The 144179-nt window shown below is 42.1% G+C and overlaps 1 protein-coding gene and 1 long non-coding RNA gene across 4 annotated transcripts in view; both read left to right on the top strand.

Moving 5' to 3' along the window:
* The window catches only part of fbln1 (fibulin 1), a 43023-nt gene extending 5766 nt beyond the window's left edge, over positions 1–37257 (top strand). Inside the window, exons 3-17 of one of the 3 annotated variants that reach the window (XM_010883958.4) lie at positions 1046–1178; positions 2302–2452; positions 2703–2771; positions 3232–3324; positions 3468–3605; positions 4094–4231; positions 4424–4567; positions 4821–4946; positions 5153–5278; positions 6235–6354; positions 6632–6763; positions 7007–7130; positions 11981–12123; positions 17606–17743; positions 36552–37257. In XM_010883958.4, coding sequence (XP_010882260.2) covers positions 1046–1178; positions 2302–2452; positions 2703–2771; positions 3232–3324; positions 3468–3605; positions 4094–4231; positions 4424–4567; positions 4821–4946; positions 5153–5278; positions 6235–6354; positions 6632–6763; positions 7007–7130; positions 11981–12123; positions 17606–17743; positions 36552–36691 — 1915 coding nt within the window. In that variant the 3' untranslated portion in view covers positions 36692–37257. Of the gene's footprint in view, positions 1–1045; positions 1179–2301; positions 2453–2702; positions 2772–3231; positions 3325–3467; positions 3606–4093; positions 4232–4423; positions 4568–4820; positions 4947–5152; positions 5279–6234; positions 6355–6631; positions 6764–7006; positions 7131–7696; positions 8267–11977; positions 12124–17605; positions 17744–36551 lie in introns of those variants that run through there. The other 2 variants (XM_010883957.4, XM_010883959.4) reach the window with 2 other exon arrangements.
* Positions 37258–75523: 38266 nt separating this feature from the next.
* On the top strand, positions 75524–143151 carry LOC106024794. Its single transcript, XR_001198534.3, has 3 exons — positions 75524–75559; positions 75649–75729; positions 142908–143151. It is a non-coding gene; the product is annotated as an uncharacterized LOC106024794 (long non-coding RNA).
* Positions 143152–144179: the final 1028 nt, after the last annotated feature.

The following is a 144179-nucleotide window of genomic DNA, read 5'->3' as shown; positions in this document are numbered from 1 at the left end:
GGTTTAGAGTGAGGGGGTATTGCCAAATCCAGGAAATACCACTGAGGTGATACTATACTCGGAGAGAAGACTGGAAAGGACTGGGGAGGGGGAAGAACAGGAAATCTGAGGGATTATTTCAGACACCACAAAAAAAGACAAGAAGAGAAAAGAAAAACAGGAGCACGGCTGTGCCCTTAAAAGGTTCTGTGGAGGCGTTGTGAGTGCTGTTGTCGTGGGGCGAGATCAAGTTTATATGGAAAGAGATCATTTCTGGTAAGAGGCTTGATAAAGAGAAGCTTTTTGGAACCAGTTAGAGGAGTAGAGTGGGGATCTAGGGGCTGAACTGGATGTACACCCCATCTCGTAAAACAGACAATGGATTTCCCTCCCTTCAGACACAGAGACAGACAGAAGCATCCCTTAACATACTGACCCTCCAAGGAACAGGCCTTTCAAGTCAATGCAACCCTAGTCAAGGTTGATTGTTAGATGAAAACTGACAGAGTACAGAATCAAGGTGTACTGCCCACTCTCCATTTCATTTCAGATCTGATCACATATGGCTGACTCACACAGTCCTTTGTCTACTTCTCTATTCTACCTACAAATCTTACAATATGGTAGCTGTTTTTTGTTTTACTGTTCAGCTGAAAGGCACTGGTATGATAGGTGGACACCATGTCAGGACGTTATCTCTGAGTTAGGTGTACTACAGTAATATTGTCTTGCAAATAGGGTTACATATCCTGGGAAATTGGAAAAGTTGCTAGAAGTGTTGCAGCCCTCTGTGTTTGTCAGGAGAAGGGCATCCAATAGGGAGCTGGGAAGGACGGTAAACAAAACAAAAACAAGGATTAAATCCCCCTGGATTTAACAAAGGGCCTTCTCTCAACCCAAGTAGAGCAGCAACATCAGCTAGGACTATGAGAAGATCCCCATTAGGCATGCCTCGGGCCCTTTATAATAGGAAGCGCATTTAGACAGCGCTTTATTCCACTAAGAAAAAGAGATAGGAGTTTAGACTAAGTGTGTCCCCTGTGTATTTCCTGCTGCTGTGTGACAGGATCGTACAGGAGCAGTGCTGTGTGGCGGTATTGGAGGACACTGTCTGCACCAGCGGCATCAACATGGCCAAAGGCCAAGGGGGCTGTGACACCCTGTTCACTGGAAGCACCTGTGAGATAAAGACTACCAAGGTGTGTGTGTCTCTGTGTGTGTTCGTGTGTGTGTGCGTGTGTGAGAGAGTGTTTTAACCCATGGCAAATCATGACTAGTACAATTTGCCGGTCCTCACTTACATCATTTTATTTTTTTAGGTTAGGGTTATAATGGGGTTTTAGTGGTTAGGGCTTAAAAAGGATATAAGGTTTTATGGAAATCAGTTGTGAAAAAAGTTCTCACAAGCATAGTAACAAGTGTGTGTCTGTGTGTGTGTGTCTGTTTGCTTTTCACTGGTGTATGTGTATACATAAATATATTTAAAAAAGGGGACGTCAGAGAAGTCTTTTGAAGAAACTCAGATCATCGTACATCACTCTGCTGCAATTCCAGCAGGAGGGTAAACAGGATTGAGTGTGTTCGTGATTCTGTGCCTCTGCCTATGTTTGTGTGTGTGTGTGTGTGTGTGTGTGCATGTGTGTGCACCTGGTGAACAGGATGAAACGTGTCACTCTGGGCAAGAATGAGGAATGGCACTTGCTGCTGTCAGGTGAAGATTTTAAATTCACATCAGACACTGTGTGCTAAAGGCTCTCCGCTGAGCCCCGGATACCTGTCTGTCTCCTTAATAAGGATCCCAAACTACAGGCCCCCATCACACTTAAAACACACTGCAGCCCATCAACGCCTCAGCTGAGGCCTTTGAAGAGCTTTGCCAAGTAGGCGACAGAGGAAGAGTGGAAGAATGAGATCCTTGTCAGTCCAGCCAGCAACATGCCTTTACCTGATCCTTCGTGAAATGGCGTTGTCAGCTGCTTGTGGTGAGGTGTGCTGCATTTCATACCTGGGTGAAAGCAGGTACAGGGTGATCTCAGTATGGGGAATGAAGACATCATACTGGGTTATGGTCTAGTCCCCCCTCAAATCTCTTAATGCCTCTGCAACCCTGCTGCTATACTCCTTCATTATGACAGCCTTCAGGACAAAGACACAAGTCACATGGACACACTCTGACTATGCTCCCCAACCGAGTCGAGCCTGGACTGATAATGGTGAACAATGACAGGGACGATGTTGGGATGCGGCCACTCTTTTCCTCCCGTCTGTATGACCGTCACTCATCAGAGGAATCTTATATCTATGCTTCTGACCCATCTCCAGATGTGCTGTGACTGTTGTCTGCTGGGTCGGGCTGCTCAGGAGCAGGGTTTGCCCTGTGACCATAGCCTGTCTCTGGGCTACCAGTGTGGCCTGGTCTCCCGCGCCTGCTGCCACGACCGAGCGCCGGATGTGGAGACCAAACCTCTCCTGGGTAAGTGTATCCACTCTGAGAGATGTGGATGGAAAGGAAAATGGGTGGAGATGGGAATATGGGAAATGTGAAGCGAGGTGGATGTAATTCTAGTGTACATCCAGGGCTACACTGCTCCCTGGTGGCCGTTAGGCTCTCACTGCAGTTTAAGTCCAGACCTGTGTTGACATGATGAATGGTTTCTATACTCTTTGTTTGCAAATGTAGTATTTGCCTGTACTGGTCAATTTTGGGTTTTATTTTCCATCAGTTTCTGAGAAACTCAGCGAGACCGCCACTGACAAGGATCCTGCCGTACTGAGCAACCTATGCAGCAACGGTAAGCATAACCGCAACCCTGACCTTCTGAAGCGCAGACGAGCCTGAGAAATGGCCAGAATTGGCCTTAGTGGGAGTCATTATAGAATTAGATGGGTGTGATTGGAGTGTCCTTACAGAGAAATTGGTTCGTCATCATTTCATTTCAGTGAATTGCATGACTGTGAGGCAATACTGGAGTGACAAACAGGGAGGGTTTAAAGGAACATTCCGTAGCAGGCGATTGGTCGGTAGATTCAGCTAATTAAGCCCCCGCCTATAAGTATGGAGTTTCTCCTGATCTCTTGATTTGCTGATAAAAGGCAAGAGTTGGATGTGCTGCTCCAGCAGAATGTGCATCAAGTGGAAGTGTGTGGGAACCAGAACATGTCCATACAGAAAGTTAGAGAGCCTAAATCCACATTTATTTCTGACTTCCCCTCTGTTTATGTTATCACGTGCACATTTTCCGCTCTCAATAGGATTGGCCAAGTGTGGACAGGAGTGTGTGGGCAACGGCACCTGCGCCTGTTTCCAAGGTTACAAACTGAAACCAGACGGGAAGAACTGTGACGGTGAGTGGACTGGACGTCCCAGACATACACTGGTGAAGTCAGTCGGAGTCGGAGGAAAACCCTGTACATTCACAGCAGCGACTCCCCGGGGCCACGACCTCTGCTTCAACGTTACTCTCTCCCCCTCTGCCTGCTCCTCTCAGATATAAACGAGTGCCTGCTTGGGGCCAGTAACTGCCGAGTGGGCGAGCGCTGCATCAACACATTGGGCTCGTACCGTTGCCAGAGAGAGGTCAGCTGTGGCACCGGCTACGAGCTCACCGACAGCAACAACTGTAAAGGTCAGAGATCAAAACACAATGCCCCCTTCTGGAAAGAAGAAACGTCAGTATAAAAATCTATATTTTAGGATTTGTGATCCCCACATCTGTGATCATTTTGATACATTGTAATGGCAGGCTGCCCGTCCCGTATGATTCATGATTAAAACAGCATTTGATGAACATTCAGAACCTTCAATGGATGTGGGCCTGTGGTGTGTGGGCCTGTGGTGTTTGCCCTGAGATTGGAAGTATGGGCCTGTTGAGCCTAATGCGTCTCCGCTTGACTCTCAGCGTTAAGGACATTAGAGTTTAGGCCCTCTGATAGACAAGCGTCCTGTCCATGAAGTGCTTACTACAGTAAAAGGAGACTTTCATTTGCTATGAGCACTTTTGGCCACTTACTTTACTTGTTGTTAAATGTCCCTAAGAATTGATTTGACCTCTCATTTTGATATATCATGTAAATATGTCGTCGCTCTCCCCTGACATATCTTGTTTTCCCCCAGACATTGATGAGTGCGAGTTGGGGACCCACAACTGCGCCCCGGACTTTGAGTGTCAGAACACTCAGGGGTCGTTTCGCTGTCGGCCCAAGAACCAGTGTGGCGATGGATACATCCAGGATGCCCTGGGCAACTGCATCGGTAAGGGCCCAGACAGATGTGACTATTACAAAACCCTTACTCTTCAATGCACCCTGAAAAATGCCCCCTGAAAAATTGCATATCATAGGGGCTTTTATAATCAGTTTGGGTGGGGAGGAAAAGGATCAACCACAGTGATATGACCCTTCTTAAGCCTTATGTATAACCTTTAACCTCTGACCTCTATCCCAGACATCAACGAGTGCCTGTCCCAGACGGGGCCATGCCACCCTGGACAACAGTGTATAAACACCCTGGGCTCCTTCACCTGTCTGAGAAACTCCATCAACTGTGGCCGAGGATACCATGTCAACAGTGAGGGCAACCGCTGTGTTGGTACGTTACCGCCGGCCCACTTCCCTGCTGAGGCATCACTGACCTCACCTGGCTTTATTAAACGCCTTCATTTAGCCGAGCCTCAACCGCAGTGCCGATGGACCAAACGACCTTCACCGGTGGTCATTGTTACCAATAATGTTGGCTGCTCTGCTGTGTGTTGCCCGTGGCCTCGCTGAATTTCGAAAAATATTGTTTGACACACCGGTGCCCTCGCTGTAACATCTCGTGTTCTCTCCCCGTCGCGGGGTAGATATTGACGAGTGCAAGGGTCCCGATGGAGCGTGCGCTGGCCACACCTGCGTCAACCTGGTGGGATCGTTCCGTTGTGAGTGTAAGGCCGGATTCATCTTCAACAGCGTCAGCCGCGTCTGCGACGGTAAGTCCTGCTCCTGTTAGTTAATGGGAAGTAACGTGAGTGTGTCATGTCGGTTGACATAAGCTTGACGCAGACTGCCTTGACTGTTTATGACATCCGCTTGTGTCGTCATTATTGTTGTGTAACTTAGGTCTTAAGACAGAGAGTTAAGTGTTGACCGCGGTTGTAGGTGTCATGTGTAGTGTTGATTTTCTTCTGTGTGGTAGATATCAACGAATGCAGGCACTACCCGGGACGCCTCTGTGCCCACAAGTGTGAGAATGCCATGGGGTCCTACAAGTGCAGCTGCACCCAAGGCTTTAAGCTGGCCAGCGACGGAAGAAACTGTGATGGTAATATGGCCTTCCAGTGTTAGAGGTGTTTACGGTCCTTACCGTGACTGACATTCCACCAGGAGGTGATGGTCCATTCCACCAGCGGGTGACCACCAGGTGGTATTGGCCCATTCCACCAGAAGGTGATGGCCCATTCCGCTAGGAGCATGGCCATATCCTGGAAGGCCCTGAACCATGTTTATCTGACATTTGTTAATCTGAGCCACATGTTCATCTGCCAGAAACAAGGATTCCAAAATAGTCCTTTGAATGAAAACTTTATGGTTCCCGGAAGAACCATTTTTGGTTCCAAGTAGAACACTCTTCATGTAGAATCCTCTGTGGAAATGGTTTTCATAAGGTTCTAAATGAAACCATGGGGACAGCTAAAGAACCCCTTGTTTTCTAACACGGGCATCCCCTGCTCCGCCTAACCCTACCATCTTGGTCATTTCGGCCCTCCAAGGTGTTAGAGACCTGGTTTCTCTCTTCCTTGTCTTCTTGTTCACAAAATTCCCAAATACTTATCTGTGAAGTGATGAGGACAACATTTGGAGTATAGACCCAATAGAAGTATTACTGTCCCAATACATGAGAGCACCATATATAACTGCTCTCAGACTGAAGGATGACCACTGTCCATTGTCAGTGTTTTCAGTGATCTGGGATAAGAAGATAAATGAGAGGCAAGTTACGTTTCTAGGTCAAGGAGCATACATTTCACATATGGTTTTTGAAGATTGGCTGACGTAAGGCATTAACCACAGTAAGAACCATAATGATTATTGTTAGGTGCCATTAATCCAGAGTTACATACCTAAAAACTGTTGTTTTTCTTTACTGAAGCTTGCTGTGTGTTATGGATGCATTCTGTCTGTCTCTCGTTCTCTTCCTTTCCTGTTGTTCAGGATCATGTGCACCGTCGCGGGTGGATCAGTAGTGTCATGTCTCAGAGTCATATCATTGTGTTGTAGATCTTAATGAATGCGAGAGCAACCCCTGCAGTCAAGAGTGTGCCAACGTCTACGGCTCCTACCAGTGCTACTGTCGCCGCGGCTACCAGCTCAGTGACGTGGACGGCATCAACTGTGAAGGTAGGAGGTTGAACCCCGGTCTCTCACTGTCAGACTGAATCGGCTGACACTGGTTGATCCGCCACAGATGACCCAGAGGCACCAGAACCCAACCCCATCAGAAGAGATCAACCAATTGAACTGGAAATCCCACCCTGTGTTTTTTTTTTTTTCTCCATTCAGTGTTAACCTGCGAGACCACTGCCAATGCCGAGAGTTCCTTTTGGCTGCTAGAGGGCTTTATCGTTCTCTGTATTTATCCTTGACGGAGTTTGACCTTTAACCTTTAACCTTCCAGACATTGACGAATGTGCCCTGCCCACCGGGGGACACATATGTGCCTACCGCTGCCACAACACCCCTGGGAGCTTCCACTGCACCTGCCCCGCAACCGGCTACGCTCTGGCCCCCAATGGACGGAGCTGCCAGGGTAAGGCCTCACTACTCAGTGGTCGTAGAGGCCCTTCATGGTCCTCTTCAGTTCAGAATACACTGTGACAGGGCTGATTTGGTGAACCAGTAACCCGGCCTGAGAACTGAAGACTCTACATTGCTGAGCTAATGCCTACATTTAAGCTCAACAGTATAACACAATCGTGTGGTGCCGGTTTGAAACCAGGTTTCTGAAAAGAAATGTGTGGTTCTGAATGTATTTGTTTCGCTTCCTTTACAGATATTGATGAGTGCGTAACAGGGACTCACACGTGCTCTGAGACGGAGAGCTGCTTCAATGTCCAGGGTGGATTCAGATGCCTGTCCTTCGAGTGTCCGCCAAACTACCGCCGAGCAGAAGAGACGTGAGTACCTACCTAGCTATTTACCTACCTGATGTTATCTGTCTGAAGTACTGCAGGGTTACATTTCATTCACAAAGTCTTCGGATATGGACGCAGCCCCTTGTTTGTCGAGGGGAACAGAACTGGACTGGCTACATATCAACTGCTGGAAAGGACCACAAGATTAAAAAAAAGATAACGAGCGCAGCACGTTCTGGCCGGCACCAAATAATTTCATGGCCGCTGCTGTGCGGCCCTTCCAAACCCCCTACCCAAACCCCTACCTCCAGCCATGCATGTTGACGCAGAATGACTGGCGGTTAGGATTCAGTCAAGGCATGTTCCGTTAAAATGCATTTACGCTTTGGGTTGTTCTTGCATGACCCTACAGGGGGCGATGTGACCCGGTCCACAGAAACACGACGCTGCTGGTTCTGATGGGCATGGGATGCCCTCCCCCCCCCCCATCCTCTCCAGCTAGCAGCATGCCAACTCATACCTCTCTTTGTTTCTCTGTTTGTTCTCTGTCCGTCTTTGTCCTGCCCCGTCTCCGCCCCCCCCCCCCCCCCCCCCCCCTTCCCTTACAGTCGTTGTGAACGCTTGCTTTGCAATCAGTCTAGCGAGTGCCTGGCCTCGCCTCTGCGAATAACCTACTACCACCTCACCTTCCCCACCAACCTCCCCGTTCCAACCAACGTGTTCCGCATGGGCCCGTCCAACACCGCCCCCGGAGACGACATCCAGGTCGCCATTGTCAGCGGCAACGAGGGGAACTTCTTCGGTGCGCAGAACGTGCCCTCGGGCGGCGTGATGTCTGTGACGCGGCCTATCACTGAACCCCGGGACTTTGAGCTGTCTCTGGAGATGAGGCTGCTTCGTTACGGCACCACCAGCACCTACCTAGCCAAAGTCTCAGTGTTTGTGGTCCAGGAGCAGCCCAACATGTCCTACAACGCCGTCCCCGAGTAGAGAGGGGACAACTAGAACACATCGGCAACGTGAGAGGGAATGCCGCTATGACTGGCACAAACACAGTTGAACGGAAACTCTTCTCTCTGTGTCATTTATCTCCTTGCTTTTGGCCTTTTGTTGTTTTTTTTGTATTTGTAGTAATTCCCATGTACAGCTCTGGAAAAAATTCAGAGACCACTGCACCTTTTTCTTTCCTTTCCAAAAAAGTTGAAAAGGAAGGATTTGAGTGAGGAACAGAAGGTTCAATTTGCAGTGGTCTCTTAATTTTAACCATTCTGTTCTTCACTCAAAACCTTCCTTTCCAAATTGTTTGGAAAGGAAAGAAAAAGGTGCAGTGATCTCTTAATTTTTTCCAGAGCTGTATGATAGACCAAATGTATGGTGCTATGTTGGAGGTATGGTGTTTGGGGAGCCTCTAGGTGGCACTGTAGGGCAGGCCTTGGGATGCCTGATGATTGCTATGTGGATGATCATTTGCATGGTGTGACTTTGTAGTCCTACAGTATCTCATAGGTTGATTTGTTTAATCCATTCATTTTGTATTAAAACTGAAACACAAGTCACAAGGGAAGTTCAATCCGCTTCTATTTTGAACACATGTTTTGTGGACTGCACCAGAAAGGTTCAATGTAATGAATTGGAGAAGTACCTAGCTTTGTGCACAATGACCTATAAAGTAAGTATGCACTTAATGTTTTTGATTTTGAAAAACTGTATTTTTCGGTGCCACAGAGACATCTGTTGAATAGCACTGTAATATTTTAGTAGGTGAGTATTCATGTTTTAAATAGCACACACCACTGGCACTTTCAAATCATGGTCGATTTGCTGAAAGCAGTTGCACAGTGATGGATGCACATATCTGTAATCCGGTTTCACATCCTATTTGATATTTTAAGAATAATGTGAAAGGCACAGACTGATTCCACTGCACACAGCGGGTGTAAAACCAAAGCAGGCCGAGTGAAAAGGCAAGGCAGAGTGAGTGACAGGCGATGGAATGCCGTCGTGGAAGACAAGGAGACATGCATGGCGAAGGGATGAATATAAATAGACTGACTTGTCTGAGCATGCCTGGGCTGTGGCTTACAATCACTGTAAAATCCTCTGTGGCTCCCAGGTTAATTCCAACCTGTCAGACGGTGAGGATGCACCTCTACCGGGGATATCCTGGAAATAAAAACATGGCGGTCGGTGCACAGCTAGAGAGCAGTAGGTTTTTTCCCTCCACTCTGACAGTGAGTTATGGGGATCTGGGTTCTGGATGGTGGTCTGGACAATTTGTGGCCGAGCAACATCACCGCTCCGAGAATGAATGATGCCCTGCAGTGTTTGTGTTGGGCCGGTATCAACGTGCAGACTATATATAATAATTACCCCCCCCCCCCCCCCCCCCCGACCCCCCCCCCCCCCCCCCCCCCCCCGAAAAAAAGTCGCATTGCTTGACCAGAGGGCTTCCATCCCATCCAACAGTCGTTGTTGTTCTTTCTGGTCTGGGAGTATTAGGGTTTTGCTGAAGGGCTGGATCTTTGTGGACCGCTTGAGCTGCAGAGAGAAATGAGGATGGCATGCAAGGGCCTCCCCCGGGCCACACACACATGACGGGGGCGTAGTTAGCCCTCCTCTCCACTGACTATCTTGTCTTTTATGCCCCCTCTCTGGGTGAGGGTCAGTTTACCTTGGGTCATTAGAACGTTATAAGTGTACTCCGCGGCCCAGGGGAGCAGAGCGCTCGCCCCGTCTTCCAGGGCCTACTCTCTCCTCTCGCTGAAGGCCGAAGTAGCCTATTATAAACTAGGAGAACATTTTGTGGTTTTGGCCTGGACCAAAGCAAAACTTGGACCCAGCCGCTAATTGCTAATTACAAGCCTCCCCCTGTCTCCATGAAAGGAGCCGTGCAACCCAAGCCTGGCCTGGAGTTAGGGCTGCAGCCTATAGGTCCCACAAGAAGAGGCATGCATGATGAGTCACCATGTAGCTATATATATTATACTGGGGTGACGGTTGATGTTCACTAAACCTGTACGCGATACTCTTGGAAACCACGGCCAAATCACGTATGCCCTGGCAGTCCTACTTACGTAGTGACTTGTCTTATGGCATTAACTTGGCGGGCTGTCCGTTTGAATCCCATCCACTCCAGACATCATCAGCTGTTTAAGCTGTTTAGACTAGGCTCATGGAGAAGCAGAGTTCATTGGGAAGAGCATGGCACATCCTCACGCCCCCCCACGCTGAAAAGATAACGGCTGACGTTGAGTTGTTTGAATTTGTTTTTATATGTTTCGTAATCAGGTCCTCTCGTCATCCCCAGGGAACTGATGATTTACAGATAGGGGAGGGGGTCCCTGGTGCCTAGGGGTGAAATTTGCTGAGAAGCAGTTCCTCTCAGACTCCAGTACAGGCTTAGCAGGCCTGTAGCTGTAGGTACGTGGGTGGGTGGCGTTAGTTCCAGCGGTGTCTATCCTTACCCTGAGCTGCCACTGATTAGACTGTGAAATAAACAGAGTCTTAAATAATGGGATGAGAGCAGCTCAGAGTTCTTGGGGAGTTGTCTAGTCATGTTCTTCACAATTTAGGAGACTTTTAGAACCCCCCTCTTACCATAAATTCTCCTCAAGAGATTATTGGATATGAAGCCTGGGCCACACGTTCAACAAATCCAAATATTTTCCTGCGAGCAGGTCGTGCATCATTCCCCTGTCCTTTCTTAGAATTGCATATTCCACTCCTTTCTACAAACGCAACACAACCAGTGATCCAAAATCAAACATTCAGGGTTGTGCTCAAATTAATTGAGAATGTCAGTTCAGTAAACAGAATACACATTTGCAAACCAACATTTTTATTTTTTTCTATTTAATAAAATCCAATGATATTAAATTTTCTCTTCTAGGTGTCATACATTGATTTCATTATGCTGAGTGTATTCCAGTCCAAAACAAGTCCAGTAATAAAGCCCAGTGTGCAATGTACAGTAGTTACATTTTGTGTATTTTTCCGTACATTTACATTTGGGTCATTTAGCAAACACTCTCATCCATGCTGACCCACATTCTATATAATCAATGTAATATAAAAATCTATTCAGGACTATATTTTTTAAAACATTAATTTAAATACATTACAAAGTCCAAATTGTGTAAAATCTAATTATATTTAATTCATCATTTGCATTTTATATATATTATGCTAAATGTGTGTGTCCCATTATGCAGATGCTTTACTGTCATAAAGAAAGACAAACCAGTGAAATTATTGGTGCAAATATTTTTTTTAATTCTTAGCTCAAGGTTAAAAGGCTGTATTAACATTACATTTACCTATGAGTGTCTTAGGGAAAAGTGACTGCATTCAATTACACAGCATATGATTACATATAGTATGGGGGGAAGATAGCGTTGTAGGGTTATTTTGTGACCTTTCAGATTCAATGAAACTGTCATGTACCATGACCGACTGGAATTTCATTGAATTGGACAGAGTGAAATTATACTTCAAAGAATTCAAACAATGAGTCAGTTCCAACATTCTGCATGGAGCACAAACCTGCAAACCTTCAGAGGCAAACATGGCCTTCACTAGGCAGCTACACTCTGGCCGCTGACTGATCCTTGAGCATTGTTGTAATATTATTCTTGCTAGCCACATACAGTACTATTGTTTTCAAGTTTTCAAGCACTATGTCCAGCATCTCTGTGGTAGTTGGACAGAGCATTTGTGTAGCAGCCATTTCACAAGCCTTGCTGGATTTTGTGGTGTGATTCTCCCTTGGAATAGGCTTCTCTGTCATTGTGAGCTTTGGGGAGGAACAGAAGGCGTTTTGTACATAAGGCTTTTTATATTTTCACCCTAAAGTTCAGAGGCTGTGTGGGCATTTGTTTGTTCTCTCTCAGCAGGGCGAGGATCGAGCGCTCGGACACCATCCGTTGTGTGAAATCATGCCAGCCCAACGATATCAGCTGTGTCTTGGACCCGGTACACTCTGTCTCCCACACTGTCATCTCCATGCCCACTTTCAGGGAGTTCACCAAGCCAGAAGGTACAGTCCACAGGCCCAAAATCTGGGCCATCATAGTCACTCACTATATAATCTCAAAGGGATTTGTATTAAGGGAGGTCTAAAGTTAGAAAATGTATATAGGAATTGCTGCAATGGTAACTCTTTTGATAGAGTAGTGACCTCATCCATGATTGGCACGCTTAAAAAAGATAGGTTAATATGACAAGAAACAATGTGTGCCCTGTCCCCTAATATTTCCACCCATTTTCCACACCACCTAGAACTACAGTAGGCCTACCTCATACCCTACCCCACTATAGCCCTGTAAAAAGTAAGCTATTTTGTTGGTATGTTCATGCAAAAAAGTTGAGCACCAAGCATGACAGTAGTAGACAATTAATCTGAATGCACTTAGTGTTACATTCAGCAGTGGCTGAATTAAGGATGTAGGGCCCTTAAGGATGCTTTTTCAAACATCTTCTTTTGTGTTAGTTTGGTTTAATCCTCAGAAAGGGATTGAAGAATGTACTAATTGCATTTGGACAACAACTGTGTTATCAGGACTATGATGGCAAATATGTAAAATAATCTGTTGATTTGTGCTAAACACATCGTGGCTGTGGGAATGAACTTACAACCATACTTATTTTGGTTAATTTAGAAGCTGTTTCTGTGGGAATTATCTATTGAGATCCGTGGCTAGAAATCTTTACTGTAAAAGATGTTCTTTTTAGATTTAGCTTTTGGCTACCGCCCTGAAATTGACAAGCTTAGTGCAACATTGTAGGAAGTATTTGCTGCCTAAATACACTACGGTTCAAAAGTTTGGGGTCACTTAGAAATGTCATTGTTTTCGAAAGAAAAGCATTTTTTTTTGTCCATTCAAATAACATCATATTGATCAGAAGTACAGTGTAGGCATACTTAACGTTGTTAATGACTATTGTAGCTGGAAACGGCAGTTTTTGTATGGAATACTACATAGACATCCAGAGGCCCATTATCAGCAACTATCACTCCTGTGTCCCAATGGCATGTTGTGCTTGCTAATCGAAGTTTATAATTTTAAAAGGCTAATTCATCATTAGAAACCCTTTTTGCAATTATGTTAGCACAGCTGATTAAAGACTAGTTGAGTATCTGGAGCATCAGCAATTGTGGTTTCAATTACAGGCTCAAAATTTACAGTTTCTGTTGAAACTCATTCAGTCTGAAGATCTCGCTGTGTACTACTCCGTTCACAGTACAGCATAAACTGACTCTTATCAGAATAGAAAGGGGAGTGGGAGGCTCCAGTGAACAACTGAGCAACAAATACATTAGAGTGTCTAGTTTGAGAAACAGACTCCTCACAGGTCCTCAACTGGCAGCTTCATTTAATAGCTTCAAAACACCAGTCTGAATGTCAACAGTGAAGAGGAGACTCTGGGATGCTGGCCACATTGCCTGGAGAAGGCAATGTGATGGTCTGGGTGTGCTTTGGAGGTGGTAAAGTGGGAGATTTGTACAGGGTAAAAGGGATCTTGAAGAAGGAAGGCTATCACTCCATTTTGCAACACCATGCCAAACCCTGTGCTTGATTAGAGCCAATTTCCTCCTACAACAGGACAATGACCTAAGGCACAGCTCCAAACTATGCAGGAACTATTTAGGGAAGAAGCCAGCACAGTCTCTGAATCTCAACCTTTTTGCACTGTTGTGGGAGCATAAGGTTAGGTACATAAGAAGTGCCCATCAAACCAATCCAACTGGTGGGAGGTGCATCAGGAAACATGGGGTGAAATCTCTTCAGACTACCTCAACATATTGACATCTAGAATGCCAAAAGTCTATAAGGCTGTAATTGCTGCAAATGGAGGATTCTTTGATGAAAGCAAAGTTTGAAGGACACAATTATAATTCAAAATAAAAACTCATTATTTCTAACCTTGTCAATGACAATATTTTCTATACATTTTGCTGTATTTCCTATTCAAACTAATTTAATGGAAAACAAGCTTTTAAATGATAGTGTATGGGTTTAAGATATTTGTCTGCGGGTCTAATATATTGTACCTGAGCCAAAGTGTTTTTACTGCTCTTTAAACTTTGTTTTACTTTAATTGTCTCGTACTAGAATAGGTTGGGAAGATGTTCTATTTTTACGACACAAAAGTATCATTGTTGATATCAGGTGAAAAAACAGTTTTTAAACTTTAATGGTATTGTCTTAGCAAGTTTTATGACTGATTAGAACTATGACTGATTAGAACACTAGGATAGTCTATACTTATGTGCTTATTACAATTTGGACTAGGATTAGATAGGCCTAGTACAAGTGTAGCGGGTGTACTGTGTCTGGGGGATGTGGAATTGTCTTCTGGCACCATGATGAGCGGGGTAAACACATGCTTGAGGGTCATGGGAATTGGGCTTCCCATTCTTTCAGGGTACAGCAGATTTTATTTTCCTCTTCATTCAGTGGTTCACGAGGCACACCAAGAAAAACAAATATAGTGACCTGCTGCAGCTGTCCCTCTTGTTCAGTCAGAACTAGCTTTTAACGAGCTTGTGGACGCAACGCTAACGTAATGCGCACACACACACACACACACATAAGCACACTGAACCTATAACACATACTAGGCAGAGACAATAGGCAGGTGACAATACGTAGATGCATACAGAAGATCATATCAGGTCAGACAATTTCTTGAGTTTGGAAAAAAAAATGTTTTTGGTGTGGATGAATTGAATCCTGAAGCATTTCCCCCCCAATCCAGTTCTGTGGGGATGTTGGAAAGCACCAATCTTACCCAAGTGTGCACCAAACCGCACCATGGTCCTCTTGAACGAGGTGGTCAGGCTGCTTCCAAATGAAACCTGGTGTGGTTAGTTTCGAGTGAGAATGTAATCTGACCCAAAGATACTAACCCACAAAAAGCTGTATATCCTGTGTTGAATTCGTTATGGCAATCGTAGACATTGTGCCATCTAGCTACAGTACAGTACCAAGTCACATATCACTGGCTAGCTACCACAATGAGTGTAAGAGGACTGACTTGGAGCAGCAGTGAAGTGAGATGCTGGTTTTATATATGGGCAGAAGAGCACATCTCTGAAATAAAAAACTAAGTTTAAACTTTTAGCAACAAATTGAGGGACAGGGGCTTTAGAAATGAGTGTTGTAGTTGTACTGTCGCTGCACTGGAATCCCATGTTCAAACCTGTGGTTTGAAGAGGGCAGTTAGAGAGTTAGAGAACTTGGTTGCATCTCTGGGTCATCAAGTCTCCAAAATTACAACTAGATGCCACCTCCATGCCAAAAGCCTTCAGAGAAACCAAAAAATGTAAGAGTCTGGAGCTTGCTGAATGGCATTGCCACTTGGACTGGAACAGGGTGCTATGGTTACAGTAGATGGAACTAAAATAAAACGTATTGGTCAGGCACAGCAGTGGTAAGATATGGTGATGGATCTTTGATGTTATGCAGCTGTTTTGCTTTCACTGGTACTGAGGCTCCTGAACTTAACCCGGTAAAGGGTTGCTCCTGTGTCCTGCACCAGGTTTATCTCTGTTCAACTGGTTTTCATTTGTTTAATTCATGCCTTGAGATCTACTTATAAAATAAATGAGTATAAATATTTATTTAATTAATAAAAACCCGACAAGTCTGTCACAAACATTTAGAATTATCTTTTTGAGAAAAATGTTGTACTTCAAATGAACTTTTTAACCTGGATCGCTCCTCTCATGCTCAGTTCAAAACTCTTACATAAATGAAACAGCCTACTCATAAACATTGTTAAATACCTGATATTCTGATATAGTAGAAAGTCAGTCTGAATTGTATAATACGCTAACATGCACCCTATGGCCAGGGTAAACAAAGTGAATATCTACTGTATTTACTGCCCATTTGTTAGAATATGTCAATGGGATCCAATCTGGCCCATGACTGCCTATATTGAACCTGAATAAGTTGACTCATCTTGCTCTTCTGCTGTGAGATCAGCTGCTGTCTAAGAGACCTGGAGGTGGTTTAGGCTAGCAGCTAGCCCAGTTGTTGCTGCTAGCTCTTCATCCCTGAGGTTGTAGCTGTTTCACTCCTAGGAGGCTGATTAGAAATGAAAGCTGCCTCTGTGGTTTTCTTCTTTGGTCCCACTCGTATACTTTCAAACATTTTGAATAGGCTCCTATTTAGAATGGACATGACTTGAAGAACCTCACAGGTACCCACCTAACACTCCACGTGAGACAACCAATCACTTATTCCTATTCCAGTTATGGACAACTACTCGTCAGTAAGCAATATCAGGTTTTTTAAGGGTGTCAATCATTTTGGAGGTGACTGTATATTCTACATTGCTATAAATGTTTTTCAATATGTGAATGTGTTTCAATAATTTGGGCATATTTTATGTATTTGTTTCAGATATGCTCATGTGGAATTGATAAGACCCCATTTGAGTTCTTGATTAATTTGATTTGACCTTTTTGTTTATTTTTATTTTTTAAAGGTGAGTAGTCAAACACTGTAACCTGGAAATAACATTTCCTCTCCTTTCTGAATCATTTAAGAATCATTCCTAATATGTAAAGGGAATAAGATAGAGGGATGAAAGGAAGGGTTAATACTCTGAAAGCTACCATTGCTGTACTGACAAAACTCATATTCCAAATCACTATAAGAAATGGTCACCCCAAGAGACTACCCTCTCATACACTTGTTTGGATTAATCTACAGCAAGATAACAGATGTTCAATTCTATTTGTAACTATATTGCTTCTTCTGTTACTTCTTGCCCCAAAACATTTATTTTTCCTTTTCAATGTTATTTTGACTCTACTAGGTTGAACTTTGCCTAAAATATTTAAAATGTTTGATGATACCTTTTTTAAAATTATTCCTGGAATTTAAGGTTGTTCAGTTGGAATAGGAATGTTGGCGTACTTTATGATATGATCTTATAAGACTCATAAAATATCACTGCACCGGGCCCTTGTTGACCGTTTGCTTGTGTTAGTGTGCGACAGACACATCCTCACTATCTCTAAAAATCCATGAGCTGTGTGCATTCAAGGCCTGGGTAAGAGGTCAGAACCCTGATGACACCATTAAGTGTTGGTTAGCTGCTCGCCCCTGAAACCAATGACTGAGTTCCACTTAGGAAGGATCTGACTGACCGACCACTGTGATCACACACAGACAAACCCAGACAACCATAGTACTACATGTGGCGCACATTTCAGACGCGCTCATCCCAAACTTCATGGGAAGTTAAGTCCTTGTGGTTTCTCATAAGCTTCTCGTCGGGGTGTTTAGGACTTGCTGCCCTCCAGCTGAACAAAAGTACAGAACACCCTCGGCCTGTCATGAACCCCTCTGCAGACAATAAAGCCTTAGCTCAGCCGCCACCCATTTTATTGTCTTCCCTCGACGAGAAGTTGGCACGAGCCTAGCTATTGCAATCCCAGCGTAATCATGGGTTTAAAACTCTGCTAAGCTCTTTTGTCTCTAATTGTTATCTTCTTCTAACAGAGATCGTTTTCCTGAGAACCATGTCGCCGGCGCACTCTTTCCCCCACATCAGCTCCGACATCGTTTTCGACATCCTGGAGGGAAACGTCCAGAATTCCTTTGACATCGTGAAGCGGCAGGAGCACGGCATGATCGTGGGTGAGTGGAGAAAAGACAGCTAGTGTTGGATCATTGGTGAGTGAAGGGACGGAGGGTAGCTACGCCCCGGCCTGATCATGGTTGAGTGGAGTGAAAGGTGGCCAAGGTGGCCGCTAGTTAGGCCGCTATGTCGCTTCAGTTTGGGTTTTTTAGGTCTAAGTGACTCCTCTAGAGACTAGGGCCAAAAAACAATAGCAAGCGACCGCTATGTGTCCTGCTAGGCCCAGGGGCCTCTATGCGTGGATGGAAATGACATTTGCTCAAGGGCTTTTATGCATTACGAAAGCACTGTTTCTTTTTTTTTTTTACTTCTACAAACCAAACACATATGCTTCTACATGTGAGGGCAGAGTAAGGGGAAGAAGAAAAAGAAGTCTTTGTCTGAACAGGATAAAATTCTCCATAAGGATGCGCCTGTGATATAAGTACATCTGACACACACTTCTAATTCCATACGCACTCCAGTGGCGTTTGGGAACTGTCGGGGTCGTCTGTGGCCTTTCCTGCCTCTGTCCTCCAGGGAGCTGTCCTTTGGTTTGTCTTCAGAGACCAATGAAAGGCGGCTTTCTCTTCTTTCTCCACCAAACATTTGGCATCGTTTGTCCCACTCTTGTGGGAAAGCACCATTTAATTCACTTACTGACCACCATGTATTTTCCACTCCTCTTAAGCAACAAAGCTGTTCTTTTCTGTGACACATGATGGTGGATACGATGTACAGGGGTTGCTTATGCTTTTACATATGAAGCAGTCAGGATTTGAATTATATGTTTAAGTGTGCTGTGCGTATGTGCGTATCTATGAACAATACCAGTCCTATTACAGGTGTTGGTACACTAATCGTAGCCCACTAGCAAGCAATGAACATACACATCTAAAAGTCATTATAGCCCAAAGCATATAAACAAATACACTGCAGTGTTCTAGAATTTATGACTTGACAATGCTAAAGCTGTCAGCACATTCAAGGGAATAGAGGATGTGTTCCGGAGCCTTTTTGGTGGGGAAATATGGAGATGTGCACATTTGGGTTGTGTCCCCCCCGCAGATGGTGATCTCAGTGCCACGTAGCTATGTCACAATGGGATGCTTCTCTACGTCTGTGGACTGTTTGGGCTTTAGTCTGTTGCTGTAGAACAAGAGACGAGATGATGGGTGTGACCGCATGTGGATCCTCTGTAGTGTAGGCGCCCATCCCTCAAGCCAGGCCTGCTCACTCTCTCTGGGGGAGCTGAAACGAAGTCTGGCCCCAGGAGGATTGGCGTGTACTGGGCCTGGGGATGACACATAGATGGGCCTGCCTGGATGTTATTGTAATGGCTCTTGCGCTGGGAGGAGGGAGGGAATGGTGGAACGGGAAGGAGGGAGAAAAGGATACGCTGTGCTGATGGATGAAGGAGGGGGGCCTGTCACTATGAACATCTGTCTCTTCCCAGAGCCGAGAGGGAGGAAGAGATGGTGGACAGTGAGAGTGCCAAGCAGTTAGAGCTGAGTGATATGGACAAACATCCATGTCATGATCAACTGACTGAATTATTACGACAATGACAAATTGAACAATATGTTTATTTTAAGATGAATAAGCAATCGCTTTTTTTGAATGAAGACTTGTTGAAAGCCAGGCTTACCTAAATGGGAAGTCCATGGTATAAATAATGGAGGTGAGACATGTGCATGGCTGTATTGTACAGTGGCTTTCCAAAGCATTCACCCCATTGGACCTTGCCAAACTTTAGTATGTTACAACTTAAAATCAAAAAATGTATATATTTGATCAACATAAGAACATAAATGTCAAAGTGAAAAATGAAATGTAAATTAATTACGAATACAAAACAGAAAATAATTGATTGCATAAATATTCACCGCCTTTAGTGAATATTTGGTAGATCCAGTTTTGGCAGAAATTACAGCCATGAGTCTCTTTGGTCACTACCAGCTTTGAACATCTGGACAGAGCCTATTCTTTGCAAAATTGCTGAAGCTCCATCAAGTTGGATGGGGGCCTTTGGTGAACATACATTTTCAACGCTCTCCACATATCCTTAATTGGATTGAAATCCCGGCTTTGACTGAGCATTAACCTTTTTTGTATTTAAGCCTCTCCCATGTTGCTTTGGTTGCATGTTTGGGGTCATTGTCCTCCTGGAAAATGTATCTTCTCCCAAGTCTCAAGACTTGCAGAATTATGCTGGTTTTCCTCCAGGATTTCTCTATAATTTGCTGTATCCATTTTGCCCTCCGTCTTCACAAGCTTTCCAGGCCCTGATGCGGTGAATCAATCACTATAGCATGATGCTGCCACCACCAGGCTTCACGATAATGATGGTGTTCACACAGTTGTGCCATATTCTGTTAATATTAATGATGGACGTCACTGTGCTCCAGGGGACATTCAGTACCTTGGAGATGTTCTTATATCCTATCCCTGATTGGTGCTTTCAAAGAACCCTATTCCAGATTTGCTTTGAATGTTTCTTTGTCTTCCTTATTTTTGTTAGGAATTGTACTACATGTGTGACCTCCCAGAAACAGGTATATTTAACCAGAAATCATGTGGACTCCAATTCAACTTATTACATGACTTCTAAAGACATTTGGTTGCACCACAAGCTCAATCATGTGTAAAGGGGGTGAACATTTATGTAAACCGTTATTTGCTGTCTTATATTTAAAAATTATTTAGAGAAAATTTTGATTTTATTTTTCACATTGACATTGTGGACTTTTTGTGTTTTATCAGTGGCAAAAACAGGTGAATACATTTAGGAGACATTGTATGAGTTAGACTGATGCTGAGGATTCAAACTTGAGCTGTATTTCAAAATACCTAACACAAACAGCCTACAGGAAAATAATGAATGTTCTATTGTGCTATTTAAAAAATATATTTATTTGTATTGTTCTGATACCAGGCACCTTGATAAACATGACCAAATTATTATTTTCCAATGGCCTATATGAAACATTTAGATTAGACTGCTTGAATGTTTGAGTAAAAACAACACATTTTCAGGATTTCCATTTAAGGCCTGGCCTTTCTAGTGTGAAATAATTTTTTTAAGCAGTGGGTATGTCCCACTTTTCTCATGGAAGGATTGGATCAAGGGGAACCCACAGAAAGAGGAAGTGTTTGACTGCTTTTTATGTTCACATTTTCTTTAATGTTGTAATAAGCATATGGAATAGCTGTTTGTAAACTCTCTGACCTTGTCTGATGTTGGACACTGATTAACATTACACTTAGAACAGGCATGCATTTGGGAAAGGGTTCTTGAAATGTAACATCCAATCAAAATCTTGCCACCGGGAGCCAGTCTTCCATTCAAACCATTTTGGCTAAAATGGTCCAGATCGCCAAGATGTGAGTCGTGACAACAACTTAATGTACTGGTTCCTCCCATCAGAAGTATCTCACATTAGCAGACTTATACCTGTGTTTTTTCAATGTTTACATCTGTCTTAATAAGTATGGATGTAACGGTATGCCTAACTGTGTACATATTGCGGTTTGAGGGCCATGGTTCGGTACGGTGTTACTGGACATCAGCCTTATGAATATTCTGATCTAAAATAAAATAAATTGCGATATGTGAACATTGCACACACATTGTTTCACAATCATATAGTGTGTTTACTGAAAAAACAAGAGGGACATTCTTAATATGGCTTGAACACCTTAGAAGGGACTGAAATACTATATTCCTACATAGAGTATGTGCACATATAAGCGGCTATGCACATACCAATTGCAATTTAGCTCGATAAAACAACTGCTAAGGACTGCTTAAATGCATTGGGAAGACGCATTGTTTAATTTCTGTCTTTCTCTGGGAAATTGGTACTTTGGCGATGTCAACGTACTGTAGATTGTCGACATGTATGCAGTGTTAGCAACTGCATTGGCTACTTTCGTCAAGCAGTGGTGGTAAACAAAGCTGGATGATTTTATAATGTTGGTTTATCAATACCAATGCTCATCATTAAAGAGCTAGCTGTTTCTCTTTGAGTTTGGCACATAAAACCGCAGCTGGAAAAGCACCAACAATTATTATACTTCTAATTACTGTGCACACAAATGCTCTTGTTTAAACAGAATAGCCTATGTATTTTTCAGCTCAATCAGTTTTATTCAAGATAACTAACATAGCTAACTAGGTATTTATATTACTAAGGCTACTTGTTATCATCCATATCCAAATGTACTTGAGAAACTGGCGCTGCCAGTCCTTTTTGATTTTTGTCACAGCTCTACAAACACTCATCAGCTCATATGTACAAGCCATATGCCTTATATTTCACACAAATACATGGGTGTATAGGATGTGTACACAGACACACTTAACCACATCAATACACACATACTGTCTATTGAGTCCAGTGGTCGGTGTTTTGTTACAGTAAATGTGTGTGCTTGGGGTTATAATGGACTTGGGACTTATGTCACCCCTTCTCAGGAGTTAAGCATGCTTGCATGTTTGTGAGAGAATCTGTGACCAATACTTGGACATGTGTGCATCTGTCTGTTGTTGTGCATCTGTCTGTGTGTGTGCGTCTGTCTGTGTGTGCGCGTATGTCTGTCTGTGTGTGCGCGTACACAAGAGTGGTTTCATGTGGTTAAATGTATTGTTCTATTTCCCCCCACCAACCCTCGGTGTCTCGCCAAGCATTAGAGCGCTTTAACTGGCAGCCACATGAAAGGCGTCACTGTTCTGTTTGTAAGGAGCCACTTCTCTCCCAAACTCTTGCGATGCTTATTGAATGCAGCTCTCGCATGTTTGCCTTGGTCGGCCATGTTGAGTGGCTCTGCTGATGAGGGTTTGGTCAGGAACTGTCTGTTATTAAGTGTGGAGGCTATGTCGTGATCAGCTATAGGGTTTGGTTTTCATTGAATTTAGATTACTCTGGTTTTGTTCGTTTGGCTGCATACTGCGACTGTTAGCTCAGAAACTGTAAGAATTGCATATAACTTTAGTCAACAGGAACAGGAAAATCCTTATTTGTATTCACCAGCAATAGTTTCAGTGGACTGAACACTTTGACCGGAGTCAACCACACACACGCACACTGCATGAGACAGCAACGCCACTCTTCCCCGGTCATCCATCAACCTCATTTTCCCCAACTCTGTCACGTCTGGTTGACAGCCTTGACAAGTTGCTGCATCTGTGCAAACACAACAGCCTCTCATCAAAACCAATCAAATGCATCCCAAGTCCGGTGTCACGGGGCCCAGTGACTAGCTCGGCACCATGTTGTGCACGGCCCCACAGCAGACGTCTCACAGAGCAACGTGCCACTCCAGCTGGAGCCAAAGGAGGATTCAGCAGGGCGGTATGTCATGACTAAGACAACATCTCTGGCACGTCACATGATGCATATTCGGAAAGACAAACAGTGAAAGAAATGGTATGCATTACTCAGACTGTTGCGCACGTCACCCATGCACATCTGATTAGGGCAGATTGTTTGAGGTCAATGTCTGTTGGAATAGACATGATAATCATGGGATGATTGATTCTGGCACTCCAGCAGGTGAACTGGAGAGCCACCCCCCTTTAAAAACAAAGTTTGTGTGATCTGTGGCTTGGGTAGCAGGTGGTGGTTTTCCAGGACTTGCAGCGTGTGATGGCGGGGTGTGTGTATGTGGGGGGCGTGGTGGTGGGGGGGCTGGAGGGGGCTGGTTACGAATTGGTAGTTGCCCCTCAATCCGTCATCCATTGGGGGTTCCCACTAGTTTTACATCCTCTCCCAAGCCGCACTTCTACGGTGGGACTAATATCTTCGTAACAGCACTCACAGTGAATGTATCGTGTGGACGGACTGAGGATGAACTGAGCTCACATCATGCCCCTGTTAGCAGGCAGAGGTAACTTTGGCTTGGCTAATTTGATTAGCTTGTTCTTCTGGGAATTCAAAATACCCTATAAAAATGTTGTATTTGTATTTCTAACATTTTACACCTGATTTACCTTAAAGTAAATTGAGTGTGAAGAATAGTTAATTTCCTGTTGCTGCAGGGTTATTTTCCTGCTTTGTGACTCAAATGAAGATGCGACATCTGTAGCATTCACAGATTCCCCAGAAGAGCAAGAAACCCTGTGAGTGGGGAAGTGAGCAAATCACAGGCTAGTTCCTGAATTTAATCCCTAGGTGACGCTGGTATCTTCCGATTGAAAATCTAAAACCTGCGCCTAGACACCGCAACTGGATTCCAAACATTCCAGAGAGCAGGTCGAAATATGCCCTTTTGGCTAAGAGGCCTTTACCAAACAATATGGATGTCATTGGCATGGAGATGTCAGGCTGTGAGGTGAACCACAGAGTGTCCCTCAGAGGGAGTAACCTGTCAGTGTGTCTGGCCAGGTAGACTAGGAGGTCGATGTGCCCATGACTACTGTCTTCAACAGTAGCTGAGGGAATTTGGGCCAGATATGTCAAATATTTGTAGACTGTTAATGTTTAAGAATGGGCTTTAAGGCTGAAGTCCATGGGTGTGTATGAAATGACACCTTAGGCAATACATTGTTCACCAAGTATAAGGTGAAATCTAGTTCATGGTTGTGTTGTCTTTCGTGGTTACTGTGGATCCTAGAAAGAAAGAGCAGGGATAAAGAGAGCAGAGCAAGAAAGAGAAAGAGCCGGAGAGAGACGGAGTGCAAGAAAAGAGAGAGAGCCTGTCAGACTGTTCGGGGGATGATCATGAATCATGACATGGCATCTGCAAGCCCACCAGAGCAGGCCAAGCCCATGAGGAATCCGTGCCTGCCTGTCACTGAGGGGATTAGTACAGCTAATCAAAACAGTGTCTTCTCCACCCGACAACCCCACAGCACAGCCAAACACACAACGCCTTCTCTTCCCAGGGTGGTCTACACCGATGCTAGTTATTGTAAAACACATACGCACTTACGTATACGCACTCACACATACGCACTCACAGACACACTCACATATACGCACTCACACATATGCACTCACATATACGCACTCGCATATATGCGTTCACACTTACGCACTCACAGACATGCAATCACATATACACGCTCACACATAGGCACTCACATATATGCACTCACACATACGCATTCACACATACGCATTTAGTACCAATGGTATACATAAAGCCTGGACTGTTGATGCTATGCTTTGTTCTCCCCAGTAGGAGCAGTCCTCCATGGCAGGGTTAGCCCATATGGCTTGCCAAGGTTTTATGCAGGGACATGAGGCCTTCCTTAATTTGATGGGTACACATTGTAGATTCACAGTATTTTATACAGATCGATATCAACATATAAATCTGCAGTCATTTAGGCTATTAAAGAAGCAGTAAAATGCCAGAGGAAAATTGCTCATGGGAATATATTGGTTTGGCACTTTGACATCCAGAAGCTGAACTAGGATCTTCTAGATGAAAATAAATTGGTCTCTTCGCTTGGGAAGTAAGTTTTTAAGTAAGTGTGTGATATGCGCTATCAATCGATCTAGGCTAAAATGGAGGACCAAACCTGCCATAATTAGAAATAAATAAATAAATGTATCAATAAAAATATTAAATGTATACATGAAAATATCTAATTATAAATGTTTTAATCAATTTGATTTGCCTATTTATTTCCTTGATCATAAATTTCTGTATTCATTTATTTGTATATTTATTTATTTCCATAATCTTTTATTTCTGTATATATTTATTTCTGTATTTATTTATTTCTGTATTTCCTTGTTCTTAAACTAATGAGGTGCTGTCAATCATAGCATGTCATGGTATTACCTTACTCCAATTTCCAATTTATTGATTGGTGTCAGAGTGCGCAGATCGACTGTCCATGCCTTGGTTGCTGTGACTACTTTAGTACACAAATGGTTACATACAGCGAAGAGAATTGAGACATGGCTAACATAGCTGCAAATGGGTCTGACAATTTGTTCTATATAGATGTGAACACAGAGGTTGACCATGTATTGTTCATTAATTCAGAGGAAGTGTCATCGCTTTAATTTTTCAATCCACAATTCAGATGACGCTGAGCAGTTAAACCACTGATAGCATATAACGGCATTGGGCTTAACCGACTTTACAGCAATTTCAAATGTTTTTCATGTAGTATATACTTAAAATCTCTGCCTTCCAATACTGTAGTTGGCAGTGTCATCTCAGTCTAAGATGAGCTAAGCCTAATGAAAAGGTATTATGTTTGTAAGAGCTAACAGATAGTTGTCTAGTTTAAAAGTTATCACCAGCAGATTTATAACTGGATGTCTTATCATGTATAAAAAAAGATGAAGGCATTCCTCTATAAATGGACACGGACACAATTATGATTAAAAACGTAACTGGATGAAATGTTATTCGCAAGATAAATGCAGATTGTGTATTAAACTAGAGTGATGCATAGATATTATGAAGTACTTAGAATTCAATTATTAAATTAAAACAGTCCCAGATAGCATTGAGTAATTGGTTTCCTGGCAGCCCTCCAAAGGCACTGCACACCAAGCACTAGCTTTTACAAAATGGCAGCAGAGCTCTTATTGATTACATGTCACTTATGTTTATTGATTACATGCCACTATCTTCTCACAGTCCTCCAGCTCTTAACCCACCTGGGACACTCCAGCTGCCTGTGATAAACGATTAAAAAACATACAGCTCCTGCCATTACTTACTGTTTAAATGGGACGATTACAGTGGATAGAAAAATCTATTCAATTAACTCTATCAAATTATCTATTTTTTAAATTGACAAGCTTTGACAATACGTTTAAGTTTAATATTTTAAGTGAATGTGAAGTGGCAAATAAAAAGTAAACTGAAACTAAATCTGGATAAACATGTTCCCAGATGCTGTTTTTAAAAACAGTGAAAAATTACAAGAGTACAATAATTGCCCTGCAGTATAAAAGATGACATAACTGTGCAACACCAATACATTAAAAACAGCCTACATACAGTATCTCACAAAAGTGAGTACACCACTCACATTTTTGTAAATATTTGATTACATCTGTTCATGTGACAACACTGAAGAAATGACACTTTGCTAAAATGTAGTGTAGTGAGTGTACAGCTTGTATAACAGTGTAAATGTGCAGTCCCCCTAAAATAACACAACACACAGCTATTAATGTCTAAACTGCTGGCAACAAAAATAAGTACATCCCTAAGTGAAAATGTCCAAATTGGGCCCAAAATGACAATATTTTGTGTGGCCACCATAATGTTCCTGCACTGCCTTAACCCTTTTGGGCATGGAGTTCACCAGAGCTTCACGTGTTGCCACTGGAGTCCTCTTCCACTCCTCCATGACGACATCACAGAGCTGGTGGATGTTAGAGATCTTGCACTCCTCCAGCTTCTGTTTGAGGATGCCTCACAGATGCTCAATAGGGTTTAGGTCTGGAGACATGCTTGGCCAGTACATCCCCTTTACCCTCAGCTTCTTTAGCAAGGAAGTGGTCTTCTTGTAGGTGTGTTTGGGGTCGTTATCATGTTGGAATACTCCCCTGCGGCCCAGTCTCTGAAGGGAGGGGATCATGCTCTGCTTCAGTATGGCACAGTACATGTTGGCATTCATGTTTCCCTCAATGAACTGTAGCTCCACAGTACCGGCAGCACTCATGCAGCCCCAGACCATGACACTCCCACCACCATGCTTGACTGTAGGCAAGACAAACTTGTAACACTAACGGGTAACATGACACCGGGGAGGGAAAATGGCTAATTGGGCCCAATTTGGACATTTTCACTAAAGGGTGTACTCACTTTTGTTGCCAGCATTTTAGACATTAATGGCTGTGTTGAGTTATTTTGAGGGGACAGAAAATGTACACTGTTATACAAGCTGTAGACTCACTACTTTACATTGTAGCAAAGTGTCATTTCTTCAGTGTTGTCAAATGAAAATATATACTCAAATATTTACAAAAATGGGAGGGTGTACTCACTTCTGTGAGATACTGTAACTCCTGCATCACAATTAAAATGTATAAATAATTAACATTATTAACTGCGAGTAATGACTCGAGTACACAGCAGCGTTTACTGGTTGTAGGAGATGTTGCAGGCAGCATAACGTTCACAATGGCATCTCATTGTGATACCGGTTCTGCTGCTGGGTTGATGCCCTTCTACGGCCCTGTCCATCTCTCCTCGTGTAATGGCCCATGGTACCTGGTATCTCCACCATGCTCTTGAGACTGTTCTGGGTGACACAGCAAACCTTCTTACGACAGCAGGTATGGCTCTGTCATCCTGGAGGAGCTGGACTACCTGTGCAAACTGAATGAGCTGCAGATACCGCCTCATGCTACCAGTAGTGACAAGGACACTAGCAAAATGCTAAACTATAGAAGAATCAGGAAGGATGAGGAGAGAGCAATTGTCTGTGGCCACTACCTGCAAAACCATTCCCCTTATGGGGGTTGTCTCGCTGTTGCCTCTCCAGTTCACCTGTGGTCACTTTCATTTGCACCAAAACAGGTGACATTGATTCACAGTCACTTATGCTTCCTAACTGGACAGATTGATAAGTTTAATTCACTTGGTGTTATACTGTGATGATTATGTGTTCCCTTAATTTTATTGAGCATTGTACTTTGACCTATGCAAATGTATGCCAGTTAATCTATAGAAAAACTAAAAGGAGTTTTTTGAAAAAGACATTTTCTCCAAGTGAATGCACTACTCTTTGCGGGTCTCTCATAGAGTTTCTAATGGGGATTACGGGTTGATTTCAATGCCAGTGCATGGGTCCAAACCAAGAGGAGTTTTGGAAAAATACAATCACTTAAATTACGAGGCTGGTCCTATGCACTGGCACTGACATTAATCCATTTCAATGCCAGGACCCCTGGGACAGCTCTGCAAAGACGTGCCGTTCTCGTAGCCTATTCACTTGGCAAAAATGACAGTGTTTTTCTGAAAACTCCTCCTGGTTTTTCAATACCTTATTCGTGTCACCTATGCACCAACGATGCATGGGCTTAAAGTAGGAATAGTGACTGGCAACATGGGGATACGCCAAGGAAGACAGCACTCACAATCTTCACAGTCTGATTCTATCTGGCGCTCTGGGATTCATTACTACGTCTGACTCACAATATTCACAGTCTGTTAATGTCCTGCCCCCTCATTAGCTTAAGGGCAAAGAAATACATAAATAAATACATAAATAAAATATTATATGAATAAATAAATACAGAAATAAATATACACTGAAATATAAGTTTACGGAAATAAATTAATTAATATGGAAATTAATAAATAATTAGGAAAATAAATATTTATGTATACAATAATGTCATGTTTTACAAATGTCACTAATATTTATTTATTTATGTGTACATTTACATTTAATTGCATATATATCGTTATATTATTTTATATATTTTGTATGAAATGTATTTATTGAGACATTTATTTATTTCCAATTATGGCATGTTTGGTCCTCTATAGTTTAATCTCTTTCTGTAAAAGAGAATATGTATACATTTAACTTTCATTTAAATTATTCTAACAAAAACATACTTGGAAGCAGAATGATCTTTAGGGAATTCAGATCTAATATTATTATTATGATTATGATTAAATATCCCTAAATATGTCAAGTTTATGTGAAATTGCAGAAGATGTGTTCCCTTAAATTAAACATAATCAAGTTGGTCATAAAGAGACTCAATAAACAATTAGATTTTTCATGTGAGAAAAGAGATCTTATCCAGTATCGGGTCGCGGGGACAGCAGCTCCAGCCGGGGACCCCAAACTTCCCTTTCCCAAGCCACATTTGCCAGCTCTGACTGGGGGATCCCGAGGTGTTCCCAGGCCAGTGTCGAAATATAATCTCTCCACCTAGTCCTGGGCCTACCCTGAGGTCTCCTCCCAACTGGACGTGCCTGGAAAACCTCCCTAGGAAGACGTCCTGGGGGCATCCTTACCAGATGCCCGAACCACCTCAACTGGCTCCTTTCGATGCAAAGGAGCAGCGGCTCTACTCCAAGTTCCTCACAAATGACTGAGCTTCTCACCCTATCCCTAAAGGAGAAGCCAGCCACCCTTCTGAGAAAACCCATTTCAGCCGCTTGTACTCGCAATCTTGTTCTTTTGGTCATAACCCAGCCTTCATGACCATAGGTGAGGGTAGGAACGAACATTGACCGGTATATCGAGACCTTCGCCTTCCGGCTCAGCTCTCTTTTCGTCACAACGGTGGGGTAAAGTGAATGCAATACCGTCCCTGCTGCTCCGATTCTCCGGTCAATCTCCAGCTCCATTGTCCCCTCACTCGCGAACAAGACCCCGAGATACTTAAACTCCTTTACTTGGGGTAACGCCTCATTCCCTATCCGGAATTTTTCCTGCTGAGAACAATGGCCTCATTTTTGCTAATTTATTGAAAATAAAAAATGAAATATCTGTATGTACATTAGTATTCAGACCCTTTATTCAGCACTTTGCCAGCAATCACAGCTTCAAGTCTTCTTGGATATGGCTCCACCAACTTTGCACTCCTGAATTTGGGCAGTTTCTCACATTCTTTCTTTTAGATCCTCTCAAGCTCTATGAGATTGGATGGGGAGTGTTGGTGAACTGCAATTTTTCAGGTCTCGCCACAATTGTTCAATGGGGTCCAGACTTTGGCTGGGTCACTCAAGGACATTCGCAGCCTTGTCCTGTAGCCACTCCAGCATTGTCTTGGCTGTGTGCTTCAGATCATTGTTGTGCTGAAATATGAATCGTTTCCCCAGTCTGAGTTCCTGTGTGTGAGGTCCAGGATCAGGTTCTTCAAGGACATTTTGTCCTTCCGTCAACAACTCCCAATCTCTGCCACTGTCAACCATCCCCACTGCATCATGCTCCCACTACCATGTTTGTATCATAGAGAGAATATTAGCCAGGTGATTAACGGTACTGTACCTTGTTTTTTCCAGATGTAGCATTTGGCATTCAGGCCTAATAATATTTTTCCTCATGTTTTCAGAGTTCTTCAGGCTGCATTTCATGTGTTTTACTCAGCAGTGGCTTCTGTCTAGCAACTCTAACATAAAGGCTTGATTGATGGAATGCTTCAAAGATGGTTATCCTTCTGGCATGTTTTTCTATCTCTGAAGCTCTGCTGGAGTCACCATTGGATTCTTGGTCTCATCCATGATCAATGCCCATTTTGCCCAGTTACTTAGTTTGGCTGAACAGCCAGCTCTGGGAAGAGTCCTTGTGGTTCAAAATTTCTTCCATTTCACAATGATGGATCCCACTGTGAACTGCCTGAGAACTTGCCTAAGCAGTTTTTTTTCTTTTTTACTTTCCTCAGATCTATGCCACAACACAATTCTATCACGGAGGTCTATGGAGAGTTGTCCTTATGGGCTATTGTGTGTATATTGCAAAAGTAATGTAATGAATTATAAATGAAGTCTATAAATTGTGGAGAAAGTGAAGGGGTGTGAATAATTTCCAAAGGAGCTGTGTCTGTATATAAACTCACCTAAAGGATTAGTAGGAACACCATACTAATGCTGTGTTTGACCCCCTTTCGCCTTCAGAACTGCCTTAATTCTACATGGCATTGATTCAACAAGGTGCTGAAAGCATTCTTTAGAAATGTTGGCCCATATTGATAGGATAGCATCTTGCAGTTGATGGAGATTTGTGGGATGCACATCCAGGGCACGAAGCTCCCGTTCCACCACATCCCAAAGATGCTCCATTGGGTTGAGATCTGGTGACTGTGGGGGCTATTTCAGTACAGTGAACTCCTTGTCAAGGAGTTTCTTTCTTCTCATGTTCAAGAAACCAATTTGAAATGATTCAAGCTTTGTGACATGGTGCATTATCCTGCTGGAAGTAGCCATCAGAGGATGGGTACATGGTGGTCGTAAAGGGATGGACATGGTCAGAAACAATGCTCAGGTAGGCCGTGGCATTTAAACGATGCCAAATTGGCACTAAGGGGCCTAAAGTGTGCCAAGAAAACATCCGCCACACCATTGTACCCCATCTGCCTCAAGGTTGTGCGTGTTGTGGCTTCACAAATGCTTTGCTGCATACCTCGGTTGTAACGAGTGGTAATTTCAGTCAAAGTTGCTCTTCTATCAGCTTGAATCAGTCGGCCCATTCTCCTCTGACCTCTAGCATCAACAAGGCATTTTCGATTACAGGACTGCCGCATACTGGATGTTTTTCCCTTTTCACACCATTCTTTGTAAGCCCTAGAAATGGTTGTGCGTGAAAATCCCAGTAACTGAGCAGATTGTGAAATACTCAGACCGGCCCGTCTGGCACCAACAACCATGCCACGCTCAAAATTGCTTAAATCACCTTTCTTTCCCATTCTGACATTCAGTTTGGAGTTCAGGAGATTGTCTTGACCAGGACCACACCCCTAAATGCATTGAAGCAACTGCCATGTGATTGGTTGATTAGATAATTGCATTAATGAGAAATTGAACAGGTGTTCCTAATAATCCTTTAGGTGAGTGTATATATATTTATAAGTAATTCCATATAACGTTCGGTGTATGTTTGCATGTAAATCTTGCACATGCCTGCACATATGCTGTGTCTACACATACAAAAACTCTCACACAAAAACTGCGCACATACAGACTTCTTGCTGTAATTATTAATAACATTTGCCAGACATACACAGCTAAATACGTCTCCCTCCCTTTTGCACACCAATTGATTTGTGTCCAGTTGTTCGTCATCACTCCCTACCAGTATCTCCGTGGCCAAGCTGCTGTGTATCTCAGCTTCATTTGGATTATTTATATTTGACAAATTTATTACCACTTTATCTGTGAGTCTATCTATGTCTTTCTGGCCCATAAAGATAAGAGAATTAAAGGTATCCGGGGATACTGACACTGTATCTGTTAATCAAGTGCTAATCCAAAAATCTTTCATGAGTGTATGAACAAGAATTCAGTGTTTCCAGCATGTCCACCAAATTTCCAGCCTGATCTTTTATTGAGAGTGCTTCTGACAGAGCTTCTGAGCCGTGGTTAAGGATACCGTATAAGGTCACTTTTACTATGATGTGAAGGTCATAGAGATAATGCCACATGCTACTACTATATCATCAGTGCTACTCATCCATCACACAACCTCTGAAAATAAGACGACCGGAGACCAGGAAAAGCGTCAGTCTTTTCCTTCTAGCTGGTCACTGTTCTGATGTCATGGTGATGGAGAATGTCAACATGCAGTACATCCAACCCGGCCCTACGGTTAATTTGCCAGAGATTAGTAACTATGACTCATTTCTAATTGGCCTTGAAATACCGAACCACACGAGCTGGCCTTTCAGACCGGGGGCGTGCAGCGCTCGCGTCCCCTTTGGAGTGGTCAAGGGACTGTTTAGACAGCCTGACTGGACTGGCCCAACCCTCAGTCCGTCGGTTGTGATTGGGAGCTCTACCAAACACACAAGAAAGGTCGGTCGGGCCCGTGCCCTATGGTCCTGTCCCCAAGGGGGTTGTATGCTAATCCTGGGCCTCTCTCAGACTGGGCCCAGTCCTTGCTCTGCCTGGCTCTAGGCCAAAGATTTTACAACACCGAACATGCATCGCACCACGTCCAGTGTGTCATTATACAATACTGTGGTGAGGCCGACGCGTACATTTAATTTGTTTCTGGTGTTAAACCCGTTCATTTAGGATTTTCTCATACACTTCTTCACTGAGTTGTAGAAACCAGAAAACCCTGAAATTGCACTGTTTACATGTAACCCTTCAATATTGTAGTCCTCGTAGCCATAGAGGATGACAAATGCCTCCTGGCATTTGCTTCATTTTGTTTTGTGGGAGTGTCTCCTCTGCTACCATGCATTTAAGGCTATTTTCTACTTACTGGCTATTTTATGGTGGTGCGGAATGTTCTGGGGAGCAGGGGTTTGCGCAGCTGTGTATTTGATGGAGGTTGGAACATGGTGGGGTCACCTATGCACCCTGCGGCAGGCAGATACACTACCTCAGAGGAATGGAACGCGCTCCCAGGGCTACCATAGCAGATGGCTTTCCGCTGTACTGTAGGTCTACAATCAGATGCTGGAATGAACTAGATACATGAAGTAGATGAGAGATGATATCAGTGAGAAATGTTGTCATTTATATAGGTCTACACCTCAGGTAATGATGATATGATTGCATCAAAGTGAAACCTGTTAGCTTTGTGGTGAGGCTTCTACCTCACCACAGCTCATGACCGAGTGCAATGTTTGCAATGATTATGTGGTTGTGGTGGTTTGGTTTCACCTCAGGTTCATAGCTAGCATGTTGAGCTCCAGCCGTAACTGTAGATGCCTTGTCTTGAATGAGGACATAATACTCTGTCTGCCGAAGCCCAGTGTCTTTATACAAGCCTCTTCAGTTATCAAATCTGACTGCTTTGACAGTGCAATTAAAACATGGGATGATTGACAGAAACTCCATGAGAGAGATTTCCCAAGCCAAATAAGCCACTAGATAGCTGCTGCACTTCAGTGATCAGTTAGGTTTTCTGACAATAGGCATGTCTGAGGAAGGGGTATGGTGGAGTTCTGACTGTAGCTGCTCATGGCAACATTTATTTAAGTCCTGTGTTGTCTTTAAGACTTTGTTGATGTAACCCAAATAAATAATAATGTAACACTTTTCTTGTTTATCCCTCTGATTTTCATTAAAATGGAAGTCCTTGAGAGACTTCGTTTTTCGGCAGCAGTGTACTCAGCCCCATCTGACCCCTGTAATGGAAAATATTTAGAGCCTCCATTGGATTTGGGTCACATTTATGATGTGAAACCATCATTCTATTCCCAGTAAAACAGGGGTATTGTGAAAGTGAAATCCATGCTGCATTGTGGTGCTCCATACTGTATTTATATTGATGTTTTATTGTGCTCGCCTTGCTCTGGCTCATCTTCACTGGTTATGGTTCATCCATATTTGAACCCTGTGAACTGATTGACATCGAAGTTACAAGAATTTGAACTTAATGAACTTATGTGTCCTACGCAGTGCAGATCTTGCATTAGTAGTATATCTGGTTGTATGTCAATCAGTCAAAGACATGCAGTGGCTCACACAGCCCTAACTCACTTAATTTCATGTCAACTTAATTATCTCTCTGTACTGACTGTACTGAGGTAATATATTGCAATACTCTGAGGTTAATATACATTAAGACTGTACTATAGAGTGAGACTGCACAGAGGTAATATAGAGTTAGACTGTACTGAGGTAATATAGAGTTAGACTCTACAGAGGAAATATAGAGTTAGACTGTACTGAGGTAATATAGAGTTAGACTCTACCGAGGTAATATAGAGTAAGACAGTACTGAGGTAATATAAAGTTAGACAGTGCTGAGTGAATGTACTGTAAAACCAAACAGCAGGCCACCTGCATTTGCTGGTGATAGTAATAAAGATTTTTCATACACAAAGCCTCAATTGTTTTTTTCCACGTCCATTATTTCTCTGAAGTTCTGCTGCAGTTCTGTCGTTGAGTTCACACAGAGGTTCCTCATCTCTGATGGCGCTGACGGTTTGGAAACAATAAAATCCCCATCCCGCTCCCCTCAGCCCTGTGTCACTACGCAACAGTACCAAAACACCAAAACAAGAGGGCAACCCTGGTAAAAAAAAAAAGGGCCCCTTTCCACACTTTTCAGGATCTTATCACTGCAATCTTCTGGAATCTTCTGTGTGGCCACAGGGATCCTGGCTGACGGGGAGAGGAGTGAAGGGAAGAAAGGGGAAGCTTGGTGAGACTGACTCTGCTCGAGCTGCTCGAGCTTCAGCCTCGAGATGGATCCCTGAAGGAATGCCTGCATGCCTGCCTGGCTGTATCGCGTGACTGTGACCGCTCTGCTTCCCGTCGTCCAACACATGGGACTCATTTACCCTCACGGGCCACAATGATGGTGCCACAAACATCAGACAGACCCGTTCAGGAAGGGGAGGGAAGAAGAGAAAATAATGAGTTTTGGAGAGGACCTGGATCGTAGCACAACACCATGCCACTGTCCGTCCCAGGGGACATTTTCAACAACCAGCGTAACCTTGATCCTCATAGTTTGTCCAGTGATGAGCATGACCAAATGTCTTACACCGATTTATGACAAATGCGGTACAAATACTTTGCATGAATGACAGGGAATGACGCAGTGATTTCTTGTGGATGGTATTTACATTAGTACTTTGAGACCAACACCTGTCTCACGTCAGCTTTTCCAAAGTTATCTGTGTGAGAAACAGAGAGACGTTGCGAGAACAAGAGAGATAGAAAAACAACAGTGAAAGGACAGTGCAGTGATTGTGCTGCCTGGCTGAACGCAGGGCGATGGCTGTTCAAACAGGACTGAGCTGAAATGTCACCAGCCCTCTGCAGAGAAAGGGCCCGCTGACAGCCTGGATAAACACTGGATTTTTTTTGCCTTGTAATCGCATGTTCACTTAAAAAGAGCTTCCAACAAATTCCATGTGCATTTCATCATTCTTGAGTCTTGGTTTGCAATGATGTTGGTTCACTTTCCCCATGTTGTTGTAGTTGGAGAGTGTCTATCTGTCTTCCAAGGAAGGTTAGAGGTTGGAAGGAGGAACGTGAGGTCAGGTGTATGAAAGACTTATGAACAGTGACTCATTCCTTTTTATTATTCGTTTTACCTGCTGGCCAGAATCAATTGTTCAGCAGAAACAGCAGAACCTAGCATTTTAACAGGGGTGTGACTTTTTATATATCCACTGTAGGTCTAACAGTCATTACTCTTTACCCACCCTGTTCATCGGGTTCTCTTCTCTGACTAGGCTCTCTCTGTGTTTCCCTCAGGTGTGGTCCGACAGGTGAAGCCTCTGATTGGCCCGCTAAACATAGTGTTGAAGCTGGCTATGAACTACGTCACCTCTGGCGTGGTGTCTCATCGGAACCTGGTCAACGTCCACGTCTTCGTCTCTGAGTTCTGGTTCTGAGCATGGTGCGCACACACCACCAACGCACATAGCCACACACAGTTACTACTATAAATGTACCTACCTAACATGAGGAAACAGTAGAATGCTGACAGTGGAGGAGAAGCTGAATGTTATTCAGGTATATAGCTATAATGATGTGAGTCCGCACCATTGGCATGTCAAATAATGGGAAATCCTGATACACACGACACCACTGTCGACACCATTGTAACAGGCCTAATTTCTGTTACGTTCTCATGGCAAGACCACTAGCTGGTTAGTTACTTTATTGTTGTATGAAACAAAGGCACTTCCCAGTAAATTTTTTACCCTGTAATAGATGACATAAGCCAAGCAGTGAATGGATGCGTGCATCTGGCCTACGGAGTTTGACATGACGACTCTCATATACCGGGTTGTGTAATGTAACCATGCTGTCAAGCTCAAGACAATAGAATGTGATTGTGAATTGAAAGTGCATGCGTAGACCTGAAGACGTGAAGAACCATCGAAGGACTTAACTCTTGAATGTAACACTAACCTATATGGTAATTATGTGTATTAAATGTCCTTTTCTAACTGTATACATGGCGAACCATCTTGGTTTTACTGAAGCCTTTCTTTGTGTGCCGATAAAAGGAAGCTTCGGATTGGTTAATGAATTTAACTTCTGTTGGAAAAATGGGGACATTTTTGTTACAGCGGTTGAGAGTGTAGAGGAGGAGGGAATCGGCGGAGAGAGTAAGGGTACATAGGAACCACATCCCTAATTATGTGTGTTGCTGAACCAGAACTGGTCTCTACTCCCTCTAAATCAGGCTAGGACAATGGTTCTCTAACTGGGGTCCACAAAGGTAATGGGCGGTATATGCAGCCAGATCTTTTTGTTAGCATTTTTTATGTTTTTACGATGACAACAACAGATTGAACTCATTTTGGCAAAGGGGTCCATGGACTGGGTTTAGAGGGTACAACACCATAAAAATTCACATTTCTTTTCAAGCTTTAAGACAACAGTATTTTCACCCTTTATGACAATGTGTGGAATTTAAAGGAATTAATTTGAAAACAAATCAGTTGTCAGGAGGTGGGCATTTAAAATATTCCTTCTTATTCCCAAATATTTAATTCATCTACGTAATCACTGTTGAAAGTCAAAAGAGTAAAACACTTTTTGATGTCACGCAACTTCGGTTCTGATTATGAGGGGATCGCTAAATAATTTGCTTTCAAAAAAGGTGTACATTGCCCCAAAACATTCAAGAAACTCCGGTACATGTGAGTGGAGCAGATGTCATTGAGCAGATGTTAGTAATGGTCTGGTGATGTGGCTGTAATAATCACATGGTTGAGCCCTGTGAGGCTCCCATGGTTCAAAGACAATGGAAGAACCAGAGACATTCATCAAGATCCCAGCCCATCTACACTTACCACTCTAATGGTATTGAGGAGAGCAGAGATTCTTCACACAGGAAATAAAGGCCAAGCAGTCTGACCTGTGGTCAAACATGAAAAGGAGATGAAGAGAATTCTGAGTGTGTCTGGCCATGAATCTCCAGCTTCAAAGTAAAACATATGAACGTGGATGACACAAGAAACTCTGTATACCAATGTTGCCTGATTATTCAACAGAATTCTTCTGCTCAGTTGTTGCATGCTTCTGTCTGAAAATGCTATGCTTAAATAATTAATGTGGACATCAAATGAGGGATTGTTGTACAAAACTGAGTAATCAGCGATTGAATCATCTTTGTCAATCATAGTATCAAAGCTAATAACCAATATTCAAAATGCAATATAAAAAATATAATTGAATTGATTCTGGCTTAACCTATTGGTTTCTGGGCCTGATCAAAACTGTCAGAATAGGTTTACATGCTGACAAGAAATTTATGAAGAGGGAAATCTGGACATGGCCAATCTGGAAGGACATACCGTAACAAATGGTTTAATGTGGGTTCTGAAGGACCACAGGACAGACACATTGGCTAGACATAGATTGTAGCTGAACGTGTACAACAATGGACAGACTTCTGGGCATGGTGTAATATGTAGGAGGAAGACAGAACACATTCCAACCATGAATAACACGGACAGTCAGGAAGAAAGGGCTGGGGCAGCAGTCCCTACTCACTGCACCGCTGCAAAACCACATACATGCGTTGGGACAAATGAGCAAACTTCTCCAGCCAGATTTCCTCTAAGACGAGCTGCTTGCTTTAAACTGGAAGCTCCTATGACTAACCAGCTAGCATGGGCTGCGGGCCTGATGAGTCGACATAATGGCAGAGGAGCAGAGCAGCAGAAGGAGACCTGTGTGTACTGGTTTGGCTTGTTTGTTTGTGTATTCTACTGTGGCAATGTGGTGGTTAGGGCTCTCTGAGTGAGTGGTCATGGTGGTGTCTGTCTCCTGATGGAGAAAGGAAAGGGTACAGGGGCTGAGGTGACCTGATCCCGGCCTGCAGGACTTACTCGAGTTGGAGAGGCTGAGGCAGGAGCCAGGACAGACACCAGGGCCCAGGGAGGCACGTGCTCAGGCTGACTCCTGCACTCGCCTGCTCCCGCTTTTTCCTGGCGGCCGACCCTGGCCACCACCGCAACACATGTTATAGGATATAAGTGAGTTCTTTTAATACATTTTGGGGTATTTCTTTTTTTTTTCTTCAAGGTTACAAATCACTGTTTCTCATTACAGAAAACACAAGAATGTTGATGTTAGATGGATGCTACCAGAATGCCAATGTGGTGCCCTCATCTAATTTCAGTTACTAGACTTCAGACTCACAGTAGTTTTTATCCACTTTGAAGATGACAGGTTAATTGTCGTGATTCAAATATGAAAAGTGTGGTTGACACCTCATTCATATTTATTCCTCACTGTGTTGGTGTAGTGACTGACACCAAGTTATTTGATGCCCTTAATCACTGCGGTGGTATTGACTTATGTAGAACACAGTAAGAACAACTTAACATATAGTTTAGGAGCTACACACCGCATGTGCTCTGCATACTTCACCAAGTGGTGCTGAAGACTCGTGTTCTCACTGGGTTTCTGCTTGGTGTTTCACAGTAGTCCAATAGATGGCAGACACATACAACGCTTCCTCTTCACAACACTGTCTACTGAAACTAAGGAACGAAAAGCCTCACCATGGTGGGAAAACCAATTCAACGGACATCAGAGTAATTCCCTTCCCTGTGCCTTTTGGGAGTCTAGCTATTGCACTTCCAATATCGCCCCTCATAGGATCAATGAAATGGTTTGTGGTTTTGAGGGATAGACAGCGTGCCAATTACCCAGTGGGCTCCACCTTGACCCCAAAGAATAACATAAAACAGTAGAGTTGTGACCCTCCATAACTTACTGCTCCAGACTCAACTACAATACAACCAGCACTCAACTCTGCCTGATGCCAGAATACACACTGTATCAATCACATCAGGGAGGAGGGAGTCGGTCCGAACTCATGAAAATTCAGAGCACGGTCTCTGTTGTTGATGCTCTTGAAAGAACACCCTACCTCCACCCCTTATTTTGGGAAGAGAGACGCTCGGCGACGTCCACGGAGCTTGATGCATTTCATATGATGGCATGGCTGGATCAAGGGTGGATGATGGTTTGTGTTGCTCCTAGTGTTCCTATTAAACCTAAAATAGATATTGACATTAGGTTGTAAAGTGACTCTTTTCGTATGGGATGATGGGATGAGAAGATGGATGGCTTTAGCATGACTATTACGGACACATTCTGCTTTTGTTTTTCAGGGTGAAAGTTAAAACAAATGTGTTCTTCATAAGAATAAAAGCACATAATTTTTTGAAGAAAATAACCATATGTCAAATGACATACAGGCTGCGAGATTTGTAAATAGCCAATAATGGGAAATGCCACTTCAAAAGGGCTCTGTTGAAAACGATTTTAAATGAAAATAGTCCAAAGGCTTTCTCTCTAGTCAGTGTTATTTAAAATGTGAATTGCCTATTTTGGTTGTGTCTGGAAAAGGCAAGGGTTGAGGTGACATTTTAAATTAATAATTGAAATGGAATTAACAGTTCTTTTTTTTTTATTGAACTGTAATAGGGGAAATGTCTACTATTTACAATTAGCCCAAGATGTCACATTATGACTGCCAAGTTGTGTCTAGGTTCGTTCTAATTAATATGGTTTTGATCAACCTTTGTTGTGGAAGCTACAGATTTAGTTTCAAATTAATCAATTAGTTAGTCATTTCACTTCAATTATTTAGGAGTGCTCTGAAAGTATTGCTTAGAGACCTTGATGCTGTGGTGACAGCCCTGCCATGCCTCTACTAAGTCCCGTCTGACATCACTGACCTCTTGATCCCAAACGTTAGAGTTTTCCTTGTAGTGAAAACAACGTGAGAGTTTGCTGTGTCTGTCAATGTGCTGTTTTGTCTGCGGCTGCGTATACACACCCCACTGTCCTCCCACTGCGATGTCTCACATGTCCTCAGGCCTCAGAAGGTTCCTCTCACAGGGAGGGGGCCAGGGGATGTCAACCTTAGACTCGAAATGCCAGGGCTTTGTCTGAAACGGCGCCCTGTCCCCTGTATAGTGCACCATAGGACTCTGGGCAGAAGTAGTGTATAATATAGGGAGTAGCCGTTTAAGATAACCTGGGAGTCATCATGCGGGTCCTGTTATGGCATCTGGTTACAAGAAAACCATTACACAGTATGTTTTGAGAAGCGGGGTCAAGCTTATAATTGTTTTGAACTTTTTATTTTATGGCATGCCCACAGAGGCTGACACTGGCAATCAGCACTTTAGTCATGAAATGTGACGATGCCTTTAAATTATGTAGGGGCTTAGTATTGTTGTGGTTGGGTGGTGCATTTTCTCCTCTTGTTTACAATTTTCATTTAGAAGGTTTTACTAAATAATTTACTCTTCTTTTTTTCTTTACATTATAAGTACAGCAGTACTGGAATGGCAGTAGACTTCATGTGAATGTTTCAAAACACAGCTGGTGGGAAAACTGTTCTCAAAGTGCAAGGCACATACAAGCTGTTTCATGTCACAGAGGTGAGAATGTCTGTTAGAAATGTATAAAGAAGTGATTTAAAGATGTAACAACTAGCATGGGTTTCTAATATAACTATGATTGCGTCATTTGATGGAAACTATAAGAATGATCAAACTAAGAGTACGTAAGAGGGAAAATAATGCTGTCTTTCTTTAAACCTCCCTTTTTGGGCAGAATGCATAAAACTGGGTTGTTGTTTTGTACATTTTTTGCATCATATATAAGAACTATCACTGAAGTTCCAAGTTTGAATGAGAGTGGTTTTGATGACAGGGGGAACATATCGGGACAATGTTCAGAGACACGTTTTGACTTGGCAGCACCACTTCTACAAACAGTGGCTAAAATGTCAGAGTACATCTTTAATGTCATATGAGGAAGTGTTTATAAAATAAATTGCCACTCTCCTATGGGTGAATTTTGGCTAAGTTACTTAGGGTAGACATGAGATAAAACTTACAGGTTATACATATTTTTATGTTTAAATAGTTTCCAAATGCTTCAGCAAGTCGGTGAACAGCATGAAAACTTTACATGTTATTGTTTATCATTGAACATTATACATGATTGTCAAACATGCCTGGCAACTGTGCACATCAACCCTCAAATAAGACAACAATTACAATTTGAGATGTCTCAACTTCTATTTGGGACTCTTAAAACTACACCTCAGATGGATTCCGGGATGTGATAACAAAGGTTAGTGTCTAACTCTAGATTATGATGCTGAAAATAAAAAGCAATGGTGAAGTGCTCCAAATCTGTCATCGGTAAGTGGTTATAGGTTGCTTACTGGTTGTGGTGCACTGGAAAAAAAATCTGAATGTGTTGCTTATATTTTATACAATTCTGACTACCCTTTAGCATAAACATTTAGAATATCAGATTTCCTTCCAGCTGATCATTGTCTGCTGCTAGTTCTAATGTAAAGTAACAATTTAGGCAGCAGACTGATCTCTTTCATGGTGGTCGACAAACCCTTAAAAATGCAGTCTATGACTTTTGCGAATAACAAAACGCCTATTTTGTGCTATATGTGTAAAATGATGTTGATAGTATGTCCATAATCTACAATCCCGTTTCCAAAAAAGTTGGTATGCTGCCTAAAATGTAAATAAAAACAGAATGCAATGATGTGCAAATCATTGAAACCTTATATTCAATAGAAAATAGTACAAAGACAACATGTTACATGTTGAAACTGAGACAGCTACTTGAAAAAGATATGCCCTCTTTGAATTTGATGCCAGCAAAAGGTTTAAAAAAAAGCTGGGTAAGAGGCAACAAAACACTGGAAAAGTTATGTAATGCTAAAAAACTAAACCTGATGGAATATCACACAACCAATTAAGTCATTTGGCAACAGGCCAGTAACATAATTGGGTATTAAAAGATCATTCCAGAGAGGATGGGTCTGTCAGAAGTGAGGATGGGGAGGTGTTCACCATTCCGTGAAAGACTGCACAGGCAAATAGTGCAACAATTTAAGACTAATATTTCTCAATGTAAAATTGAGAAGAGTTTGGTAATTCCATCATCGACTATACATAGTATCCTTAAAAGATTCAGAGAATCCGGAGAAATCTCTGTATGCAAGGGACAAGGCCGAAAACCAATTTTGGATGGCTGTGATCTTCGGGCCCTCAGGCTGCACTGCATTAAACACAGACACTGTGGACACTAGTGGAAAATCTGTACTGGAAATCACTGCATGGCTCAGGAACACTTAAACACTAAATCTCTACCCTCGAAGAAACCATATATAAATAAGATCCAGAACCGCCGCCTTCTCTGGACCTTTTAAGATGGACTGAGGCATTATAGAAAACTGTCCATTGTTCTGACAAATCAACATTTTTTATTATTTTTCGGAATCATGGATGCTGCGTCCTCCAGACTAAAGAGGAGAGGGACAATCCTTCTTATCAGTGCACAATTCAAAAGCCAGCATCCGTGATGGTAGAGGGTGCATTAGTGCACATGGTATGGGTCTGTGAAAGCACCATTGATGCTGAACAATATATAGCAACATAGGCTACCATCAAGATTATGTTTATTTCAGGGAAAGCTTTGCTTATTTCATCAAGACAATACCTCTTCACATTCTGCACCTATTACAATGGCATGGCTCAATAGTAAAATAGTCTGGGTGCTAAACTGGCCCTGCCTGCAGTCCAGACCTGTCACCCATTGAAAACATTTGGCGCATTATGAAATGAAATATGAACTGTTGAGCAGCTGAAGTTCTTTATCAAGCAAGAATGGGAATACATTTCACTTTCAAAACTACAGCAATTGGTCTCCTCAGTTCCCAAATGCTTACAGAGTATTCTTAAAAGATGCCCCTGTCCCAACTTTTTGGGATGTTGCTGGCATCAAATTCAATCATGTATTCATGTATTTTCCAAAAAACAATAACATTTCTCAGTTTCAACATTTGATATGTTGTCTTTGTATTATTTTCAATTAAATATAGGGATACATGATTTATGAGTAGAATCACTACCATACCTCACTTAACCATGAAATTCCAAGTTTTAAAGGATAAAACCAAAAATCTCCTCCTAAATTTAATTGTTAATCTAATATTTATGGCCAATCACCTTTATCCAGCAAAACAACATAAATCCATTGAGTATATCTGCTGACTAGAGCTGTAACATGTTTGTTCCAAACCGCTGTCTTGGTTAACACCCTAATACACCCTCATTTCCAGTATGACAACTAATTATTAGTCAACAGTTTACAGGCATTGACTGTAATACCCCTGGGGTAAGGACTAAGGGCGTGAGAAACAAAACACTTAGCATTACTGACAGTCACAGAATTCCCCCCTGCTCCATCGCTTCTTTTGTCATTGTTAGATCTTTGAATGCTCAACATCATGTTTCCCTTCATGCATTAGCATTCCTTTATATAGCTTGAGACAGAGATCATCTTTGATTTTAATGAATGAGGGCCTTGGAAGTTGGCCTGAGAAATTTCTGCTGAAAAACTGAAAACAAAAACATGGCCAACTATTGCTGCAAAATTATTGATGTTTCACGTTTGCTTTTGAAAAAACGTGTTCTCTGTTCATAGTTGTGACAAGGGAAATCCATCAATTTGTTTTTTGTTTGGTAAGAGTTTGCACAAAGTGAGCGTGGTTAATGGTTGACCTTTACAGTGAAAAGGTAGCCGCCATCCAGGGAACTGCAGTCCATGCCACTCCATCGCTCGCACATTGTCTGCCGTCCGTCTGTTGATTTAGAAACCATTTTAAAGAGGCAACACCCCCACCAACACACCACCTTTCAACAAGGGAACAAAGTGTCCTACCTCAAGTGTGCAGTGGCCTCCATTGCCAGCTGGTGATGAAATATATGTCCGTTTGTGGCGCTAAGCTTATTGTTCAAAGTCAGAAAAGGGAAGGAAATTGCTTTTGTAATCTTTCGCTGCCAGTGTGATTGAATGATCCCTTTTTGCTCTCTCCATTTCAGGCATCATATAGAAAACACTTTATCTCTTTCAGCAATATAATATGTTTTAGCAAGACCTCCATGAATTGAATGGATTAACTGTCAAGGTCAATTTTACCATGCAAATAGCTAGCATTATGGCCTTAGCTGTAGCCTGTAAACTTGGAGAAATATGGGAAGTGCTCAGACACTATAACCACTACTGCTTGTGTGTCAGAACATTACCCAGATGTCAGGGGTTGGTTTGTCGCAACGCCAGGGGATGGTTAGTTTACACTAGGAGTATGCTTGGGTAGATTACTTTCTAAATGTAATTTACTACAGTTACAAGTTACTTTCATTATTTAAACTAAATAATGTAATCTGATTTCTTTAAATCACTTTATAAGTTTCCCCATTAATAAGCATTAAAAGAAAAATCTAAGGATTCATTGAACACATTTGGTTTGGGTGGAAACAAATGTAATGGTACACTTGAGTGTGCAAAGCAGTCATCAAGGAAAAGGGTGGCTACTTTGAAGAATCTATTATTTCTATTTGAAGAATCTATTGTTCCACAATGTGGAAAATTATCAACTAAAGAAATACCCTTGAATGGGTAGGTGTGTCCAAACCATTAGTCAGTACTTTATATTATACTGTAGTGTGGCATATTATTGTCATTCTTGAATATTTTTACAATTGATGCCACTATTAATCTGCTAAAATTAGGCTGGACCCAGTGTCTATCATCTCATGATTGACAACATGGTCAATAATTTTCTCCAAACTATAGTTCTTTGTATTTCATGTTGAACTACTCCACCACCACACTGCTGTGCTCATTAGGTTGAAATGGATACCAACTTGTCCCCAGTTTCATTAAAAGTATCTTAGTGATTGAGAAAAACCTAATGTATCAGAATCCTCAATCCTAACTAGGTGTTATTGATAGTTATTGAAGGATTAAGGGTTTAGGGCACTAAGAGTTTATCAAGGGTTTAAGTGGACTGTTTTGAACCAAAATAATCCCCTAAGACTGGGAGAACTTTATGCTTTCAGGAGCAAACTCTGTGCCTGCATCCATACAGTGGTGGAACTCACAGTCACACTTAGGGAACTGATAGTTGAACTAGAGGAACTAATAGTTACACCGGAGGAACTTACAATCAAACTGGAGGAACTAACAGTCACGCTGAGGGAACTGGTTGTCGAACTGAGGGAACTCATAGACACGCAGAGGGAAGTCATAGTCAAACTGGAGAAACTAATAGTCACAATGGGGGAATTCATATTTGAATTGGAGGAAGCAATAGTCACAATGGGGGAACTTACTGTCGAACTGGAGGAACTAACAGTCACGCTGAGGGAACTAGTTGTCGAACTGAGGGAACTCATAGACACGCGGAGGGAAGTCATAGTCAAACTGGAGAAACTAATAGTCACAATGGGGGAATTTATATTTGAATTGGAGGAAGCAATAGTCACAATGGGGGAACTTACTGTTGAACTGGAGGAACTAACAGTCACGCTGAGGGAACTAGTTGTCGAACTGAGGGAACTCATAGACACGCGGAGGGGAACTCATGGTCACACTTGGGGACTAAGGCACACTGGGGAAAATCATGGTCACACTGAAGGGAACTAATGGTCACACTAAGTGACTAAGGCTCACTGGGGGATCTCATCCTACTTCTCTTTCCCCTGGGAAACACATTTACCAGAAGTGCTGGAGAAGGGAAACCACTCGCTCAGTTCCCAGCTGCAGTAAACTATTAAACAGGGGATCCTGTTACCACTGTTAGCTCGGAACTTTGATGAACTCTTGGATCGTCTCCAATTCACACAGCCAAATTTGCTCGCTGTCAATGGTTTTATAGTGAATCTTGAGGAGAAACCATCCAGCACATCAAGAAGGAAGTGAGAACCCCAGATTGGAACACCTTTACAAGGTTGCCACTAACAATAGAATGAACTTCAATGGCAGATATTATGTATTAGGCCTCAGGACTACCTGACTAGACGACTCCTAGCCGTCACTGCCCCAAGTCCACATGGTCGTGTGGCGGATCATAATTCTAACAGAAGACTGAATCAATTTCAAATAAATCAAATTCATTTTATAAAGCCATTTTGACATCAGCAGTTGCCATGAAGTGCTTTTACAGATACCCTGTCTGAAACAAGAATTAATGCACAGTGTCTAGGAAAAAAACCCTAGAAGTGTCCCAAATTAGGAAGAGACCTAATGAGGAACCAGACTCTGAGGTGTGACCAGTCCTGTTCGGGCTGTGCTGGGTGAAGATTATAAGAGTACATGACCTTTTGGGCCACATCAATGTTTTTTCCGTGATCAGAAGACAAGCAGGTCAATAAATCCAAGTGACCAGGTCACCAGGTCATGTCGCTGATCTATATTCTAGTGGATGACTCCTGCTGGTTCTTCTAACAGCTCAGCTGTTCCCACCTATTTGTATGTTTTTACCCATTGGTCAGCTAAATGTTTAAATATATTAATGAACCACCCCCCATAGCATGGCTCCTCTCAAGGTTTCTTCCTAAGTTCCAACCATTAGGTTTTCCCTATATTATTGCTTGCTTGTTCGGATTTAAGATTGCGTATTTGTAGAAGCATTTTGTGACAACTTCTGATGTCAAAAGAGCTTTATAAAATACATTTGTTTGATAGTTGATTATCGATTGAAGACATTTCAAATAAAAAAGATTGTATTTCAAGCAAGTTGGATATATATTTTTAAACATGCTCACATACCTTGATCATTCCCTTGATTTTAATCTAGCAGGGCTAAAGTTAGCATATGTTTGGAATTGCTCTTGGCTCCAAAAAAAGTGAAAAGGATCATGGATCACAGTTTATTTTGGTGAATAGACTTATTTGAGGTTAAGGAACCATTTAACCATTTAACATAATGTTGAAATTCTCAGTTAAGGGACTTAGGCCTACATCATGGAGTAACTTCGTGAATGTTTTTCCCTTCTTTATTCCTGTTCATAATTAATGCAATTTCCCATATACCGCTGGTTCATTTAAAGTAATTTAAAATTAGAGGTTGGGTCCTCAAGAAGCCTCACAGTAACCAATAACCACTCATTGGGAGTTTACTACTCAGACAGCTGCAGACAAACCCAACAACCATGATGAACTGATAAACAACATTGACCTGTGTCTGTCTGTCCTGTTAATGCAACAGTGGTGATTTCTGTTTGGGTCTTGTGGTTTAAAGCCAAAGACCTAGTCTTTGAGTGGCTGCGACAGAGATGGAGGGTCGTGGTCGCTCCAGATGCAACTTTGTTTCCCACAGCAGTCCAACTCTTCGGACTCCTGAAAACCAACCATGAACAGATTCCCAATTTCAATTAAAAGGCATGTTTGTGCTCCACATTTGTTTGTGCTCACAGATGATTTTTGTAATAAAACTCAGACTTTCTGGTATTTCTTGGATGCCTGTGTGATGACATTGTGCATAGTTTTTTTCATCTTGTGGCTGGTTTCCAGTGGAAAATGCAGCCTGCACAAACTACTGTACCAATTTTTTTGTTTGTCTGTGGGGAGGAAAATAAAGAATAGAATGAGTCTCGCTGATCTTCTCTTTGCCACAATTAACAGCAGACGCGCTGTGCATCGCAGGGTTGGAGAACGCACAAGACGAAGCAGCCCTGTGTCCTCTTCGGCTCTCCTCCGAAACAATGGCAAGAGCTCATCCCCTGCCGATCTCTCCAGGGTTAAAAAAAACAAACAAAAAAAACCCATCAATAATATTGAGTGCTTTATTGTTTCTCATTCCTCACTGTTACAATTAAACTAGTATATAAAAGTGTATACAACATATTTTACACTGATGAAAAGCATTAACCACGCATCTGTTTGAGTGTCTAACAATGCTGTAATAACCTAACAACTGGAAGGTCAATAATAGTGTAGAGAAATTAATTATTTTTTAGGTAAATGTTTTATCAAAGTCAATCAGAATCTTATCTACACTCACATTAGCAGCCAGACATCCATGTCATGTTGTCTCTGTTCCACACTTATCTTATTAGCTAGGCAGGGATTACAGGAGGTGGCTTGCTATTTGTTGCTGGCTAGCTACTAGCTGCCATAATGCTACAGCAGAACTGTGTGACAAAATGATGTAAGTACACTCTAAAAAAATAAGGGTTCATATGGCTCTTTGTGTAATTAGTTCTTTACAACGTACTTTGACATTTTCCATGAATAACTTATTAGGGTTCTCCCATTTCTTATTCCATCTCATTTCTTAAAATATAATTTTCAAACTTGAGAAGGTGTTATTAACTTTCTGCATACATTGTGGATTTGGCCACCGGTTTCCACTAGACATCTACACTGTCATGGGAGCACCAAAGGACCACACATGGGACTTTGCCCCAAGCACGTTCTGTCCAGCGTCTGCTGGCCAACAATGTGGGAAGATGCTGGTTGTAACAGTGGCCACAGGTCAAACAGTCTTATGATGGCAACTGTTTGGGTTTAAATTTACTTCTGGTTAGAGTCACTATCTGGTTGTTTCTTCCTGACGATTTAGACACTTTAGCCAGCAGAACCTCACCTCATGCACCTACAACCTTTCCACTGGTCAAACATTGATCTCAGCTGGGTAAGACTGGTCACTTAATAGGAGAAGTAGTCGACTTAACCAAACCCAAAGTTTGAATGGTACATTGTTGCCAATCATGACTGGTTTACCAACGGATCTCCCATTGGATGGTTTAAGCACTGTGGCTGTATTTTTCAAATGGACTGTGTGTGGTACTGATAATTGTAGGAGAGGGAGAGAAGGGCTGTTCTAAGGCACATTGTGGATTTTGAGAAAGCAATGCTTTTGGTTAGCCAGCTTTTAAGCGACCATGGCGGTTTCTACAGCTTAGTCTCAAGGATGTGCCATTCAGCTGCAAGCCGGCAGAAGAGGCAATAGCAGCAGAACACCACGGGCTATGTCACCCAGCCTTAAACCAGCTCGCCCATCATCAGTACTCACTGAGAAACACAATGACAGATCTATTCTATGAGACCAGCTAAGAGGAGTGAGGGTTCTTCATTGTGTAATTGTAATGGCTTAAACATGTGATTACAGCCAAATTGTGGCTTTTCGCTGCTTCCCTCGACACAGACATGGATGTAAGATGTAAGAACAATTTTCTTGCCCTTTGAAATTTTGCTCAAGGGAAAAAAACCATAAAGTGTTGTGGAATTTACTGAGCAATACCCGCCTCTTTGACACAAGAAAGAGGATTAAGGTTATTGTCTTAGATGTATTTTCAAATCAGAGCTTGACAAAGTGCTGTCTGAACTTTACTTGAAATATGAGTAGAAATTTGCTTAAAACTGTGATCAAAGCAAGACAGGCCTTTATATTGGTTATGTAAAGAGTATATATACACTGAACAAAATTATTAACGCAACACTTTTGTTTTTGCCCCCATTTATTTTTTTGTTTTTTAACTCAAAGATCTAAGACTTTCTCTATGTCTCAAATATTGTTCACAAATCTGTCTAAATCTGTGTTAGTGAGCACTTCTCCTTTGCCGAGATAATACATCCGCCTCACAGGTGTGGCATATCAAGATACTGATTAGACGGCATGATTATTGCACAGGTGTGCCTTAGGCTGGGCACAATAAAAGGCCACTCTAAAATGTGCAGTTTCAATGTATTGGGGGGGGTCCGAAAACCAGTCAGTATCACCATTTGCCTCACGTAGTGCAACACATATCCTTCGCATAGACTTGATCAGGTTGTTGATTGTGGCCTATGAAATGTTGGTCCAATCCTCTTCAATGGCTGTGCGAAGTTGCTGGATATTGGCAGGACCTGGAACACGCTGTCGTATACGCCGATCCAGAGCATCCCAAACATGCTCAATAGGTGACATGTCCGGTGAGTATGCTGGCCATGCAAGAACTGGGATGTTTTCAGCTTCCAGGAATTGTGTGCAGATTCTTGCAACATGGGGCCGTGCATTATCATGCTGTAACATGAGGTGATGGTTGTGGAAGAATGGCACAACAATGGACCTCAGGATCTCGTCACGGTGTCTCTGTGCATTCAAAATGCCAATAAAATGCACCTGTGTTTGTTGTCTATAACGCATGCCTGCCCATATCATAACCCCACCGCCACCCCCTATGAGGACGACGAGCATGCAGATGAGCTTCCCTGAGACGGTTTAAGACAATTTGTGCAGATATTCTTTGGTTATGCAAACCGATTGTTACAGCAGCTTTCCGGGTGGCTGGTCTCAGACGATCTTGGAGGTGAAGATGCTGGATGTGGAGGTCCTGTGCTGGTGTGGTTACATGTGGTCTGCGGTTGTGAGGCCGGTTGGATGTACTGCCTAATTCTCTGAAACGCCTTTGGAGACGGCTTATGGTAGAGAAATGAACATTCAATTCATGGGCAACAGCTCTGATGGACATTCCTGCAGTCAGCATGCCAATTGCATGCTCCCTCAAAACATGCGACATCTGTAGCATTGTGTTGTGTGATGGAACTGCACATTTTAGAGTCTTTTATTGTGGCCAGCCTAAGGCACACCTGTGCAATAATCATGCTGTCTAATCAGAATCTTGATATGCCACACCTATAAGGTGGATGGATTATCTCGGCAAAGGAGAAGTGCTCACTAACACAGATTAGGCAGATTTGTGAACAATATTTGAGAGAAATAGGCCTTTTGTGTACATAGACAAAGTCTTAGATCTTTGAGTTCAGCTCATGATAAATGAGAGTATATAATTTTATAAGCACAATTTATAATCATGTACTGTACATGTGCTACATGACTTGATTTGGTACTGAATGGTAACTATCAGCCGAGAACACAATATTCAAACTCTTCCAGCACAACCTTGTGTTCTCACTGCATCAAACGAGTCATAACGAAAAGCTTAGCACCTCTGGTCAGGTCTGGACATCTCCTTTCAGTGTTGCATGCTGTAAGTCTATACCTTAAAGGATCTAAGCTTCTATTGTATGTCCATAAACATGAGTGTCTTATTTTTAGTTATAATTGTGTTGTTTCATACTGCATCAGAGAATCATCATAAGACAGGGCTGGATGCTGTGCCATGGCTGGTGTGGAGACAATATGGAAGGTAACATGCAGAGGGCTGGACTTCTGACAGGAATGCCCTGACCAGGGCCCATGGGGCTGTGATCAAAAGTATTGCACCATGCAAGCAATAAGGTGCTATTTGTGACATAAACACTCAGTTGCAATAGTGATACATGTGTAACTTAATTGTACAGTGGTCACCAACCAGGTCTAAATAGAGGAGACCACACAGTAGGACAGCAACCCAGCAAAAGGAAACGATCAGAGACACAGGAAGAGACTACTGAGCCATCTACAATGATTGTTTTACTTTGGAGTTGTCTTTTTTCGTTTATTTCTCTATGTGACTGCTTCCCCTTTTCTGTGTCTCTATGTATTTAGGCCAATGAGAAGGATGTCCTATCATGCATGTTGAAGCATACAGTATACCCTTGTGGCGTCAGTGTTGACACAGAACAGAGCAGGTCAAGCAAAGTAACAGGTTTGTCAGGAAGACATTGACATGAATATCAGTAGCTGATCTATATTATACTTTTCCACAAAGATATACAGTGTGGTTTGATTGACTTATTGTCAACCAAAAGACATTTACCTGGTTTATGTGGACAGAGAGTTAAAGTGGCTTCCAACATAGAGGGACAGAAGACAATAGTTTCATACCTTGGATGGAAAAAGGGGAAGGTTGTGATTGATGAGGTGATAAGTACAGTGCTTACCCCTAAGGCCATCGAGATCGTCCTGCTCCCCCTAGAATTTCAACAGCTCAGGGAAAACAACTGGTGTCTTCAAGATTATATGGCTTTTGCAATGTTGTTCGCCATCCCCTCCTGCTAATGACACATTCAAATTAGCTGCGGTTAGGGTTTCTTCAAATACACAGTTAGATTTGTGCAAATTCTTCTCCCTACCTCACCTCTCTCTGGTCTGGCCTGAGGAAACCACACGGCGGGGTCACTGCGCTCTCCAAGAGCTAAGCCAGACCCATAATTTTGCTTTTGTTTTAGATGTAGCCTCAATGCCTCAAATATAGACAGAGCTAGGCTGGCCTGGGATGGCCAGAGTAGATGGAGAAAGAGAGAGAGAGGTAAAGAAAGAGAGAGAAACCTCACATAGCAGTGAGGTGAAGGGTGAGCTGTTTTCAGCACAGTAAGGAAACCTTCACTATACACAGTGTGTGAACAGAAGGAGCTGGGTAGCGACGAGTAAACTCAGCCAAACCACCAGTCATTACTGACCATTACAGCCACTGCTCATTCAGTCTCCTGGATCCCTGTTCTGTCCTATTAAGTCACAACCAGCACATGTAGGGAATTATCTGTTAATGGAGATGATCAAGTGAAAATATTTTCTGACAGTCAAAGGAATTATTTTGTAAATTCAGTTCATGTTGCTTTTATGAGCTGTCTGTTGCAAGCAACTGACTTTATTATAGCCTGAACCCCAGCCCAGTATTGTCTCTTTATAACCTTGTAAATGTAGTCCTCTTGCAAAAAAACCTGCAGCTAGCTACAGTTTTTCTGACTTATTTTCCACAACATTAATTATATTATTTTATGGTTATTTGGTGGTGAATAATTACTGCACACTTTTTGCTTAACATTGGTTACTGACCCACACTTACTCATAATCATATTGTTTGTGAAAACATAAAATTTACAAAGTTAATGCTCAGGATAATTGAAATGGTTAACTCATGAAGTCTATATCTAACAGATTGAAAACAATTACTTAAAGTCAAACTGTAACACCAGTTTACCATTAAATTTGTCAGAATAATATGGAGATTATATGGAGATATAATATGGAGATTTGATTCAAAACCTATATCCAACATTGACCCTTTTCAAAAATGATGCTATGTCTTATAAGATCAAAGCCTTGGTTGTAAGTAAAAAAAAACTGGTGCTAACTTAGTCCAATATCATTCCATGTTAAGCAGTAAATTCATAATCAAACAAGTGAGGACATTTAGTATGGAGACAATAAGAAAGTGTCAAATTTATTAAACTTTTCATATGTGAGGCTTATTACATCAAATATTGTGTAATGCTTTAGTTGTTAGTTTGTACTAAATTTTAAAACGGCTACAACCTAGCTACCTAGCTTTTGTGTGGGCCAACCCTAATCTCTGGATGGTTTATTTGGGAGGCAGAAAAAGACAGATACTGTAATCCTCCTTTTTCCTATTCAAGATTAAACTGAGAAAATAACTACCCTGATCCAGTGCCCACAGCATTCAGTTTTTCACTGTGATTGAACAGGCCTACACTTTACCATCCCACAAGTTAGGGAAAATTATGACAATACCACAGTGTGTAAAATATGAAACTACAACTACAAGTTTCAATGGTTCCTCTTAACCAACTTTATGTAAAGATGAACCTATATTTTATACATCTAATAATGACAATATTTGATTATATTAGTAAAATGCTTTTCATTATAGAAGAATAATCTTACAATGCATAAATATATTTTATTTCAAACTTTCTTCGTTAAGAGTGTACTAATAACTTAATATATCATTCTAAAAATGTCTGTCTAATAAACCACTATGTTTATTTAGTTTTAAATAACTCAAAAATATCCTGTATTTTATGATTTCTTTAACTGAGCTTACATAGCCCCTTGGAATGCTGAGCCCTGGGCCGTTAATGTGTCAAGAATAGCTTGAGGGTATGAATAAATGCTTCATAAAGATGTTTTGAATGTTTATATAAAGTTTAGACCTGAGATTATTGTAAGATTTTCCCTACTAACTCAACTTGAAATTATTGTAAATGATATTCTATGCTTTAACATAAATCACCACTTTGATTTAACCAAATATAACTAGCTATATGAGTACATCTTGATCCATGAAATGTGAGACTTTGCTCCTGTTGCTAAAGTAAGCTACCTAGTTAGTTCTCATGTTAGCCTTATGCTTTTAATAGTTAGCCAGCTCAAACAATTTAAATGGTTAGTCATATAAGTTACTGTCACTTTGATGACATACAGTGACATACAGTGGGGCAAAAAAGTATTTAGTCAGCCACCAATTGTGCAAGTTCTCCCACTTAAAAAGATGAGAGAGGCCTGTAATTTTCATCATAGGTACACTTCAACTATGAAGATTATACAGATAGTGAAAAATAATCCAACTGTTTCCATATTACCAATTTAGTTATTTTTGGTCAAATTATGCAATGGAAAATCCTCTAGTATGGTCAAAGCAGAAAAAAATATGAGGTACTAGAAGCTTACTATACCCACACCACCCACTTCATTAGGTACACCTTCCTAGTATCGGGTTGGACAATCTTTCGCCTTCAGAACTTAATTCTACTTAATTCTTTGTGGCATAGATTCAACAAGGTGATGGAAACATTCGTCAGAGATTTTGGTCACGCAGTTGCTGCAGATTTGTCAGCTCCGCATCCATGATGCGAATTTCTCGTTCCCTCACATCCCAAAGATGCTCTATTGGATTGAGATCTGGTAACTGTAGAGGCCATAAAGTGCTACACTGTGGTCATAAAGGGATGGACATGGTCAGCAAGAAAGGTCAAGCTGTGGCATTTAAACGATGCTCAGTTGGTACCAAGCGGCCCAAAATGTGCCAAGAAAATAATATCCCCCCACACCGTTACACAACCAGTCTGAACCGTTGATACAAGGCAGGATGGATCCAAGCTTTCATGTGGTTTACACCAAATTCTGATCCTACCATCTGAATGTCGCATGCAAATTGTAATCTCAGTTTCCTGTTCGTAGCTGACAGGAGTGGCACCCAGTGTGGTCTTCTGCTGCCGTAGCCCATCTGCTCCAAGGTTTGACGTGTTGTGCATTCAGAGATGCTCTTCTGCATATCTTGGTTGTAACAAGTGGTTATTTCAGTTATTTCAGTTACTGTTGTCCTTCTATCAGCTAGAACCAGTCTGGCCATTCTCCTCTGACCTCTGCTATCAACAAGGCATTTTTGCCCAGAGAACTGCCACTCAATGGATATTTTCTCAAATCAAACCAGCCCATCTGGCACCAAAAACCATGACATGTTCGATGTGACTTAAATCAGCGTTCTTCCCCATTCTGGTTTGAACTTCAGCAGATCATCTTGTCCATGTCTACATGCCTAAATGCATTGAGTTGCTGCCACGTGATTGACTGATTAGATATTTGCATTAATGAGCAGTTGAAAAAGTGTAACTAATTAAGTGGCCAGTGATTGTAGTGTAGGCTACTACAGAGCAACACAGGATTAACCATACTGATATAAATCCATTAATGAGAGCAAAAGATTTACAAAATGAATGAAGTTTATATTATGTGGCTACCAAATAATCCCTCGCTTCAGTTGGTCTTTCAGCAATTGAGATTACATTGACCCAACTAGTCTAACAGCTCAGACAAACCCCTTGCTAGCTTGACTAAGATCATCAACCAGCAAAGCCTGCTCATTAACAGCTTCCCCAGCAACTGACTAGCTTGTACCAGCTCAAAATCTAAGTTGGTCTAAGATAACATTTCCAGCATGGCTTACAATTGGTAAAAGTTGTTTATTTTAATGGGCCAGGAAAAAATAATTTGGTTACTTTCATAGTATTAGTCACCCTTTGGATTTCTCAGCAACTAATTTAGCAACAAGCCACTGTGAATTACCAGTGCAATGGTGCTGTAATCCCTGACTGTTGCTTTCCATTGGGCAGTGGAGTTGCTTCACCGGGAAGCTGTATCGCATGTCGCTGGCAGTACCTAACATAGCCAATTTGTTCCATTACACATGCTTATATTTGAGAAGGATAGCAGTCTATAGTACACAAGAAATAACCTGTAATGTTTTGGTAATGTAAATAACCATGTGGATGTCACCATGATGCAGTCTCATTGGGAAGCATTGGCACTGAAAGCAAGCAACAGAAGAGGGAAGTAGACAGCCAAACCACATTATTTGTGGTAATTTTCACCAAAATTGAACAACATTTATGCCTATGTTTTGGTTTGAAAAGACATTTCTCCAATTGCTCATATAAAAAACTGTAATGATTCAGAACACTCTCCAAGTCCCAACTTAAGGGGACAAGTTTAAAAATATTGCTGTAGTTTTTAGCTACAAGTATAGCAAGCTGGGGTTATTACTGTAGGAACAACGACTGAATTAATCAAATCATTTTGCCCACACCTTTCGGCATACGTTGCATTCTGATAGTATTCAGACACTTCACTTTTTCCACATTATGTTACATTACAGCCTTCTTCTAAAATGTATTTATTCTTCCTCATCAATCTACACACAATACCCAATAATGAAAAAGCTGAAAAAGGTTTAGACATTTTTGCAAGTGTATTAAAAATAAAAAACAGAAATATGACATTTACATTAGCTTTAAGCCCCTTTGTTATGACAAGTGAAATTGACCACAGGTGTATCCTGGTTCCATTGATCATCCTTGAGATATTTCTACAACTTAATTGAAGTCCACCTGTGGACATGATTTGGAAATGCACCCACATGGTCCCACAGTCGACAGTGCATGTCAGAGCAATGGCTCAGCCATGAGGTCTTAGGATTGTATTGAGACACAGATCTGGGGAGGGTACCAAAAATATCTGCAGCATTGAATGTCCCCAAAAAAACATTGGCCTATATTTTTAAATGGAAGAAGCAGGAACCACCGACAATCTTCCTAGAGTTGGCCATGTAGCCAAACGGAGCAATCAGGGGAGAAGGTCCTTGGTTAGGAAGGTGACCAAGAACCTGATGATCACTCTGATGATCACTCACGCTCCAAAGTTATTGTGGGGAGATGATGGAACCTTCCAGAAGGACAACGAACTCTGTTGCCCTCCATCAATCAGGGTTTAATGGCAGAGTGGCCGCACAGAAGGAACTCCTCAGTAAAGGACTAAAAGCCTCTCAAACCATGAGAAAAACGATTATCCGGTCTGATAAAACCAATAGTAAACCTTTTGGCCTGAATGCCAAACGTTTTGTATGGAGGAAACCATGCACCGTTTTTCACCTGACCAATACCATCCTGAAAGTGGAGCATGGTGGTAGCAGCATAATGCACTGAGGATGGTTTTCAGCAGTAAGGACTGGGAGACTAATCAGGATCAAGGGAAAGAATAACAGAGCAAAGTACAGACAAATCCATGATGAAAATATACTCCAGTGTGTTCAGGACCTCAATTTGGGGAGAATGGCTATGGACTGATGTTCCCCATCCAACCTGATAGATCTTCAGAGGATCTGCAAAGAAAAGTAGGAAGAACTCCCCAAATACAGGTGTGCCAAGCTGGTACCGTCACACCCAAGAAAAGTCAAGGTTGCAATTGCTCCCAATGTTGCTTTATCAAAGTACTTTGTGAAGTGGCCAAATACTTATGTAAATGTGATATTTCTAATTTTGAGGGATTTGGGTTATTGTGTGTAGATTGATGAGGAAAACAATCTATTTTTTGTAACTTAGCAAAATGTGGAAAAAGTAAAAGAGTCAGAACATTTCCCGAATGCACTGCATGTTAATCTTACATTTTTTAAGGCAAAGATTTTGTAGAATTCAAGATCACTGCCTGCTTGTCATGATGACTGTGTATTGTGAAGTGAAGCCAGGTAGAAAGGCATTATATACTGGGATTTAAAAAAATATTTGTTAGTGTTATTATGTTCTTTGTATGGTTATGGTAAACAAAGAAAAAGAGGAGATTCAAGCATATCAGAGTGGATTCCGTACCTCTCATATTTCATTTCATATTTCATACTTCATGCAGGCCATTGTAACAATTGTGTTATTACGGCAGTGTAAATAGACCTTTGCACTGGGCAGGGCTTCAGGAATGCATGCTGATGATGTGTAAGCTGATTCAGTGCTGGCCGCATGCAGAGAGCAAGAGTATAATTTATTACAGTACAGTTTGGTGGCTGTTTACTATGTAATGTCCACCACTGACTATTCTGTAACCACTCCCTCTTCAATCATTGCTGATGGAAACATGGTTTGTTTAAAGACATGCTCTAATTTTTTCCTTGTTGCTTGACAAAGGCCATTATGCCGAAATGTGTTTTTGTTTTGGACTTTTGATTCTATTGAACATTAATCCTTGCAAACAAAAATTGGTAATGAGGTTATCCCTATAACATCAGAAGATTCATGGTCATATGGGTGTCTCAGATAATATCTAATAACATGCAGCACAAGCCTTCATTTATTGGTTATATTACTATCCCAAAGCAATGTCCTCTTCCCCTCATAGGGGCCTCCTGTAACTGGATGCACAATTTATCTCTAAATAGTTTAAGTGACCGCTTATCATCTATTACAGATGGATTTTCTTTACTTCATAAATGAACTAAAGTCATGGGGCTTGCTAAGTACTCTGTTAGTTTACAGCAGTATGTTTCTGCTTGCTCAGCTGATTTCAGCCATAATGATGGAGAGGGAGAGTATCATTTACCTGTATCTTAGTCCAGGCCAATTCTGGTGTAACCCCCTCCACAGCCTCTCAGTACCCTGCACTTGGCTGGCCTCGTGAAGCAACCCCCCTGGTCGGTCCTAACCTCTACCCTCCACCTCAGCCCCCATGGAGCCTAGCCAATGAATGTATCGAAATTGATCCTGGGCCAATCTGCTGATGCTATACCTTTTCTTACTTTCCCCAGTTGCGGTTGTAATGTCAATCTGTTCCTCCCATTGCGGGGGGATCGAGATGCAATCTTGACCTCCTGGTAAACCAAACTCAGAGATTCCTTAGGCCATACTATGGTGAACCAACTGTTTTTGCAGTATAATAATGTACGACTCCACAAGCACTTATTTTTCATAAAGAAACTTGTCTTTGAAATACCTCAAGTTTGACTAAGGTAAGGATGTTGGAAACTAAGAGAGAAGAGCATAATGCAATGGAGAATGCTCCAAACCCAGTGCCCTCATGTTTTACCTACCAGGACCACAGAGGGAGTAAACCTGGTCTCCTGAGGTAGGAGCTTCAGGATGTGGCTATTAAGGTCAATCTGGAGGAGTAGGGTGTGTTTGTGTGTTCTTGTATGTTTGTGTGTGTGTGTGTTCTTGTGTGTGTGTGTGTGTGTGTGTGTAAGAGAGAGAGAGACAGGCAGAGTGTGAGTGTGTGTGGTCCTGTAAGTGGACTGGAAAATATTTTATATTTTAGGGATTTAGTTCAATATTTGCTTTTCTTTCAGAATGCCAATGACATTTTTAGTAAGAAAAGTTCAAACCTTTCATGACACTGGTGTGTGTGAAATGAAAACCAAACGAGGAAAAGCATGTGTGATATTATGTCACAAAAGAAACCAAGATAGCCATATAGATGTCAGGGCAGTAATAAAATCACATTATACATTCACAATAAAAGTAAGTATGATATTGCAATTTATTTTATATTGAGCATTCATTACATAGCAATGTTAAAGTGCTTTAAACAGAGTGTCAGTTCTTGATGTAATGGTCATTCACAGTTGGTGTTTAGGTAGTTTAGAAAGGCTGTAGTAACAGTGGGAGGGTTGATTCTACAGGTTGTCAGAATCATCAGACAGATAGGCCTGGAGCACCTTCTCCTCTTCAGGATGTGGTCTGGATCATAAACCACTGAATGTTTAGCAACCACCTGGATGATACTACGGCAGCTGTAAGCTTTGTCTCTTTTCAGACCTCAGCATCCCCTCACACCACAGTCCACAGTCCATCAATCAAAACAGGTACCAATGTCTGTCCATATATCAGTACTCTCTTAAAAGAAAATGTCCAAAGAGGATAATTTAGAGCTTTTCACTTTTAAACTGTGAACTTCCTTATTTTAAAGGAAAAATATAAATTGCAAAGGTTTAATGGTTAATCAAAAAATATTTGAAGACACTAGTGGAAGTAATTCATCAACCTCATCGAACAACCAACAAAGGCACGGTTGTTATCTGTTTTTAAATTGAGAATGTGAAAGATTTTCTCACAGACAGGGGTGGGGATTTAAAGAGTGAATGGGGGGAGGGGGGGGGGTCAGTTAGACAGGTCACTTTGACCCCATTGGAAAATAATGAACATTTTGGAATCCATTGACATGGACCCCCTCAATATGTAATTCAAAGCTACATCCTTGATCAGAGGGGTTGGAATGAAAATGACTGTTTTTTCCAGAAAGGAATTAATATGTTCTTGGTAACTTTATGGATTTCCAAAAAGAGAATATCGGTTTTTTTTACATTTAACTTGTTCATTTAGTCCACCAATTACAGCAGGTTATTATTATTTACATGTTTGGTTGGTCAGGTAAGGGCAGGTGTGAGATGGAATTAAAATGTCAGTGGTTGGATATATCAAGAAATAGAGAGGTTGAGATTAAGCAAGCATGGCTTAACATTTTCTTTGCATTTACTATGTATTTAGGTATGTAGACATGGTCAAGAAAACCTGTTGAAGTTCAAACCAAGTATCAGAATGGGGAAGAAAGCTGATTTAAATTATTTTGAACATGGCATGGTTGTTGGTGCCAGACGGGCTGGTTTGATTATTTCAGAAACTGCTGATCTACTGGGATTTTCCAACACAACCATCTCTAGGGTTTACAGAGAATGGTCTGAAGAGGAGAAAATATCCAATGAGTGGCAGTTCTCTGGGTGAAAAATGCCTTGTTCATGGCAGAGGTCAGAGGAGAATGGCCAGACTGGTTTGAGCTGATTGAAGGACAACAGTAACTGATATTACCACTTGTTACAACCAAGATATGCAGAAGAGCATCTCTGAATGCAAAACATGTTGAATCTTGAAGCAGATCGGCTACAGCAGCAAAAGACCACACTGGGTGCCACTCCTGTCAGCTAAGAACATGAAACTGAGGCTACAATTTGCACAGGCCCACCAAAATTAGACAATAGAAGATTAGAAAAACATTGCCTGGTCTGATGAGTCATGAATTCTGCTGTAACATTCAGATGCTAGGGTCAGAATTTGGCGTAAACCACATGAAAGCATGGATCCATCCTGCCTTGTAATCAACGATTCAGGCTGGTGGTGTAATGGTGTGTGGGATATTTTCTTGGGAAACTTTGGGCTCCTTGGTACCAATTGAGCATCGTTAAAATGCCACAGCTTACCTGAGTATTGTTGCTGACCATGTCCATCCCTTTATGACCACTGTGTACCCATCTTCTAATGCCCATCTTACTTCCACCAGGATAACGCGCCATGTCACAAAGCTCACATCATCTCAAACTGGTTTCTTAAACATGACAACCAGTTCACTGTACTCAAATGGACTTCACAGTCACCAGATCTCAATCCAATAGAGCACCTTTGAGATGTGGTGGATTGTGGTGACCAATATCTCTGAGGAATGTTTCCAGCACTGTTGAATTTATGCCACAAAGCATTAAGGAAGTTCTGAAGGCAAAAGGGGGTCCAACTCAATGCTAGGAAAGTGTACCTAATGAAGGGCCCAGTGAATGTATCTTACTAATACAGCAGTCAAAGATTTCTGTATACTATTTTACATATTGCCCTGAAGCCAGATTGTCTTATTTCCAAAGCCCAGCCACTCTATTTGAAGTAGTTAGATTGTTTGTACTGATTTCATCTTGACTTGCATTAGCTAGATGGATTGCGATAAAAACATATTTTTGTAGCTTGCTAGCCTAAGTTTACACAGCACAGTTAATCAGTTATTGTGTTACTGTAGCCAACCAAAGCTCTTTAGCTACTGTAGCAAGCCCAGCTGTAACTATTTAGATATTAGATGTCAATTAGGGCTGGAGTCCCATCCATCCAGTGTAAAAGCAGACTTGTTATTACAGTAAATGTTTTTGTTTTCTGAATTGAGTTATCGGATGCTGGCAAACTCAGCTGGTTTGTAAGAACTTAATTGGTTAGCTAGCTTAATGTTCACTGTGACCATTCACTTGACAATATGTGACCCCTCAAAATGACTCATTATTGACAAGAGGTATCTAAGACCTCTCTACTATTAAAATGGCAGCATTTTCTCTACTGCCATAGCAAAATGTGTAGGATTGCAAGAATTGGGATGTGGGTATGCAAGCCCATCACTACCACCCATCATCGTAAATAAGGAATTTTGCATCCCCATTCCTGTATTAGATACAGTAATACAAAATGTTCAACACTTTCTTGTGTAATCAAAAATATTGATTACTGACTTTCTTGTGTTTTCTTTCACTTATCCATAATGAAACTGCACTCTCTCCTGAAGAAATACTAAATTGAGCTAAAATCCCAAAAGCAGATTTTCTGTCAAATAATTACATTTGCCACTCTCCAAAACTAGGTTAAATCATCCCTTACAAACACAGATGCAGACAAAACAAATTAGTCACATGGTCTCAAAGCCAAACCTAAACAAATCTTAGGTCAGTTTAGTAAACATGCTGCTGAACACATTATATTGTGGCAACATTTTCTGTGTTGCTGGGTTTCATCAGACAAAGCTCTGCTCTCTCCAGTCAAAAATATTGTCATTAAGGGAAAAATACACAAAACATCTTGAAAGATTGAGCAAAGAACAGAGGTAATCCCACAATTCAGTGTGGCAGTATATTTTTGCTTCCTTGTTGTCCTGATGCCCTCATCCTCGATCACGTTTCTCTATGTGGCAACAGTGGTTCAAATGTATGGTACCCTGACTGTAATAGCTTGGGATTGGTTGGTAAACAGAACCCAGCATGTTGGCCACAACCAGGAGTTATTTCTGTTAGAGACTGCACAACCAGACTTGGCGATGTCAAATGGTTAGACATTTCCTCAACACAGAATGTCAGGAATACAATGGTTTATTCAAGTCCAACATATGCTAATTCGTAATTAAGGGTGGACATCACACGTTTTTACTGGCCTAAGTAAAAATGCACTATTGTTAAGAATTTAGGCACTTAGTTCTAATCACCATTTTGTTACCTATGCATAAAGTCTGTTCATAGTCAATGAAAACATAAAAGCAACAATCAATATAAGGAGCTGAAATACATTCATTGCGCCCTATTTGTGCATCTCTGAGATCTATACATACATATATATACAACAGCCTTTACTGGCACAATAAAGTCAAAATCGCTATTTTGGCTGGACACTCAAGGCATATGAAAATAAGTTTAAAAGATGAATGAGGCAAAAGTACACAATGTCACCTTTAATTTATGTCAGTTTCAACACAAATAAGAATAAAAGCACTGTCAGAGTTCTATCCTGCCATGTTGCGGGGGCATAAGTATTGGAAAATGTGGTCCACATGTGTTTCTAATTGATCAGGTGAATGTGTAGTCTCAGTTCCATCCTTCACATTTGCCTTTGGAGCCTGTGATTGGTGCTAGTAGTCACAAACCAGTTTTACTTAAATGTTTTGAGGGCAGAAAGAAATGTGATTGGTACAGGCAAACACCCAAATAACATCAAGAAGTGTGCAATTCTGTTAATGGTTGCGAAAGACTTGATAATAAACATTATGTGCTAAATGTGTTGTAATGTTGCAAACATTCTTTGGGGAAGTTTTGGTCTAAATAACATTCACTTGCTCTTTCAATCTAGCTTGAAATGTTCATGCTTACTCTTTATAAATTACTACTCTGTAAAAACTAAACTTCCTTTCCACTCAACAGTATTTTAAAAGATTATCCTGGTAGACTGGGTGAGATCTAGTGAGATAAATACATATACTTTATACAACACGTAGTGATACCATACATGTTTGAAACCGGAACTTTCTACTTATGACTGAAACACAGTTTGAAGTACAGTTGAAGAATGTATTCACTACTTTGGAAAGTTTGGATTTGGAAAGTTTTATCAGGACCAAGATGGTAAATAAGTATGTTTATTCCATTGATTTGTGCCTTGCTTCTTAACCGTTTGACGTGCACCAGTGTGATCAGGCTAGAGTGGTCCCTGAAGCGTACGATCACACCGGTGTGATTAGAACATCATGTTTAGAACGCACCATTAGCATGCCTAGCTACAAGTAACGTAACAATGGCTGGTAAAACCGCGCTATTATTTACTCACATTTAGCTCAAACAGTGTTTATAACTTTATTTCCTGATTGTAATTGTTTCAAGACCACACTATGATATTAACCAGGTAGAAAGCATTCAAATCGGGACAGGAAGTGTTACTTACGTACCAACAGACAGCCAACACTAGTACACAAAAACGAATTATATTAGCAACCACTACCGATCAAAACCATTGCAAAAACTTTCTAGAAGTTACGTGACCCGTTGTATGCATTTTATATAGTTTATTCATTTTCACTGCACTGAATAACTGGTCACGATTTGTTAGCTAGCGGGCAGCTGACGTTTGCAAGCTGTTAGCTGACGTTTTCTAGCTAGCTACAGTTATAAATCAACCAACTTTTGCAGCTCTTAGAATTCGAGTCAATGAGAGAAGCTTGCAATGCAATGCATGTAGTGTTCCTTACCTAGCAATGTGACTGTTCAAATGCTGGAGAGTACTGAAGTCACGTGCAAAAAAACTCACGCTGGGGGGTCGGTAAGGAATATTTGAAACTCACACGTGAAAAGGTTAAACAAACAGAGGCTGTGAGTTGTTGTACTGCTTAAATGGGTTCTGTAGGTTGGTTTAGATACTGTAGTAACTAATGAAATCTGTAGGTAGCAATCATTATGTAAAACACATACAGTGGGTATAAAAAGTCTACACACCCTTGTTAAAATGCCTGGTTTACACTCACCTAAAGGATTATTAGGAACACCTTTTCAATTTCTCATTAATGCAATTATCTAATCAACCAATCACATGGCAGTTGCTTCAATGCATTTAGGGGAATCTCCTGAATTCCAAACTGAATGTCAGAATGGTAAAGAAAGGTGATTTAAGCAATTTTGAGCGTGGCATGGTTGTTGGTGCCAGACGGGCCGGTCTGAGTATTTCACAATCTGCTCAGTTACTGGGATTTTCACGCACAACCATTTCTAGGGTTTACAAAGAATGGTGTGAAAAGGGGAAAACATCCAGTATGCGGCAGTCCTGTGGGCGAAAATGCTTTGTTGATGCTAGAGGTCAGAGGAGAATGGGCCGACTGATTCAAGCTGATAGAAAAGCAACTTTGACTGAAATAACCACTTGTTACAACCGAGGTATGCAGCAAAGCATTTGTGAAGCCACAACACGCACAACCTTGAGGCGGATGGGCTACAACAGCAGAAGACCCCACCGGGTACCACTCATCTCCACTACAAAAAGGAAAAAGAGGCTACAATTTGCATGAGCTCACTAAAATTGGACAGTTGAAGACTGGAAGAATGTTGCCTGGTCTGATGAGTCTCGATTTCTGTTGAAACATTCAGATGTTAGAGTCAGAATTTGGCATAAACAGAATGAGAACATGGATCCATCATGCCTTGTTACCACTGTGCAGGCTGGTGGTGGTGGTGTAATGGTGTGGGGGATGTTTTCTTGGCACACTTTAGGCCCCTCAGTGCCAATTGGTCATGGTTTAAATGCCACGGCCTACCTGAGCATTGTTTCTGACCATGTCCCTCCCTTTATGACCACCACGTACCCATCCTCTGATGGCTACTTCCAGCAGGATAATGCATCATGTCACAAAGCTCGAATCATTTCAAATTTGTTTCTGGAACATGACAATGAGTTCACTGTGCTGAAATAGCCCCCACAGTCACCAGATCTCAACCCAATGGAGCATCTTTGGGATGTGGTGGAACGGGAGCTTCGTGTCCTGGATGTGCATCCCACAAATCTCCATCAACTGCAAGATGCTATCCTATCAATATGGGCCAACATTTCTAAAGAATGCTTTCAGCACCTTTTGAATCAATGCCACATAGAATTAAGGCAGTTCTGAAGGCGAAAGGGGGTCAAACACAGTATTAGTATGGTGTTCCTAATAATCCTTTAGGTGAGTGTATATCTGAATACAAAGTCTACAACACAACTAAATGTGGAGAAAATGGGGTATAAATACTTTCCAAAGGCTTTTTAAGCATTGATTGGTACATGCTGACTTAATCCGTGCTGACAGTAGACTAGTACTATGCAAAACAAAGGGGTTTTCCATGAAACCCTTAGTGTATAGCTATAACATTTGTTCCCTGAGGGGAGCCCCATCTCCCATGATATAAAACACCCAGCAACACCTATATTTACAGATTTCAGAACCGCTCTTCACAGAGACTAAAACGGCTTGGGGCGACTCGAATGGCGTGTTACAGACATTCCCTATTGTTTGGTCACTTTGGTGTCACAATGGCCTATTAGTCGAAGAGGCTGAATACTGATGTTGATAATGAAGCCACAGAAAAATTAAAACAGCCACAAAATACCCCTTAAAATGGTCCCAGGAGGGGATGGTAAAATGGTCCCGCAAACAACACAAACAACTGGTCATAGGACCAGAATAAACAATCCGGTCCATAGAAATGTGGAACGCACAAATAGGATCATACAGTAGCTCCTGGTTAGTGGGTGCGAAAGGAGGGGCACAAGAGGGAAGCAGGTCAAACGGCCTGTTGAAGCCACCACGCCCAGCAAGGGACCACACCACCAGAGGTTGCTGACTAGGCTTCGCCCCATCAATTCCAACATTACACCTTAACAATGGAGACCTGCTCCACAAGCTCTTGCAGTGAAATAGGCACATCCGTCACAGAGCTATGGAGTGCAGAAACACGTTTGCCACCAAGAATCAAATGCCTGCTACTTACATGCAGAGAGCCCTCATGAAGGAAGCCCTAGCAGCCTGAATTGTCTTTCAGAGGGAGAGATTAACCCACTCAACAGCCTCATGCTTGAAACCTATGTAGCCAACCACCAGGTAAGGACTGGTTAGGGTGTCCCGGAGACAGGGAGCACAACACATGGCCCAGCGTCACTGGAGTGCAACGGCCCCCACAGAACCAGGACAGAAACCAACTTCTCCCAAGCAAGGATATGTAAAAAATGTATGGCAGACCAGGGTTTGAATACAAAACCGTCACCACTGCCATGGTCAATGGGCAGACCATGGACCAGGAGGGGCCACAGAGGGGCCAAACCCAGAGGTCTAACTCCCGAGCCCGTGTTTCCCAATCCCCCATGATTCAGGGACTACATGTCCCGCCCACCTGTCAGATGCCATGAGTTTGATCATTGGGAATGCATAAAGGAGAGTCCGTGGCCAGTGGTGGGAGATCGCTCCTAACCCATTGACAGCTTGCCATTGTTAACATCGCCTGACATGTATCACTGCCGCATTGTTGTTGGTCCTTACCAGAATATGCTAGCCCAACAGGGAGCATCAGAACTGCTGAAGGGTTAGAAAAATAGGCAGAAGCTCCAGGTAATTGATCTGGGGTGCGCTTTGCACCATTGATCAATGCCCCCTGACCTCACAACCATTGCACAGAGACACCATTCTGTGAGGGAGGCATCCATAGTCACCACTACAGTATATGACGCAACATGCGGTCCAAAAGAGCCAGTGACCAGGGCCTGGACTCATGAGGGAGACACACCCCGTTATCTAATGAAGATTGCATGACGAGTTAAGGAGTTCAGTTTACCAGTAGCCAGTGAGGCTCCAGCCTCATACACAACAGCCCAAGATGGATGACAGCCAGCAGAGAATGGGACAGGAAGTGCCCTGTCGCTAATTGGATGAGAATGCATGGTGGTGAATTTAATCCACAATAAGATTTTAAACCAGAACCCGCCTGAACACGAACTAGTCAAACAGCTCTTCCTTATATTCACTCTGAAACCCAGGGAACAAATGTGGGAGAGAAGCAGAACATTATGAGCCGCCGAGACTCTCAGCCAATCGTCTAAATAAGCCAACACCCTGATCCCGGAGTTGCAATAGAGCCAAAGCCTCAACCACCTTGGAAAAGGTATGGGGAGACAAATCATAGGCCGCCGCTTTGAGATTAAACTGGAGATACTTCCTGAGCAGGGATGAATCGGCACATGGAGTTAAGCGTCTTTCAGATCAACCAGCGTGAACCAGTTGCCAGGATGGATCAACTGTAACAATAAACGCAACGTGAGCATCTGGAACTTGAATGTATGGAGATAACGACTGAGAAGATATAAGTCCAGAGTAGGACCCAACGTTCCACCCTTATTGGGCATCATGGAGTGCTGGTTGTGCTGACCACCCAGGGCACCACACGACCGTCACACATGACACCAACAGCAAAGCAATCTCCTCCCTCAGTACAAGACAAACCCCCCCACGTGTCATGGTAGCAATGGTCCATAAACGTACCATGCACATCCTCCATTGTTTGGCAAAAGCCACCAGGCAGACATCGAGGGAGGACAGTGGAGCCGCAGACAGGGCAGGAGGAACAAGCAACAAGACATCACCCGCCCTCGAGGAGATGGAGGAGCAAGGACCAAAAGCCTCCTCCAAAAAGAGGTCAGGCTCAAGAAGCAACCTAGCCAACCAGAAACGACGCAGCCCAGCTACCTCCAAAGCCATGCCCTGATACAGCACCAGATAGGCAACAAATAACATCGGCATTAAACAGAGTTTCTGACTGAATGTGCAAACAGGGGAGACCAGCCACCAAAACTGACCTTCGCCCAAAAACCCTCTCTGACAAACCGGGAGCATGAATACAGGGTTAACAGAACGAAGGAAGTATATGTTCTTGAGTTGGTGACACGTGAACTTCATCTGAGGACCAGGGAGAAAGGCAGGCCACAAGAAGCCACACACCCAGCTGCTGGTGACATATTGCTACCAAACCAATAGACAGAATATGGAGGAGCCCCGCCTGCTCCATCCCTTCTGGACCCAAATGGTACAGGTCTGTCGGAGGCCTAGAAGAATAAGGTTGTGACCAAGAAGCGGTCAATTCCTTCAGGTAATTGGGGAAAATGAGTAGAGACGGCTCTGCAAATTAGTAGATCGGGGGGAGAAAAACCTTCATGGAGGAGCCCATATCAACATTCAAATGCCACACAAAGGCAACCCAACATTTGAGAGTGGTCTGGCACAGCAGGCGATAGGGGTCACACGAGCCGGAATGGTTCATAGCTGCAGTAGCGTGATCTAAACTGAGGCACACTAAACACACATTGTGGGGATCCCTAACCACAACAAAACGTAGATCCCTGACCGAACAAACTCAGATCCAGCAAGAATGGATGATATCCTCTGAACCAAACCAGCTACCTACTGGTTTAAGTGGATCTTATCCTGTGAATGGAGCTCCTCTGCCAGTCAAATTATATTCCATCGTTATAGCCGGTCCCTTCATGGAAAATCCAATTGTCATCGGATCCTGCATTGTGCGCCATGCATTACAAATTATTGTACTTCGAAAATATCAATTTGATCAGGTGTACTCGACATGTTTACTCAACTAACATAACATAAATAACAACAATGGATTCTTCTGAGGAGCTTAATGTTTATACTGCAATAGCTTTAGTTATATCTGAACTGGAAGTTATAATTTATCTTACCAACTTACTCAACCCGTTCATGTCCAATATAACCCACTGGGGTTTTGCTTTGACTAAACAAATCTTGTTGCTTTACTATTTAGCTGATATAATAATTCAGTTACTCCGCTGGTACCGCAAACAGCCTGTCAGAAAATAAGTGACAGATTAAATTGGCCTGCACATTAATGATATTTATCAAGCCTACAACCAAAATTGTAGTAGCTAACAGTATGGAGCAATTACAAATATAAAGTTCCACAGATGCAGGGAGAACAGAGGACTTTTAATAAAAGTGAATACAACAACAACAACAAAATGAAAACAAAACAACATTATGTTTCAAAACCAATTAATTAATGAGCAACAGCAAACAGTAGGGAAGGAGGAACTTAAATAGGGACAGTGACAAGGAACACTGGTGAGGGTAATAATAACAAACAGGTGTCCGTGTCCAAAATGAGGTAGAGAGGGTGTTCGATTCCACTGGCACAGCTGGCCTGCTGTGCCAGGATGTGAAGCAATAGCAGAGTAGGCCCATTGCATAGTCAATACAGGAATGCTGTTTTATTTAATTCAAGTGATTTAAACTTTACACATATTCTACAGTTGTAACCCCATGTCAGCAAAAAGATCCAATCACCACATAACAAATAAACATCCATCCAATTATTTAGGAGAGAAATTATTATTGGCTCTATATTTAGTCCGCATGATGTCCATCAAATTCATCGACTTGAGGACCTTAAATGTTGCCTGCATGCGTGAATTGTAGGATCAACCAATCTGGGCTTCACAATCTAATGATTTATTTGAGAACCAGCCATTTTGAAACCAAAAACATAGCTACTCCCTTATCTGGTTGAGAGAAACCAGATATATTCATGGAATGCTGATTTTACTGAGACAGTTTTCTTGAATACCCCTCAGGTTAGGGGGTTACCAACCATACAAGATGATATACGGTAAATTCACACTACTTGCTTCACAGAGATTTATTTAATTTGAAGTTATACTGTACATTTGAAGACATAGGCTGGCTGTGTCCACTTTATGACATTGCTAGCTGCAGAAATGATATAATTGCTGGAACAATTTTAAAGTGAGGTTTATTTTCAGGGCTTTGATGTGTATACTAATGCAAATGTTTTACAGGTCAGTAACTCTCGTCTACCAAGTAGTATAAGCTCTTTAAAATGGATAATTAAATTGGAGAAAGGGGTGTGTCAGGAAATCTTAATTCACAATTTTGCCTTAAGGCCCATCAATCAGTAACATTGATCCATGATCATAATTATCACAGACGAACATTTGAGATGCTCTGATGCCCTTTCAGGTAATTTTATGGATATTAGGATATTTAAAATTGATGCAATTTACATTTTCTCTTTCAATGTACATTACTACCATACTTGCCATTTGTACAATATTCAATACTACTACCAATATTGGTGCTAATCTACAGTACTCTTTTTAAACGGCTGTTATGTACCGTGTTATGTATATGATCGCAGTATTCTCTTGATATATTTAAAGCTGTGTGTAAATTTTCTTCTGACTTCTCACTATGTAGTTGTAGTGTGCTATGTCACATTCATAAGCTTATTGCACTAATATTTATCTAGTATTTCAATAACTCTATCAATTGCTGCTAAGTCACACTGTTATGTATTTTACTGCCCTACTTGTAATATCTAAATGTTCAGTAATATTACCCACATTGGTGCTCTATCAAAATACTACCCAGATTGCTGCTAGTTTATAGTACTCTTTTTTAAATTGCTGCTAGTCTACAGTGTTATGTATATTGTTGCTTTATTGTATTATTATTTTCTGTATAGATATATTTTTGCTTATATACTCTTCTCCTCTAACTACTTAGTTTGTCATGCCATGTCATAAGAACTTCATTGTACATGATGATGCTGTGTTGTTCGGTGCATTTGATCAATACACCTTGAAACTTGAAGTTGAAACAATTACTCCACTGCTTCACTTATTACACTCCATATTTTGGCTGAGACAGACATCAGGAATGACAACAAGGTGCTAAACCCACCACCATGTGAGATGAGCTGTAAATGTGAGATGTTTATGAAGACAGGAGAGGTATTATCTCCCTTCAGTAGCTCTGGCCTGCCCCGCTCTCCCTCTCATTCTCTGTCTGTCTGCTTTTGTCCCACCCCCCTCCTAACTCCCCACCTGCAGAGCTTGCACTACTGCCACGGGCACCAATCTACGCTCATCTAAAATAACAGCCAACTGAGTCTCCTCATACCAACATGTCTCTCAGCACATGACGCTCTTACCCTGCTCCTTCTCAGACAGAGAAACACCTAAAGGCAGGTATTTCTACTGAAAGCTATAATAAATCATTGGGCTTTTGTGTCCCTGTTGCTAATGTGTTGTCTGTCCTCCTAGCTCATTCAGGAGTTGACAGGAGTCTACTTTTAGTGAGGAAGGAGTGGACCGGGCCAGTTTCAGCTCTGCTCTGTAATTCTCACACCCTGTCGTCGCCACAATGCCCCATTTCCCTCGCCTGAATGGGAAGCAGAGTGCTGGCGGCTCATATGGAGCAGGTACAGCCAGCTAACTGGGTTTCTGGCCAGGGCTTAGCACAGGGGCTGTGGCCCTATGGCAAGCAATGTTTATGTTGCTAGAAAATATAACAAATTGGGAAGCATTTTTTTGTACCATTTCATCCATTTGACCATTGCATGTTAATCAAATGCCAATTATGATGACTTGGTTGTGGTACATTCAGTCAACATGGGAAGAATAGCAAGAAGTTTATTTAAGGGAAAGCATTTGATATTTTTGCTGAATGTACTTTGTATAAAGAAAAAAGGTTTAATGAAACACTGAGGGATGACAGTGTCCAAGAAACATATTATCCATGGAGGGGTCACAGTGTGAAGCTGGCCCTTTATCTGTCCACGCTGTGCCTGGTAGCCAGGGAATCAGAAGTGACCATTGGAATTTTCTGGTTGAAGCTTCTGTGTATGGGCCTGATTCTGTTGGACACCCTCATCCTCAACATGCTCTCCTACCACCACACACATAAACACACACGCACATGCACACACACACACACACACACATTTTAAATATTTAATTTAAATCCAAGCATCATATTAACTACTGAAGAATTCTGGTATTTTGGGATACCTATGTAAACAGCTTCTCCTTCTTTACATAGCAAGGCTGTCCATGAACGCTGTGAATACCATGTCTCCTGTTTAGCCAAGACTATTCAGCTGTAACATGCATATATTGTATTGAGCAGCTTGTGAGACAAGGCCTGCCCCATGTAGTAGTCAAATGAGCAGTCTGCTTCCAGAATGACCACCTCCCTCTGCTCTCCACCAGAACAACAACAATCTGTAGACACACACACACACACACAGCTCCCGTTCAGTCTCACTCCAGCCCAGTGGCATGGAGCCCTAACTCAGATCCAAAATCCCTCCTGCCTTCTGGGCCGGTGGGAGCGGACTTCCTGAAAACAATGGAATAGACTAATCTGCGGATTTACCAGTGGATTTTATAAAGGCCTGTGTTCCTGGCCAAAGTTTCTTTGACCTCCTGTAAAAATGTCTCGTCTCTCCCGCCGCCCCTCCCCTTCTTGTTCTTTTTATGAATGGGCTAAGAATGGATTACCGGATGTGCTGTGCCTCTAATTAAACTCTTCTCTCTTCTCTGTCATCCCCCCATTTCTCCATCATCCCCCTGTGTTTCTCCATCATCCCCCCGTGGTCACGAACACGGAAGACCGCACGCACGCGGAGGAAGCGAGACACTCCAGCCTTTTGGTATGTTTGGTCAGACCATTAGCAGTCCAGAATAGGCTCATGACGGTGTCTCACAAAGGGGGTGAAGCACAGCAGTGTCAGGCCAAATGTCAAAGGTCAATCCCCAAAGGTCAGGGAGAGGCTAATAAGGTGTTGTGTCAGTAGAAATGTGTAATCTCCCTGAGACTCGAATGGACCCATCTCTCCCTTCGTTCACTAGTCTTGGGCTCCCCCTCCTCAAGGACTGTCTCTTTGTTGTTTCTCTCTCCTACATTTGTCAAGAAGGCTCAATCATCCAAAGCTGTAGTTTGTAGAGGATTAATTTACTACACACTTTCTTGGATCCCCTCACTCCCTTATCCCTGCCACATCTTTGATTGGAAAGCTTTCCTTAGCCAGTCTAATTGAATGGCTAACTAGTTGATCCCCAAAAACAATTAAAATTCCGCTCTTTTGCGAGCGCTCTGCAGGCTGTCATGATGAGAATAACTCGGCCTGGCACATATGTCTGTGTGGCCATGAGCCCTCTTGATGAGGGTATTCCTTTAATGGAAAATGGTTGACTATTCATGACTTGCACTAAGATACAAAGGGCCGGTAATAAAGGGACCAGAAAGCTGGCAAGGAATCCCACTGTTAGCCTCCCAACCATCAGGCTAGGCAGCACACTAAACACTGGAGTGTGAAAAGGTGCCGCACAGGCTGTTTGCTTACCTTGTCCTCGATGATCCTATTTGACTAATTTAATGGAGTGTTTTTTTCTTCTTCAAATCTTCCCCTGATGTTGTTGCTGCCGTAATGTAGTTCTGGCCTGCTTCTCGTCTTTCCCAGAAATAGATGCAATTGTGTAGACAATTCCCCCAGACATACGGCAGACTGTAGCTGAAATGGCAGAATGTATTTGGAGTTCTTATGCCCATGTTTCCTGTTTACTGTATCATTTTCTCATCTGGTGCTCTGCACTTTGTGCAAAACTTTGCATGTGTGTGTATGTGTGTCATACTCCCTATGGTTGATGATATAGGAAGTGATACTGCTACAAAATAGACAGTTATGATCAAAACCTCTCTTTCACATCTGCTTGTCAGTGTGTATGTGGTACATGTCAGTAAATTTGAGTAATTACTTTGATAGATAAAAGATGTATTGATTATTTGTTTTTATTGGAAATAAACATCTCTTGTGGGTTTCAGCATGTGAAATGTGCGCACGGATTCGTATTGGCAACACTGCAACAGCAGGTCAAGGACATGTGGTGTACAATGCCACTGATGGTAAGAATGTGACATGTTGAGGATTAACAGGCTTTTCCGCAAGCAAAAATATGAGGAATGAAATTCGTGCCTTCCACTTGATTGTAAAGCAACCGCAATGTTATTGTTTTCATGTCAATATAAATGACTGTAGTGTGTTAGAATGCTCCTTGCTCTATCCATTATTGACCATCTATTCTGAAGAAGAAAAGAAAATACATACTGTATATTATATATTATTTAACATCCAGTGAAAATATGTTCATGCTTGTCTAGGATATACCTGGGTTCAATTAGTATTTACAATTGTTTACGTTTGTTTTGCTTTGATTCAGTCTGTCTGCCAGATGGATGGTGTTTTCACTTTTGTGATTGTATCATGACAAGTCATGACATTGGATTTTGCTCCAAACAAAGAAAAACAATCCAGCATAGCTATAGTATATGTAAGGAAAGAAAATACTATCTGAACCTGGATTAGAGGGTAGTTGCCAAAGTGGCTTATAATGTCCGTAATCATCTTGTTTGGAAATGGTAATTGGGCTTTGTTTCAATTATGTATAACAGTGCTATGAAGTGCAGCTAAATGATGATCATTTTAGAGGTTTGGTTCTAAATGAAAGGATGTGGCGGTGCCAATAGTTGAGGATCAATGGGTGATACGTGATACCAGCATGACATGTATTTCACTAACCAAAGTACCATATAAATAAGGAAATGTGCAATTGTTCAGCATGGAAAAACACTTGGACCAGGGCAGAGAGGCAAGAAAGCTACAATTCCAAGAGTCAAGAGACCCATGTTAAACCTCATGTTTTAAATTCCATTATGATAATTAAAATAGAGACTCAGTTTCTGAGGGTTTAGAGATCAAGACTGATTTGAACTTGGAGAGGTTGGGCCTTAAAATAGTTCCCTCTATGATTCCTGAGGCTTTTTGCTTACCGCATCAAGTGGTATATTACCTATTACACAAGACTTTTGTGTTTTGATAATAAAGCCTTAAGGATTTATGTACAGTATGTATACATATACAATATTATACTGTATATACGTCATACCTTATTTATATAGTATGTGGCATGAACGCACCCATTCCTGAATTATCATTGCCCCAAACCCCTCCAAGTGAATATGCTGTCATGCTGTCATGCCTCATATTCGAGCCTCGTCAGGCCAGCTGCCTCATATCCGAGCCTCGTCAGGCCAGCTGCCTCATATCCGAGCCTCGTCAGGCCAGCTGTCTCATATCCGAGCCTCGTCAGGCCAGCTGCCTCATATCAGAGCCTCGTCAGGCCAGGTATTCAAAGGCTCCAAAGGAGCAACTTGCAATCTAGGTGAAGACAGAAGCTGCAAAAGAACATAGCAGAATGTGCCATAACCATTCTTTAAGATGTAAGACATGATATTAATTAATGTATACCGAGTGGCAATTTCCTCATTTACCTTAATTGAGTTATATACATGTACAAGAGCAAACCGATGTGAAAGAAATATCGTTACACAATCCTATGTGGTTTTGATTTCTTTTGAACACGCCATCTCATTTGGCAGTGTAACCATTAATATTATCTGTTTTCCCTTCTCCCTGTTCGGGAATATGGGTATTTTAATGCCAGTTAAGACCCTGTTGATATTGAAATATAGTCTGGATGCGGATCCATTGTGAAACTCTCAGCAGCAGTGAAGCTATGAGAAGCTTGTCTTGTGATCTGTATTTAAGTCTGATGTATAGAGTTGTGTAGCTCCCTGCAGGCCGCGGGGAGATGGAGACGCTGTGCAGAGCTGAGTGCCCCGGCTTGCATACCCAATGACACACTATTCCCTACATGGTGGACGACTGTTGACCAGAATCCTGCGCCATGGTCAAAGGTAGTGCACTAAATAGGGAATAGGTTGTCGTTTGGGACTTTGTCTGTGCCTCAGTGTGGTTAGGGTTATTTCAACGGTGGGTTACAGCTGCTCCCTCGATGCTCCCTCAGTGTATCCTAGGCTTCTTTGCCTCCTGTGGTTTGGTGTCACCCAAAGGTGTCTGATGCGTTTGGCCGTCACGCCCGGGTGGCCTGCCCTGCCTGCGGTCCTCCACTGTTTGGGTTTCTGCTCCATGCTCAGATTAGCATCTATCTCCACTGGGCTCTGTTCAGTGAGGCTTTTCCTGGAAGCTGGCTTCGCATTCATTGAGTATTTACTCATGTTTCAGTGTGACCTGGCACACTGCTCTCTTTCCAGATAGCCTCGTCCAATCCGGCGCGATCGGCTCTGGCCTTTGCAAGGGCTCAGTCAGTGTGTTTAGGCCATTTCCATGATTTCTCTAACTACTAATTTATATAAATACAATTTACAAGAAGTGGGAGCCGGTGGTTTGATACTCAAACATCTTAATTTACTGCACAATTACAACATTATTCCTTTAAGAAACAATCTGTTTTTTAAACCTAGAGCATGGAGAACTGCTCTTCATTGGAGAACTGCTTCTCTTGTTTCAGAGCCTTATGAAAACGGCCTCTTCCATCCCACCTATCTTGATGGGGAATGAAAGCACCAATAAGTCTTGGCCCTTGTTCAATAAGAATAGGTCCATGTTGACTGGAGATTGTCAAAAAAGTTGAAAAATAGGCAGGCTAGGTTCAGCCCATGACTGGACAGTAGGGAGGAAACTACTGCTAAACCTGGACTTTTTCCATTCAGTGGGTGGCGATGGCTAGTACGCATGTAGAAACCTGGGCCGCTCTATGGCATTAGTCTATGAACAACCGCTAACTACCAGAAAACCATCTGCCAGCTCCAGCACCAGGATTTTTTTGGGGGCTGGACAGTCACTCCTCCATGTCCGGGATTAATTAACTCCCAGATCTTACTAAGAACCCAAATGTATCATCTAAACATGGGCCTTGTTTAAAGTACTGAGAACTCTCACATCACCCGTCGGGGTGGAAAGCCCCAGTTGGTCCGACCATGTCCCCGCTGCCTCGTTCTCTACTCCTAGATCCTCCAAAGTAGAGGTAAGAGCATCGATAACCCCACTAAACATTCAGACCCAAAAATGTAACTCTTCAAAAGAGGCTCTACCCATTACTTATAGCAGTAGTGGCATACACTAGGCTGGACAATGGCAGCACAGTTTCAAGTTCAATTTCAAGTTTATTCATCATTACACATTAACAGCAATGATATTTGCAATAAAATGCTTGGTTTCCAAAAACACCCTGAACACCACCCAATGCAAGGACCCCGGGCATTCCATGACCAAGATTGTAACTCCTTGCTGCAATGAAGCAACTGCACAGGGAAGCAGTGACTTTACCAATGAGTAATTCAGAAGCCAACAAATATTTGTCTTTGAAAGAATGAAACTTCTCTTTCGCAAACTTTCATTCTAAGAAGCTTTTGTCACCTTGTTACCCATGCAGGCTAAACAGGTGTGGAAAATATTCATAGTCAAAAACCTAGCCAAGAAACAACTATAATAATCTTTGCATAAAACAAGAGGAGAAACTTTTCCTAAAGGGACAGTTCATTCTCAGCAAGTCTGCCTGTATCCAGTTCTTATATTTAGAGATGATTGAATAACTCTGCTTAGCTTAATGATGAGTGACAAATCAAGTGATCGTTGAGCCGTTAATGTATAAAACCTGGAAGAAAGGGACTTTGCAGTGTGCATGCTGCTGTGTGCTTACATTTACCGTTACATTTAGCTGTTTAGAAGATGCTACAACTTGAACAAATGCATACATTTTTATACTCCTTGCCACTGAAATCAAACCAGTAATCCTGACATTGCAAGTGCAACGCTCTACCAACAAAGCTAAACAGGACTACTTGTTTGGTTGATGTTGGCGTTGTTGTGTCTATTACAGTAGGTTACTTTTCACTGTGTCTGTGGTGGATGTGATACTCAGATGACAATGAGAGCCCAGCTCAGAGCTCAAGTTAAGATGAAGCAATCTCTGTTTGGCTGCCAGACTGCAGTCAGTGATATCCCTCTGGAGGTTTCACCACAACTCAAACATGATCAATCCCAATAAACCTGTCACATAACAGAGAAGGATTTCTCCCTCACTGCTTGGTCTTGTTTGAGAGCTGTTTTCTCAAAAATCAGCAGCACCATCTCTAACTTATAAAGCTGATACTGCTGTGTAGGAATTCACAAATTAGGTTTTCAATGAAGACTGGAGTTTATGGTTGTCTAGTGCGTAGCATTCATTACTTCACAAGAGTCAGATTGGCAATTATAGAATTGTAGAATTGTATGTGTAGTTTCATCATGGTTTATCTGCTCTCTGGCAAGCAGTTGCACATTTCAATCTGTGTCACCATGGTAATGTAACACACCCATGTGCCAAGTCTGATCACTTGACATATACGGAAGGACAGAGTAGTTGCACATGTTGCACTTGTCTTTCAGGCGCCATTTTGTCTTAATTGTGTTCATTTGCATTCATCATTAGATCTGCTCCACTGGAAGTGTGGGATCATCTCACGGCATGAGTCACGCTCCTTTGTTTCACTTCCCTAATCCCTGCTGTCTTGTTGCCTTGATTGACTACGGGTATATCCCAAAATGACACCCTGAATAGCACACTATGGCCATTTGGGACATAGCATGTCCTATAGAGTATCATTGTCATTTTACTGAAGTAAGCCGGTACAGGGAGGGATCTGGATTCAAATGGTCTTTCTTTCTGAGCTGAAGAAACAATGGTTGTCTAACTAACACGGCGGCGGAGGCTGAGACAGGCGGTCCAAACACTCCCATTCTCACGAGAGAACAAGAGCGCTGGTTTAGATTAGGAAGCAGAGCACAGGCATGGCGCCGGGGCGGCTCTTCACCAGGGACGAGCCACTAATCTGAGTTTGTGTCTCTCTAATGGATCTTCCTGACCAGTTGAGGATGTTGTTATTGTCAATGGTTAATGTTGAATATCCTCACGGGAGGCACATTAACGTTTTACCAAAGCCTCAGTGTGGGGGTGTGTGGTGCAGTTGAAAGGCGGGGGTGTAAGAAGGGGCGGTGATGGATGGGGGGTGGGGCAGGATTGCCCTTGGTATTTTACATCCTCATCAATCTATTTCCCAAATGCCTCTACTTCTAAACATATTTTGTAGAAAGTTATTGTTATTTGATACAGTCTCTTATACCGACTGTTGACGCCAATTTGTATTTAGGCTTTGAACCACCTGGTTAATACTCAAAGGGGATTCGGTCTGCATGGCGCCCATTGTGAGAGGATCCAGATTCATACCACAGAAAAGGTGTCACATGCTAAGGTGCACCCCCGAACAATGCTAAGAAATGGGTTAGGAAGAGATGAGTATCCACCCTGCCTCCTTACTCCGTTCCACAGTCTAATCCAGCCCGCTCTCAACCATCTCATTCTCTGCCCTCTCCCAGCCGTCCCACTCTCAAACCCAGCCTCTTGTGCCTGGATGTGAAGTTGCTGCATCTTGCTGGAGCCAGCCTCAGGGATGGGGCTTTGTCAGGGTAAACAGAAAGTGTGACTCATGGCTGTGGGTCCAGACTAATGCCACCCGAGACCACAGACAGATAAGTCTGGTGGTAGAGCCAGCCAGTCAGTGGCTGTTGGTGTGGGCCACAGACAGACAGGCAGGCAGGATAGTATGATGTAACAGGAATCAGATCCCCTCCCCTGCTACCCTGCTACTCCAATCTGTCCCTGGCCGACAGACGGCCAGACCAGCCGGCCGAGGGCAGAACTGCACCACCACGCCTGTTAGGTTTGTTAGTCACCCCCGGACTAAACCAGCCGAATCAGATGCAAGGTCGGTACCCAGATGCTAAAATAGTCCTTGTGATCGTTTTTTCATCTGCCCAGCCCCAGACAGACATGAGCTGTGTTCAATAAATTGCGTTCTTCCTTTCAGCACCCTACCCTCAATCTCTACAGATGCAGATGTGAACTACTTGACATTTCACCACTGCGTTCAGACGTGCCAGTTGCTAAAGGAATAAGCTTAACCCATTTGTATGGTTTGCTGCTCCTTGTCTGTGGGTCTATCAGAACTCAAACTGCATGTGTGGCCTTTATAAACAGGGAGGAGGAAAGAATTTAAACAATGTACAGGCCAGTCTTGGCTCATTAGTCTTCAGATATCACACCACCATAGCTACCGTAGCAAACACATGAACAAGTAGACCAACATCATAATATCAGACAAAACACTGTCCGCCAGTAATGCCAGTGAAGGGAATTCCCAGTGGAGAGTGCAACTAGAGCTGGGATTCAAGCAAAGGCTTGTTGTTAGGCATTGCACTTGACATGAGCTTAACATGTGATTTGGCATGTGTTTTTCTGCACACTTAACTTTTTTTCAGAAATTCTCTTTTTGAATGTCAGAACCCAGCGGTTGTAGTTACAAGCTAATAAACACTGTTAATCAGTGAGACTCTGTGGGGTCTCTGGAACATTAATATCTTTAGTTTTGCTGGGAGGGGCAAACATGCTTTAATATCCATCAAAAGGTAAGCTGTTTATCGTTGCTATGAACATTATAAATGTTTTCTATGTTCCATTCATCTGTTTATGTTCTCATCAGATACAAAATTAACTTCAAAATAAATTTCTAGTTTTGAATTTGACTAATTATCAATGTTACACTATGCATTTACCATTGCATTTCAATGCACCATAGCAGAAAAGGCACATTCTACTATATTACATATTAATTCTAAAAACATCAACTGAAGTCTACTGAATACTTGCATATAGGTCCTGTTACTCAAAATCAAATTGCAAAATCATCCATGAAATTTTAGCTTAGTCGAATTTGCAATTTAAGGGCAAAGATCTTTTTCTGAAAAACAAGATTTTAGTCTGTAATATGTTATCAGTGTGTAAAGTTAAATTTATTGTATTTCAGCACTTTATACTTTAACAATTTCATAACAATTTATGTGTTGATTTTTAGTTGACATAAGTAATTGTTTCTTAATCTCAAAAAGACTAGCTAGCTAACAAACTCCCGATAATCTGTAAAAACTAGCACTGTCGCTGTTTGAAAAGCCCAGCTTCAGAAAGGGAACACAATTTGATCTTTAAGACAGTTGGCACAGGAATAAATGCTTCTGACTAAACAGATACCTAATGGGTCAAATAGGTCTACGTCTTTGGTAGTGGCGCAGTGGGTTCATGTACTCTTTGAGGTTACGATGGGATTTATCTGCATACCTGTGATATGCCCAGGCATGGTGTAGCATGGTATGCCACAGGTGTTGAGACAGTGTTGGAGGGGTTATTGAGGATATGTCTCAAAATAGACCCCCCCCCCCCCACACACACACACACACATACACACACACACACACACACACACACACTCAACCATGCAGTTAAAATGCAATCATAATGGACAGGTTTTACTTTTTCTTTCTTTCCTCCTAATTCTCTTTCGGTTTCATTGTCTTTATCTCTCTCTCCTTCTCTCTCTCTCTTTCTCTCTCTCTCTCTTATGCTCTCTGGTAAATACCATGTTGGGAGTGAGGCACATCAACCCCAACTGTTGAGCTCCTGAGCAGATTGCTGGAATTTCCATGCAGAATTTTCACCCTGTTTTTTTCTGCACTAAATAGGTTCTGGGGTGAGAAGTTGAGTGCCATGTGTGGTTCAGGGAGCGGGGGCAGCTCAAATAACTTAACACAGTCTCACTCATCTCCACACCACCATATCATGATAATGTTCTAGAGCAGGGCTGCCCAACCCCCTTTCTGGAGTTCTACCATCCTGCTGGATTTCACTCCAACCCTAGCATAACAAACCCCATTCAGGTAGTTAAGGACTAGATGAGCTGTTAATAAGTAGGATCAGGTGTGTTCAGTTATGGTTATCTGAAAACAGAAAAACACACTAGATCTACAGGAAGGGGGTTTGGGAGCCCTGTAAAGAGGAATTTTCAGTGACTGAAGATGTAACACATAGACATAACACTTTTTACTTAGTTGCTCAATTAAACACTAGATGTCAGTCTTGTGTCTGGCTCATGTGGTGGCAGCCATCCCCTTTACTCCAGATCATATGACCAGACGTACACATAACTTTATTCCTTTTTAATGCAGTTTTCTCTCCCCATATATCATGATGTTGAATTGAAACACAGGGTTATTGTACTGGTTTTTCATGGAGAATGCACAATTAGACGTGTGACAGTGGTCCGTATACAGACACTAGTATTGTGACCATGGCTTCCACCAGCTTTACATCCAAGGCATGGTTATTGTTAATTACCATAACGTCTGATATAACAATGAATCTGACGATATGGTTTAATAGTACACGTTTTTTTCTATTTTGCCCAAGTAAATATTGCTTTGTATTAAATAAATCTATACTCACTCTCAATATATTGTGGATTTGTCTATAATAGACTACTGAAAGCATCTAAACCACTCAACTGGTAGTTCCTTTTTATCATACTGCAGTAGCTATGTTGGTGTACTGTAATTCTAAAAAAGTGTAGATGGGTTACTTAGGATTCATACTCTAAAACAACCTAATTCTTAATTTTGTGATTTGTACCAGATACACAGTAAAATCGTAGATTCTTACAAAAACTAAGAAATAATCCCTTGACTTTCTCATTCATTTTGTCTTCACACAATACACCTTATTGACAAACTAAAAGTAATTTTGCCGATTTATTGAAAATTAAAAACAGAAATAACTCATGTACAGTGGATATAAAAAGTCTACACACCTCAGTTAAAATGCCAGGTTCTTGAGATGTTAAAAGAATGAGACAAAGATAAATTATGTCAGAACTTTTTCCACTTTTAATGTGACCTATAATGTGTACAATTGAATTGAAAAACAAACTGATAACCTGGTCACAATAACCTGGTTGCATAAGTGTGCCCACCCTTATACTAATACTTTGTTGAAGCACCTTTTGATTTTATTAGCATGGCACATCTTGATGTGGCAATATTTGCCCACTCTTCTTTGTAAAAGCGCTCTAAGTCTGTCAGATTGTGAGGACATCTCCTGTGCACAGCCCTCTTTAGATCACCCCACAGGTGTTCAATTGGATTCAGGTCTGGGCTCTGGCTGGGCCATTCCAAAACGTTAATTTTCGTCTGTTGACGCCATGCTTTTGCGGATCTGGATGTGTGCTTTGGGTCGTTGTCGTGCTGAAAGGTGAACTTCCTCTTCATCTTCAGCGTTGTAACGGACCATAACACATTTTCCCACGTGCATTTGGGGGACTTTTTGCATTTTCTCCACTTGATGATGACGGTCTTCACTGTGTTCCATGGTATATCTAATGCTTTGGAAATTCTTTTGTACCCTTCTCCTGACTGATATTTTTCAACAATGAGATCCCGCTGATGCTTTGGAAGCTCTCTGCAGACCATGGCTTTTGCTCTGAGATTGAACTAAGAAAATGTCAGGAAAATCCTACTAGAACAGCTGAACTTTATTTGTGATTAATCAGAGTCACTTTAAATTATGGCAGGTGTGTAATGACTTCTATTTAACATGAGTTTGAATGTGATTGGTTAATTCTGAACACAGCCACATCCCCTGTTATAAGAGGGTGTGGGCACTTGTGCAACCAGGTTATTGTAAGGTTTTTATTTTTTATTTTTCTCCCTTGAAGATTTCAGTTTGTTTTCAATTGAATTGTTCACATTATAGGTCACATTAAAAGTGGAAAAAGTTCTGACATGACTTATCTTTGTCTCATTCTTTTACATCACAAAAACCTGGCATTTTGCTGGGGGTCTGTAGACTTTTTATATCCACTGTACATGTATTCAGACACTTTGCCATAGCACACTAAATTGTGCTTGTGTCCTTTGAATTGCGTCCATCTGTGACAAATTCAATGAATTTATATATATTTATGTATACATATATTATACATGTATATATAATATAGAAAATGAAACACTGGTCTGTATAAGGTCCCACAATGACAGTGTACACTTCCGTTTGGGGTCACTTAAAACTTTCTGTGTTTTTGAAAGAAAAGTACATTTGTGTCCATTAAAATAACATCAAATGGATCAGCTATACAATGTAGACATTGTTAATATTGTTAATGAGTATTTTAGCTAGAATAAGGCAGATTTTCAATGGAATAATTAAATAGGCATACAGGGGCCCATTATCAGCAATCATCATTCCTCTCTTCCAATGGCATGTTGTGTTTGCTAATTTAAGTTTATCATTTTAAAAGGCTATGGGGTCATTATAAAGCCATTTTGCATTTATATTAGCACACTGGAAAACTGTTGTGCTGATTAAATAAGCAATAAAACTGGTCTTCCTCAGGTTAGTTGAGTATGTAAAGCATCAGCAATTGTGGGTTGGATTACAGGCTCAAAATGTCTAGAAACATAGAAATTTCTTCTGAAACTTGTCAATTCTTGTTCTGAGAAATGAAGGTTATTCCATGCAAGAAATTGCCAAGAAACTGAATATCTCGTACCATTGTCTGTACTCCTCCCTTCACAGAAAAGCTCAAACTGTCTCTAACAAGATTAGAAGGAGTGGGAGGCCCTGGTGCACAACTGAGCAACAGGACAAATACATTTGTGTGTCTACTAGTTTGAGAAACAGATGCTTTACAGGTTCTCAACTGGCAGCTTCATTAAATAGTACCCGCAAAACACCAGTCTCAACATCAACAGTGAAGAGGCGACTCTGGGATGCTGGCCTTCTAGGCAGAGTTGCAAAGAAAAAGCCATATGTTCACTGTTGATGTTTGAGACTGGTGTTTTGCGGGTACTATTTAATGAAGCCGCCAGACCTGGATATAGCAGTTTACTGACACTCGCCATCCAATCTGACAGAGCATGAGAGGATTTATACGGAAGAATGTGAGAAACTGCCCAAATTCCGTTAAAGTTATTGGAGGCATACCCAAGAAAATCGGATCACTGCCAAGGCGCTTTTACAAAGTACTGAATAAAGGGATTGAAAACTGATGTACATGACATATTTCAGTTTTAGAAATTGGCACATATTTTTTAAAACTTGTTTTCACTTTGTCATTGTGGGGTACTGTGTTTAGATTGATTGCAAAACAACTGAATAAGTTATTAATTAAGTCTGTAACAACACAAATTATTGGTAATGCCAATATATATATATCACGGCTAAGGACTGTTCTTAGATACCACACATCACAACACCTGGATCTGGCCCTTAAAGTGGTATGTGATCCAATGGCATAAACTCTAATGATGGTTTTGCTGTTATAAACCAGTAAGCAATGCTCTTAGAACAATACATATTGATGTGTCCCGCTATATGGTCTCAAACCACAGGTCTTTTACCAGAGTAAAACGTTATTCAGAAAAATGTAATACATGAGAGGCTAAAAGATGGAATTGTTTTTTTTCTCTGTGATGTTTACTTGCTTCGTGAGATCAGATTTTATCATGATTTGATTTTCAATTTGTTGTTATATTTGTATTTTTTGCAAGACTGAATGCTATGACTGAACCCTACAATTAAATGATCACCTGTTAAATAATGTGAGCTATAACATATAACCTTTGGATGCATAGCCATGATTGAATAGTGTCGCTCCCAGTTCCGAGTACATATAGATCCCCACCAGGGACCAGTTCAATGCCTGTTTCCACCGTTGACCTTTACCTCTGTTTCTCCGCTTCATTTGTCTCCCTCCGAATCCTACTGTCAATAAAAGCCTTGCAAAAAATTATCAAAAACATAAGTAAGGAGAGTGACTGTCCACTCTCCTTTAAAATAAATGCGTTGGGTTAAGTGGTCATAAGTGTACTTATACATTCTAAGTGATTAGCCAAGAAACAGGGCATCCACGTAATAGTATTATGTTCCACGTGTTTGTAACAACACATGATTGAGGAAATGACTCACGTAAACATACCAGCAGCTTTCAAAAACAATTTGTGTTGGTGCTAAACATTTACTGTACATCTGCTGAAAGCTGGTTACTGTAAGAATCTTCCTCTTAAGGACAGTGTCGAGAAAATCAGTCTACGTTCAGGTCACCCAAAAAATAGACCTCTCTGTTAGTCTTGCAGAAAGGAACGTGTTAATTTCTCGGCAGGCTCTGGGTTTCTCAGCAGGACCCCTTTGAAACGATAAGGTTGGGTGGTGATGATATGAAGGGAGTGCGAAGAACTCTCCGTCACGTCTTCATCACAGGGACTAGAGATTTGCTGGAGGTGGCCTGCAGAATCTCAGGAATTTAATCTCTAACAAACAGTTTTGTTTTCTATATAATTTATTTCCCTTTTACTGTAAATGAATCATTTAGAATGTAATTCTGATCTCTCACTTCTGTCCAGAGTGGGCCCACCCCTCTGGCCCAGGAATACTGAGAGGTTGAGACTGTGGGAAGTGGAGCTCGCTTGCTCACTTAAACAGACCTGACTGGCTGGTTCATTCTGGCCAGGGCCGGATTGCACGTTTTTGATATTTTTTTTTTCTGTGTGAGGAAAGGCGTTTGTTTGTGAATTTTCCTGACACAACCTGCCTCTGGGCATCCCAGCTACCTCACAGCAATTAATTTGCATATGTAAGAGGTCCTAAAGCTTTCACACTCTTTGATAGTTTTCATGCCCTCAGAATGGTTTTCTTGCTTTTTCTTAGTGCTATGGTGTCTGTCTGTGAGTGGTTTGAGGGAGAAATAGTAGAAATGAAAAATAAAGTTTGTGAAAATGTACCCTATTAATAAAGTACATTCATACAGCCCTTGTGACAAATCCCTTTTCAAGTATTCTAGGGTCTGTTTGGAAATGTTGGGTATGGTGTATCATTCTTAATGTTTCCTGATCAACTGACTATATGGTGTATCTATCTTTCAGAGGTCAGCTGGTTCAGCTTCAGTTCCATAGCGTTCCTTAGTGTTCCATTGTAGGAAGACTAGGTGCTGTTTCCACAGCAACAGGCCACACATATACACATAAACACTGTTTATTCTGCCAGCAGTACACAAAGTAATGGGTAATCTCTTATCTGAAGAATCACAAATATGTGTTTAACTTTTGGAAAGGTATATATAAAGACTTCCAACAAAAGAGGGAATCCTGAATTCCACGCTGAACCCGATGCTTTTGGAATGGTAACGCGTCATAGAGGAAATTGCTTGGTTTTGCCTTGGTTTTGGGCAGTAGTCATTACCAGAGAAGTGGCCTGTAATCTGTGGTCGTTCCATGATGTATGTGAGTATTACTGTGATTGTGTAGATGACAGGGGAGGGGCATTGTTTCACATATATCTCAATTGTCGTCTTCATAATAATGTCAAAATTACTCACAGCCTTTGTATTTGCATTATTCGCAGGCATGCCACACCATTTAAGGTGTTTTTGCTGCCGTTTTCAGAGATGCTGGGACACTGATCAATTTTGTCTTATAACACCTGTATCCTCCTGTACAGTGACAACCTCTCAGAGTTCAGGTGCCTTGGGGGTTTAAAAATCCCCCTATGTCATAATAACTTTCCACCTTTGATCTGAGATCAATAGCTTGCGCTACTTAAAGTTGTTTTCTCTCTTTCTTCTTCCTCGTTGTCCCCCTTGGCTCTCCTCACACATCGCGATTAACGGTTCAATTAAATCGTTTATTACACCGCAGTTATTCCTCAACCAGCCCGTTATTATCTCTTTGTCTTTCAGTGAATGGCTGATAAAAGCGATAGCTGTGGTGTTCGGGACGGCACCTGCTCCGCCTGCCATCAGCTCTTAATGTATTGGGCGCAGAGGGAGCCCGGGCTGTGTGTGCTGGGTCTGCGCCAGGCCCTGAGGCCCTCTCCTATCACCGCTCACTGGGTGACAGAGTGGCAGACTGTTGACAAACAGGCCTCCAGGCCATGGCTCCTCATTCCAGCCTTGGAAGTACATCGCTGCAGTCCCCAGTCCCTATAGTCCCGGCCCTAACCCTAGTCATAACCCTAATCCTAGCCCCAGCCCTAACTCCGGCCCCAACACCACACCTTGGCAATAGTCCAATCCTCAGCCATCCCGACAGAAGCCCAGTGTTGGGATGGGTCAGGTCCTGGTTATGGGGCAGAACAGAGCAGGGATACAGGGAAGGGACAGAGAGGCATACAGTATGTGCGCCAGTGAGGACACTTTCTCCCTGCGTGCCTCTCTTCGCACTGTGAGGTGCTCCTCTCCACGCTCTGCGGGCCTGGCCCCGTTTTATTGCTGTTTGCTCAGCACAGAGAGAATGGTGGCAGTGTTTGCCCTGTGGAGTGGAGAGAAGAGGAGGAGAGAAGCGTTTTGTTTGAGGAGGCCTCATGCTCTCAGGGCTGTCTGTCCCTGTCTCTCTCACTCATTTAGCCTGAATTCGGTTTCCCTCTCCACTAAGATTTATGGACCCTCTGTTGCTAGGTTACGGATGTGCCCAGCAGGTCCTCGTTAGAGCCAGTGACCGGGATGTACTCTCAGAACCTCAACTTAACCACGAGTTGACCTCAAACTTACCCAGGCAGTGTAACAGGCGCCTTCGCTCCACTGTCTACACGTAAAATTGAGATACAAAATCAAATAACCCCTAAAGCTGTGTTAGGAATCGCCACGCTAAGAAAATGCACATGTTATCAAATAACACACACATATTTAATACGCTGGGCTCGTGCAGTAGCAATCTGTGACCTGAGTGTGTCCTCCTGTAGTGTGCTGATGTATCGCTTTCCTCCTCCTTTTCCTGCTCTAACACATAGGCTAATTACCACATAATGACTTAATGAGAGCTGTGGGTTTGACTCAGCAGGATGCAACTGGTCTGTTTTACATCCAGCTGTAGCAGCATGCCCTGCTCTACTCTGGTTAAAACCACGGTTCACTGCACAGCTCAGGCCTCCGGGCTCACTGGGACATGAACGGTGCACATTCATGCCAGCGTGCCCTCCTGCCACACTGGGCAAGAATATCACAGGGGGGGACTGTGTGGTTATGATTAGGAGGTACAGTACAATGGTATTGGACACTGTCGAAATGGTACCCTATTTTGTGCAGTGTGCACTTCAGGCGTCAGGTTAGGAATCTTTGTTTATAGACAGTGCTGAGGAGTAAAGAATTGGTGATTCAATTAAAACTATCGAAAAGTAAACCATGGATTCTATTCCCACTGTATTTGTAGCACACATGTTTTGCATACAGTGGATATAAAAAGTCTACACACCCCTGTTAAAATGCCAGGTTTTTGTGATGTGACAGAATGAGACAAAGATAAATCATGTCATAGCTTTTTCCACTTTTATTGTGACCTATAATGCGAACAATTCAATTGAAAAACAAACTGATATCTTCAAGGAGGAAAAATGAAAGATAAAAACTTGCAACCTGGTTGCATAAGTGTGCACACCCTCTTATAACTGGGGATGTGTCTGTATTCAGAATTAACCAGTCACATTCAAACTCATGTTGACTCATGCCATAATTTAAAGTGACACTGAATAATCACAAATAAAGTTCTGCTGATCTAGTAGGATAGTCCTGACATTTTCTTAGTTGCATCTCAGAGCCAAAGCCATGGTCTGCAGAGAGCTGCTTCCAAAGCATCAGAGGGATCTCATTGTAGAAAGATATCAGTCAGGAGAAGGGTACAAAATAATTTTCCAAGCATTAGATATACAATGGAACACAGTGAAGACAGTCATCATCAAGTGGAGAAAATATGGCACAACAGAGACATTACCAAGAACTGGACATCCCTCCAAAATTGATGAAAAGAAAGAAGAAGAAAACTGGTCAGGGAGGCTTCAAAGACGCCTACAGCAACATTAAAGGAACTGCAGGAATTTCTGGCAAGTACTGGCTGTGTGCTACATGTGACAATATTCTCCTGTATTCTTAATTTGAATGGGCTTTGGGGTAGGGTGGCAAGACGGAAGCCTTTTCTTACAAAGAAAAACATCCAAGCTCGGCTGAAGTTTGCAAAATCAAGTCCCCCAAAAGCATGTGGGAAAATGGGTGATGGTCTAATAAAACCAAGGTTGTGCTTTTTGGCCATATTTCCAAAAGATATGTTTGGAGCAAAAACAACACTGCACTTCACCCAAAAAACACCATACCCACAGTGAAGCATGGTGGTGGCAGCATAATGTTTTGGGGCTGTTTTTCTTCAGCTGGAACCAGGGCCTTAGTCAGGGTGGAGGGAATTATGAACAGTTCCAAATACCAGGCAATTTTGGCACAAAACTTTCAGGGATCCGTTAGAAAGCTGACGATGAAATTCACCTTTCAGCACGACAACGACCCAACGCACATGTCCAAATCCACAAAAGCATGCCTTGACCAGAAAAAGATTAACGTTTTGGAATGGCCCAGCCAGAGCCCAGACAAGACTCCAATTAAACATGTGTGGGGTGATCTGAAGAGGGCTGTGAACAGGAGATGTCCTTGCAATCTAACAGATTTGGAGCGCTTTTGCAAAGAAGAGTGAGCAAATATTGCCACATCAAGATGTGCCATGCTAATAGACTCCTACCCAAAAAGACTGAGTGCTTGTAATAAAATCAAAAGGTGCTTCAACAAAGTATTAGTTTAAGGGTGTGCACACTTATGAAACCAGGTTATTGTGAGTTTTGTATTATTTATTTTTTTCCCTCAAAGATGTCAGTTTGTTTTTCAATTGAAATGTTCATGTTATAGGTCACTTTAAAGGTGGAAAAAGTTATGACATGATTTATCTTTGTCTCATTCTTTTACATCACAACAATCTGGCATTTTAACAGGGGTGTTTAGACTTTTTATATCCACTGTATGTAATGGGCTGACTGTATCCCTGTGCACATGGAAGTCGGACGGTTTCAAATATGAAACGGAGACAGAATGCAGGTTAAAAAATTTGGTATTGTAGTGCAGTTCTCTTTTTTGTGCAGCCTTTTTGGCGGAAAACAACAAACAAGGAAGGGTTTTGCAACTTACCCCAGCAGGAATCAAACAAATAAAAAAAAGAAAACAAAAAAATTGAAGTTCCCAGCTGACGGGAGCTGAGCTTGTCGCATTTCCACTGGGGCTTTACCCGGGTATCAGTGTGACACCAGTGTTTTATGCTAATTTCAGCTGCAGAGATTTGAGCTACCATTAGAAGTTCAACACTAAAGACAAAAAAGGCAATTGGGGTGGGAGGGAGGAGTAAACATTAGAAGGCCTGCATTTTTTACTCCATTTAACGTAAACAATAACCAAATCTGAACCATTTGTCTTTTAAGCTATCTAATGAAATGTTATCATGTTTGTTATAACAGCCAGCCATGCCTTAACATAAAAATCTGCTATACAACGCTACTAATGGTTTGAACTCTGTACCCAGCTATGTATGCATTTAGAGAATATTACCTTTGAATCATCATGTGCTATAGCACAACTATCCTTTGAATAGCCAAACTTTCCAGTTTGAATTAATATTTCATTACCTTAACGTGTGTGAAGTGCTTTGCTACGAAAGTGTTTTTTGCCAGTATGGCAACTCGCTACGGTAGCTAAAACACCAGTCTAAAAGTCTGTTTTGGAGCGGTGGAATGGTCTCTCCTGAACCAAAAAAATGTTTACCATAAAGGAAACCCTTATTTTTTTCAGCTCAAAATATTTAACTCTCAATAACATTTTAGATAATATCTCAAACAAATGTTAAAACAATCTGATTCAAGTTTCAGCCTTAATGATCAGCAGCTGTTACATTTTGTTATCTTTAATTTTACAGCCATTGACTCTTAAATAGTTATATGGTGGAGGGCTGCTGATTAGGGGAATCAGGTGTGGAAATGGGATGGGTGTCCACCAGTCATGCAGGATGCTGAGAAATCGCCTGTTTAAACCTTTACTCTGCCATCTCTGTGTCTGCAGCCCCTTTTCCTCTCTGGCATCCCTCTCCTTATGTATACAGTGGCTGATATTCAAAAGCAGAGTAGACAGCACCTAAAACCTCAGCCTTTACATTTTTAAGTTTTCCATCATCACATTCGAGTGTACATACAAGTACAGATGCGACTACATTTTACATTGAATTGTGGGGTGGCGGAACCCTGCAAGTGGGCAAAGTTGGTCCTTCACCCCCTCAAGCTAAATCAAGCTTTTGTGAATTGGAACAGCACTTAAGATGGCTATCAAAACTGCAACCGGTTGCCCTCTAGGAAAAGTATTTTGGAGTCCAGCCAGTATTGTTGTGTGGGACTCAGCTGGGCCGTTAACCTTCTTTCCAATAGTTAATTGCTTTGCCTCTCCTTTAAATTAAATTTAAACACTACCCTTCAAAGGTTTTTCATTTTCCATGAAAACATACATAAAATGAGTTTGAATAGAAAATATAGCAAAATGAATAGGAAATAGAATCAATGACAAGGTTAAAATAATTATTTTTAATTGTAATAATAATGATGTCCTTCAAACTTTGCTTTTGTCAAAGAATCCTCCATTTGCAGCAGTTACAGCCTTGCAGACCTTTAGCATTTTAGTTGTGAATTTGTTCAGGTAATCTGAAGATATTTTACCCCATTATTCCTCCCACAAGTTGGATTGGCTTGATGGGCACTTCTTACATACCATACGGTGAAGCTGCTCCCACAACAGCTCAATAGGGTTGAGATCCGGTGACTGTATTGGCCACTTCATTACAGACAGAATACCAGCTGACTGCTTCTTCCCTAATTACTTCTTGCATAGCTTTGAGCTGTGCTTTGGGTCATTGTCCTGTTTCCGTATGGCATGGCGTTACAGAATGTAGTGATAGCCTTCCTTCTTCAGGATCCCTTTCACCCTGCACAAATCTAAGACTTTACCACCACCAATGCACCCCAGACCATCTGATTGCCTCCACCATGCTTGACAGATGGCGTCAAGCAATCCGTCAGCCTTTCATTGGGTCTGCATCTCATGAATGTTCTTGTTTGTGATCCACACATCTCAAACTTAGATTTGTCTGTCCATAACACTTTTTTTCCAATCGTCCTCAGTCCAGTGTCTTTTCCCTATCTTAATATTTTCTTTTTATTGGCCAATCTGAAATGTGGCTTTTTCTTTGCAACTCTGCCTAGAAGGCGAGCATCCTCTTCACTGCTGACGTTGAGACTAGTGTTTTGCGATTACTATATAATGAAGCAGCCAGTCCTCTTGCTCTGTTGTGCACCAGAGCCTCCCACTCCTCCTTCTATTCTGGTTAGAGACAGTTTGCACTGTTCTGGGAAGGAAATAGTACACAGTGTTGCACGAGATCTTCAGTTTCTTGGCAATTTCTCACATTGGGAAAGCTTTCATTTCTCAGAACAAGAATCGACTGCATAGTTTCAGAAGACATTTATTTGTTTTTGTCAATTTTGAGCCTGTAATTGAACCCACAATTGCCTATGCTCTAGATAGATCAGCTCAACAGTTTTCAGGTGTGCTAACATACGTTTTTTTTAATGATCAGTTAGCCATTTTAAAATGAACTTGGATTACATTTACAAAATTAACAATGTCTATACTGTATTTCTGATCAATCTGATGTTATTTTAATGGAAAACATTTGCTTTTCTTTCGGAAACGAGAACATTTCTAAGTGACCCCAAACTTTTGGTGCTGTGAAATGATAAAATAATTATTCACAGTTGATCGCATAATATTCTGTAGTTATTCACAATTAATCACAATTTTAAAATGTGTTCAAATTTTGCCCTGAATACATACTTTTTTTTTTTAACATTGCAATATGTTAAAAGACATGCTGTGTTTTATTGTAAACTATGGACAGTGATTGATTTGGAATCAAATAAGTTAAAGCCTTCACTTCCATTAAATGTCAGCCCTTAACTTAAGACAATGACAGGCAGCAACTATATTTAGCCCATGTAAATTTTAAATAAAAGGTTGTAGGTTTATGATCCTATATAGTTCCACCATTTACAATTGTTCTCTTGATTAAGGCACCAATATCAATATCTGCTATGTTAGCCCCTCTTATCTGGTGAGCTGCAGGGAGTACAGACATTTGATCCAACACTGAGTCACACCTAAGCTTTTCAAATATTGTCCTTTGATGTTTAGGATAAAATGTTGTTAGGAAGGCATTCAGGTAGCTAAAGGCATTCAGGTAGCTACATTTGTGCAACATTTTTAAATGATTCCCAAATACAAACAAATGGATCAGGTAGGCTATTTGATTAGGCAATGACTACATAAAGTAGTCAAGGTGACTAGAGATGTTTATCTACAAACATATATCAGGGGAGTTATTTATGCAGAGCATGGAAGTTGTTTGTTAATTCCACTATTAGATTATGTTTCGGTGTAAATGCGACTAGTGATGACATTATGCTTAGCTAAGATTAGCAAAAACATCAAATAATGACAACTTACCATGCTACAAGCAAGGTCTTTGCTACTAGCAGGTGGATTCGTGCAACACAATGTCTCAAGATCAGTTGGAGAAGTGGGTCAGCATTAGGGGCGGCACGGCTAACCTTCTTGTTCAATGTTTTTTTGAGAGAGACTGGGGTGCAGGACACAGAGAGATATTCCAATATCCACGCATCCTTTGTACTTACAGATTTGCAGACAACGAACCCGTTGTTAGGCAGGATTCATAAACTAGGGCAGGGTAAACACAATTCACAACATGAATGCCTACTCTCCAATGCTATATTAAAGAAATTCCTGTGAAGCCCTCAGGACAATTAAACTATTATGACTTGTTAAAGTTACTGGTAAACAATAAGTGTGGGCGGGTACAATGATCCAGACAGCCAACTATGGATGGCTCTGAGGCTCAAAAAATAAACATTTGTTAACGGCAACAAACAAATGGCATTAAATACTGTTAATGAATACACAACTTTACACAACTTTGACAGACGTAAAAAAAATATACAGATACGTCCAGAAATAAATGGACACTGACACTAGTTTTGTTATTTTGGCTGTTTACCAAAATGTATTCAAGTTAAACTGAAATAATGAACATGGGCTTAAAGTGGGGTCTCTCAGCTTTAATCTGAGGGTATTCACATCTATATTGGAAGAAGGGTTTAGGAATTACAACTCTTTAATATGTAGCCCCCTCTTTTTCAAGAGACCAAAAGTAATTGGACAATTGATTCAAAAGCAGTTTCATGGACAGGTGTGGGCAATTCCTTCATAATTTTTTCATTAATTAAGCAAGTGAAAAGTCTGGACTTGATTCCAGGTGTGGCATAAGCATTTTAAAGCTGTTTCTGTGAACCCCCAACAAGGTGTCAAAGGAGCTTTCAATGCAAGTGAAACAGGCCATCCTTAGGCTGAAAAACTTCTGAGGTAGCAGGAACATGAGGAGTGGCCAAATCAACAGTTTGGTACATTCTGAGAAAGAAAGAATGCACTGGTGAGCTCTGCAACACAAAAAGGCCTGGACGTCTATGTAAGACAACAGTGGTCAATGATCGTAGGATGCTTTCCATGGTAAAGAAAAACATCTTCACAATCTCCAGCCAAGTGAAGAACACTCTCCAGGAGGTAGGCAGATCATTATCCAAATCTAACATAAAGAGAACTCTTCATGAAAGCAAATACAGAGGGTTCACCACAAGGTGCAAACCACTCATAAACCTCAAGAATAGAAAGGCCAGATTAGACTTTGCCAAAAAACATCTAAAAAAGCCAGCCCAGTTCTGGAACAGCATTCTTCGGACAGATGAAACTAAGATCAACCTCTATCAGAAAGATGGGAAGAAAGTAGTATGGAGAAGGCTTGGAATGGCTCACGACCCGAAGCATGCCACATCATCTGTAAAACACGGTGGAGGCAGGGTGATGGAATGCGCATGCGTGGCTTCTAATGGCACTAGGTCACTTGTGTTGATTGATGATGTGACAGAAGACAGAAGCAGCCGAATTAATTCTGAAGTGTATAGGGATATATTGTCTGCTCAGTTTCAGCCAAATTCAGCGAAGTTGATTGGAAGGTGCTTCTCTTTACATAAGGACAATGACCCAAAACATACTGTGAAAAAAACCCAGGAGTTTTTTAAGGCAAAGAAGTAGAATATTCTGCAATGGCCGAGTCAACCACCTGATCTCAACTCGATCGAGCATGCATTTCACTTGCTGAAGACAAAACTTAAGACATAAAGAACCTTGAACAAATAACAACTGAAGTAAAGGCCTGGCGAAGTATCATAGAGAAAACCCAGTGTTTGGTGATGTCCATGCGTTCCAGACTTCAAGCAGTCGTTGCCTGCTAAGGATTCTCGACAAAGTATTGAAAATTAACATTTTATTTATGATTGAGTTCATTTGTCCAATTTCATTTGAGCGCCTGAAATAAGGAGACTGTATGAAAATGGTTGCAATTCCTAAACATTTCGTACAACATTTTTGTTCAATGACTTGAAATAAAGCCCAAAGCCTGAACTTCAAATGCATCTTGGTTGTTTCATTTCAAATGCATTGTGATGGTGTACAGAGCCAAAATTATGAAAATTGTGTTAGTGTCCAAATATTTCTGAACTTAACTGTACAAAAAAAGTGTTAGAACCCGATACACATTTTAGTGCCTTTGCTATCTCACTCTCATTATTTGTTTTCTTTTGGACATATATCAAATTGCACGCTAAAAAACACTCACAGAGGCTTTCTAGCTACATATGCCCACAAAATAAACCCAAATATTGGTAATTAACAAAGTACAGGTTATACCTTACATGACGTTTTTGCTGCTTGATCTGAAGTCCGCACATCTTGTTCAGCATCAAAATGGGATTTGCGGGTGCCAATAACAAATGTGTTACAGCCTTACAGTAGTAATTTAGCAGAAAATCGTATCCAGAGGAGTGTAGCTACAGTTTTTTAAAAACTATAAGAACCGACTGTAGATACAAACTCCCAGTGATTACAAATCCATCCAAAAGTTTACTTTCAGTCACAACAATGCTGTTTTCGGTTTCAATCCAGATAATCTCTTAGTTTAACTGGGGAAACTGTCACATTACTACAGTACCCAACCCAGCTATTTGTTCAAAAAAAGACAAATGTACTTGTCCTACCTAGTTAGTACAAAGTTTATCTGGCTAACTATAAATAGGTACTGTACAGAACTTATTTAGCTAGGTAGCTATTAAACAGCACAACGACACAATATATTTTAAATGTAAAACTTAATTGCCGAAGTAACAACTAAGCATGATCAACCACATTTTATATTTTGCAGTAACATCTTTGTAGCTACTGGACTTTTCTTTCCCCAATATTGAATTTGTCAAAGTTTCCATCTTCCTAAAAACACAAAAACATCAGTCGCCTTCCTACCATCGTCATGCACTAAACCCAAAACACTGCCAAAATTCCAAGTGGCCCCGTGCTTGGCACCAGGTGAGAGCGAGGCTACTAGGCCACGGTTGACTGGCCAACAATCGCCGGTCCATATCAGTGAAAACAGGATTATGTTTTTTTTTACTTTAGGGTAAAAATCTGCCGCCCCACATGTGGAGACGAAGCATTAGGGTCATTGGGGTCAGTTAATTAGGCGTACTTAATCCCCACCTCCCAGAAGAGGTCGCTGTTGGTCTGGCTGTCCTTTGGGTGGCCACGGAGCTCCTACATCTCCATTTATTTTCGTTTATCCCAATAGTGTTATATTCATTTATTTTCGTTTATCACAATTATGTGGTATCCATTTTGTAATTATGACTTGTGTCATTACAGCAACTTCCAGGAGAGCTAAACATTTGGTGTACTAAAAAACATTTTAGTCCGACAAAGTTTAACATTATTATTATGTTCAAATATCATTCCAGTTATCTATATTGGAAAAATTGGAAATACAGTTAATTATTTTAAAAACATTAAAGTACTTGCTCTTTTATATACTAAATTCTCATTTTCTAAAATGTAGAATTGTATTAAGACATTTTAATGATTTTATTTTGAGTTTTAAGAGCTATGAATGTATAGAAAACAAATATATAATTAGGAATGACTGACATATATCTTAACTGCTATGGTGCATATGGTTCCATATGCATTATTAGCCATTTTTCAGGGAATGCTTCGCTTACCTTTAGGTGGAAACCAATTCTTGTTCTAGAGCAAAACCATTATGCTCATGTTCCTGAAATTGCTGGCCTGCATTTGCATCATTCATATCCCAGTGAGCCTGGAGGTCTGAGCAGTGCAGTGAACCATGCTTTTAACCAGTGTAGAGCAAGGCATACTGCTACAGCTGGATGTAAAACAGACCAGTTGCATCCTGCTCCGTCAAACTTCCATATTCATTAATTTGTAGCTCTAACTGCTAAGTCCCAAAATGTGTGTTTGTGACAAGAGAAAGCCACCGACCCTGAACAAATTCATGTAGCACACTACAACAATACTGTTCCCTCCAGGAAGATTCAGGAGCCATTTAGATGCAGAAAAGCAAGTCTGTAGCACAAACTAAGAGACATAGCTATTTATTACAGAACTGCTGACGTCACACCACAGCCGTGGGAAATCGGGTGCTGACACCCCAACTGTCGTAGCCTCAGCACCCTCTGATAACATTCTGGAAGTCACTTAGATTTGCACTGTCTGTTTTTTTCCCAACCTATTTGAAACCTTTGCGAGCAATGCTCCTGGAACAGATGAGCTGGTCTATTGAAACAAGCGACAAATTAAAATAACTATTGACCGGAGAGCAATGCATTAAAATATGTATATTTTTAAACTACATATGTAATTCCACCTGCACTCCAAGTAAAAAGCATGGTTGAAAATACATTCATACAGTTTGTTAGTCCCTTGCACTTTTAGATTGGCTGCTTCGGAGGTTTAGACCAAAGTGGCTGAAAGTTGCCTCAGCAAAAGTTTGGCTTTTGACCTTTAGAACATCCAAAAAGCCACTGTCAGAGGATCTTCGTGACAAACCCATCATGAAAGCATGTATGACAATTATTAAGTGTTTTAATGCAATTTAACATTAATTATGACATTGAATGAAAACTAATGAGCACGTCTTATTTCTTTAGTTGAAACATTTTGAGATGTGTTTAGATGGACCATTTTGAGGTGTGTTTAGTTGAAACATTTGGAGGTGTGTTTAGTTGAAACATTTGGAGGTGTGTTTAGTTGAAACATTTGGAGGTGTGTTTAGTTGAAACATTTTGAGGTGTGTTTAGTTGGACCATGCTTAACCTCTAGAATTCTATAATCTCTTTTAACATTGGCCTGTTCTACTGCTTAAACGCTTTCACTGAGTTTCAGTTAATCTGACAAGATGGACATATCGACATGAAATCCCCCAAAAGGGCTACCAGCTAAGACTTGTAATTCCTTTAGAGGGGCATTTGGCTTATGCAAATAGACCACCCAGGGGCATTGAGAAGGGATTAGACACCCAAAGTAATCAGCAGTGGCTTTCACATTTCTTTCCCATCTAACAACATCCAACGGAAACTATATCTTTGTTATTCTAATGAGAGGTGAGTAGCTCAATACAACACTATCCCACCGAGCTGAAGCCTAGGCATTAGATCTGGGTCTAACAGTAGTCTTTAGGTCTCAGACACTGTGACCCATGATTTAAATCTATAGTTCACCAAACCACGTCCCCTATACATGAGCACTAAACTGTGTCTGTCGTCGTACAGTACCAGTGAATGAGTGCCGTACCTTCTTCAGTTACTGGTCTGGTGAGACTATTGGCAGTGTAGCATGTCAACCCTCCCTGGCTGTGGGGCTCACCTGCAGTGACACACTCTCTCGTCAAATCCCTCTCTGCCTCGCAACAACCTCCACCTCCCAGTAAGGTCAGGCACCAGTCCCAGGAAGGGAAAGTCACTCAACAGCCCGGAGGAATCTCTGTCTGCTACAGTAGGGGCGACAGGGAGAGATGGGCCCCTCTCTCTCCGTTGGACGATCATCTATTGTGGTTCCTCGTCACTGTGGCATGACCTGGCTGACAACTGAACGGTTTGAGTGCTCACACCCTCTGAGGGGAGGGTGTTTCGCAGGGGCCTTTGGACCGACTGGCTGTGTGTAATTGTGTGTGAGTGTGAACAATGACTCCATTTGAGGTTGTCTGTCGTCACAGCGGTGGGGTGGTGGGGCAGCGGCAGTGCCGGATGAGGCTGCTTCCTCTGTCTACCTGCACATATTCATCCTCGGCCGTCTGACTGGGAGACTGGGATAAATGGATATATCTTAAAAGGTTTTGGACAGTTAAGTGTACGCTAAATGGCATGGTTAATGTGGTCTGTGCTGTGTGTTTGTGTTGGGCTTGTTTGTCGAGGGTGCGTGTCTGCGTGTGTGTGTGTGGAGGGGGGGTGCATGTTTGTGTCTATGTTTGTGTGTGTGGTGTGTGCAGCTATGTAATTATCATCATAAGAGCTTGTTGGCTATTTATCCATTCAGAACAGGTATTGTGGTATGAATGCACTAGCGCCCATCTTTGCCCAGCCTCGCCCAGCTGTGAACCATTAGGACCTCGTCCTGGAGAGCAGGCTGGGGAGAAACCTGTAGCTGGAGAGGAGGAAGAAGAGGTTGGGGAGGGCAGAAGGGCGACTCCAAGCGCTGATGCCCTAACTGTTGAAAGGTGACTTGGGAATCAGGGAGGAGGGAGAAAAAGTACTGTGAGAAGAAGGGTGGAAATGCCGATGGAGAGATGACCACTTGAGACCGAACTTTCCAAACAGCCATGAGAAGCCGTCTCAAGGATGAAGCCACTTCTGCACCTAAGTGTTTTTTTTTGTTTGAGTACTCCCTCACCACCTCCCCTCTCAGTTTTTCTGTTAATAAAACACCCATCAGGGCCCTAAACACTTGTTCAGTGTCTGTTCCATGTGTCTCTCCCCATTACACTATATTAGAGTAATGGCATAGTTCAACATGGTTAATTATATGATGCAGCCAAAGGAACAGGATAAGACTGTGATGATTGGTAGTTCTGGGTTGGGTCAGCCAGCCAGATGTCAGAGCAAGATGTTCTGCAATGAATTAATAATCATGGGGATGTCACTGGAGCACCAGGAGGTTGAGTCATGGTCCCTTGGACGTCCTTACAACGTCCACTGTTCACTGGGGTGTCCCTGTATTCAGTGTTGGTGTTTCACTTGGCAGTCTCTCAGAATGTTTTTCTGTTGGGTTCGTTCTGCATGCTGTGGTTTTCCACTTCGCTCCCATCAGCAGGGGAAAGAAAAGACTTGCACGACATTTTATTTGTGTCTATGCTGAGGCTTCTTGTGAATCTTATTTGTTACAATGTAGAATTAATGTTTTTGTCATGCTTGTGGACAATTCCATGAGCTTAACATGTTCTTTGTATTTTATTTTTGATTAATAAATACGCAACTTTGTCTGTTTTGGCAAACAGTTTTAAGTGCTTGTGGCTTCATCAAATAAGATCCTTCAAGTTCTTTCTATGATATATTACTTTAACAACAAAATTGAAGATTTGAATAAATAAATAAATATTAAAAAAAGACAGCAAGAAAAGGGCAATACTTCTGTCTAAAAACTCTCATCGGAATAGGAACTGACTAACCACAGCTTTTTTCACACTCACAAAATAAATAATTGTCACCAGCTTGGAGTGTGCTAAATATCATTGAAACTTTGATTGGAACCAGGTTCTATGGGCAGATGTCTTGTCCTGGTAAGACTAGCCTTTTGGACACTTCTGCAACTCTAAAATCTTTGATCCTTGGAGAATTGTATACCTCTGAAATCAACATTTACTTTGGTCATCTTCCAGGCTGGTTAATCGCAGCTTCAGTGGATTCAAACAGCTTCAGTGGAAATTTTAAATGATTGCCCAAATAGTGAGGATTATATAGTGAACAGTATTTTAAGGCATTTAAATTGCATAGTTTGCCATTGCATAGTTGTCAATGGTCAACAGCTTTTGTCTCATTTCATTATTTGTGTTCTATTAGCTTCCCCATATTGAGAGATGACTGTGGCTGCAGTCCAATTACCATGTTTTTTGACCCTGTCACCTTCCCTCAAGAGAATGCCATTTGAAACTAAATGCAGTCTGCAATTTCTGGCAACTTGTCATAGTGACACAGTCCAGACAAAAAAAGGGAGTTTAACAAGAAACCAGGCAAGCCTAGTTCAGCCGACCTGCAATAGAAAACGTTGCTATCTCGAGACTGGAACCCAGGTCACTCACATGAAAGGCTATGTCATTAACCACTATACTACAGAGCTATACATTTGCTGGCTGGCAGTGTAGCCTCTTGTCTATACTGACACCCGGGATCTGTATATCCTGAGCAAATCCTGTTTTGCCATTGGCCATTTTAATAGTTAATTGGCCATTCGTGAATGAATCGTGGAATCTACCAGACATAATTGTCGTTGCTCTCAATAAATTCATAATATTTTATCCTTCGCTTCGCCTGCAAGGAGATACGACTTGGGACCTATAGTTCACAAGTTAGCTTCTATAACCACTACGCTATTTATCAAGGGGCAATCCGTCAATCACTCACTCCCTCACTCATAAGAGACATTCGCTCTTCTTGGCCGGCTCCACTTACGCGGTCGGGCAAAAATACAGCTTCCGGAAAAAAATAAGAGACCACTGCATCTTTTTCTTTCCTTTCCAAAAAAGTTGAAAAGGAAGGTTTTGAGTGAGGAACAAAAGGGTTAAAATGAAGAGACCACTGCAAATTGAACGCTTCTGAAACAAGAGAAAGCCAGTGACTACGCCACGAATGGCATCGTAGGGCACGAATGACATCCCATTGGAGAGGAGAGCCCGCCAAGCAAAGACGGCAAGGTTGGCTTGTAAATCCAGTGCCTATCCATTCACCTTCACACCCCTGGGAAAGAATAAACTTGATCATAGACCTTGCTGAATAGATGTCTTTTGTAGACACTTATAATAGGTGTCTCATAATAGGTGGATCGTTCCACAGTAGTGGAACTCTGTGGGAGACAGCCTTTTGATTTTTTATGGAAAAAAATTTGCGTTTGAAATATACTTAATACGCTTACCAAAAGAGAGATCAGGATCGAGGGTAACGCTGAATTCTCTCACCGTTTTTTGGTATATGACCGCTCCTAAAACGAGCATTTCAGTTTCTTCTATGTTTAAAAGCAACACAGGTTCTTTCATCCCCATCCCGATGTCTGAAATACAAGCTTAGGGTAGGGAATTTTGGGGATTCTCTATGTTTCATCAAAACATACAACTGTGTGTCATCTTAGCAGAGACGAATGACATTGTCATTTCGGATGACAGCACGAATAGGCAGCAAATATACTAAAAACAATAGTGGTTCCAAAACGGAGGCTTGAGGAACACCAAAACATACCTTTAATTGTTCAGAGGATAGGTCAACCACACATACGAACTGACATCTTTCTCATGAATATGATCTGAACCAGGCAAGAATGTATCCCAACACGAGTTTCAAATCTTGCCAAAAGAATTGTCTGATGACTGGTGTGAAAGTCAGCTCTAGGGACAAGAAGCAGTAGGACTGATGCAGAACCTTTGTCTGATACCATTAAAAGGTAACTTTCCACCTTCACAAGTATTCTCAGTGACATGATGTGTTTCTGAATCCAAGAGCATTTTGTAAATACTATTTTTGCCGGACCGCGTGAGCGGAGCCAGCCAAGAAGGGCGAATGTCTCTTACTGAGTGAGTGACTGAATGACTGAGAAGCCGATTTGTGAACAATAGGTCCGAAGTTCGTTTCTCCTCGCAGGCGAAGTGAAGTATGCATTATGAATTATTCCATATAGATGAAAACTTCGCTGGCTAAAACCGTCAGTATCTGTATAATAGTAAGCCTGAAATAAAACAGTTTACGGTTATATTGCGACTGTTTCTAGTGGATTTTCAATGTAAGCATCTGTGCATGCGTTTTGGGCCAGGAAAGACAAACGTATTTGTTGGCTACAACATATAGTAGTTACGTTATAGTAAGCCTTAACTAAAACTGTATACAGTTTTATTGCGACTGTTTCTGGCATGGAAAAGTTCATCTTCAGTCTTGCTAGCAATTGCTCAATTCTTATGATTATTCCTAGGAAGTTAGTAGATATTATTAAGCCTATTACTGGCTAATAAGCTGTTAAAACGGCCAGTGGCAAAAGCAACACAGTTCATAGACGCTATGGTGGAGGTAAACTTAATAAGAAACGTTAGTCAGTGTAACACAATCCTCAATGGAGTCTAGCGACTGCTGGAACGTGTAATGCCGTGGCGTAGTGGTTAAAGACATGTGGAAGACCTAAGTTCGAATATGTTGAGAGCAACGAAATGTATTAATTATTTCTGGTAGATTCCAAGATTCTCTTGTCTTTTCACTTGAGGAAAATGTTAGTTATGGTCGCCTTTATTGATAGTTATTGTGTAAATGTCATTCACGAATGAAAGCAAAAAAATGTTTTGCCATGAAAGAAGAAAATACATTCTTATGCCATGAAATTAAATAACTTTGGCAGATTTGCTAGCAATTGCTCAATTCTTATGACTTTTCCAGTAAGTTAGTAGATACCGGTAAAGCTTATTACTAGCTAATACACTGTTAAAACAGCCAGTGGCAAATGCCATACCTAGCCACTATTTGTGGTGGAGGTAAACTTAGTAAGAAATGTTAGTCAGCTTAACTGTATTAATGTCATTCATGAATGGTCAATTAACTGTTACAACAGCCAGTGGCAAAAGAGGATTTGTTCAGGATAGACACAAGAGGCTATACTGACACCTGGCAAATGTACAGCTCTGTGCTGAAGTGGTAACGACACAGCCTTTCTTGTGGGTGACCTGGGTTTGAATCTCGGGAGGGAAGCACTTTTTATTGCGGGCCGGCTGAACTATGCTTGCCTGGTTTCTTGTTTCAGGAGGCCTTTGAGTAGCTGGGAAACAGCTTTTCAGTATTGGCTGATAACTGTTTAAATTTAATTAATAATAAGTGAATAAACAAAATAAAAATTTAATTAGACTGTCCATTCAAATAATCAGTTTGACATAATTTATATTGGACCTGTTAGCTTAATGTTACAGCATAGCTTGGAATGTTGCTCATCCAGTCAGGATCCAAATTAACAGTTGAATAGATAATTTCTTGGTGAAAAAAATTGACCAGAGAATCTGATAGTTACAGCCCAGTCCCGTCTAGTTGTGACCTGTGAACTATGCATGGCATGTCTTGAGTAACACACTGTCCTCGATCAGACTGGTGCAGTTTTCCTTCCCTTTCTTCTTTCTCTGCTGTTAGATGTGCATGGGTTCATTCATCTTTTTGTGTTTCCAGGGGGATATCAGAGGCTTTCATTCTGACATGCATAGGAAGGCTTTGTCCCGGCCTGACGGTGTGTGTTCATAGCAGCAGAGAAATAAAAGAGAATACGGTTGTGCTATGGTTTTTATATTGGTGGTGTTTTGGGGCCAGCGGGGTAGAAGAGTCAATTAAAGAGGAGTTCAGTTCAGTTAGGACTTGACCTTAAGCCAACATTTAATTAGAAAAACAGTCTTGTTATGAGAATACAGTTTTCACAGAGAGTGCAATGAAAAATAGGAACTTTTTATGCATAATACCCAATTTGAGGTCAATGCATATTTGGATCCTCTACAAAAGTACTAACAGCAATTAAATAAGCAATAAATAAATCCAGAATGCATAAACCAATGTATAATATAGTAAATATAATTGGGCACAGCTAACATTTTGGGTTTATTTGCTTTTATAATCAGATTCTTTATACTTAAAGTACACATTAAAGTACACAGTGCTTAACTGAAATTATAATTTCCATTCTTCAGGGTTGGGAAATAAAAGAGTGTATGTAATCCGTTGCATATCATTCATTACAAAAAAAACCCAGTAACTATAATCAGTTATGTTACAAGAAATATTTTTTATTGGATTACACCTTTTAAAAATAGATAATTTCATCTTGGATTACTTTGAAATTCAGACAGGATGAGTGGGCGAGATAATTATTACATGTTGCCGTTTCAATCTGCGTTCTAATATTAGCTTGTCTTAAAAACTTGGTTTGTGAATCACAACACACAAAGTCACACAAAGAACAATGATCTACATCAGTGTTTTCCAATCCTGGAGCTCGGGACCCTAGCACTCACACACCTGTTTTAAATGTTGCCCTACCACTTACACACTTAAGTGATGTAATCAACCTGTCATCAGGTCTTTCATTTGAATCAAGATTGGGAAACACTGATCTACACTGCTGCGTTAATGCAGGCGTGCATATCTAAATGATCTATTATATCTAAATGATCTATTGTATCTAAATGATCTATTATATCTAAATGATCTATTATATCTAAATGATCTATTATATCTAAAGCATTCATTTTATTTTCTCCACTTTTGCCAGGTAAAAATGTTATTTGTTTACATTTATGTTAGCCTTTCCATAGAAAATACTGTTTAGAAATCTACTATGGACGCATATTCATCAAAACAATAGGTTTTCTATACCTGGTAATGCATTTACCATTTCAGATTGGACTTGTTTTAGTGGTTACTATATTATTGTGACTTTCACCAGCACCTTCCAAACAGTCACCATAAACACAAACTGTAACAGAATAAACAGGAAGTGGAAGTGGGGAAGCTCGGTTAGGTAACCATGTTCAGTCCTCAACAGAAACCACTGGCCAAGAAAGTAGAGGGCCTTCACTACAGCCAACAGCAGGGTTTTTCTCAGCAGAGTACAGAATAACAGCACGGCGCCCAAACCCACATTGCATGAATCTGTGTCAGCGAGAATCTGACGCTGGATGTCTTGGGAGGCCAGGATAAGAACTTGAAGCAGGGCCTCCTGGAGTTTGCCAAAGGCTTCTGCATGGTGCTGGTCACGTCAAAAGAACAGGCTTTGCTATTGAGGTGATTCAGCAGGTTGGCAATGGTGGAGTACTCCTTCACGAAACAACGATATTAGCTTGTCAGTCCCAGAAGCTACGCAACTCACTCACATTATTTTTGGGTGGGCCGGTGTATGAGTAGTTGTGATATCAAGTTCTTACACAGTATGTAGCCTAAAACCTCAAAGATCAAACTACAAGAAGATATTTGATACACAAAGGCTAGGAAAAACTCCTTAGTTGTTTGGTTCTGTTTGGGTTTTGCCGTTGTTCTTGAATGTAGCTTGTCCTGCTGTCATTCCTGTTTTCACCTGGGACTTGTTATTATCTTATTTAGCCTGCACAGTACTGTTCACCCTTTTGTTTGGTCATTGGGTGTGTATCACCTGCCTGCCTGATTCCTGTAGTTTTCTCGCCTGTACTAACTTGTTTTCATTAAAGCCATTGTGGTTCCATCATCTCGCCATACTAATGTGACATTACAATGGCCAGAACCTCAGATTAATAACAAATACACTTAAATAACACGCTTTTCTAAGCATGTGAACCAAATTGAATTGTGAAGTATTTAGGTCTGGTTCTATTATGGTATTAGTTGTGGTATTTGGTAGTTAATGAAAATGTTAGGGTAGAACAAGTCATTACTAAATGTTATTATTGAGTTAATAATAACACTTACTTAAATGAGTTAATATTTAAATGGCATTTAGGCTCCTATATTACTGGCCCCTAACTGTGGCTGCCATTTAAAAAAAAGAAATCTTAAGATCCCACAAAAAATTACATCTCAAAAAAAGTAATTTCTTCTATTTGGGTGTACTTCTCTGGATATTTAATCTTCTCCTGCTTCCTGGAGCTTGTTGATGGCTTGATGATTGCTTGTTCCAGGACAGATGTTTTGGTCTTAAGTAGAGCTCTCTGTGTATGACCCTATGACTCTTGAATAGGTTTAATGACTCTTTCCATCATCCGAGGGTTGCTGGGTGTTGTGTTGTCTATGAGAACCAAAGATTTGTTTTTTATTCCACTCCTGGGAAGTGTACTACCACAAGGGAAGGTACTCCCATATTTAACTAGACCAGAAGAGATCCCCAAGGTATTTTATCTGTCTCCATCGCCGTGTGGAATATGAGTGGTCCTTCCTACATATATCAGGTGGAATGGTGGGTTGTCCTTTCAACTGTAATAAGTGTAAGAGCCTCAAGTTCATTGGGATTGTCAAAACAAGCAGCGAGTGGTGAATCATTTAAGATGGTTTGTACTTCAAATAAAGCGGTTTATGAGAGTTCCTTTACTGCTACACAATTCAAATTTATCTTCTTGACCTTCAGATTATCTAATGAAAACTCCTTGATGTTCATTTACCAGGAATTCTGGACTTGAGGTTTGATGTCACATCAAGTGGGAGTGGACTGGAATCAGCTTGATTAATTTGGGAAGCAGCAGGCATGATGGAAGAGCTTAATGGAGCAGAGCCCACCATGTTAAATCTGTAATACCTAGCAAACGTGCTCGGAAAAGTCCATGAGGCAGCTGCACAAATGTCTAACAGGGAGACCCCATTCAAAGGTAACCAAGCGGTGCCCACACAGTTCACAGCTGCACAAGAACTGGGTTGGAGTGACAAATTGCCATCCCTCCAGAGAAAACCACAACTTGCAATTGGTTGATTCCTGTGAGGCAAACAGGTCGACACGGGGCACCCTGAATTGGGACAAAATCTGAGTGGTGAAGGTGCCACCCCCTGGGAATAGGCCCAAGCTGGAGAGAAGGTCCACAGCACAGATCCCAACATTGGGCCTATGGACAGCCTTTAAGGAAGCCAAGCACGGTCAAGCCCAAAACAGGACTGCCTGTATCATCCAGAGACAACACAGAAACCTTGTGTCGCCATATTGGAATAGGGACATATAAGTCCTCGAGATCAAGAGAAGTGAACATCTCCCCCAGCATCATGGATTGCAAGATTTATAACATTTGTAAAATCCAAAATGGTAGAACCTTCAGATGACAGTTCAACTGTCTGATGTTGAGAATGGACCTCCATCCTTCTTGGGCACCAGAAAAAACCTAGCTTGCTTTACTTTTTTGGAGGTGAAATCACCAAACATTTTCGTAAGGCAAATTATTCTGCATTGTTGAGGACAAGGACAGGCAGGCTGATGAGCTATTTTGTAATATTCTCAGGAAGAGATTTTGTGCAAGCCAAAATTGGCATTGTATGAGAATAGTAGAAGACTTAGAATACCTTTGAGTGAGGTAAGAATAGAAAGATCGTTCAGGACCCTGGAATTCTGGTCCCCTGAACCCACTTACATCCACAGGGCAGCTAAGACGATAGCCACGGCATTTCCAAGCCATGCAACACAAGCAGAAGATGTATGTGAGGTTCTCTTCTGTTTGGTTTAGCTTTTGGTTTTTGAATGCAGCCTTATCCTTATTGTTTACACCTGTGTCTTGTTTGCCCCTCGTTGTGCCCCTATAAAAGTTCCTCCGGCCCAAGTGTTTCTTGTTGGTCATTATTTATTTTACTGTTGCCTGTTCCTGTTTGTGCCTTTTGTTTCTCAGTAAGATTTATTAATTTACGTTCACCCTTGACAACCTCTGTGCTTGTGTCCTGCCTCCATGCAAAACCATGACAAATTATAAGTGTGGAATACCAATTGGTCAGTCTTATCACACTCCTTTTGGTTGCAGCGTGACGTGGAAGTGAAACCTAGGGTAGTGTCATAATCATCAATAAACCTAGTGGCAAAATGTTGGTGCATTACACAATTAATTCATACCTTAATGGATTTTAGATTCACCTCAAATAAGGTATTTCTATAGTTTGTGCTTGGCATGTCTTCTGATGTTTTGATAACCGTGTAAATCTCTTTGGCACCCGGTGACTAATCAACATTCAGTTCACTGTACAAAAGTATACAGTGGATCTTAATGAGGGAGTAGACACTATTTGCTTAGTATTAGTGATTTTTTAGCTACAGTATATGCATTCAGACTTGATTTATATGATTTAAGGTGCATTTTGACCTCACTTTCAGGTTCATATGTCCTTTTTCATAGATGAACATTAATAGGGAAGAAGTCCAATAAAATATATATATTCATATTGTGACAGACTGGTGGAGACCAGTCCAAATGTTTCTTAAATCAGCATCTCTACATGTATGGCAGCCATTCAATTCAAAAGTGTCTGTTAAATTCCAACACAGGCACACCTCATTTTACTTAATGAGGTACTGATTAGGTGATTACCTGAACCAAATCTAATTTAGGAAAAGTAAAAGTATAAAAAGTAAAAGTATAAAAACCATTGCTGTGGTCATCACTATCCTATTGCAGTAGGACCAGCTGGATGGCAAAAACAGTGCCTCAGAGTTCATTTGAATAAAAAATAACTATTCAGCATGACAAAAGAGTTGAAAATAAAAGCTTTGAGTGAGGAAAAGAAGAGTTCAGTTCTGGCTTTACTATCAGGTTGCTTCCATCCTGAAAATATCCAAAACAGGCGGTTCATAAGAACAAGATCAAGCAACAGACATTGGGGACAACAAAGCTACGGACTGGCAGAGGGCGAAAACAACTGTCCACTGACTCCCTCATTCGAATATCACTCAACAACAGTAGGATGACATCAAGTGACCTACAAAAAGAATGGCAAACAGAAGCTGGGGCGAAGTGCACGACGAGGACGTTTCGAAACAGGCTCCTAGGGACAGGGCTGAAGTCGTGCAAAAATCTTCATCAATAAGAAGCAAAGTAGAGCCAGGCAGAAGTTTGCAAAAGACCATAAGGATTGGACCGTAGTGGAATGGAGTAAGGTCATCTTCTCTGAAGAGTCAAATTTTCAGCTTTGCCCAACACCTCGTCATCTAATGGTTAGACGGAGACCTGGCCTACAAGCCTACAACCTACAGTGTCTCGCACCCACCGTGAAATCAGGTGGAGGATCTGTGATGATCTAGGGATGGTTCAGCAAGGCTGGAATCGGGCAGATTTGTCTTTGTGAAAGACGCATGAATCAAGCCAAGTATAAGATTATCCTGGAAGAACACCTGTTTCCTTCTGCTCTGACAATGTTCCCCAACTCTGAGAATAGTTTTTTTACTGCAGGACAATGTTCCATGCTACAAAGCCAGGTCAATCAAGGTGTGGATGGAGGACCACCAGATCAAGACCCTGTCATGGCCAGCCCAATCTCCAGACCTGAACCCCATTGAAAATCTCTGGAATTTGATCAAGAGGAAAATGGTCACAAGCCATTAAACAAAGCCGAGTTACTTGAATTTTTGTGTCAGGAGTGGCATAAAGTCACCCAACAGCAATGTGAAATACTGGTGGAGAGCATGCCAAGATGCATGAAAGCTGTGATTAACAATCAGAGTTATTCCACCAAATATTGATTTCTGAACTCTTCCTAAGTTAAACATTAGTATAAAAATGAATATGAATTTGTTTTCTTTGCATTATTTGAGGTCTGAAAACAATGCATATTTTTTGGTTATTTTGACCAGTTGTTATTTTCTATAAATAAATACTCTAATTGACGATATTTTTATTTGGTATTTGGGAGTAATGTTGTCAGTAGTTTATATAATAAAACAAAACTGTTCATTTTACTCAAACACATACCAATGAGCAGTAAAACGAGAGAAACTAATAATTTTGCAGTGGTCTCAATTTTTTCAAGAGCTTTATATTGGGCGAAGTGGAGCTACTGTATAGTGAGGGCCAACTTAACTGTTTGGCCAGTGACAGCATGTGTATCATGTCTGTGACTATAACTATAGAGAATTTGGGGCATTTCAATGCAATGTTTTAGGCAGCTATCTATCGACATCCAAGAAAAGATCTACATAACTTCTATAGAATCAATAAGCATATTATCCTGAATACCAGTCTCCTGTTAAGATTAGGAATGTGCATTGGACCATATTTTACTATCTGAATAGTATGTGTTGTTATTCGGTTCACCGAAATACGTTTTTAAAAACTACCAATACCACCTGACCGCTACTACATAACGTGCGAAGGACAGGGGGTTGTTCTCATGTAACATCGGCTCAATGACCGTTCGTGTGACAAAAAAGCAACGGCGTGTATGGAGGATGTAGTTGACACGCAAAACTACAGAACTAGAATTTTTTTTTATCAACACACAGCACTGAGATTAATGGATGGAATAGTCCAGAGAAGCTAGTTAGCTAAGGTATAAGCCATTTGCTTAACTCAACGTTTTCTGCACTCTCAACCGCCTTTCGATTCCACAGCTAAACTTAGTGGTTTTGTGGCCAAATATTTATTTCTGAGGTAACATGAATTCAGTAAATATATTCCATCTTCCCTTGAATTAGTTGCCTTTCATCCACTCGCTAACAGTAGGCTAAGAAATACAGCTCGGGAAAAAATCAACTGCACCTTTTTCTTTCCTTTCCAAAAAAGAGGAACGTTTTGAGTGAGGAACATAAACGTTCAATTTGCTGTGGTCTCTTAATTTTAACCCTTGTTAAGAAGGAACAACCATAGGAACTACTCAGTGTTATCTAGCAAGCAAGCTATGACTGTTACATTTGTTGAAAATAAAGCTAACTACGCATTAACTATGTTTTTAGCCAGAAGAAAGCATATATTTTATCACATTTGTTAGTTCTATAGCTATGAAAATATACTTACGTATTAACACATTGTACATACTGTGAAAACAAAACTTATAACTACAGTAATCCACTTAGCTAGCCTACACACATTGCTCATCATGAAAGAATGAATGAGAATGTTGGATTCGGTCACGACGGAGAGGTTCCAAAAGGTAATTTTCTTTTTGCCGGACCGCCTACGGGCAGCCGGCCAAGAAGAATGTTTCTTACTGATTGAGTGAGAGACCGACCGACCGGCCCACCCTTGTGAAATAGAAGATTATTGCCCAAAAAATGGAATACCCTTGGGAGAAAACATAAACACAACAAGGAAGTCTCATCATTTTGAAAAAGATTATTGTTTCCAATTATTTTTATTTTGTATTTCCAGTTAATTCCTCTAAGCTACATTTTGGATAGGGGAAACACTATCTGGACTGTTTTCCGTCACAGAGAGACAGTGTAGTAATCACTAAAAGCCCTCGATGGGCTGTAGTGTCCGATTACCCAGTGGCAGACACTCAATTGGACATTGTAACAACATCAGACAGCTCTACCGTCAAGTATTTGTTGACGGTATAAAGGTGCAAGTTAAGAATGTACTCACTCCACAGCTAACTTGAAATATTGTCTGTTGGGACTAAACTTTTGGAGCGTAGTGCATAAATATGCGGCCATGGCATTATATGCTAAATTACTAAGACCCAAGAAAAATTCAGTAATGGTCTCTATGTCCTTTGCCGGAAACAGCTAAGTTTCCACACAGCCTATGCTATGTTTAGGCTGGGTGTGAAAGTGATATAAGAATTGTCGATTTGCATTCTAATATTTCAAAATAAATATTGGCAAAAAGTTACTTGGTCTTAGAGATATTTACAGTTATCAAAATGCAGAGTAGATCTATATGGAAGATCTATATGGAAGAAATCGATGGTGTACAACGCAAAGAAACGCACACATATTTTTCCACTAGGTTTTACAGGGATTATGACTCATACTGTTTCATTCAATAGGTGTGGCATTTTATGCAGGAGCAGAAAAGACCCCGCACTGGGGAGCCATCCATCAAAGTAGCAGGGTAGTGTGTGCACAGATTCGGGGTGCTTTGGCCAGTCTATTAAACATTCTGTCTTCCACCAGTGGGCCATGACTCAGTTCTTGAAAGGGCGTCCACTTAACAGTAACGCCCATGTCAAAGTCCATTGACATCACTCCTCTTCAAACCATTGCCCAACAGCAGTCTTGGCTTGAACGCGCACACAGATCTTCAGCTGAAAAAGCTTATAATGAGCGCATCCCGTCTTCAGCCACTGTCACAACATAATCCCCAATCAAATATAAGTATTTCCTCAGCTGACGCCCAACACTATTCACACATTCTCAAAAGTTTAGAATCAGTAGGATGGATTGGGTAATCCAAAGCAATCTTCTGTTCATTATGCCCAATGCTCAGTTTGACACTGACTCTGTGCCCTGCTGTCCTACAACGTTTTTTAGAGCAACATGCTGCTGGTACTGTGTGCGCAAGCAGCTCTCCCTTGCAGGGTCCATTAATCTATGGAGGCTTCAATCTTTGCTGTTCTTTGTTTTACTGGCTGGATGTGGGTTGTTCCTGATTTTGCTGGCTGGAGGTGGGCTATTTGAGCCATGGGTTCCAGAAGGAGGGCTTTGCCTGGACTGGGAGGGTCACATCTTAATGGTTATGTAGCACCACCTCGCATCAAAACCTGCTTTGAAGTGGTTTTGCATTGCACTGGCTTACAAACTGGTGAGAGGCCATCATGGCATAGGGGAGAAAACTGTGCCAATCAAACTGATGAGTAATGATGACGCTTGTCAACATCCTTTTAGCCTTTCACCCAACCTGACTGAAAGTCTAATCACGTCATTGCCCAAAACAGTCACACCCATGTCAACTCAAATTTTGATTGGTTGACTCTACTGTCATTCCAAAAGGCTGCTAGAATACAACAGATTATCAGATGCTTTCTGTTCAGATACTGAAGTCGTAGCCCCAGACAATACTATCTGTCTAAGCTGCCTAGAGACCCTTCTCTTTCAAACCCAAACTGAAGAAACTGAATTCAAGGGGCACTGTGTAGAAAACTGCCTCTAACATTTACAAGACTGAATTTCAAAAATAACACAATGTGTCCCCTCCTCCTCTTCCTAGAATAGCATTAGTTGGTCATTTGTGATAAGGGTGCTGTAACGTTGCAGATGAAGGCAGGACACAGGCCCAGGGAGAACTGAGGACTTTAATAAAATAACTAAAATGAAACAGAACTTGAGAACATGAACATGAAAATAGAACAACGTATAATGAAATGAAATCCAAACAATGACAGACAAGACACGAGGGAAGGTGGAACTTAGGGACAGTAATCAGGGCATCATTAAAGACAATAAAAAGGTTTCCATGTCCCAAATGAGGGGAAAAGGCGTTGAGTCTTAATGCCGTGCCAGGACGGGACGGGAGAATATTAATGCGAGTACAAGGAGACTAAACGTCGATGTTAACTGATAGAACGATTGGCAACAAAGTTTAAATGGGGAATATCTCAGGCACTCAATGTTGTTGAAATAAACATTTAACACATTAACATTAACTTAAAATGTATGTCCAAATGTCTTATGGTCCTTCATTCTTGTGTTTATGCTACAGTACAGTAAACTCTTAAAAATCTTTAAATCAATAAAAAAGGACTAAATCATTCAAAATGATAAAATGAATACAAACATATACTTGTATCAATGCTATACCATTAAAGGCCCTGATGATTCCCCACTGGTAAGCCAACAGTAGTTTTAAAGTAGCTAGCAGAAAGCAGTAAGTATCGTCAATGGTTAAGCCACATCCCGTTCCTGGCTCTTCTGTTTTTCTGGGAAAGTACAACACTGGTCACTGGGAACTTTATCCAGAATGAACAGCTTGGATGGGTCATGATTAACCAGTATTGTTGCAGTTATCAGTTTTTCTTTCAGTTATCCCTGTATAATCTAGCTGCCAAGGCATTATGAGAGACTCTGTAGTCCATGCTTTCCCTTCCCAGACCAGTGGAAGCTCCTTGACCAACAGGCAACACTGGCGCTTAGCAACATCCATCATGGCCTTATATAAGGAAGTCTACAAGTAAAAAGTTCCACTCTTGTTTAAGGATGTCAAGATCAGACATTGTGATCTATGTCCCTAGCACTAGAAGACTGTCTCCGTTTTCTTCTGTCACATTATCTTCATAGGAGGTGAGCTTACCCTGAAGGTTCATGGTAGACCACAGTGACCTAATAAAAATGTATATATTTGGGCTTTTGTGTCTAACAGTAGCTTACAAGAATGTTACGTTTCTCTCCAAATATAAACCTAGTCCAAACATTAGAACTGCTTTTATGTCTTTTCTCAAGGCCTCTCTTTACCATGGGTGGGCATTTGCCCCTTAACAACCACCCGCTGGCATTTCTCTCTACATTGGGTCAGTCTTTACGGAGGTGTCTCTTGGAGCCATACTCCAGCAGACTCAGGCACGTGCGTTGTTCTGAGGCCTCTGGGAAAACGTATTACCTTGGGAAAGGCGACCCTGGAGACCTTTTCTGTTTTCGAAAATGTTTTGGCTTGATGCCTTGAGCTCGCAAAATCACCATAGGTCCCGCCCCCCTGCAGAACTTCCTCCAAAAACATTTATAATGGCGCCAGTTTCCTACTTTTCTAGTACTTTAATTTGTTCCATGAGAAGTATGACTGACATACTCTAGCGTTTCAGGTTTATAACTATAAAGACATTTATATTGACACTACTTTTTTGTCAGTATGCTGGTGCTCAGCATTAGCAGGCTAAGCTAGGTCAGCTACGCTACACTTCAGGCCAATTTGCGCAATAACTCAGACTACAGACATGTCTCCTGGACTTTACTCGTTGCAGTAATAAATGCAATACAGCAATCAATCAATCAAATTTATTTATAACTGCTTTTTACAACAGCAGTTGTCACAAAGTGCTTTACAGAGACACCCGGCCTTACACCCCAAGGAGCAAACAACAGTAGTGTTGGATTTCAGTGGCTAGGAAAAACTCCCTAAGAAGGCTGAATTTTAGGAAGAAACCTAGAGAGGACCCAGGCTCAGAGGGGTGACCAGTCCTCTTCTGGCTGTGCCGGTTGAGATATTAAGAGTCCAATTGGAATAATTTATGAATTTCTCTGGGCTAAATCCAGAGTCTATTTGATTTTAGACTAGGTCAAAAGTATGACCGGGTGGACAAGGACAGGGACAGGGACAGCAACGGGCCCCCCAAACCAGGTGTGGACCAGGACCTCATCTCCTCCTAAAATGTAAAACTGAAGGAGACTGAAAAAAGTTAGAAAGTGCATTCCTCATATCCCCCAGCACAATAATATAGCAGCGTAACACCTTAGAAATGAGACGGGGGGGTCTGGCGACACTGTGGCCCTACCCGGGGGAGGGCCCGGACAGGGCCCAACAGGCAGGAAATCAATCCACCCACATTGCCAGGCATCAACCAAAGGGACACCCACCAACCGCAACCCCCCTGAATGAGGGCCGAGTATTGCCAGCAACGTACAGCCCAATTGCACAAGTGCGCAACAGAGAGTCAACAACAAGCCAGTGACTCTTCCCCCGAAGGGCATTGGAGGGAGGGCATCCTAGTGGCGACGAGAGTCCACCTGGCAAGACAGCAAGGGTGGACAGTATCAAGTCTACTGGTCACCTTCACGCCCCCGGGCCAGGCTACACCTAATTATAATCCGTGCTGTAGAGATAGTTTTTAGTAGACACTTGAAAGTTTGCACTGAGTTTGCATTTCTAACCTTAATTGGCATTCCACAGAAGTGGAGCTCTATGAGAAAAGGCCCTGCCGCCAGCTGTTTGTTTAGAAATTCTAGGTACAATTAAAAGGCCTGCATCTTGCGATCGTAGGTTACGTGTAGGTATATATGGCTGGATCATTTCAGCAAGGTAAGTAGGAGCAAGTCCATGTATTGATTTATTGGTTAAGAGTAAAACCTTAAAATCAGCCCTAACCCTAACAGGCAGTCATTGTAAGGACGCTAGGTCTGGAGTAATGTGTTCACATTTCTTTGTTCTAATTAGGATTCTAGCAGCCGTGTGCAGCACTAATTGAAGTTTATTTATTAATTTGTCTGGATAACCAGAGAGAAGAGCATTGCAGTAATATAGTCTAGAAGTAACGAAAGCATGGCTAAATTGTTCTGCATCAATTTTTGCAATTTTTCGAACATGAAAATAAGCAACTCTTGAGACATATTATATATGTTCTTCAAAGGAGAGGTCAGGGTCAAGGGTAACGCCAAGATTTTTTACAGTTTTTTGGGATACAACCATGCAGCCGTCGAAGGTTCACAGTGAGATTTGCTAACAATGCTCTTTGTTTCTTGGGTCCTAAAACGAGCATTTCTGTTTTCCTTGAGTTTAAGAGCAAGAAATTCTCTGTCATCCACTTTCTAATATCTGAAATGCATGCTTCCAAAGTAGCTTATTTAGGGGCTTCTCAATGCTTCATTGAAATATATAACTGTGTTTCATCAGCGTAACAGTGAAAGTTTACATTGTGATTTCAGATTACATCGCCCATTATAGATGTTATTGGTTTATGTGATTTATATGTCGGGATCCAGATTAGATTTTTTTAGAAGAGGCTTAATTTCCGCACTTTTTAGTGAGTTTGATACGCATCCGAAGGAAAGGGAGCAATTTATTATGTTCAGCATTGGCTGACCTAGCACAGGAAATAGCTCCTTAAGTAATTTTGTTGGAATCTGGTCTAGCTGAGAGTTTGTGGGTTTAGAACTCATTACAAATTTAGTAAATGTGTCGAGCGATACAGTATAAAAAATTCAAGTGTCCCCATTGACACCTGGTCAGGGAGGTTCAGGACATTTTTAGGACAACTGAGATTTTTAGGACCATAACTATTTAAGGAGGAGTCAGTTATTTGTTTTCTAATGGTGATGATCTTTTCATCAAAGTAGTTCATGTATTCATTACAACTAAAGTGAAGACCCACTTCACTTGCTAAGCTTTGATTTTTTGTTAACTTCGCAACTGTATCAAAGAGAAATTTTGGATTGTTTTTTTCACCTCAATCAGGTTGGAGAAATAAGCTGATCGAGCAGACGTGAGGGATTTTCGGTATTGTAGTGTAATGTCTATCCAGGCTAGTCTAAATACTTCCAACTTGGTGGAGCGCCACTTTCGCTCCAATTTTCTGGAGGCTTGCTTAAGTGTTCTAGTATTGTCTGTGTCCCAGGGAGCAAGTTTCTTGTTGCATATTTCTTTAGTTTTTAGTGGTGCAACTATGTCTAATGTATTTCGCAGTGTTGAGCTTAGATCCTCGATTCGATCGTGTACAGATTGATTTACTCTGTCATTTATGAGCGAACTTGTAAGAATATCAGGGAATTTATTTATCACAGTGGCAATAGGTAAAGCTGTACTAACTATTCTGGCTATGCTATCGACAGACACCACTATGCTAGCAGGCTGGCTAACAGCCTGCGGCCTGACCTGCACCCTATCTCATGTTAAGGCTATAGGAGTGAGACTCCTGTCAATGTTCCTAGATAAAAGAAGAGCACCACTCCAGCTAGGATGGAGTCTGTCGCTCCTCAGCAGATCAGGCCTGGCCCTATTTCTGGGAGAGTCCCAAAAAGAAAGACAGTTAGCTACAAACTCTACCTCCTGCGACGGTTTTCAGCCAGCGATTGAGTTGCGCAAGTCTACTGTAGAGCTCGTCACCATCCCTAGCTGGGAGGGGGCCAGAGACAATTACTCGATGCCGACACATCTTTCTAGCTAGTTTACACGCTCATGCTATGTTCTGCTTCTTAACCTCTGACTGTTTCATCCTAACGTCGTTGGTGCCAACATGAATAACAATATCTCTGTACTCTCTATACTTGCCAGTTTTAGACTTTGCTAGCACCAACCCCAGATTTGCGGCTACGTCGGTGGCTCTGCCCCCGTTAAACAGTGTACGATCGCCGGGCCGATTCTTTAGTCTAATACTGCGGCTAATGGAATCGCCAATGACTAAAGTTTTTAGTTTTTCAAGGCCACCGGTAGAAAATGCTTGCCGATCATTCCCCTCCGAAGACGGCTCGGGCCTTGACTCCGACTCCAGTGGGGAAAACCTGTTGAAAGTCTCAGTTGGATTTAGCAACGATTCAGGTTTAACTGGTCGACGGCATTTCTTCCCAGTGACCAAGAGAAAGTTCTTGCCCGGCTGCAGGAGCTGTGCTGGAGGGCTAACAAGACTATCGTTTCTTCCTGGTGGCACTGACGCAGTTTTTTCTATTCCTACACTAGCATAATCCTTGCCTAACATTTGCGTCAGAAGCCAAGCCTCTAACTCTGCTATCTTTAACTGAAGACCATAGTTCTCCTCCGTGTTGTTGCTACAACAATTACAGTGATAAGGCATTTTAATGATACTTAGCCTTGTTTGTTCAGGTGTGAGTAGTTCCGTTAATTATGTTCAAAAAGACCCCTCCAAGAACTGCCACCTTAACGTGGTGGAGGGGTTTGAGTACCCGAGTGACCCTAGGAGCTATGTTGTCTGGGGCTATATGCCCCTGGTAGGGTCTCCCAAGGCAAACAGGTCTTAGGCGACGGGTCAGACTAAGAGCGGTTCAAACCCCCCTTAATGATGAAAAAAATATTGAGTACCGTGACGTCGCCCGGTATGGCGCAGCCGGGGCCCCACCCTGGAGCCAGGCCCGGGGTTGGGGCTCGTATGCGAGCGCCTGGTGGCCGGGCCTTCCCCCATGGGGCCCGGCCGGGCTCAGCCCGAACGGGCGACGTGGGGCCGCCCTCCCGTGGGCTCACCACCCACAGGAGGGACCATAAGGGGCCGGTGCGAAGAGGATCGGGCGGCAGTCAAAGGCAGGGGCCTAGACAACCCGATCTCTGGACACGGAAACTAGCTCTAGGGACGTGGAATGTCACCTCGCTGGCGGGGAAGGAGCCTGAGTTAGTGCGTGAGGTTGAGAGGTTCCGATTAGAGGTAGTCGGGATCACCTCTACGCACGGCTTGGGCTCTGGAACCACACTCCTTGAGAGAGGATGGACTCTTCACCACTCTGGAGTTGCCCATTGTGAGAGGCGGCGGGCTGGTGTGGGTTTGCTTATAGCTCCCCAGCTCTGCCGCCATGTGTTGGAGTTTACCCCGGTGAACGAGAGGGTCGTTTCCCTGCGCCTACGGGTCGGGGATAGGTCTCTCACTGTTGTTTGTGCCTACGGGCCGAACGGCAGTGCAGAGTACCCGACCTTCTTGGAGTCTCTGGGAGGGGTGCTGGAAAGTGCTCCGACTGGGGACTCTATTGTTCTACTGGGGGACTTCAACGCCCACGTGGGCAACGACAGTGACACCTGGAGGGGCGTGATTGGGAGGAACGGCCCCCCTGATCTGAACCCGAGTGGTGTTCAGTTATTGGACTTCTGTGCTAGTCACAGTTTGTCCATAACGAACACCATGTTCAAGCATAAGGGTGTCCATCAGTGCACGTGGCACCAGGACACCCTAGGCCGCAGGTCGATGATCGACTTTGTTGTCGTCTCATCTGACCTGCGGTCGTATGTCTTGGACACTCGGGTGAAGAGAGGGGCGGAGCTGTCAACTGATCACCACCTGGTGGTGAGTTGGATACGATGGCGGGGGAGAAAGCTGGACAGACTCGGCAGGCCCAAGCGTACTGTAAGGGTCTGCTGGGAACGTCTGGCCGAGTCTCCTGTCAGAGAGATCTTTAACTCCCACCTCCGGCAGAGCTTCGACTGGATCCCGAGGGAGGTTGGAGATATTGAGTCCGAGTGGACCATGTTCTCCACCGCCATTGTCGAAGCGGCCGCTCTGAGCTGTGGCCGTAAGGTCTCCGGTGCCTGTCGAGGCAGCAATCCCCGAACCCGGTGGTGGACACCGGAAGTAAGGGATGCCGTCAAGCTGAAGAAGGAGTCCTATCAGGCCTGGTTGGCTTGTGGGACTCCTGACGCAGCTGACGGGTACCGACAGGCCAAGCGGGCTGCAGCCCGGGTGGTTGTGGAAGCAAAAACTCGGGCCTGGGAGGAGTTCGGTAAGGCCATGGAGAAGGACTATCGGCTGGCCTCGAAGAGATTCTGGCAAACCATCCGGCGCCTCAGGAGAGGGAAACAGTGCCCTACCAACGCTGTTTACAGTAGAGGTGGGCAGCTGTTGACCTCAACTGAGGATGTCGTCGGGCGGTGGAAGGAATACTTCGAGGATCTCCTCAATCCCGCTGTCACTTCTTCCATTGAGGAAGCAGAGGATGAGGGCTCAGAGGTGGACTCGTCCATCACCCGGGCTGAAGTCACTGAGGTGGTCAAGAAACTCCTCGGTGGCAAGGCACCGGGGGTGGATGAGATCCGCCCTGAGTACCTCAAGTCTCTGGATGTTGTGGGGCTGTCTTGGTTGACACGCCTGTGCAACATCGCGTGGCGGTCGGGGACAGTGCCTCTGGGACGGCAGACCGGGGTGGTGGTCCAACCGGGGTGGGTGTGTTCCAACTATAGGGGGATCACACTTCTCAGCCTCCCCGGGAAAGTCTATGCCAGGGTTCTGGAGAGGAGAATACGGCCGATAGTAGAACCTCGGATTCAGGAGGAACAGTGTGGTTTTCGTCCGGGCCGTGGAACACTGGACCAGCTCTATACCCTCTACGGGGTGTTGGAGGGTTCATGGGAGTTTGCCCAACCAATCCATATGTGTTTTGTGGATTTGGAGAAGGCATTCGACTGTGTCCCTCGCGGCATCTTGTGGAGGGTGCTTGGGGAATATGGGGTCCTGGGTCCTTTGCTAAGGGCTGTCAGGTCCCTGTACAACCGAAGCAGGAGCTTGGTCCGCATTGCCGGCAGTAAGTCAGACTTGTTCCCAGTGCATGTTGGACCCCCAGGCAGGGCTGCCCTTTGTCACCGGTTCTGTTCGTAATTTTTATGGACAGAATTTCTAGGCGCAGCCAGGGGCCGGAGGGTGTCAGGTTTGGGGACCACACAATTTCGTCTCTGCTCTTTGCAGATGATGTTGTCGTGTTGGCCCCTTCTAACCAGGACCTTCAGCATGCGCTGGGACGGTTTGCAGCCGAGTGTGAAGCGGTGGGGATGCTTTGGGTCATGACCGAAAGGACAAGATCCCGGATACAGGCAGCCGAAATGAGCTTTCTCTGCAGGGTGGCCGGGCGATCCCTTAGAGATAGGGTGAGAAGCTCGGTCACCCGGGAGGAGCTCAGAGTAGAGCCGCTGCTCCTCCACATCGAGACGGGTCAGCTGAGGTGGCTTGGGCATCTTTTTCGGATGCCTCCGGAACGCCTAAAAGAGTCCCGGTGTAGTAAAGTTGGGTAAGAGGTCAACAGAAAAAAATATTGCGTTAGTAAAACTCTTAAAATAGACTTTTAGACCAATGAGTTTATATAGAGTAAATTTGAAAAAAGTTTGGCAGGTAGGTAACAGCAGGCAGCGTACAGGACGTCAACAATCCTCAATCTCAACAATCCCACAATGCAGTTCGTTGATCGAAAACCTTTTTCAACAACACAGCTCTTTGCCATGTGGCTTACTCAACACTATGGTTTCTGTAACACATCCACAAGGTTTCATACTGTACGTGCTCCTCAATATACAATATAAAGTTCCACCCAATCACCTATCTAAGCCGGTGAATTAAGTAGTACGTAGCCACTATGTTGTTGCTTTTGAGAAACACTTGAGTATGTTTTTCCACCAGTGCCAGGTGGTTCAAGCTCCTTCCGCACTTTCTTGTAATATTTAACTAGGCACTGCGCTTCTTTTAGATGTAAAGCCGGCCAAAGTGGGTTTATGTTGAACTGCAAAACACACAGAGACACACACTTAGACACACAGAAACACATACAGAAATACACACACACACACACACATATTGCTTCCTACTCTGTGAGCTTAGGGGGTTTTCCTACTCTGTGAGCTTAATCGTTTTCTACGTCACTGATCCATTGGCTTTAGCTCCATAGAATATGAATTTGCAGAAGTTATAAAACTGTACCTGTGCCTGTGCAGGCGTTCTATTTTGCAGTCATGTTAGTTCATTGCACCATTACCAGAAAACCCCTTTTACTGACTGGCAATAAATACACCAGTGGTAACACGGTCGCCATGGAAATATCCGGAGTGCATACAAGTAAATCTTGGTTTCACAATCAAGAGTGTGTTTCTAGGATTAGGACCTCTGGGTCATGTTTCATTTCACCTCTGGGCTGCACCACAACAGAATAGTGGGAGTGTTTGCTCCCACTGCAACTAATCTCCTTGTAGCACTTCAGCCCACAGCAACCGACCCACTGGGGAACTGCGAGGCAGGTTGTGTACTGGGGGCTTATAAAGCTCTGATGATACATGCGAACAAGAACCCAACCTGAGTATTCATCATCTTCTTCCTCATGAGCCCGCCACTACCAGCGCCTGCAGCGATGATGCTTCACAGTTCATCAACATAGATTTCCCGGCCGACACTGAAACTCCCCCACGCAACCATTCTCTTAAGGTCGCAATACCATTGTGTACTTTTCTGTGGTTTCCTCTTCAGTCCGTATATCTTTGCTTTTATTACTTTCATTCATCTTTGCTTTCATCCCCATGAGGAATATATACCACTGTGGAAGTTGTCAACACCGACAGCATGTGTCTGAAAAACCTGGTATTTCTAATACCCTTATTATCACATTAGCATGTCAACGTCCAGTGTGATCACCACCCAGTAAATGGGTTTCGATTACTTCTCAGTGTTAATGGAAAGGCCCGCTCTATAAGTAGAGACCAGTTCATGTCTGTGGTGGTGAAGCCGTGGTCCAAGTGATCTGTAAAGAGCTCTAACTGAACGGCAATGACGGCACAGTGCGTGTCTTCCCAGGTATTGTCTGGCTGTAAATGTTGGCATGTGTGGAGCCAGGCCGCTTATCAACTCCTTGCAATCATGCCTGAATTCTTAGTTATGTTTTTGGTCTATTTAACCACTATTCTGATTGGAGGTGCTACAGGCTTTACATTTAGCGGTTCTGTTATGTCGCTGTTAACTTGCCATGGTGAGATACTTTTTTACCCCTCACTGTATTTGATCCCCTGCTGATTTTGTATGTTGGCCCACTGAGAAAGAAATGATCGGCCTATAATTTTAAGGGTAGGTTTATTTGAACAGTCAGAGACAGGAGAACAACAAATGAAACCAGAAAAATGCATGTCAAAAAATGTATAAATTGATTTTCATTTTAATGAGGGAAATTAGTATTCGACCCCTCTCCAAGACTTGGTGGCAAAACCCTTGTTGGCAATCACAGAGGTCAAACGTTCCTTGTAGTTGGCCACCAGGTTTGCACACATCTCAGGAGGGATTTTGTCCCACTCCTCTTTGCAGATCTTCTCCAAGTCATTAAGGTTTCGAGGCTGACATTTGGCAACTGGAACCTTCAGGTCCCTCCGCAGATTTTCTATGGGATTAAGGTCTAGAGACTGGCTAGGCCACTCCAGGACCTTAATGTGCTTCTTCTTGAGCCAGGCCTTTGTTGCCTTGGCCGTGTGTTTTGGGTCATTGTCCTGCTGGAATACCCATCCATGACCCATTTTCAATGCCCTGACTGAGGGAAGGAGGTTCTCACCCAAAAGTTGATGGTACATGGCCCCGTCTATCGTCCCTTTGATGTGGTGAAGTTGTCCTGTCCCCTTAGCAGAAAAACACCCCCAAAGCATAATGTTTCCACCTCCATGTTTGACGGTGGGGATGGTGTTCTTGGGGTCATAGGCAGCATTCCTCCTCCTCCAAACAAAGCGAGATGAGTTGATGCCAAGGAGATTGATTTTGGTCTCATCTGACCACAACACTTTCACCCAGTTCTCCTCTGAATCATTCAGATGTACATTGGCACTTCAGACAGGCCTGTACATGTGCTTTCTTGAGCAGGGGGACTTTGGGGGCGCTGGAGGATTTCAGTCCTTCACGGTGTAGTGTGTTACCAATTGTTTTCTTGGTGACTATGGTCCCAGCTGCCTTGAGATCATTGACAAGATCCTCCTATGTAGTTCTGGGCTGATTCCTCACCGTTCTCATGATCATTGCAACTCCACGAGTTGCTGAAATTTGGAGCACTCCCTTTAATAGTGTGCTCCTAATCTCAGCTCATTACCTGTATAAGACACCTGGGAGTCAAAAATCTTTCTGATTGAGAAGGGATGAAATACTTATTGCTCTCATAAAAATCCAAGTCAATTCATAACATTTCTGAAATGCGTTTTTCTGGATTTTTTTGTTTTTATTCGGTCTCTCACTGTTCAAGTAAACCTACCATTAAAATTATAAACTGATCATTTATTTTTCAGTGGGCAAACGTACAAAATCAAGCAGGGGATCAAATACTTTTTCCCCTCACTGTATATTCTGTGCAGGGACTTATTTTTGTGTCTACGTCACCAGACTTCTAAGCACCACTGTTCCGGCTAATCACCTTCACCCCAGACTGTCCCCATATTGTCGCCCACACCTGGTTCCCATTCTCACTGATTTTCATGCCTATATATATGGCGCTGTTTCCCCAGTGCTGTGTTGGTTATTATTTCCATGTCATCGTGCAATGAGTTCCGTTCCGGCATCGTCCGCGTGTTCTGTTTTGGAGGCTTTTCACCTCACTTTACTTTGGCCTTGCCCAGTCAGTTTTTTGATGTGCTTTGAGTTGGGTTGTAGAAACCCTTACCACATTTCCTGCGTCTGTCTCCGCTCCCTACAACACCGTGACACGTATATTCTGGCCCATCAGTTTTTTGTTTATTTAGGTTATTATGGGAAAACAATTATACCCTGGCCTCAGAAACAGAAATGTACATTCACACCATATCCCAAAGTTAAGGAGTGAAAGTTTGATGATTGTCCGTTTCATATTTGAGATATTATCATTATGCTTTTTCTCCACATGTACCCTAAAAAATACCTAAAATGTAATGTGGGAAATCATTATGTGTACCCATCACGACACATCGCGTATTTGGTTCTTTTCGTACCCCGGGGAACAACACTGTACACTAGCGTACCTTTATTTCTAAGTATGCCATTTGGGATGTAGCCAGAGCAGTGACCTGGGAAAGGGAGGTAGTGCAGCACGTCCTCCCCACTCACTGAACCATTAATGGTCTCTGTGGAAAGATGCCAAACTCACCTCAGAGCCATTCTCCTCTTTTGACCCCCCTATCTGTCACTGAGAAAAGTGATCAAGTTAGCAAACCCCCCTCCTCTTTTTGCTGATAAGGTTACACAAATCACTGAGCGAAGAGAGATAGGAACAGCCTATAGAGTGGTGAAGTGAAGTTACTCATCTGTCATAACACTGTGTGCCACACACAGTAATGGCCTTCAGGATATTATTTTGTTGTATTATTAAAATACTCCTCATTAAGAACACTTTCACAGGACCACCATTTTGTTCTTCTACATTTTTCATTTCTGATTTAACTTAAGGTTATTGCAAAAAGCAAACAGAAGAAGACAGCAAACTGGGTTGGTCAGGAACGTGTGGGAGCTTTTAGAAAATGCAAAGTTGGTCTTTCTTTGGTCTACCCTGTCTTGATGTTGAATGGATATGTAATATACTGTAGCGTCTTGATATTAATGGTTATGTACTATACTGTAGTGTCTTGATGTTGAATGGTTATGTACTGTACTGTAGTGTACGTTTTTGTCTCCATTATGGTGTTTTAAAAAGTAGCCAAGCGTTGATACTTCTGGTCACCATGTTCAGTTCAGAAAAGCCTGAGACGAACTGCATTGTGGGATTGTTGACGTGCTGTACTCTGCCTGCTGTTACCTACCTGCCAAACTTTTTCGAATTTACTCGATATAAACTAATTGGTCAAAATTCTATTTTAGAGTTTTACCAACGCAATATTTATCTGTTGACCTCTTACCCAACTTTTCTACACCGGGACTCTTTTTGGACATAATTAACAGAACTACTCACCCCTGAACACCCGAGGCTAAGTATCATTACAATGCCTTTCCACTGTAATTGTTGTAGCAACAACACGGAGGAGAATGTTCGTCTTAAGTAAAAGATAGCAGAGTTAGAGGCTCGGCTTCTGACGCAAATACCAGGCAAGGATTATGCTAGTGTAGAAATAGAAAAATCTGCGTCAGTGCCACCAGGTAGAAACGATAGTTTTGTTAGCCCCCCGGCACAGCTCCTGCAGCCGGGCAATAACATTCTCTTGGTCACTGGGAAGAAATGCCGTCGACCAGTTAAACCTGAATCGTTGCTAAATCCAACTGAAACTTTGAACAGGTTTCCCCACTGGAGTCGGAGTCAAGGCCCGAGCCGTCTTCGGAGGGGAATGGTCGGCAGGCATGTTCTACCGGTGGACTTGAAAAACTGAAAACTTTAGTCATTGGCGATTCCATCACACGCAGTATTAGACTAAAGAATCAGCCGGCGATCGTACATTGTTTACCGGGGGGCAGAGCCACCGACGTAGCCGCAAATCTGGGGTTGGTGCTAGCGAAGTCTAAAACTGGCAAGTATAGAGAGTACAGAGATATTGTTATCCACGTTGGCACCAACGATGTTAGGATGAAACAGTCAGAGGTTACGAAGCAGAACATAGCATCAGCGTGTAAATTAGCTAGAAAGATGTGTCGGCATCGAGATATTGTCTCTGGCCCCCTCCCAGCTAGGGGTGGTGACGAGCTCTACAGCAGACTTGCACAACTCAATCGCTGGCTGAAAACGGAGTTCTGCCCGTCGCAGGAGGTAGAGTTTGTAGATAACTGGCCTTCTTTTTGGGACTCTCCCAGAAATAGGGCCAGGCCTGATCTGCTGAGGAGCGACGGACTCCATCCTAGCTGGAGTGGTGCTCTTCTTTTGTCTAGGAACATTGACAGGAGTCTCACTCCTATAGCTTTAACATGAGATAGGGTGCAGGTCAGGCCGCAGGCTGTTAGCCAGCCTGCTAGCATAGTGGAGTCTGTCAATAGCATAGCCAGAGTAGTTAGTACAGCTTTACCTATTGTCACTGTGACTTGTTCCAGGCTGAGAAAAGTTAAACAAGGTAGTGCTAACAAAAACAACCTTATTAAGATAAAGCCTTCCTCCACCTCGGTCAAAAATAAAAATAATTGTATCACTTCGCATCTCAAAATGGGCCTCCTAAATATTAGATCTCTTGCTCCAAAGGCAGTTGCAGTAAATGAATTAATCTCTGATCATAAACTAGATGCTATTGGTTTATGTGAAACGTGGCTAAAGCCTAATGAATTCACTGCCTTAAATGAGGCCTCTCCTCCTGGTTATACTAGTGATCATATCCCTCGTGCATCCCGAAAAGGAGGGGGTGTTGCTAATATTTATGAGAGTAAATATAAATTTACTCTCAAACATATCACTGAGTTTCATTCTTTTGAAGTTTTACTAATGGTTTACTAAAGTTAACCAGGCCGATAAATTGTTTTACATAGCTACTATTTATAGGCCCCCCGGGCCATACACAATGTTCCTCAATGAGTAACCAGAATTATTTTCTAACCTTGCAGTCATGGCAGATAGTATAAATTTTTTTTAGCGATTTTAATATTCATATGGAAAAGTCCAATGATCCTCTTCAAAAAGCCTTTGAAACCATAATTGACTCAATGGGTTTTATCCAACATGTCTCAGGTCCAACACATTGCCACAATCACACCTTAGATTTAGTCCTGTCACGAGAAATAGATATTGTAGATCTAATAATTTCCCCCCAAAATCCTGGATGATCGGATCACTGTCTTATTACATTTACCGTTAAAATGTGAAATCCACTTGCTCCGCAAACAATGAGTTTCAAAAGCTGTACTATAAATTCTCGGATTACAAATAAATTCCCTGATATTCTTACAAGTTCGCTCATAAATGACAGAGTAAATCAATCTGTACACGATCGAATCGAGGATCTAAACTCAATACTGCGAAATACATTAGACATAGTTGCACCACTAAAAACTAAAGAAATACGCAACAAGAAACTTGCTCCTTGGTACACCGACAATACTAGAGCACTTAAGCAAGCCTCCAGAAAATTGGAGCGAAAGTGGCGCTCCACCAAGTTGGAAGTATTTAGACTAGCCTGGATAGACAGTACAGTACAATACCGAAAATCACTCACGTCTGCTCGATCAGCTTATTTCTCCAACCTGATTGAGGCGAACAAAAACAATCCAAAATTTCTCTTTGATACAGTTGCAAAGTTAACAAAAAAGCAAAGCTTAGCAAGTGAAGTGGGTCTTCACTTTAGTTGTAATGAATACATGAACTACTTTGATGAAAAGATCGTCACCATTAGAAAACAAATAACTGAATCCTTAAATAGTTATGGTCCTAAAAATCTCAGTTGTCCAAAAAATTTCCGGAACCTCCCTGATCAGGTGTCAATGGGGACACTTGAATTTTTTGATACCGTATCGCTCGACACATTTACAAAATTTGTAATGAGTTCTAAACCCACAAACTCTCAGCTAGACCCGATTCCTACAAAATTACTTAAGGAGTTATTTCCTGTGCTAGGTCAGCCAATGCTGAACATAATAAATTGCTCCCTTTCCTCCGGATGCGTACCAAACTCACAAAAAATTGCGGAAATTAAGCCTCTAAATCTAATCTAGATCCCGACATATTAAACAATTATAGGCCAATATCGAACCTCCCGTTCCTCTCAAAAATCTTAGAAAAATGTGTTTCCCAACAACTGAATGCCTTCCTAAAGACAAAAAACATTTATGAAATATTCCAGTCCGGTTTTAGATCCCATCATAGTACTGAGACTGCACTTGTGAAGGTAACAAATGACCTTCTAATGGCCTCAGACAAAGGTTCCGCATCCGTCCTGTTGCTTCTTGATCTTAGTACTGCTTTTGACACTATTGATCACTCCCTTCTCTTAGAGAGACTGGAAACCAATATTGGGCTACGTGGACATGTTCTAGCCTGGTTTAAATCGTATTTATCTGAAAGATATCAGTTCGATAGTGTGGATGGCATATCCTCTGACAAGTCAAAGTATGCTTTGGAGTTCCTCAAGGCTCGGTTCTGGACCCATTACTTTTCTCACTATACATGCTCCCTCTGGGCGATGTAATCCAAAATCACAATATTAACTTTCACTGTTATGCTGATGACACAGTTATATATTTCAATGAAGCATGGAGAAGCCCCTAAATTAGCTATTTTGGAAGCATGCGTTTCAGATATTAGGAAGTGGATGACAGAGAATTTCTTGCTCTTAAACTCAAATCAGAAATGCTCCTTTTAGGACCCAAAAAACAAAGAGCGTTGTTAGCAGATCTCACTGTGAACCTCGACGGCTGCATGGTCGTATCCCAAAAAACTGTAAAAAACCTTGGCGTTACCCTTGACCCTGACCTCTCTTTTGAAGAACATATAAAATATGTCTCAAGAGTTGCTTATTTTCATCTTCGAAACATCGCAAAAATTTGAAACTTTCTATTAAAAACTGATGCAGAAAAATTAATCCATGCTTTCGTTACTTCTAGATTAGATTACTGCAATGCTCTTCTCTCTGGTTATCCAGACAAATTAATAAATAAACTTCAATTAGTGCTGCACACAGCTGCTAGAATCCTAACTAGAACAAAAAAATTTGAACACATTACTCCTGTCCTGGCATCCTTACATTGGCTGCCTGTTAGGGTTAGGGCTGATTTTAAGGTTTTACTCTTAACCTATAAATCAATACATGGACTTGCTCCTACTTACCTTGCTGAAATGATCCAGCCATACATACCTACACATAACCTTAGATCGCAAGATGCAGGCCTTTTAATTGTACCTAGAATTTCTAAACAAACCGTTGGCGGCAGGGCCTTTTCTCATAGAGCTCCACTCCTGTGGAATGATCTACCAATTAAGGTTAGAAATGCAAACTCAGTGCAAACTTTCAAGTGTCTACTAAAAACTCATCTCTACAGCACGGTTTATAATTAGGTGTAGCCTGGCCCGGGGGCGTGAAGGTGACCAGTAGACTTGATACTGTCCACCCTTGCTGTCTTGCCAGGTTGGCTCTCGTCGCCACTGGGATGCCCTCCCTCCAATGCCCTTCGGGGGAAGAGTCACTGGCTTGTTGTTGACTCTCTATTGCGCACTTGTGCAGTTGGGCTGTACGCTGCTAGCAATACTCGGCCCTCATTCAGGGGGGTTGCGGTTGGTGGGTGTCCCTTTGGTTAATGCCTGGCAATGTGGTTGGATTGATTTCCTGCCTGTTGGGCCCTGTCCGGGGCCTCCCCCGGGTAGGGCCACAGTGTCACCGGACCCCCCCGTCTCAGTTTCCAAGGTGTTACGCTGCTATATTATTGTGCTGGGGGACATGAGGGATGTACTACTAACTTTTCTCAGTTTCCTCCAATTTAAAATTTTAGAAGGAGATGAGTTCCTGGTCCACATCTGCGGATTACCTGGTTTGGGGGGACCGTTGCTGTTCCTGTCCTTGTCCACCTGGTCATACTTCTGACCTAGTCTAAAATCAAATATACTCTGGATTTAGCCCAGAGAAATTTATTTATTATTCCAATTGGACTCTTAATATCTCACCCGGCACAGCCAGAAGAGGACTGGTCACCCCTCTGAGCCTGGGTCCTCTCTAGGTTTCTTCCTAAAATTCGACCTTCTTAGGGAGTTTTTCCTAGCCACTGAAATTCAACACTACTGTTGTTTGCTCCTTGGGGTTTAAGGCCAGGTGTCTCTGTAAAGCACTTTGTGACAACTGCTGTTGTAAAAAGCGCTTTATAAATAAATTTTGATTGATTGATTGATTGAGTTGGAACTTTTACGCAGGGCCTGTTTGGTGCATCGGTCTGTTTGTCTCTCAGAGGGTTTGGTTCAGATCCTGACAATATACAGTATTATACTATTATCTATAAAAGCCTGTAGTCATGTAGTGAGATTTCATGTTAGAAGATTTGAGGATCGCTGACCATTAACCAAACTCTGTTTTCAGTGATCTAATTCTGTAGCCTCTCTGCCCTTCTGAGACCACAGACATCAATGCCCTCTTCTTCCTCTCAAGCAACATCTTTAAATCCCTATCTTATCCTAGGACTTCTTTTACGACTGGCTGTAGGGTAAGAAGACATGCCATTAGTCCAAAAGCAAGGGGTTAAGCCACCAAGTCCACACCACACTATCATGGTGGCTGGTGAATTGATACAAGAAACCAGACAAGATTAGTTCAGCTGGCCCGCAGCAGAAAGTGTTGCCATCTCGAGATTCTAAACTGGGTCGCACACGTGAAAGGCTGTGTCGCTAACCGCTACACCCCAGAGCTGCAAATTTGCCGGGTATAATTGGCCATTCGTGAATGACATTGATACAGTTAAACAAACGTTTCTTACTAAGTTTACCACCACCACAAATAGTGTCTATGTATTGCATTTGCCACTGGCCATTTTAACAGCTTATTAGCCAGTAATAGGCTTACTAGTCTCTACTAACTTCCTAGGAATAATCATAAGAATTGAGCAACTGCTAGCGAGACTGAAGATGAACTATTCCATGCCAGAAACAGTCGCAATATAACCTTATACAGTTTCAGTTAAGGCTTACTATAATGTAATTACATTGTTAAGCCAGCAAATGTGTTTATCTATCCTGACCCAAAACGCATGCACGGATGCGTACTTCGAAAATCCACCACAAACAGTCGCAATATAACCGTGAACTGTTTTAGTTCAGGCTTACTATACTGTAGATCGGCAGCAAAGTTTTCATCTATACAGAATAATTCAAAATGCGTGCTTCGCGAAACCGGGACCTGTAGCTCATAAGTCCGCTTCTCTAACCACTACGCCACTTAACAAGGGATAGTCAGTCATTCAGTCAGTCAGTCACTCAGTAAGAGACATTCGCTCTTCTTAGCCGGCTCCGCTTACGTGGTCCGGGCAAAAATTTTAGTCTTACATTATTGTAAATCACTTGAAAGGGTATTTGTAGTCGCAAATGAAGACTACATGGGACAAGACAGGATAATATAAGGTTTAGCAGTGCAGGAGAAACTGAGTCATATAGTTAGGATATACCATAATGTTAGCCAGTGTGACAAACGTCTGTCTTTACACACCACTTGTGGCTGCCTTTTCCTCTCAATGGACTGGACATATACCCCTTCACTATTGGCGTCACGCTCTTTATCCACCCCCGAATTTGCAGTATATTGACTGTATTGCCACATAGTGTCCCTTTGAGGTTTGTGCCTCTCCGTTTTCCTTCAGCAGGTCAAGAACCACACATGGTTTTATTCCAAAGAGCTCAAATGGCAATATGACGTCCCAATCCCTTCCACCTTGCTCAGTACTTTCTTTAATGTTGACTTCTTGGTCATGGAAAAGTGCTCCACCAACAAATACATCTGAGAGTAGTACACTGGCATTGTTATTGGACAAACTTTTAGGTATTTGATTAGGCGGCTCATGAAGGGAGTCCACTGATCAGTCAGTATTTCTTTGGGAAGGCTGTTGGTTTTGGTGGCCTTGCACTGAAGTAGAATGGCTTCAGAGCATCAGGTGTCATTGTTGAATATCACTAAAATATCCTTTTCACAGTATATGGGACAGGACACAAGCGCAGGGAGAACAGAAGTCATTTAATAAAAGAACTTGAACTACAGTATAACCAAAGGAAACACTACAAACGAGACAAGACAGAACAACTGAAACATAAGGCATACACTAAATAAAGACAAACAAGATACACTGAGAAAGGACTAACTTAAGTAGGAACGATGATTAGGGAAACAGGTGAGGGCAATAAACAACAAAACACATGTCCATGGTCCAAACAAGGGAGAAAGGGTGTTGGATCACACCATGCCAAAACGTTACAATACTCATGTTCATGGCCTGACATATAAGGGGTCTCACCAGGTCCACTGCTATTCTATCAAATGACACTTCAATAATGGGACAGGGTCCCTTAAGGCCAGTCTGGGATTGGTCAATTTGGCACAACTTGCAGTAGATTTTCACTGTCTTCCTCACCCCTAACCAACAGAGTATTTGCAAAACCCACTGCAATCTTCTTTTTCCTGCTAAATGTGCTCAAAATAGATGGGTGTGCTAGACATAACAACTGGTCCCGGTAGGCCTTTGGAACTAACAGCTGTTCTATCAGTTCCCCATAGACAACATTTTGGGATTTGTCATGGCGCCCCCTAATGTTTGTTAGTGTTGGACCTTGATCGTGTCCTGAAGCAAAATGCTCGGTGACCGGGTGAATATAGCAACTAAATATAGGAAATGGTTAAACATCACTGAGAATCGTATAGCAGGCAGCTTTAACTGAAGTTCACCACTGGTTTGATGTAACGTTATGTTACTGTACAGTTCAAACATGTACTGAAGATGAATGATGTCTTAATACCTCAGGAAGACTAGCAATCATCATGGCATCAGCTTATGGAGATCCAAATATACGTTTTTTTCTTCTTTTTTTGTGTCTCTGATTGGTTAAGGATTGTCATGAAGTAAATGGTAAGGAGGAGTTTGTGATTTGCCTGTATTTACATCTCAGGCAGCAGTGTTCTTTTTGCTACGTACATTAGTGAGACTCGTGGTTGGTTATCTAAAGTAAATAAAGGCAGATGGGCCATTGTGATTTTTATCAGGAAGTTGAAGCACATAGACATGGCTCTCTATCTCTTCATCCCTGGCATAAGGAGTTCTGCTTATATGATACCAGATAAGGATTCATTCAGATAAGGTTATGAAAAGATGAACATAACAGCAGCTATGTTATGAAGGCATCACTGTTTTATGCGTTTGATCATCCCTCTCTTCACCCGCTCTTCCCAGATGGTCCTTGTTTTCAGCCGCATGCAGTCAATCAGTCAACATGTCTACCCATAAAATTACTTTTTGTTCTTAAGCCTTTGTTCTAGAAAATATGCAGCTCAGTATTCTGCAATTCATTTTCCGGTGAGCATTGTTGTTACCATATGTTTCAAATGATTAACAATCAATTTAAAGCTGAATGGGAACTTGTATGGCTTTGGGACGTTTCCTGTTTCCTTTGATAATATGAATGTCGACGGGTAGGCAACATTATAACGCTCACTGAACATTTTAAGGGCTTGGCCTTTTCTGCATTGTAACGCATGTTCACCACTTGACTTTTTTGCACAGCAAAGGTCTAGTTGAACTGAATCTAGTGAAGGGTTAACCTCAGGAGGGCAGTTGTGGATGGGAATTCCTCAGTGTCCATGGAGAAGAGGCCTTGCTCGGCCTAGGGAACGAGGCGGTGGGTGTCCCCCTTCGCTTTCCTTCATTCACTCACCTCTGCCCTGGCCTGCCAAGCAATGGGGTCCACAAAACACATAGGAGTAATCTATATAATAAAACAGGTAACTGAATGGGTTTTATGGAGAGCAGAAAGAGGATAATGCACTGTGTTTTCTAAATGGGGGACCAGGAGGGTTTTTCAGAGTGAAAACATGCTGATTACTGTATTGTAAAGTGCCTTTCGATTCCTCCGCCGGCTCTAATCCCAAGGACACAACAGGCCCCCTGTCTCCCACCAATGGCAATTGAGCCTCTAAAGAGACTTCTATTACCAGCCAGGAGGGATTAATTCTCAACCCGATCGGTCATTAAAGAAGCCAGGCCCAGCTGAATTGGAAACCAGTGGGACAGTCCTCCACATGCTTTTGACCGTTGTGCCTCTTTCTTCATAGAAAACTGAGGTTCACAGTTTGTTGTTTCAAAACAATGTGTAGGCTTGGATGAATAAAGCCTTGCCACTATAGATTTTCTTTCTTGTTTTTTTTCTTCTCCTTTGCATTTTTCCTCCTCGTCTCCTCCTGGCTTCTAAGAAATGCAATTAAAGAGGGGAATTTGATGGGAGGATGGGGCTGCTGAAGTGAGTGGACCGGTGGGCTATTATCCCCCAGATAGGCCTGAATGGGTCACCCCCCTCAGCGCATACAAAAGGAGTCGCCAGGGCCAAACTGTGCTAGAGAATGGCTCCATCTGAAGAATGGTAGCCATCAGTATTACTGGCTCCCAGCCTGCAGCATGGCTTTATCCCTGTACGTTCACCAAGGAGAAGACAGCCTACTAAAGATATATTGAAACTGAGATACTCTGTTTTAAGCGGGGTGATAAAAACATGTGTCTCTATAATTAATAGGAAAGAGAGAGGAGGGTTACAGCAATTGTGATTGCATTTGAAAACTGACCTCTAAATACCAAGCCAAAACAACCATTACATTTATCTTAGAGCACCTGCAGGAGTGCAGCCTCAGTACCTTTTTGCCAGTGATTTAATCTTGTGCCTTCCCCAAGGTCTTCTCCAATATCTCAGAATGAGCTTGAGCTTCAGAATCAGAAACAACTGCAAAACCTCCGTTTTACCTCAGCATTCTTAGCAGGCGCCTCTCAGTCTCTCGACAATGGTCGATTGAGGACACCCCTGGCAAATCTCTGTGGGGCTGTGGCATGCGCTGTGCTGCGCTGCTGTGCTATGAGTTGAGCTGAGTGCCAGTCTGGGTAAATAGAGATCCTTTAATATCCGGCAGGGGGCTATGGGGTGGGAGAGAGGTCAGTATTAGAAGCTCACTGAACTGGCAGCCTTGCAGACCATTGTTGCTGTTTGTTACCAGGTGTGTGCTTAAATGGAAGTCTTTCAGTGAGTCTGTCGAACGCAACACGAGCCTCTGGCCTGTTAGACGCCTCAGTCGCACCCCCTCCCAGCGTTTTTCATCAATGACAGCTTTTCAACAGCCTGGGAAGAGGAGTGCTCTATAGGAGGAGTAAAGGATGATTAAGATACAAGAGGGGTGCACTGTAGGAGGAGTAAAGGATGATTAGGATACAAGAGGAGTGCACTGTAGGAGGAATAAAGGATGATTAAGATACAAGAGGAGTGCACTGTAGGAGGAATAAAGGATGATTAGGATACAAGAGGAGTGCTCTGTAGGAGGAGTAAAGGACGATTAGGATACAAGAGAAGTGCAATGTAGGAGGAGTAAAGAATGATTAGGTTACAAGAGGAGTGCACTGTAGGAGGAATAAAGGATGATTAGGATACAAGAGGACTGCTCTGTAGGAGGAGTAAAGGATGATTAGGATACAAGAGAAGTGCAATGTAGGAGGAGTAAAGGATGATTAGGATACAAGAGGAGTGCTCTGTAGGAGGAGTAAAGTATGATTAGGATACAAGAGGAGTGCACTGTAGGAGGAGTAAAGGATGATTAGGATACAAGAGAAGTGCAATGTAGGAGGAGTAAAGGATGATTAGGATACAAGAGAAGTGCACTGTAGGAGGAATAAAGGATGATTTAGATACAAGAGGGGTGCGCTGTAGGAGGAGTAAAGGATGATTAAGATACAAGAGGGGTGCACTGTAGGAGGAGTAAAGGATGATTAGGATACAAGAGGAGTGCACTGTAGGAGGAATAAAGGATGATTAAGATACAAGAGGAGTGCACTGTAGGAGGAATAAAGGATGATTAGGATACAAGAGGAGTGCTCTGTAGGAGGAGTAAAGGACGATTAGGATACAAGAGAAGTGCAATGTAGGAGGAGTAAAGAATGATTAGGTTACAAGAGGAGTGCACTGTAGGAGGAATAAAGGATGATTAGGATACAAGAGGACTGCTCTGTAGGAGGAGTAAAGGATGATTAGGATACAAGAGAAGTGCAATGTAGGAGGAGTAAAGGATGATTAGGATACAAGAGGAGTGCTCTGTAGGAGGAGTAAAGTATGATTAGGATACAAGAGGAGTGCACTGTAGGAGGAGTAAAGGATGATTAGGATACAAGAGAAGTGCAATGTAGGAGGAGTAAAGGATGATTAGGATACAAGAGAAGTGCACTGTAGGAGGAATAAAGGATGATTTAGATACAAGAGGGGTGCGCTGTAGGAGGAGTAAAGGATGATTAGGATACAAGAGAAGTGCACTGTAGGAGGAATAAAGGATGATTTAGATACAAGAGGGGTGCGCTGTAGGAGGAGTAAAGGATGATTAGGATACAAGAGGGGTGCACTGTAGGAGGAGTAAAGGATGATTAGGATACAAGTGGAGTGCACTGTAGGAGGAGTAAAGAATGATTAGGATACAAGTGAAGTGCACTGTAGGAGGAGTAAAGGATGATTAGGATACAAGTGGATTGCACTGTAGGAGGAGTAAAGGATGATTAGGATACAAGTGGAGGGCACTGTAGGAGGAGTAAAGAAGGATTAGGATACAAGTGGAGTGCACTGTAAGAGGAGTAAAGTATGATTAGGATACAAGTCGAGGGCACTGTAAGAGGAGTAAAGGATGATTAGGATACAAGTGGAGGGCACTGTAAGAGGAGTACATGATGATTAGGATACAAGAGGAGTGAGGTACATGCTGGACCCTATGCACCCAAAGCAGGTACATTACCTGGGGGACTAACAACTAAAGATTTGCTTGGTCGGTCAGGTTAAATCCATGCCTGTTAAATAGATTATATTACATGTAAAATGTTGGTGAGGTCTTAATATGTCCTTTAAGGGCATTTAGATGCTCACGTATGTCCACAGTGCATACAGTAATGAGTAGGCGTAAGGACACTCTACACTTTATTGGTTTATATTGACCTTCATAGAATCTGGCTTCTTGAGATATTTTTCTAAACTCTTGTTTACACTTAAATAAAACCGTTTTGCAGTTAGCTGGCAATCACATTTTCCTTCTGTACATGTCACTCTCGCATGTGACACACAAGGGACCAGAAAAAAGGTCAGTTCTTACGCATTTCACCACACGCATATCAGGAAAAATCGTTACCCTGTGGCGTGGAGGTTTTAAAAAAGGAGGGCAAAGCCAAAGTGAAGTGAGTCTCCCCTCTATATTGGGCTGTGTGGTGGGTTTACTTGGCCTTTAAGAGGAAGATAGAGAGAGAGAGCGAGTGAGCTGCCTGACCGATAACCTCCCCACACTGCTCCATGGAACCTTGCCCTGCTAATAGTTTCCACGCCGGAAGGGAGAGGAGAAGAGCAGTGGAGAGCAGAGTGGAGGAGAGGGAAGGAAAAGAGAGAGGGAGCGGTAGGAGACACTTCCTGTGGCTGGCTGGGTACTGACCACACCACCGAGGGGAGCAATGAGTGTTGGGCTGTAGTTGGTACTGTGGAGGAAGCATAGTCAGTGAGCCCCTGCTGGTCCATGGATAGAGAATGGGGCAAGCTGCCTCACTCACTCTGCCCAGTGATCAGCCAGGGCCCTGCTGATTTCCTACCCGCCTCTCTCAACCGGATTGCAGCCTTTCATACATGGACAGGTATGGGACACAAGGTGCAGGGCAACAGCCTCCTAGCCTCTATAGACTACCATCATGCGTCCCTATATTTCCTACAGGTAGTTGATGTACTAAAATGTATAGACATGAGGAGGCTTTTACAGTAATACGTAAAGGTACAAATACGGAACTGCCATTCCTCTTCTATTAGTGACGCGATTATGTCCCCAATTTGTCTTGAGAAGTCACTTTTTTGTCATAACTCCATGGTAAATTTAAATTAATCCACAAGTTAATCCTGTTCCTGATAACGTCTCTATCACCCTACCCTGACCTAGATAATGTTTTTAATCGCTGGTGGGCATCCAGTTTTGCTTCTTGCGATTAACTAAGGGATATTTGCCTCTTGCGATCAACTAAAGAAAAACTATGACCTCCCTACAAAGTGTATAATTATGTTATTTCAGATTTTTATGTTGAATATAAATATAATTATTTCATAAAAACAATAATAATCATAAAATAATAATTTCACAGTATTAGAAACTAAAAAGATTTGTCAGGAGCCGTAAAAACCCTCAAAGATTTCTAAAACTGCACCGTTGAGAGCATCTTAACAGGCTTCATCACAACTTGGAATTGCAACTGCATCATCATAGATTGCAGTGTACGTCAGTGGGTGGAGAACAACCAACTTCATCATTATGGTCAAACTCTATCGTCCATGACTTTTATACCAGGCAGTGGCAGAGGAAAGCTTTAAAAAAGTCAATGACCCCAGCTACCTAAGCCATTTACTAATTTAAATGGGTGAAGGTTATTTAACTTGGAACATTGGTCGCCATCTAGATGTTATGTTGACATGCTAATTCTCTACTTTCCAGCTATTAATTATCAAATGAAAGCCTCACAGAAGAAAGACTAACCCTTAAAAACCTAGTAGATGTGTGTTGTGCTTGTCAAGTATCCTAACAAAGTATCTTTATTTGCAAGATATAGGGTTGTAATTATTATACTGCAGCACTACACTGATTGTTCTACAGCATTATACATTACAAATGTTTTGTTTAATGAAAGAACATGCTGAGAAACACACAGAGGATTATTGAATGTTTTTCAGTGATTTAAGCGGCCTGTGTTAGCAAAATTAACACCTGAGACTGTGAAGAGGAGAATTTTGAAGTGGAGGATGTTATGGGTTGCTCCCCCTCCGCCCTGAGTCGGGTGGTTCGGTCCCTGTTTGTTTGTGCTTTTCCACCTGGAGTGCTGGAGGTGTGTTCAGTAGGTCAAGGGGCGTGGCAGAGTCTTCACTGCACAGCCAATCTTCGCAGCTGCAGCTCATACACATGATTCACTCCAGCAATATTTAAACCCGGGCTGATCACCTCTTCGGTGCCAGTTCGTTATCTACTAGCCATGCGGAACTTGGCTCTCAGTTCTAGTTGTTCGCTAGTATCATCCGTGCACCCTAGTTTGCCTTTGTTCCCTGAGTTTGTACTTACCCTGTGTTTCTCTCCTGTTCCCGCTCAGACCTGCTGCTTCCTCTGCTGCGCCTACTAGCTTCCAGCCTCACCACCCAGCTTTCGCCTCCACCTTCGAACACCATCAGTACACTCCTCTCCACCTGTTCACCTTGTGTCCAGTAACCACTCGGACTCTTCGCCGTCAGCTCTCCTCCAGCTTCGGACCTGCCAGGAGTTTCCCAGCCCTGCCCCTGCCTACAAAGTACTCTCTGAGTACCCTGTTTCTCCATTAAAACCTTTTGAACCTACCTTACGTGGTCAGTGTGAAAGCTAGCTATAAAGTCCATAAATTTGCGAATTATTACTGGGTTCACTAGCTCTGGCCATTAAGTAAGTTGGCTAGCTAGTTAACATTACATTTCTGATACCTGCTGCTAAAGTTGGTTACCAAAGTAATAGCTAGCTAGATTGTTTAATAGCTAGCTAGAATATAATTTATTTCTGCTATTCACCATTTATTTACTACTGTCACTGTAATTTTTATCCTGTCCTACTTATTGACCTTTTTGCTTTGTGCACGTCAGAATAAGAATCATAAAGAGTTAATTGCCATAAATAGTTTCAAAACAAACTAGGAATTTGCCCTGGTCCGTTAGTGCAGCAATTTTGCACAAAATAAATAAAAACAAAAAAGACTTGTGGACTGAGCATAAAAAAGTAGACTGAGCATTAATAAATAAATAAAATATATACATGAAACATATGTAAGCTATACAGTGCTGGGCTGTGTGCACAGGTCCCAGTAAAATATGTCAGGCCCTCATGCCAGAAACAGGCACACCAGTAGCCCGCTAGGGGTAATTTTGTAGGGCTCTGGCAGTGCTCCTCCTGTTCCTCCTAGTATAAAGGAGCAGATACTGGTCCTGTTGCTGGGTTGATGCCCTTCTACGGCCCTGTCCAGCCTTCCTCGTGTAATGGCCCGTCTCCTGGTATCTCCTCCATGATCTGTACTTGGAGACACAGCAAACCTTCTTGCAACGGCAGGTATGGATGTGCCATCATGGAGCTGGACTGCCTGTGCAACCTGAATTGGCTGCAGATACCACCCTATGCTTCCAGTAGTGACAAGGACACTAGGAAAATGCAAAACAATCAGTCAGGAAGGATAAGGAGAGAACAATTTTATGTGACCACCACCTGCAAAACCATTCCCTTTTTGGGGGATGTCTTGCTGTTGCCTCTCCAGTGCACCTGTTGTCACTTTAATTTCCACCAAAACAGATTACAGTGATTCACAATCGCTTATGCTTCCTAACTGGACAGATTGATATCCCTGAAG

The sequence above is a fragment of the Esox lucius genome, chromosome 19, assembly GCF_011004845.1.
Source record: "Esox lucius isolate fEsoLuc1 chromosome 19, fEsoLuc1.pri, whole genome shotgun sequence".
Taxonomy (NCBI): Eukaryota; Metazoa; Chordata; class Actinopteri; order Esociformes; family Esocidae; genus Esox; species Esox lucius.
Note: the sequence above shows the minus strand (reverse complement) of the source record. Positions and strands in the feature narration are given on the sequence as shown.